Here is a 138,630-nt window from a genome sequence, read left to right on the forward strand (position 1 = left end):
TGCACTTGCATTAGCGTGTGCCACTCCTAGTGCAAAGTTTGTCAATCCTATGCAGAAAAAGGAGCACATATCTGCATCAGCTTCACACTGAACAGAAGCTAGTTTGCAGCTCTGTTGTCAGGTTTCAGAAACTGATGGGTAAGCAGAGATTTTTTTTTGATAAAATTATCACCAGTGAAAGAATTAAAGCCATCAAACATACTGGGATGAGCCTTTTCTGCATACTTATATAAAGAGAGCGTGAAAGAAATTTTATTTTTAGACTTTAAATCTTTTTCTGATGTTGATTCCTGAGGATTCAAAATGCTGCTGCTGTTATGGTTTCAAGAAAAAGCCTTTTTCCTAGTTTCCAAATGAAATGGATGTTTAAAAGCAATCAAAACTCAAGTGGATTTAAATTTTGAAAGAAGTTTGGATGTGTTGTCTTATGATTACATGGTGACTAGCAGAAGGTATATCCTAAAAAGTTGTTCTCTTCTGCATGGTAAAAATACACTTTTTTCCCCCCATTGAAAAGAAATTGAAGGAGCTCCGAAATCTGAGTAAAACTCTGTTAGATTCCATGACAAAATCTATGTTGTCAGTAGACAACAAGTTGTCTACATGGTATTTCTTCTTGAGTAAGGCCTGAATTTCATCCAAAGTACACATCTCAAATCTTTCATATCTCTTGAGGAAAAAAAAAAACCAAAATAACCCCCTCTCTCCCCCCTCAATCTTTCAGTTTTTTTTTTTTTCATAAATATAATTAATAAAGAAAAGGCACTAGCCCATGTTATAGTCAGGGTTATTACACCACTGACGTGACTGGGGCAGCTACTGTCCAGCTCTGCCAGCTAAGACAGACATCTGCACACTACAACAGTGGTCTCTTCACAATGCTCTTCTGAAAATGAATTGATGTCCTAAGTCAAAAACCTTCAAGGCATCACAGTGCATCTGCTGAGCGGACACTGGCCAGTTCACTATCAGGGAAACTGTTTTAAATATCTCCTTGCTGATGAAGATGTGCTTGTAAAATGCTGATAAAGATGTTCTTAAGGTGAAAACAAGATCTTTTTTTTTCCCCTTTGCATTGAAAACTAAGCAGAAACAAGTATACTTTCACCTTATTTGCTACCAATTTGGGCACGTACCACGAAATGCAGATGGCTACTGTTTTACAACATGACTCCTGCTTTCAAAAGTAAGCAGAGATGCTGTCGCTGAAGAGGAATGTTCGTGGAACAGACCACTGTGCTTCTCCAGCCCATGAGGGGCAGCCCAGTTGCTTGCGAGCCTGAGACCAGCACACACCACTGCTCACATCTGTATTTCTTCTAGAATGGGTAGCTCACCAAAAACAGCATGAGCTCTTGGTTTCATCCTGTGTCTTTTGGATATAGAAATCCTCTACCATGACTCATCCATGATGGGGGTGGCCAAGCTGCTGGGATGAGTCTGAAGCCCTGCAGCTATAAGCACTACCTCAATCAAAAAGACCACTGCTGATCTCTCCTGTGCTCCACGGAAAGCATCCTCTGGCATCCACATACAACCAGCTGTATTTCCTCATCCAGCTTCAGCTGACGCCCTCACTCTTCCCTGCATCAGTGCTCACCAGCAGAGCACTGATACCCTGAGTCCTCCAGGGCCCTAACAACACCCACGGGGAAAATGCCCCCACATCTGCTGTGGACAGGGGCACTGGAGCCCTCTCTCCCCTGGCCCTAAGTAATAAAGTGCTGGGCTGATGGGGAGGAGAGCAGCCTGAGTGCAATCAATGAAAGTGCTTGCAATGCATGTAGGAAACCATTCTTGGGTCAGCTTCATCACAACTGGCTGTATTCTTTCAAGAAAAAAACAAAGTCAGGTGCTGTCATGGGGCTGGGTCAGAAATATTCACATGACTCCAAGTGCTACACGTGCCCTTTAGCAAACTCCTTGTCCCCACACAGATGCCAGCCCCTCATCTGCAGGGCTGGCAGAGCCTCAGGGGGAAGGAGGTACTGGTGGGTGGTGGGACACCTGCCTTCCTCCTAGCACTTGCCCAGTTACCAGGCAGTCCCTAGCAGAGCTCAGCTGCTGCTCTGCGTGCTCAGAACAGCTGAGGCTCCACAGTGAAAAGCTGACAGCCCAGACCTTAGCATTCCCAACTCTTCTACTCCCACAAAGGAAGCATGTGCCTGTACAGATGCCTGTACTCCTTACAGATCCCAGCTCCTCTTGGAGGGCAAGACCACCCTTATGGGACAGGGCTTCCTGGGACAGACAGTGTGGGAGCAGTACTTGCAGGGTTACAAAGCCGTATCAAACTCCTCTGGCAGAGTCACTGCAGGCTCCTCTTTCTGCCCCTGATCTGCTCCATTCTGGTGCTGTCTCATTTGTTCCTTCACTTCCTCCTCCAGATCAGGTGGCACCACAAACTGATCCTCTGGCTCCATCTGGGATGGAGCAGCAAAATACCCAGTTTTCTTCTTGGGTGCCTCTGTAGCTACTTCAATGAGGTCGAGGCTCTCCTCCAAAGGCACTATGGAGCCATTGGAGAGCTTCTTTCCATAGAGACAGCATGTGGAAGGTGATTTCTGCAGTTCGCACTTCTCCTTCACTCCTGTCTGCACAGTGTTGCTGTTTATGCTGTTCTGGCTTTGAATCATGAGGACAACTCCATCAGAATCATCCTCTGGCACTGCTGCAGAGGAGCTGTACCCTACAGCAGGAGGTTCAAATTCCAGCCCCTTTCCTTTACAACAGTGGATGTCGACCTCCACCTCCACTTTACTGCCATTCGTCATGACACCTTCCACTGGCTGCTCATCATCACTGTCCAGCCCATTGTCAGACTGGTTACTAGAGAAGGTGGCACAGGAAGGTTGGCGCTGAAAGATGCTTGAAGGGAGTACAGGATGTAGGCTGCACCGTCGCTCTTGTCGTGGCAGCAAGCTGCCCTCAAGACCAGCAACATTGTGTTCATCTGAAGCAGTAGAGCCCACCTCGCTGCTAACTTCAGAAGCAGACAGTTCACTGCTGAACTCTGAAGCAATTCCACTGCTAGAGGAAGGTGTTGCTAGTTTGGTGGTGGTTGAACTAAACCCCCCAGGGCCTGGCAGGGTGAGTCCCTGCACCTCGCAGGTGCAGCTGTCCTCGCTGATGTTCAGGCACACCACCATGGCCCCCACGTTGTCTTGGCAGCCATAGCTCTGGGCTAAAGTGCAGAGTTTCTTAGCGGCAGCGAGCGGGTCGTGCAGGTGGCGCACAGCTGACACAGCCTCTGCATAGGAGAGGTATTCCCAGAGAGCTTTGTTCCCCAGAAGCAGCAGCTCATCTTGCACAGTCAACGGGATGGAACTGACATGTGGCTTGGGCAGGATCCAGGGATGCAGGTATGTGCAGCCCAGCATTCGAGTACAGCAAGTCACACCATTAACCTTGTTGTCCTGCAAACAAAGAGTAATGAAGCAGCAGCATTAGGCCTGGCAATAGATCATTCTGAGAGCAGTCTTTCCCTTGGTCACATACTCGTTTGGAGCCCTTGGGACAGGCCAGTGCAGCACAGACATAGCCAAGTCTGCCACAGTCTAAGGGATCAAAATCCAGGTAGTGCAGATGTTCATACTACCTATCGTGCACAGCTGTCAATAACAAACACATGTTTTTGCTGCATTCTAAATAGGGCACGTTGTGGTGAATCTTTTGAAATGTGCAGCTGAAATATCTGCAGCACACTGGCCAGAGAACCTCACTTACAACTCAAGTAAAACTTTTTTATTCCCTTCCTCTGAGACAGATTATAACTTTCTACTTAAGTAGAAAGGCAGATTATCTTAGCATTAAATAGTTTCTGTGCATTTACTGAACTATTTCCAACTTCGTTAACACGAATTCTAAAGTATTGACATTATACTCTGAGGAAGAAAACAAGCAGTGATTGCACTACTGCTGGTTTTACTTACCTTCTCTCTGTTCCCACCAGATAGTCCTTTGGCTACAGTAAAAATCTTCAATTTCCTGTACTCAAAATTACCGACAGAGCCCTCAGATCTCTTTTCTAGGTCAGCGCATAGAGAGTATACACTTTTCCCAGTGTTTTTGGCTGTTCAACTTATTTAGCTTCTTGCATGTTTAAGTATTTAAGGGCATGTGCCAATCCAGAATAAAGCACAGGGCTGACTCATAGAGATCAGTGTTTCCAACTTCATCAGTGTCTGCACTCTCTACATATTAAATGTTGCTGATAATTATTATAAAAAAGCAGCAGAGAACACATGCAGAGAACGCTCCTCTGAATTATTTCATTTGCAAGGATATTTTTTAGAATTCACTGATCACCTATTTTTTAAATCAGTTGATTTAAAGTGTTTCCACAAACATTTTTGTCAGTGGAATATAGTGCCTCACAGAGCTATAGCACATTAAGAGATTATCTGTGTCAGGAAAAAAAAGATTTTAATTGCCCTTTTATCAAACAAATATGAGACTTTTAAGAGACCCTCTGTACATAAAACTAATACAACTGGCACCGATTTCTCAGTTCTTGACTGACTGCACTCTGGGTCAAGGTTAATAGTGACCAAATAAGCATCAATGAAGGGCTCTACAAATTACTATCTCATCTTTTCTTTGGCATATACCAGTTATTTTCCAGTTCTTTGGAACTTTCCCATTATTTCTGTTTTTTTTTAAAAATTAACCTTGAGAGATTCCTCCAGAAATGATTTTATTTTTTTTTCAGAAAAACACTAAATATATCTGCCTTTTCTGCATTAAAATTTCCATGGGTAGTATATTCAATATCTATGTTATGCACGTCTCAAGAGCCACTAATTCTCTACCTTACTGAGGAAAACATGGAAGAACTCCATGGAAATTTACTTGATCATGCTTTGCAAGAGGCACTGAAAATGGGCTAAATATTTTGTGTTTTTTTGAGACAAGATGATATTCCAGACCCTCATCTGTTGCTTGGCGTGGCTGCTCTTCACACTCACCCAGGTCTTGCTCTGTACCGTGTACTTCCCACTCCTCTAGCTTCACACCTGATTTCTTTCTCTCTCCACTTCCTCCCTAAACCATCCTTTTGTTTCATATCTAACATTCTCAGGCCTTGATGGGCGTTTTAGGAATACAGAACATTGAATAGTTTATTAGCAAGAGAAGCAGGGTGAGAAGCAAGACAAGTCATGCCAATATCTTTATGCCATACTCTCCCCTGTTCTGCAGCAAACAGACCTCAGCATGGCATGTACTTAAATCAAACCTTTACTGTAGGGTAGAGGCTGAGGGAAGAAGGTCCAAACCAACCTCTGTTATAATGGCTTTTTGCTCCTTGACTCTCTTGACTTCTTCTGAACATTGTTCAAGACTGAAGACCTTAGAGAGGGGCAGTGGTTTTCCACTTCGGCAAAGAACTGCTTGGCACGTCCCCACATTGGCCACCGTCACAGAAAAGTTGCTGGCTGGATCTGCCACATCATGACGAATATAGCAAAGGACAGCAGAGCAGCCCAATTTTTGCCCAGCCATGCCCAGCTTCCTGTTGGAGGAAAAGGTGTAGAAAGGCTCCATATTCCAACAAGTGGCATTCTGGAGTGCTGCCTCACCCCACAAAACACATTAAGTGATGCACCCGTGAAGGTCCCACTGGGACCAGCTTGCGCACTGTCCTACCTGTGGGAGACCAAGAAGGTGTTGGACATGAACATCACGTCTGACTGCTGTACCTCCTCCAGGAGCACATCGGCCATGGTGCACTGCAGCAGACGTGGCAACTCCTCATTCTTGTCACCATCAAACATGCCATACACAGCCTCCACCCCATCTGCAAAGCTCCCCAAGGCCAGGGATGACACGCACAGCCTGTCAGAAAAGCATACAGGCAAAGCTAAGCTGTCTCAAAAGGTTACATGGTCCTCTGCAACAGCCATGAGGCACTTTCCTCCAAGTTCTGTTCTCACAGGGCAGCAAAGCTACTGTTCCTTTACCCCCCGCTCCAAAAGATGTAGAGCTTCTGGTTACTACTGGAACTCCTCGACTCTCATTGTTCACACTGGGGAGAGGGCAATGGGCACAACCTGCAAGCAAGAGCAAAAGCATCTCGCTAGGGTGAGAAACAGAGCCCAAGCATCCCAGGATGAGCATGAGAAATGAGGGCGTAGACAACAAAGATCTGAGTTACTGAGAAAGACATCCAGGGAGACAGAGGGATGGATGAGTCCTCCAGTGAAGCAAGTCTGCTTGGGCACTAGCAATGCACCCACCTTGGCACCGAAGACACAAAGTGTCAGGATCCAGTAGACCACAATACTCACTTATTCCTTTGGCCTGCCATCTCAGCTACTCCATGACTCCAGAAGGTAGAAGTCAGTCCTGTGTCTGCTGTGAGGGAGGGCTTAGCGTCAATCTTCAGTGTGGTAATGTGACTATGGAGAGAGAAGGAAAGTCATTCTCTCCTAAATGCCACTTAACGGCTTATGGCCAAAAGACCACATACAATCTGGAGTTTTAGATAGAAGCCTGTAGAAAAAAAGTGCACTGAGAAAAGCAGATAAAGGACTTGGCCTTCTAGAGATATCTGGTGCCACAGACAGCAAGGAGAACCTCATACGACCTAAGAAGTTTTGTGCTTGCTCTGATGATATAGACTCAGCCTTTGTCCTTGCTACAGGATAGAAACCTTCAGTTGCCTTAGTCAAGGATCATTATAACTTTCTGCAGTACTGCAATATATCTGATGGCATCCTATTTCCCCTCCTCACAGGGAGGGTGTTACCCTTCCCTGTGCAAGTCACTACAGGCCTGGCATCTCTATAGCTTACCTGAAGATGTCCAGTGTCTTGTGTTCTAGTACCAGATTTGTGTTTCCAGTCAGGTCCAACTCTTGCAAGGTACTGGGCAGTGACTCAGGAATCAGGATTTCAGTTAATTCATTGCAGCTTAAGTCTACAAACTGCAGTATCAGAAAAAGCACAATCAGAAAAAGGAACCAATTCTCTTTCCTCATGGGGTCAGTAACTCTTGCGCTCCTTCCTAACATTACATGTTCCTTACCTCTGCAGACTAACTCTGAGTCCCTTGCCCCCTTGACCCTGTTATCCTTGCCTCACTGGAGGCTCCACTGCTACTTTTCTTGTCCACCACTCACCACATCCCACAAAGAGGCCATGAAAAACTGGGCTGACCTATCACTGGAAGAGTAACTTAGAAGCAGCAAACACCTATAAACTGCAATAGCCAGAACCCCAATATTGAAAGAATTGGTCTCACCATGGATAATAAAAGGCCTATATATACATACATTTATCTAGCCATTTAACACTCCTTATTGCCTGAAATGATACATTGGAAATACATTGAGACAAGGATGAAGATGAATGAGAGTTGAACCATCCTTGTTCAACTAAGAGAAGTGACAGATTTAGAACATATATGCTATACCCTCAGGCAGATCAAGCAAATTTGGGTATCTCTACTTACTCTCCTATTCGTTACTTTTCGTTTTCTCACCCCAATCTCATTCTGATACCTCTTTACTCTCTCTAGAACAATACCTGAATATGGGGCAAATGCAGGATCTCTGGAAAGATGCTGATTTCATTAGAGTGTGCAATAAGTGTATGAAGTAGCTTGCAGTTTGCCACTGTTGTTGGAATTGTTTTCAGCTTGTTGCCACTGAGATTCAGCTCTTCCAAGCACTCCAGCTTACTCAGTTTGCTGAAAGAGAAACAAAAGTATACCATAATACCTTATAGAGCAGAATTTGTCACCTTAGGAATCTGCGCATACAGTATTTACAGACACTGTCGTTTACCAGCTACAATTCCAATTCATTATCAGGAGGCAGCAAGTCCAAAGGGATGCTACAAGATCTGGGAGTCCCCAGATGCCTGACTTGGATTTATACCACAGACAGTTCCCTGCGACTCCTAGAGCACTAAAGCAGAGGGTTATATGATACTTGTGTTTTAAAACTTGCAGGACATATAAACTGTATGATGTCACTTTCAAAGTAATAGCCCAGAGATCTTCAGCCTATTAGTGAAACCATTAAAAAAATCATAAAAAAGTAGAAAACCTCAGATGACTGGAAAAAGCTAAGTTGTGCAAGTGTGCTTTGTAGGAATAAGCAGATTTATCTAGAAATGGTTGCTTAGCCTAGCAGCAGGTCAAGGCAGAATCATGGCAAAGCTGGCATAGGTGCAGTCATTACCAAATTAATTGTGCTGACATAGTTAATGATAAAAAAAAAAGAACACAAGAAAAACACTTACACTTTTGTATTGATGTAAAAGAAATTCTTCTTTTAGGAGACTACAAATTCAACTAACACAGAAGTCTACTAGTATAGCACTAGTGCTCTACTATATTCTGGAGAACAAATACATTCAATTCCCCAAACTGGATTGTGCAGGACACTGAAAAGTAATTGTGAATTAAGTATCATCATTCAGTGAAATTCCTTCTAGTAGGATCTCTGCAACAACATTTATCTGATTCACTTACAGTCAGTAGATCAATGATTAATAATAAAAACATACACATATTCACAAAACAGTACCTAGTAAAATTTGCAGATAAAAACTGGTGGAATCAGATTTCAAAACACAGTAATATTAACTAATTGGTAACTTTAACAACATATGAATTAAATTAGCAAAATGTACATAGGAGTTTCTGCCAGCCACACATGAGAGAACAATCCTCAGAGTTCTGGCTACAAAAAGTCTTACAAGTCAGATGAACTAGTACTCAGAACAACGTATAATAAGATGTCACCAGAAGGGGACCCAAGTAGGTGCTGAGGACCCAAATTATCTCTGCCTTTGATCTTCTGTAAAGCTGCGTCCAGTTCTGCTGTCCAAATTCCACCCACCTCTCTCCCCCTCACAAAAGACTGAAAATTGGAAAGGGTTCAGAGATGAGCTACAAGAATGATGTGTAAGGCCTGGAAGTCTCCTTACACACTGAGAAGCTAAAGAGGCTGAGTCTATTTAGCTAAAGGTTTCTTAAGCTACACTTGGAAAATATCTGATACTACGTGGCTTTCATATTAGAAAGACTGTGTGTTAGACTGGTTGATGGAGGAAGCTAATTATTTGTTACCAAAAATAGGATGCTGTTTGAACTGAGAACAACAGAAACAACTTACTAGGAATGCATGGTGGTCTCTAGTGTCAAACTTTTACGTTAACTATGGATTTCTATTTCAACTCCAATTGTGAACCTACTGTATGAATTAATGGATGAAACTATATAATCTGTATACAGACAACTCTGGATGATGGCCTTCTGGCCTTTCAATGCAAAACTGTGAAAAGCAAGTAACTGCAGCTCAGCAAGCTGCATGGCAGTAATTTGGAAGGTGCCAGAAATAATGCCACTACCCCCTGCCAAACACTCTTACCAACTGCTAGAAGGACAGGAACCACTGCAAGCACCATTACCAATCATCCCAGCAATGTGATGTCCCTCACTGTGCCTCTGGGAATAGCAGGTTTTTATCATCAAGCCACAGGGATTGCATCTTGTTTTGATACTGATCCAGGCACAATGAAATTAAGGCAGCCATGCCTGGTTAGTAAGCACCATCTCCTCCACCAGCCTTATGTATTTACCTTGCAGGGAAGGTCTGTAGATTGTTGTTTGCCAGATGAAGGATCCGTAGGTTCTGGTGTCCCGCCAAGACAGGGATGCATTGATCTGTGAGGTTATTATTGGTCAAGTAAAGCAGCTGCAGCATGCTCAGACTCTCCTCCCCTGTACACGCAGAGGGCAAGGACTCCAGGCTATTTGCAGATGCATTCAGGTACCTGAGGCTAACCATAGCAAGAGCAAAAAACACCAGACTTCACATCATCTAAACCACTCTAAATAACAGTAGGAAGAGCTATACAAACACCTAGAGTGACAGAGCAGCAGGATTAGGCAGGAGGTCAGCAATACAGTGTGATACTCGGATTTATCAGTCTTTACTCACACTAAGATTTAATCAATCTACAAATGGTTTATTAGCTATACAGCACTACAGATGCACACAACATTTTACAATAAGCAGTGAGTACTGAAGAGCATGATTGCTGAGCTTGTGAGGGGGTGGGTAATACTGGGGGAGGCAGACTACCTAAGCTCCTCCTCACAGTCTCTTAGGAAGGGATGACTCGTGTCTGAATAGATGAGCATTTAAAAGGGGTTGTTTGTGCAGTAAATGTGACTCTTGCTGTTCTCTGGAATCTGATGCATCTTCCACGGTAACTGAGAATCTGTATGGCTTCTCCCTTGCACCTGAATTTGTGCATTGGTTTAAAGACAAAGAACTCCAGGTAGTAATACAGTATTAAAAGCAGCTGCAACTGAAGCTAATTCCCTGTTTGGCTGTTTTCCCATTGCTAATCAGTAACACAGAATGATTCCTCAAATCAGCTTGATGGTTTTTCTCATGGAACCTGAATTACCTCTCATAAAGCACATCTCATTACCTCTTATGCAATTGGCAATAAAGCCTACATCACCCCACAAGGACAGTCACGTAGATACCATTATCAGCCTGCATAGCTCCAAAGGTAAGGCAGATAGAAGACAACATGCTACTGTCACTCACTTCAGAGCTTTAAGAAAGAGTGTCTCAGGGAGTTTAGTCACCAGGTTGTGCTGAAGGTCCAGCATCTCCAGTGGAATGTGTTCTTGCAGAGGTGGAAGGGCCTGCAGATGATTGTGCCCCACGATCAACTTCCGAAGGCTCAGGCTGCTGAGGATCCTAGAAAGACACAAGGTTTACAACACCAGCTTGGTTTACTCCTCCTCACATCCCCAGAATGGCAGAAGAGAACATTTAACCAGTTCTATTTTGTGTGTACTGCTAAAGTAATTCAAAATACAATGATCCATAAAGTGCAGCAAAGCAAAAAAGCACAGATGGCAAGAGTGCTTTCCCTGTCCTGACTTAGATTCACGGCCTGAGCAGCTTGCTCCCTCCTGTATTATTTCTGAGGTTATTGCTCTGTTTTCAAGAATTATAGCCTTTATTGAAAGAAAAGCCCTCTAGCCCCACTAACTGCAAAGAGCGTTTCAGGAACTCTGAGAAAGGATGGCTGAACACATCTCACATAGCCTAGAACTGTCCCACCCATTTGGGTGAGATGATAGGTTCTGTCTCCTGGGAGCCCTGTACAGAAGAGCTTTTGACCCAGAAATGCTGGAGCCACATTAGGGCACTGCTCCATGCAGGCCAGTTAGTTCCTTTTTTTTTTTTTTTTTTCCTGTATATGGTGGCTTCTTAACATTTCTAATTATGCTGGGCAAAGTGCCATGCAAATGCAGATGCACCAGTTTCCATATTCCAGATGAGTGCTGGCTAGGGTAACTCCTCTCAACGCTGTCTAGCATCACATCATTACAATTCTGTTTTCAGATAACTAAGGGTAAAAGGCAACTTCATGATGATCTATAAGCCCATTTCTCACTTGGGCAGTGAGAAATCTTATGAAATTCAACAGAGACAGGTGCAAGGTCCTGAACTTAGGGAGGAATAACCCCAGACACCAGTACAGGCTGGGGACCGACCTTCTGGAGAGCAGCTCTGCAGAGAGGGACCTGGGTGTCATGGTGGACGACAAGTTGACCATGAGGCAGCAGTTGCCCTCGTGGCCAAGAAGGCCAATGGGATCCTATAGCTGTCTATACAGGGTCCTGGGCAATATGCTCTAAGTGACCCTGATTGAAAATAGGGCTTAGGTGTAGATGATCTCCAGAAGTCCCTCCAACTATAACTGTTTTATGATCCTTCTGCATGGCTAAATATTTTTTTATGTTCTCATCTCGTCCTTGCTACATCTTTTTATTAACTTTGAGATATACAGACTTGTCTTTAAGAGACATTAAAATACTGCTGCAAAAATATTTTCCTAAGTCTGCTGCTTTAACTCTTCCAACGCTCTCTGCATTTCTTCATTGCAATCCACCTTTGAATTCAATTTCAATTTCAGTATAGCTTACCCTACAAATTGCCTCTCATTCTTTGCAACCACACCAAACACACTTGTTAGGCTAAGAACAGTTGTGCTTTGCTTCTCCCCAGTGATAACTCTGATGAAATTTCTCTTGGATAAATTGTTATAAATATCTGCAAAATTCTGTTATTTCTCGGCTCCCCTTTACTACATTTCTGCAAAAACTGGGAAGAGAATAGAGAGAAAAATCATGGCTGACACTGTTGTGAAAGCAGCCTTTGAGAGCAGCTGTATCACATCTCTGTGATCACTTCTGTGATCCAGGATGATAGATGAATCTATCTGGGCAATGCAAGGTGTGTTAGGATCTCATTTATGACTAGTATTCACACACATTATCATAATGCAAATAAAGATAATTCAAAGCAGTGTGCTCCAGTTCAGCAGCAAACAGTTGTGGCAGAAGCCAACAGCACAGGATGAAATTATCTGGTGCCTCTTATACAAGAAGCTGATTCTGAAGTCAGTTCTTTTCGACTTTTGAATATAGAGTATTTTGGACACTTTGCAATAGAAAGAGTACGTTGATTTGGTCTCTGTACAACAAGGAGTAAAACAAGTGACTTAGCACTGCTTCTTCATCCCCACTCAGCTCCCATGGAATAAAGCTCAGCTCTGTAAAAAAGGTTTGCTGACCTTGACGGGAGCTCCGTGAGGATGTTAGAGCTCACATCCAAAACCTCCAGCTTCTTTGCTTCACAGACCCAGTCTGGGACACACTGCAGATGATTGCTGAGAACAGAAATGAGAAAAGGCTAGATACCACTCTATATGGAACATGCCCTCTTGGAACACTGCATGGCACTAATGACAGTCAAACGAAAGTCAACAGGCAGGAAATGTACAACAATCTGAGCCTGACACATAGGATTTATCTCATGTTTGTTTCTATTGATCTCAACTCTTTCAGAAGCTTAAAGGCTCAAAAAATTGATGCAATAAGTAACAACGTTGTTCAGATATTTGCTTTATATTCTGTAGTGTAAAGTCACTTACTGGGAGAGTTCCAGACATGTCAGTTGACCAGGAACTGGATAAACACTGACAGTTGTCAGACCTGTTGAAGTAAAGCAAATAATCATTATTTAAGAACTCCAGTGGAAGAACAGCACAGAAAAGCACACACAACTTGCAGCAAAGAACTAGACTAGCTAGCAAGAGAGACTTGCAGTCTCACTCCCCTGAACACTTAACATCCCTACTCACCCTTCCCAGGAGAGAGTTTGCATTCCATATATTCGCAATGTTGTGCTACGGCTTCTCACCATGCCGTGCTCCATTTGCCACATGGGGCACCAGAATAAGAACAAAATGTACCTCTATGTTTGGACTCTCTCCCAAAGACATCTCACTGGAAGACAAGTTCCTTGGACAGCAATTCAGCACCACAATCTTTCCCTGTTACATGACCCATGTACCTATATCCATAATCCCTAGGATTCCTAGGATCTCTAGGAGCTGACCCCAGGAGATCCATCCAGTACTGCCTCACTACTGTAATGTGAGCATGACTATTCTTCTGTGTGGGAAACAGCAAAGGGCTGTTTCCTTTGTTCCTAGGGCTTCAGAAGGAGCGGGCAGCTAAGGGAGGCAAATAAACGTACAGTTGCTGTTGGCATAGAGGGCCCGAAGAGAGAAACCACTCAGCATCAACTCTTTGAGCTTATTCCGTTCACAGTGCAGCTGCTCCAGGCTGCACAAAGAGCTCAGATCCAGATCTGTCAGATGATTGTCCCGTAAATCCATGTAGGTCACAGATTTATTCCCCTCCAGGTTGTCAACTGCTGCTCTCTTCAGGTTATTTAGCCTAAACACTCAGAGATAAGAGTTATAAAATCAGAAAACAGAACATTGCCCTGGACACAAGATAACAACAAGAGAATAAGAGGAAAGGGAGAGTTCTCTTGAAGACTAACCCCAAAGACAAGCACAGTGAGATGTATAAAGAGTAATGAGGGGCTTTCAGGAAGTGAATACACAGAAAAACAATTTCTGTGTCTGTACTACTTTGTGAAATATTTACTTATACTCATTCCCCAGCATTCATGAGGTCCTGAAGACCACATCCTGGAAACTAGAAGCCAAGTTAACGCACAGCTAAGTAGCACTGACAGAAGAAAGCAATGCATAGACTAAGTACCAGATTGCCTTGCTGCAATCGGAACATTCCTGGTCCCTTCCTGACAGCTCTGCAGATAGCAGGCTGAAGAATCAAGAATTACTCCAGCTCTATTAAAAAAAGGCAAAATAACTCTAGCAGAGACCAAAGAGCTATGTAGCTCATGCCATAGCATATTCAAAGAGGAAACTAGAAGGCTTGAGCCACATTCTGTGGCCAAGACATTGCTTAGTTAACCTTGTTTCCCTAAGAGAATTCTGCACCAAAATTTACAGCTCCTCTATTGTAAGGAAAACAGGACAACCTGGTCTATACATATGCCAGTTGCTCCCCTTACCTCAGATCTACACTTTTGATGTGGCTCATACGGTTCAGCACTGCAAGATCCAGGGTCTCCAGCAAGTTCCCTGCCAGGGCTAGCTTGTCCAAGAGAACAAGCTTCTCGCAAATTGCTGGCACATCGCAGAAGCTATTGAAGGACAGCCCAAGGCAACTAAGCTGCTGCAGACTTCCCAGCTCTTCTGGTAAGAATGTGAGAAAATTCCCATCGAGTAAGAACGTCTGAAGACTGCATTAGGAAAAAGAAGAAAATCAGTGGAGTGAATCTCACATTTAGCATTTTAGAGAATTACTTGCACAGCTAGCTGTTCTTAAGTGTGGTTATTTTTTATGTTACTTAATTGCTATTTCATTCCTACACACATAAAATGACTGGAACTGGAATACATATCATTCTCATCATCTAATATGCTTGGAACTGTGGGCATGCAATACTAAACAGTTCCAAATTTATTTTGGAGATATATTATTTGACACAATATTAAATTTACATTGACATAAGCATAATAGAAATCACTACCTATGGTGTAAATGCAGAATATCTACTTAATCACCCAGATTTTTATAAGCTAAGAAGAACTTATTTAGCGTGCTGGACAATTTTTAAAAGACCTATGACAAACCTCAAACAAGCAAGCTGCAGTAACTGTACAGACCTATCTCCTATATACAGTACAGACCTAATGATATCACATCACCTGGTAACAGCAGAAACAATGAAAATTAAACACACCTTCATCAGCCAATCTCTGGAGTCTCCTATCGCTACTATGGCACTTGCTCTAAGTTCAATCACAATTATTACAATAATAAAGCACTGTTAACAGCTTTTTCCATTCTAGTCTTCCTTTCATCCTCTTAGAAAATAACAACATCTTTCAAGGACAGCTTTCTGCTGCAAGATGTTTTAACATTTGGCTTTTGAGAATAAAAATAAAAAAGCAAGACAATTCCCTTATAATCACCAATTGTGTTACAACAAATAACTTTCTGAAAAGCCCTTTGCATGGAAGAAGTGAAATCCGTGGCCTTGAGTTTTGCAGAGAGGAAGGAATTTATTTACAAGGAGGAGCACATGCATTAAATATTTTGTATGCGCTGCTGCAAGTGGTTCATGAGAGGGACAAGAAAGTGATAGCAGCAAGCAGAAGCAAATTAGTCATCGCCTTCGTGCATGGTCTTTATTTGGAAGGAGATTACTCCAAGATTGACCCCCAAAAGGCAGAGAAACTGTCCACTTTAAATTACAATTGTGGAGAAGTAGGGGGTGGTGGGGCTCAGTTGCTCTGCTGCTTGTTAGATGCCTCCAGTGCTGCCAGAAATAGCAGAGAATCACAGGCCTGATGAACAATGAGAGCTGCAGCTGTATACAAACTTCAAGGGAAAAAACACAAAAACAAACCCAACACTAACTCAAAGGGCAATAAATACTTCAAACACACACTCATCTGACTTTTCAAAAAAGAGAGAACTGATGCAATAGTTGATTCACCCTTTATGCTAGTGCATTATATTAAAAATAACTGTAAAAATAAGTATGTTCCATGCATTTCCCTGCAACTGTTATGAAAACAGAATGCCTTTTTTTTTTTTTGGAAAAAAAAAACCCTATAAGACATGCTCATAATAGCAGGAATGAAAAAAAGAATACAATTAGGAGACACAGGAGGGAACTAACAAGGCAGGGAAGAAGGGAATGCCGGATGGCAGCAGAGGCAAAGAAAACAAAATGCATTTAAATCTACTTTGCTGTTCAGAAACTCCTCCTTTATATGAATCTGTTTCCAAAGAATGACAAATACAGTGCTAAGCAGCACATGACGCATAACAAGAAATTGGTGCAAGTCACTCTAAGTTTGAAGCTCATTCTGTTCAACGGTATTTTCTTTCTTTTTTTTTTAATTAAAAAACCTTAATTGAAAGTATATTGACACACTTTGAAGCCTTCAAGTTATTATGGTTTAGCAAGGTGGTATCTGTAAGTCATGTCATAACTGACTGTTAAGTGCCCTCCTAGGCCACTCCACATAGGCAAAATTCATTGATGTCCACTATTCAAAATGTGTCTTGCACTGGCATATTTTACATAGTTAGAATAGGTAGGAAATCACAAATGATGAAAGATAACTTAATCTCTTAAAGATAACTTAATCTCTTAAGAAAGATCTCTTAATTTTCAAGGAAAAACAAAGCTTATTGTTCATCTTTGTTCTGAATATTCTCCTGAAGTCAAATCAATGAGTCAGTCTTCATGCATGCGGGAGTACTCACACCTACGTAAGTAGCATCTTAACTTTGGCTATGCTCAATCAAAGCACCAAGGAAGTTTGACCACTGATAAAATCAATATACTTACTTCAACAGTTTGCCAATCTGGCTTGGCAAATGGTGAAGTCCATTACAGGAAATATTGAGCTCTGTCAGAGTAGAGATCTCACACAGTGATACAGGAAACTCACCCAGTCTGTTATGAGACAGGTTCAGGCTCTTCAACTGAGAAAACCTATTGGCAACACAATTGTTAAATCACAAACCTTAGTGGTCTCAGAAGCAAAAACATACAAAAAGTGTCATAAAGGCTTTTTAAGCCTTTGTATATGGATACAGTCAGGTACAATATATTAGTTTTTGTACAAATCCAATTCATTGATATTTCATGTTTCATTTGCAATGCTAAAAATAGTCAAATCTTTCAGTCAGACAACAACCTACCCTGATTCTACTCTGATTCCTGAAAGACTTCCACCTATTAACTCTTATGATAATGATTAGGGAGACTAAAACTTCAGTTCACTAAATTTAACTTCAAAAGATTATTTGGAGCAGCAGTCTACAACTATGAAAATGCAAAAATAGGAATTGAAAGTGTGAATTCAAACTTTTATTTTGAAAATAAAAGAGGGGAATACTTTTTCAAGCGGGCACAATGGAAATGCCCTCAAAAGCCTAGCAGGCCTGTAAAAGGGAAAGTAAAGGAGAAGCTGACTCTGTGCTGGAAACCCCAAAGACCTGTACCCAGAGATCCTTGAAAGGGATGCCACACTGAAAGTGCCACTTGTTTGGCAGACCACACACAAAGCTCAGTCTCCCAGGCATTGAAGAACCCTTTACAGACACTCGAGTCCCACACGTCCACTTAACAGAAGGCTGCCTATTCCAGTGCCTCTCCCACTGCCTCAGAGGTCCAAAGGGAGAGAACAGAGGAGGGGCTGGGATAATTTGCAAGAGCATTCGCAAGGTGCTCCTACCTCTTGTTACAGGAAACACAGGCATTTTTCTCCAAGTTGTCATGTCACCAAGGAATGCTCCCCAAAAGTGGAACCGTCGAACAAATTCAGTGGGGAAATTAACACTATACTTTCATGTGACAACTGCAAATCTACTGTATTTTTACCAAGACACAAACATCCCAACAGAATATGCAACATACTTCCTCTTCCCCATCCCTAGGTGGACATGTCCAGAACCCCTAAAGTACTGAAAAAGTAATTCTCTGCAAACCTGCAAAGAGAGTCAAGACTCCCTGCTCCAGTTGGTCTCATAAAATTGTGTCGTAGGTTGAGGTAGGTAATGTCCTGACTATAGAAGAGGTGCTCAGGTACTTCCTCAAGACTGTAGCATGAAAGATCAACCATGCTAAGTCGTAGAGAGGCAACCTGTAAAAAAAAGGAAGAGTTGCAGCTGCACCAACATTTTTTCTCTAACACAGTGTAGTGATAATCTAATGGAAGGTCAAAGAATGCAAGTGGTAAGCAAACTGCAGGAAAACAAAGCAACTCCCCTGTACCCACCAAACATAGGCACAGTCCATGCAGGAAATAGGTTTCATGGAATCTGAGTTTATGCCATTTGCTACTACTGTTTGTGCAAGCCACATAACATGGAAGCATATCTGGATATCAACAAGAATACACTGAAAGCCCAACCCTGCCCTGCAAGTGCCATGGAGCCTACCTAAAAGTTAGACCATCAGAGGATGACATCAAAGGAGAAAAACAATCTGTCACTGAGGAAACTGTTGAGTAAACACAGCCTCTTTGAACCTTTCATACACAAAGATGCCAGAAGCAACAGGAAGCAAACAACATTGCAGTTCCTTTGGGGATTACAGAAAAGATCCTGTGCTTGGCCTATCTGTTCCTTCTGAACTTCTTCTCTTTGCTTGCTCAAGAAATATTATTAGGAATATCACTTCATGGACAGGTTTTCTAAATTATGTTTTTGTAGCATTTCTTAAGTCTCTGTAAATATCAGATCTTCTCTCATTAAGTATGCTTTATCTCCAGTTCTTAAGTGCTTCATTTCGGATTTTTAGACTTGCATTATCCTGTAAATCATTTCACATTTCATAATATATACTTACATGTATATAAGGTAGGCATATGCAGGTAAATATATATAAGTCATAAAGTGGAATGAGGGTATGACTCTAAACAAGCTACACTTGCTCTGCTGACCTATGATCTCCATGTTAACTTCCAGCTATCAGTGTGACCTCATGCCACTGTGAGCCGCAGTTCAGGCAGATGCAGGTACAGCTGCAGGAACAATATCCAGGTTTCTAGGACTTTCTAGGGTTCGTTCTAGCTACTCGGAGCAGGTACAATGGCTATGAATAAATGCAGAATTTCTACTGCCACACAGCAGAGTGCCAAGAGAATCCTGAAAAAACCCTCTGCAGCACAGAACACACACACACACACAAAAAAAAAAACTCAAAAGTGTCTTGGGTGCTTTCTTTGGCATCACGGCTTTATCTCTGCCTTCAGATCACACCCGTGCCAGAACCCCCGCCAGCCATTTTGCCCACCCCCGAGCAGCCTCCGGAGCTCACCGTGGACGCCTGCCGGTGCCACCGCTGACATTCTGCCAGTGTTTCAAAGGAAATATGGTATGTTTGTGCTTGGGCTCCAGCAGATGTAAAAGCAAGGGTATACTGACGACGTTTCATCTCTTCCACCTGCAGTAGGAAAAAATCAGAGCAAAACCAGCTTGTCTGAAAATCCAGCCATTTACACACCACTGAAAATAGAGGTATAAGTCACTGGAGAGAAACACAGAAGTAAATCCTTCTTAGCATCTTTCTGCTGATGTGAACCCAATAAGAAACTATTTCTGGGACAGCCATTTGCAATACTGACTGCTAATGTGAAAGCAGAACCAGTGTCTTTTATCAGCTTTAAAACCACATAAGCAAAGTAAGTAGAAAGGAGCTATGCAACTCTTCTCTGTATCTGTTAATGAACGAATTTGCTGCAAAAGCCTAGAATGACTTGTTGCAGATAATGACAATCATAGTAAATCCTTCTTTATTCCTAAACCACGCAAAGCTAATGAAGAAAGTCTTACCTTTCCTCCAACAAGAGGCAAGATGTGCATCTTTCCTGTGTGGCTGTCTTTCACAGAGGACACGATGAGGCAGGTACCACAGAGAATCACCAAGCGTTCTGCCCATTTGTGCAGTTGGGTCTTTCCTTTGCGTACATTATAAACACCAGAGAGCACGATGCGATCTAACTGTTCCACTTGGCATGGCTTTTCTGAAAAAGAACATTAGCCTTTATTTTCCATTTGTTCTACATTCTCAGCTGTGAGAGCACAAATAACAACATGGCTGTAAGATGCAAAATCAGTTATTATAAAGGAGAAGAAATATTAGTATACTCAAAAAAAAAAATCTCATGCAGCAAGGCAAGCAGCCTCTTTAGTCAGTGCACTGATGTTTACAGTTTTGTAATGATAAGTGACCATTATAACAGGATACTGAAAGATGGTGACTGTATAGTGTGTTTTTAATCTACAGGCAACTACAGGCCTTGTCAGACTGATGCACTTGCCAAACATCCTCCATTCAGACCAAGATGAAAAAGTAATTGTAAAATCTTACTGAGACAGTTCCGGAGCCACCAAGGAAGTGGCTTCTAGTAGTCTTTAAAAAACAGCCTGGAAAAAGCAGCTACAGAACAATGAGAGATATTTCCCTGAAGACAGTTTAAACAAAAGGACTAGAGCAATGACTGGTTGGAGCCTGTGTGATGAGCATTATTAGCTGGTGAGCCTTCAAGTAAAGGGGCAGAAAACTCAAAACAACGTAACATAAAGATTTCTTATGAATATCTGAAAACACAGGCGTGGAAAATGTGACTGCCTACTGATTGTTACTCTCTTGATCCATAAACAGGACACTGCAAACATTCACTGGAAATAAGCAAGATGAAAGAAAAAATCCCAACATCAACTATTGGTACATTTTTTTCCATTTTTAGAGTTCTTCCTTCTTTTCAATACACAACGTTAGCTGTTTGGAGTGGTGATCTGGCATTAGACTTGAAGTTCCTAAAAATCAAGCCTCTATAAGTACACTCCTCTTGTTTTAGAGGTAATATTTTGAAGACATGTAGAAAATGGGGCTTCCTATGCTTCCTTCCTCTCATGATGTCCAAAGCACTATAAAAAAACACTGAAAATGTTGATTTGATAACCAACTGTATACTGGTTCCACATACTCTGAGTAGCTCTACTGCAAGTGGAGTATTCTTTTTCTATATGTGACAGAATTACTGCACCTAATTAGACGTAATTAGACACCCTATATACTTCAACAAGGTGTACTAGCTTTTTGGCACAAGAAGTCCCAAATCGTATTTACCACTCAGAAATGGGGCGGGGAAGAAGACAAAAACATTTATTTAAAGCAGGCAGTCGACCTGACAATGAAAAACATTAATGAAACTACGGGCTCATGAAACTGCAGCTACTAGGGCCTAAGCAGACAGACATTGGATGGCAGCCACTGCCAACTGCTGCAGGATGAAAGGGAAGATCCCGATAATCGCGCGTTACAGAGAGCTATCGATAAGAGGTTCAAACTGTGGCTGCCAGGGTTAAATGATGACTCAGAATGGTGTTATCATCCAGAAACTACAACAAATTAGACAGCAGAATTAGAAATGGCATTAAACGCCTCAATGGAGCTTCAATAACACATATTTATGCAGCAATAAATATTATCACTTCTGTGCTGCTCAGTACATGTGCTGCATTTTAAAGCACATGACAAAGGCCAAACTACAATGAATGAACAGCAATCTATTCCAAGTAACATTGTTCCTTGATAAAGACAAGCTGCATTTTAGGAAGTGTTTGACACAAGTCAGAAGAGCATAAAAGAATCCTAGAGAAAGCTCAGAAAAGTCAAAAGCAACATAAGAATATTTCAGTAGACATGAATACTTTTCAAATCTACACTGAATATGAATATTCAATCATTGGAACAGTGCTGCTCATGGAACAAACTAATTCCATGTGATGGCAGCTCACAGAGCTAGGGAAGAATTGAGAGGCTGCAGCACCTGCTCCCTGGCTCTGATAACTGTAAGCTAAAATGCTGAATGTACCCAAATAGCAAACGTTCTCAAGTGTGAAATACTGCACACTTCTCCCATGAGAGAAATTAATTCATCCTAGGAATCTTCCTCAAGATATACTGACATGATGTGTTATTGAGATCTCATATGAACTCATGCGAGAAATACAGGGAAGGCTTCTAATCCCCACTGGGAACATACATTCTGCTTTGCCAAATACAAATCCTCGGACCACAGGCTCGGTAATAAACTATGATGAAATATGTAATGGAGAATTTTACAGAGCTTTGGAGAACTAAAGTCAAACTTCTACTTGATTTTTTTTAGACTTAATCCCAAATGTATTTTACTTCTAATGCACAGCATGTCTCCATCACACACTAAAATGTCACTGACCTGAACTATTTCAGCCTTCTGATTGACAAACACTTACCTTGAGGCCATCTTGCCTTCTCTCCCCCACTTTCCCACCACTTCCCCCCAAAATAATGAAAAATCTTCCAGATACCTTTTTTGAGCTTCTCTCTACTGTTTAGCTATCTAAATGGTTAAGAAACTCAGGATAATCTTCCAAACATTTAGACTTAATTTTATATTTTAAAAAACCACAAACAAGCCCAAATATTAATATACAAGCCGTATATTTATTTGTAACAGCAACTTTGTTGAGATGTTCCCCCGTCCCAGATCAGGGGCACACAGTTTGGCATGAGATGCCCTCCACGTTGAGAAACTTTCATCATCCACACAGAAACTGCTTAGATCTGGCCAAGTAGAAAGAGCAGTTCCCCCTGCAATCCCTTGCAGGGATTATGGGACCACTCACGGCCACAGCAGTACTGTTCCAAGTGCTAGATATTAGCAATTCTGAAGCTACACCAATACCCTAGTTTTCGTATCCCCTCTCACACATTTATACCACCCACTTTGTAGCACTAGATCCAACATCCCAGGACTTCTACTCTGGATCCCAGATATTATTCATTTCAAGTTCTGCATTAGGATGGTCTTCATTTCTAGGGACGGGCAAAACTCCTCATTCTTTTCAGCTCTACACGTGGACTTCAAAATCATTGTGACATGCTCAACTCCATATTCCTATTATAGCAAGGACAACATGCAGTGCAAGGATATCATGCACCTCCGACAGCAGCCTACAAGTTAAACAAGTCACCTATACCCATAGCAAGAAGAAATTCATTTCCCCGCCAAAGAGACTGTGACCCTCTAAGATTCCTACCTGCCACACCTGACTGATATATTGTGTGTTTGATGCAGCCATCTATAAAAACTATAGACAATGACCTGTGCTTCTGCTGATTTCCATCTCAATGTTAAAGCTATAGGAAGACTGACACCACGCAGGAATACAGTTCTTACCACTGTAAAAGCGAATCATACAGCTGAGATCAGAGTTTGCTGCTTCTTCCTGCATTCTAGCAGGATCCTCAAAGCCCAAACCAGCCAAGTAGTCATACACAATCTGAAGGGGCTTTTCGGTCGGTTCCAGTCTCCTGTCAAAACATACAAGAGAAGAGTTTGAGAACACAAGAAAGATTTATTTTGCTTTACTGCAGTTAGAGCGCTAAAGAGCACTGACACACTGGCCACTCTGCTCCTTCGAAAAGGTCCAGTAAGCACATGTCCTTGGGCCCTCTGCATGTTTGTCAAAACAAAAGACACTTGAATTACATTGCAGAGGAGAGAAGGGGAGGAAAAGCAATGGGTGCAGGTCATACAATCCATGGTGATCAATCCCCCAACTGAAATAATTAGAACAAACAAACAACCTACCTTACAATGACTGAAAGATATAAAAAGAACCCTACTTAAACAAATTTCTCTTCCAAGTACACCTGGGAGCAAAGCAACACGAGAATCCTGCAGAAGGATGACTGAAGGATCCTGCAGAAGAGAAGAAATGAAATTTCCCCTTCTCTTTAGATCTCCTCCGTACAAGACTCTTACGCTTTGGCGAATCTGCGCAAATAGTACATTCACAGAAGAGAACTTTAGAACTACAACAGACAGCAGGAAGCATTCAGAGGCTAAGCCGAGTAAGAGAAACTTCTCCCAAAACAGCGGGTTTAGTACATTCAGATGAGAAAAGACATTTTATGATCCTCTCATCGCACTTCTTCCAGAAACTCTAGATTGTTACTTTCTGCAATAAAACTGAAATTTCTGGCTAAGTTTCGGGGAAAGAGAAAAAGGCAAAAAAGGTAGACCTTAATTTAAAAGATTAGGCCCTGAAGATGCAAGATGGAATTAAAATAAATTGTTCCAATTGTTCTACTCATTAAAAACCCTTATCCATTAAAAAAAAAAATCTGATTTTTAACCTAAAGCTGCCCAGTTTCATATTCCAGCGACCGGACCCTGAGTTTTAATTATTTACTCTGCAAATGGCTGTTTATAAATTGGAATCAAGCCATCTCAGACTTCCTCTTTAAGGTGAAGTTCTTCAAAACTTCTTGCAGTATGATGGGTTTACCCTGTCTCAAAATAATTTTTACCACTCTTTTCAAAAAGTTTTTTAACTTGTCAGCGTTTTGTAAGTGCTACACAAATGTTTGCCATATCCATGAACTGACTCTCCAATAAGGTACAACATTTTCTTGATTCTTCTCAGTACACCACAGTATTTATATCCCAGGATCAAATCTGCCCTCCCCACCATGGGATCCTCTTTGAGGACCAACAACTTGGAAGAGACAGGATCCCCCTAAGTGGGGCAAAAGTATCTCTGCCAACAGGCTGGCCAACCTGGCAAGACAGTATTGAAACTAGGAGGTGGGAGAGAATGGACAACTGTCAAGACAGGAAGTGCTGGATGGTGTTGGCAAGGAAAGGATCTGAGGTCAAACGGACAGAAGCGGCTTTGTAATCAACAAAACGGGGCTACTGAACAGGATAAGAAATTTCATTTCGCTTCATTGGACAACCTCTCCTCCAAAAACCCTTCACACTGAATAATATTTCCAGTAACCAATCACCTTTATGGATTGGGAATCGATTTTCTATCAAGGACATCAGAACATCGTGTAGTGCAGCAAATGGTCAATGTCTTTGGCAACCAAGCTTGAAACTTCTAAGCAGCAAGACCAAGACCTGTTGGTAAGACCTGTTTTCTCCTACACTGTGACTGGTATTATACATGTTTCATACAGTACAAAAATATTTAATCATTCTTTTTAATTATTATTCTATGGTATTTCACAGAATCACAGAATGGTTAAGGTTGGCAGGGACCTCTAGAGATCCCCCAGCCCAACTCCCCTGCTCCAGCAGGGAAACCCAGGGCACAGGGTGGCATCCAGGCGGGTTTGAAGATCTCTGGAGGAGCCTCCACAGCCTCTCTGGGCAGCCTGTGCCAGGGCTCTGGCACCCTCACAGGAATGAAGTTCTTCCTCACATGGAGATGGAACTTCCTGTGTATCAATGTGTACCCATTGCCCCTTGTCCTGTCACTGGCCACCACCAAGAAGAAGGGTTTGGCCCCATCCTCCCTACATCACTCTTCAGATACTTGCACATATCGATCAGATCTCCTCTCAGTCTTCTCTTCTCCAGGCTAAACAGGCCCAGCTCGTTTAGTCTTTCCTCATACGACAGATGCTCCAGTCCCTTAATCACCTTTGTGGCCCTATGCTGGAACCTCTCTAGAAGCTCCATGTTCCTCTTGTCTTGGAGAGCCCAGAACTGCACCCAATACTCCAGGTGCCTCCCAAGAGCTGAGCAGAGGGGCAGGATCCCCTTCCTCAACCTGATGGCAACGCTCCTCCTGATGCAGCCACGATCCCACCGGCCTTCTTGGCCACAAGGGCCCATTGCTGCCTCATGGGGAACTTCTTGTCAACCAGGACTCCCAATGACTCTCCACGGAGCTGCTTTCCAGCAGGTCAAGCCCTAATCTGTGCTGGTGCCTGGGGTTATTCCTACCCAGATGCAGGGCCCGGCACTTGCCCTTGTTGAACCTCATGAGGTTCCCCTGTGCCCAGCTCTCCATCCTGTCTAGGTCTCCCTGAATGGCAGCGCAGCCCTCGGGAGCGTCGGCCACTCCTCCCAGTTTGGTATCGTCCACAAACTTGCTCAGGGTGCCCTCTGTGCCCTCATCCAAGTCACCGATGAACAAGCTGAACAGCACCGGCTCCAGCACTGACCCCTGGGGACGCCACTGGCCACAGGCCTTCAACTAGACTTGGCCCCATTTATCAGCACCCTCTGGGCTCTGCCATCCAGCCAGTCCTCAATCCACCTCACTGTCCACTCGCCCAGCCCACACTTCCTGAGCTTCCCCATGAGGGTGTTATGGAAGATACTAGAGATTTCCACTACTACTGCTAGCTGATAACAAAGGCAGGGCTGATTTCACAAAACATGCACCATCTCAAAGCATCTAGTCACCCAGGCTTCCTCTAGAGTCAACAGGACACACCTCAAGAAGGTAACTGATCTCAAGTGCTTCAAGCATGTACACTGCAACTCCCTCACTGTGCAGGCAGGATCTTTGGATCCAAAACTGAAGCAGGGTTACTCTCCAAGTTAAAGTTCAAAACAACAGAACCTCTACAACAAAAAGACAAGCCGGTTAACTTGCAACTGAGACAAAAACAAGCAAACAAACACATAAAAAAAGGCAATCCACAAATAAGTTAATGGACAAAGAAAATTGTCCTATCTTTCCAAACGCACCCAAAGGATCATCTACTGATAGAATTTATTTGCTTGAAAATCTGCCCTTATTCCTTCCTTTATGGGACAGATAGGATTATAAATTTAAATGTATGTTCCTATCAAGATCTGACAGAAGTTATAATTTTTAATCAAATCTGGGGGCTGTACTTATTTCGTAAATCTCACAATGTGACCAAAAACAACATCAGAGAGAGCAATTTAGCAGTTTTATATCCACTGTACATACACTGCAAAATTTCTACAACAGAACTACATTCAGGAAAGTTTAAAATGTAAAATGGAATCATAAGTGAGCCAGGGTGGTGGTGGTGCTGGTGGTTTGGGATTTTTCAACTTAAAACAAACAAATACCCCACCCACAACCCAACAACAAAAGAGATTCAGAAAATGGCTCCTTCTTTTGGCCCCTTCTCTAAGTCAGTAAGGAAAGAGATAGTCAAAACAGTTTTATGTATATTCAGATAACATGGTGCTTTATGTTGAAACACAACTTTTTCTTCCCCAAAGAAAACTCACTATTCATTTCTAGTATCCAAGTCACATGTTATGTCACAAGTGTGACAAACAAAAGCTTAGTTTCCAGTTATGTGTAATCTCTCCCTTGAAATGAAGGCAAAAAAAAAAAAAGTAGGAAAGCCCCGACCAAATCACCTGAACTTTCCAAAACAAATTGAACAAATGCTCAGCATTCACAGGAATTTAAGGTACACTGGTACACCAGGTGCAATGCCAGAGCAGTGAGCTCAGATGATGACTACTGTTCAACTTGCCAACAGAACGGTCCTTTCTATTTCCCAGCACAGTCACTAGAAAGTAAGCTTAATCTCTGTGGCAATTACTGCATCAAATCACACAAAATAATAATGCAAATATTAAAAAACTTTAAACAGGTGATTTTTCAGAAGTCAGTCCATCTTTTTGCAGTAGTAGTAAAATAGAAAGCAGATTTCCTATGAAATTTCTTATATCTATAGTTGTGTCAAACTTTGATCTGAAAATCACATGCAAGTAACCTTGTAACAATTCATGTCTTTTGGAAAGCAATCCAAGTTTATCTTGGTATTAGAAAAAAAAAGAAAACAAAAAACTGTAGCTTGCCTATGTAACCGGGAAGACTTTACTCTTGATGATGCTATCCAATTTATATCTTGTTGGGAGAAGAAGCCTTCTGAAATAATTTAGAGGTCATATAAATGAGGACCAAATCCTCTGGCTTTCTAAAACAAGAGTAGCTTCTTTTGTGCAACCCAGAATGGACATTTGAGAACTGCACAACCACCAATCATTCAGGCACTGCTTAACTTTTTGAAACTTCTGGGAAAAGATCCTAGTCCAGCTAAGATGCAGCTCTTTGTATAATCAGCACAAAAAGCCAACTTACAAAGAGCTTCTTCCTTCCCTGCTTTAAGGGAGGGACATCGGAAAACAAATTGATTTAAGAGAGTGTAAAGCCATCAATGCTTCTCTCTTTGCAGAGATTTTTTTTAATAAGTACAGATATAAGCTCAGTCTTTTTCAGGACCTTCTGCTGAGATCCAGAAGCTTACAGCCAAGCATTTCTGTGTGTAACTGAGGTTTAAGTTATCACTTAGATTTATTACTAAAGAAATGAATAGTGGTGAACACACACCATATTTTTAGAGAGCTTTCTGAGGTGACTTTGGAAATGACAAACCTATACATCTGACTCCAATAACTCTGGGAAAGCTACTAAAAACTGTAATAGTCTGGGCCAAACAATTCCGTTTTCCAACACAGCAAACCCCGAAGTATTCTTTAGATTTCAGCACTGAATTCAAGAAGAATATGAGAGATTTGACTGGATCGCCAAATAACTTGCCCAGGTTTCCCTAGATTACCCCCAAATGCCATTTCTCCTGCTATCAAAGCTCTGTGCTTGACAAAAAGCAGCTTTTCCAGCATGTGACCATGGCTCAAGAACCATAAATGCGCTAGTATCACTCATAAAAAGCACATTTCACGTAGCCTGCACCTATATTTCTTGTTGGAACATTAAGGAAACAAGAAAAAACCCTCAAACACCACAATTTGATTCCTGAAAAGGAAAATTCTGGGGTTATTGCTAGTATACACTGAACTTCTTGAACACATAAAAATTCAGAAAGAACCTTAATACAGTGAAGGCATAAGCCTTCTTCACGTGACAATATATTCAAACTGAATCACAGTTCTACGAGCTGAAGGTACTGCACCACTGTTTACCCTCTTGAGAAAGACGGATACTCTGTCCCACCATACTTGCCCCTTCTGCAGATGAGACCTGATTTTGTCAATATTTTTATTCTTATCATCTTTTACTTCAGCAAGAGTTATTGCTTTGTGAAGACTAATTTGAAAACCCTTAGTTGTTTTGCTCTAAATCAAGTGGATATGCTTCCTGAAGATATCAACCAAACACAATGGCTCCATTTCTCTTTCTTATTCTGAAAAATTCATGTGCAAGAGGAATATTTTCAGTAGTTCCTAATCAAATGAATCCCCTAAACAATATATCTCTCTTGCCATGGCGTCATTTCTACCTGAAAAACAATTTAAAATTGATTCTGTATTTCTGCACCACCTAGGTTTGTTTGTCTACCACTGGCTGGAAGTAAAGAGCCAGGGCCAGAAAGTTCTTCCGTTTGCTGACCAGTTAGTGTTCGGTGTTCTGAGGCACGTACCACAACAAGTACCCTTTGCCATACTCGGGTTTTGGCAGAAAGTCACCTACTGAGAGAAAAGGGTGGAGAATTCAGAAGTCGGAGAATAAACATACTCATGAAAAAAATGCAATTAGATGCTTAATTGAGCAATCTGAATTCACAAACACATTATTAATCAGCAAAGTTTGTGCAAGGAAGGAATCATCTCAGCAGAGCACGGGGATACCTCGAGCCTTCTGTCATCTTCCTGTGGAAATGCAGGCAGCTCCCACTTGGTCATGCTTCCTGCTACCAACAGAGACGGCTACTGAAGCAACGCTGGCAACTCCGTGTCTCTAATGAGGGCACCTCTAATGGGAAGTAATTTAGGAATATCTTGTGGCAAACACTCTGAGAATTACAAAGGCAATAGACATGCAGGAACCAAAACCTCTCCTCCAGCCTCAAATGAAAGCTTGACAAAGTATTAGATGCAACACCAAACAACAAGAGTATGAATTAATCAGGTATACAGCTTGGTGTTTGCTTTGAAAACACTGGCGGAAGGATTGATTTGCCAAACCAACACAAAGCTGCCCACGAATCAAAGACAGGCACTGCTATCTAGCGGAGAAGAGAGACATTTAACAAAATCTGAGCATAAAATTCATCTCAAAAGCTCCAACACAAGAGAAAAGAAGTAACAAAACAGCCTCCTATGAACATATCCCCAAGCTTTAGCCAGCCTTTTTTGTGATGTGCAGTAAGAGCTCAGCACACTTTTACCTAAACGCTGCAAGATCTGCTCTTGGTAACAGTGCAAACCAAACTAACTTCCTCGTATCTACTTCAGTCAATGAATGGAGATTTCCAGCTGCTCCATGGCTCCATTCAAGCATCTGTCTGTCTGCACGTAACGGTTTATTACCTGATCTTTCTCTGGTTCCTATTACCCAGAGAGGACAAGACAGATGGGCGTAAACACTTTTTTCATGTTAGTTTTAATTGCATCCTATTCTCCACACCTCTTGCCACCAGCACCCCTCTGGCAGGTCAGCCTTTTTCACCTTTGGACCCAGGCACTGTACAAATTTCAATTCACTTCCAGAGATTCAGCTACTGCTCCCACTCAATGCATGATGTCAATCTCTATTATCTGGTCTTTGGTAACAAGATCACAGTGATTTTGGGGGGTGGGAATTTTATAACCAAATTTTAAGTCTAGAAGGATCAATGCAAAGTCTAAATTCTAACCTACCTGATAGTGGCTTGTCCATAATACACTCAGAATAAAGTTCACACACATTCAACTCTATGTCAAAGTCTATTTTCAGTCTATAATAACAGCAGATACAAAATGTATGACCTGAAGCCTAAGTCTTTTTTATACAACCCTCATGCTGCCTCTATGTCTACCTTTAATTGTTACTTGCCATGCAATTCATTTTAAAAGCTACCTTCAGCAAAAAAATTACTAACGTATACACGTTATTAGACATAACTGTGAAAACCCTCTGTGCATTTCAGTGACTCTGAAGGATTACTTACAGCCTCTTGCATGGTTTGCTCGGTTTCAGAGGGGACTAAAACGGACGATAACGTGGGAGCTCAGGTGCAGCAGCCTCTGCCTGCCGAACGAGGACGCGCGCCTGGCCGGGGCACGGCGGCCCCGCGGCTGCGGCACCCGCGGCTGCACGAGAGCGGAGCAGCCTCGCACGGGCTGCGGACTGGGGCTGCTCCGCCCGCGGGCCCCGCGCACCCGCTCCGCAGCCCTCACCTGACCAGGTCCCCGTGCAGCTGCAGGAAAAGGCTCTCCCGCTCTTCTCCATCGCATATCTCAGACACCGGCGTCTCCACCGAGCACAGCACCAGGCGCAGGTCGGAGGCGGCGGCCGCGGGGTCGCCCCCGTAGACGAACACGCAGCCCCGTCCGGCCTCCTGCTTGAGCCAGTCCCTCTCGCGGGAGCCGACGCGGCTGCGGCTCAGGCAGCTCCTGCTCCCGTTGCGCTTCACGTTTCTCTGGCGGGGGGAGACGCGAGCGTCACGGACCCGCCGCGGGGGGGGGAGCCCCGCCAAGGTCGAGGCGGGAGGCGCCGCCGCAGCCGCCCCCGCTCGCCGCAGGCCCCGGCCCCTCCTCCCCCCACTCACCTTGAGCACCCGGATGGCGCCGCGGGGCCTGGCCCGGCCCCCCCGCGCGCCGCCCGGCGCCGCCGCCGCCTCGTCCCCCTCGGGCCGCGGCGCCTCCCTGGGCCCCGGCCCGGCCTCCCCCATCCCCGGCCGCACGGAGGCTCCGCGGCGGCGGCGCGAGCCGGCGCCCCGCAGGCCCCGCCCCGGAAGCGCGGGGACTTCCGTTGCCCCGCCCCGCGGGACGGGGAATGGCCGCCGCCCGCGAGCGCCGCCGCCCCTGCGTTGGCTGCAGCCCCCGGGCCGCAGAGCCAGCCCGAAACGGGAGCCCCTCGGCACCGCCGAGAGAGGCGCGCACGGGGCCGCAGCCGCCGCGGGCCCACAACGCCCCGGCCGCGGCTCCGGCTCCAGCGGCGCCGCCCGCATGGAGGCCCCTGCGCTCAGCCGCCCGCGGGGCGTCCGGTTCCGGGCACGCAGAGCCTCGCCCGGACCAGCGGGGACGAAACCGGGGCGGCTTCAGGGCCCGGTTCCGCGGGGCACAGAGCGCCGCGGCCGCCGGCTCGGAGGGAGGCCGCGCTGGCAGCAGCCGCGTTGGCAGCAGGTGGCGCGGGCCGGCGCTCCCGCCGCGCGGTGCGTCCGGAGCCCGCGTGCGCACCGGGGCAGCCTGCCCGCAGGAAAGGGGCTTCCCGGCACCCCGAGCCTCTCTCAAAGGTAGCTCCGGCCCTGCCTTCCAGGTTAACGCTATTGTCACTATTGCAAATGCACTCTTAATGCATTCACCTTAAGAAGTCCCTGCGTTTTCCCAGTTGTCCCAAGAAGCAGTGTGGAGGCCTGCTTCAAGGACAATAGCACTGGATGTAGGTAGATAAGTAGATAAGTAGCCTCGAGGAAGGCAGTACCCTGCCTACCACCCCTTGTCTTATGAGCAAGGAACAAAGCAAGAAAAGAGGACTGCAGCCCCGTGCAGAATGTCTTGTCAGCGGACGAGGAACAAAGCAAGGAAAAGAAGATAACTGCAATCGCACGGCTGGCAGGAGGCTGATGGGTTGTGATTTTAGCAACACTTGCGTTAAGAGAGTGTAAAAGAAGTTGGGTTGAGAATAAAGATGCCTCAGTGTGCGTACCAGGCTGAACGCGTTTCTTCGCAAGGTGCAACACAGCAGGACTGCAGCCACACGTATTGCCACGCTGCAGGGCCCAGCGACGCCCCGCGGCCGGGCCAGGCTCCGAGGAGCGGCCAGCTCAGCGCTGGCCTCGTGGAAGGAGCGATGCTGCCCAGCAGCCTGTCCCCTCCAGAAGCAGGACCTGCGGCTGCCAAGTTTTGATGCCATCACACAGCTCCTCCTTTTAGACCCCACATACACCTGAACGCTCAGCTGAGCGGCTGGAGGGCTCTCCTGTTGCAAAAACGTGGAGCTCACGGGTAGCTCACTCCATCACTATAGGGAAGCGCCATCCGGAGCAACTTTTATTAACTCATGTCAAGACTCAATGCCGGCACAGAAAAGGCATCTAGTTACCACCTCTATACTACATAAATAAGCTGAGAATTTTGGAAAAATATCAATTTGAGTTTTTGCTACAGAAAGGTGGATTACGATGGATTGTAACTACAGCATTATAGTGATAGTTTAGTAACTATTTTACCTCAAGAGGATTTCCATAAAGGCAGGCAGACAGGCATGCGGTGATAGAGGCAATCATACTTTGCAGAGGGAAGTGCACGATTAGACAATAATCTAAGGCAGCCTCGCTGAAAGTGGGAAACAGGGAAGAACTTGGAGCAGGCATCTGTACTGCTGTAATGAATGGTGGGACATAGAGAATATGAGAAGAGGCGTTTCAGCCAGTGAGGGAAATCAAGGCCAGGCTGCAGACACAGGAAGCTTTTTTTATGTTCGGATCTCATTACATCTTTCTAGCATCTAGGTATGCATTGCTACCTCTTTCAGGAGGGTATTTCACATTAACTGCTTAAGGGATTCATCATGGTCAGCATTCATTTTCCTCTTTAAGCTTCCTAGAAATTTGAGAATTTTGCACCATCCCCTTAGTTATTATTTCACATTTCCTGACCTTGTTATGGCCAACTGTAAGGAACAGTAAGGCCTATCCCATTGTACTTACAAAAAGCAACAAGGCACATTTTTAAATCATTGAATATTGACTCATTTTATTATTAGTCACTTCATAATTTGTTTCAACCAAAAGACAATACACACAGAAATCTAATGCATCCCATGTAAATGTTTACATCCGTTATGCTCCTCACTCACCTACAATTCAGTATTTATTTAAATTTTTCACATCTCAAAAATATGTCTGCAGAAGTTAGAATACCACCAGGCTCCCTGCTCAAATAGTATTTTTTTTTTTAAATATACTGTGAAGGAGTTGGGATGAAGATCCATGTAAAATGTAAATTACAATATCAGGAAAGAAAAAGGACTATACAGGAGTAGAGTGAAAGTTCACAGAGGAAAGCAGCCCAACAGCTCTTCCCTCACAGCCCCCAAGTAGAAAATGAACACATAGAAAGCGCACCAGCAGGTCTAAAAAACCCATCTTTGCTGCTCCATCTTGCAGCCAGTACCAGCCCTGGGGAAGGGCTGCAGCACCTGTCCCAGCTGTTTCAGCATCTTCCAAGTTAAATATCCATGGTCCTGTATAGGTGGCAGCCCCCTCATTGCTATTGCTTCAAAGAGTTGTTCAAGGCCATATTTTGTCTCTTCAAAAGTTGGACAAAGTCAAATCTTGGGACCTTCCCATGTCTCCTCCCCTGTCAGGTCCAGTATGACCACTGATCTTTTTGCCATTTCTTGGCTCAAAAGACAATACATTCACTTGGAAAACAAGAACAAAAAACAAACAAACAATCAAACAAACACCAACAACAAAAGAAAAAACATTCAACCTCTCCCAGCTCCAAAGTCTCCAATGCAGATATCAGTCAGATTAGTCATGAAGTCTGTGTCTTGCTCCGTGTGTATCCCCCTTATGTTAACACAAGGAGCATTTCAAGCAGACCGTTTAAACTCCTGCTCTCCATGGGTGGAATAAAGACTTGGCACTCTGTCCTCAGAGCGCTTTACGAGGTGGACATGCGAGTACGCTCCAGTGACAAAACGCAAAGCAGCAGCACAGAGGTTAAGAGATGCAGCAAGGGTCAAGAGGCAAGCAAAGGGATCTGGAATTAAAGATGGAGGAATGTGTGAAACCTGGCCTTTATTCTGGGATAGCATTAGCACCCTATCCCTTAACAAGGGAGGGGAAAGAGCTCCAGGGATGACAGGAATGTTCGGCCACAAGGGAGTCCTTCAAAGCCGAAGGATGTCTTCAAGCACAATACCCTTCATGTCCATGCACCTTCTCTTTTAGCCTGACAGGCAGAACATCAGGATGTCCTCAAAACACACCTCTGCACAAAGGTGTTTGAAGCAGCCAAGAACAGACGAGGAACTTGTCCACAACAGGTTTACCAAACCAAATACAAAACCCACCTGCTCTAGAAGACAGAAACTACGTGCAAGGGGGACAAGATACTCTGTTCCCAACTATTCCGTAATAAACTGGCCAGAAAAAAGACCATTTACTACTATTTTTCCCCTCATTCAATGCTTTTTCAGCAGTGCTGCTCTTGACAAAAATGAATAGAGATTAAGGTGTGCCAGACTCCAGTACAAGTGACCACAAGCAGATATCTCCAATGAGAATGATAGAGCTCATGGGGCTTTTGGGTACTAAGGCACAGTCTTTCCATTAGCTTGATGTCACATCTGGGACACCCTTGAGCACATCTGTCTAGATTCCACATGCTCACTCTCTGATGCTAAGGAGTTTGAGCTAGTGAGTAGTGAATAATCAAACCACAAATGAAGTAATAAATGTGGATGCTCAGCACCCAAGAATGGACTGCAAGATCCTGCCACAACCCAGAACCAGTTCTGCTCTAAGAAAATCTTTTCTTTCTTGCTGCATCTTGCTGATGCCAGTTCCAATAGATTAATATACTTCTTCTCTAATTCATAGGCCCTAACTGGTTTCCTTAGTAAGGCAGCAAAAATGTCCTCCAAGAGAAACTCATTCCACCACACAGACGAACACTGATATCAGTGATGCAATTAGCCCAGCGTCACATTGCTTAATGCAGCTAAAACTAAAGCAACTTGAAAAACTAAAATGGACTCCTGCTCTCCGGATTCAAGGGCAGAATAGGTCCTCTAATTCTCCCCAAATACACTGTGCCCCACTCCTGCAGTACTTCTGGCAAGAGCTGGAGCCAAGTGTTAGTACTTTTGCAGCCACATAAAGGCCAGAGCCTAAGCTTGCTATCACGCTGCTGAAGGATAGCCATCTGGAAACCCCTGTAGCAGAAATTAAGGGAATGTACCATCAATTACTTTTGAAAAGGCATTGGAAACTGGGGTACCTGCAGTTTACCAACACACTCGGGAGGGTCCAAGATAGGCCCTTCTGTCCTCCTCCCTGACCGGTCCTGAACACCTGAATAGTCTCTCGCACTGTGTCTCGTGTCCTATCCATCATCTCCACGAGAACTCGTGGAACATCGCTACCTGAGCAACTGATCCTGCTAGGGAGCATGACTCAACACGGCTGGTCATTACGCTTAGAACAGTACTGGACCTCACGTCTTTGGCCCTCCTATTCAAACAACTGGCCTTTATTTATTAAAAAAAAAAAAAATCAGTTCCTTTCAGTCCAAGGACAAACCTTGACTAACACAGATTTATCTGGAAGGGGAGCAAGGAACAAACTATAAGAATCAATTAAGTAACAAAATGGGAGAAGATCTCTTTAAACCGCATGGTCTTTATTTCAGTGCCAATGTTACAGATACAACACAAATGTCCCAGTCAGAACAAACTCAAATGGAATCCAGGGATCTACAACAGGCTCTGGAAATTAAATTGGGGAGAAGGTCTGGAATAACTGGGAAAAGTGACTTTGCAGCATAGTCTCTGATGAGTCTCCCAGCAGGCAACAGGGCCCTTGCTCAAAGAACGATCTACAAAACTGAGCGTGTCCTTTTTACCCATAAACCACAGTCAGTGGGCTAAAGGCTTTGAAAAAGTCTGTGGCAGTAAGCCAGCTGCTCCGTGGATCTCTACATCTTTCATATATCATCACACTCCCTGGGGCAGCTACAGAAGACTGTGAATCTGCACAGCTGCAGCCAATGATAGAAAGCAAAGAAAATTCAAGTGTCAGGGCTTCACTTTCAAGTACAGCACCAAAGCAATTCGATCAACTATCACCAGATACATCTTTCCTCACGCTGTCCCAGGTTTGCAGATGAACTCCCAAGGCCTGACTTGCTCTTGGTGTATATCACGTAACTAAGAGGTGTGTGTGTATACAGTAATGCACAGAATAGGCCACAAGAAGCCTCCAACCCCTTCAGATAAAGGGGATACAGGAAGAAAGAGGCAGGGCACCCTAACATCCTCTAAGTCCCCAATCTGAGCCCCAGATGAAAGTGCCTGAATACAACCCAGCTAGTAATGAATGAAAATGCACCTTGCCCTCCCCAGGGAAAAAGGACAGCAGAAAGAAGGGGCAGCTGTTCACTTGCTGCAGAGAGAAGAAAATTTCCCTGCAAGAAATTCCAGACTTCTCTTCCAACCAGGCTGTGTTTCTTTGGAGGGGAGAAGGGAATGTTGCTTCTGGCTGTGAATGCATGTGTGAGGGAGTGCAGAGTATCCTCCACAAGCAGCCAGCCTCATCAGCGGAGGAGAGGAAATTAGTCTTAACAGATATGCTTCAAAGTCAGCAATCACTTCAGGAAAATTCCTCCTCATCAGCAGGTCTCATCTGTTCCCCATGCCCATGGTGCGGTTTGGGGGATTTCCAGGGATCACAACCTTCTTCCCAGAGTTCCTTTGATTGGGTGGGGTGAGAATAAGAATGGTGTCAGAGCTTCACTGCCAAGACTGAGGGGGAAAGTTGTTGACTTCTGCTAGGTCCTGCATTGCTGAGCCCTTATGATTATATGTCAACTTAATCCGCATACGTAGTTGTTGCTAAAAGAGAAAAGAAAAAAAAAAATCAGGTCTTCAAAGATTAGTGATTTCCCCTAGGTCCATCCCCACCCCTAAGAGGGCAAAATATGGACCTTTCTTCACCACAACAGCTTGCTGAAAGGATGTCCAGGGTGAGCTATGATATTGTAAGGTAAGTGCTTAATTTGTCAGAACATTGCTTACTCACTGTAGTTCTCAAATCAGGTATGAGTTTGCTCTGAAAACCCATAGTACAGCTTCCACTCACATCTCCGCACTGGTCCTGCTCTCTCAAGCACTTAAGCCTTAAATACAGCAATAACTGCATTCAAATCCCAGTTAACAATGGAAGAAAACAGGAGACAGATTTGGACTCTACTGCTCTGTACTTGGGCTCACAGAGAGAGTTGTAATTTCTCATGCTAGCTGTTCATCACTCAGCACAGCGGAATTGGCCTGAGAACTTCAAGTACTGCATAGCACTACGTAGCACTGGAGGAAACAGCTTAAGACAGACTGGAAAGAGACACACTTAAGAGCATTTTCTCCTGGTGTGAGTAAATGATGGAACAGCTCAGAGATTGTTTTATACTCCTTCAGCTAGTTCTCAGCCGGATGGATTCAGGGTGCCCATGAATAACCACCACAGCACAGCATGTTCTGGCCAGGTACTCTGTTCTCACTCCTGAAAAACCTTATTTGCAGAAACACTAGAAATAAAAGCAAAAAGCTGGCTACTTTAGCCTCTTCTCCCCATACCAAGCAAAACTTTGAGGGAAATACAGAAAAACAGCAGACGGAGGAAGGAAAGACAAGGACTGCCCCATCCATCCTCAGACTAAAGAAATTGTCCTTTACTACTAGTAGACCAATATTATCTGGCTTCAGCTTTTGTTAAATTTGGTGATGTCTGGGGAGACCAGACATTCCCACTGTATGAGTGCAACCTTGCTTGCCCACACTGAAGAGATCTGCCAGCCTTTCAACCTGATCATCACAGTTCTCGCCTTCCTCCTCAGCTTCACGAGGGAATGACGGAGTCCCCGCCACCCCAGGTAAAAAGGCCTTTTTACAACTATGGCAAAAGAAAAATCTACCTCCTAAACAGTCAACCTGTTCTGAGGTCCCCTCCTTCAATTCCTGGGAGCTACACAGTCTAATGGGCAAGATTCTTGCAAAGCTGTATGTTCAGGCAGTAGCACAGTAAATGACAGTAAGAGATGTACAAATGCCTGGTATAGAAGAACTAGATGAAGAAGTGGTCAAGAGCACAGGGCAGTGAAACACTGTTTTGCACCTCAGCATTCTCAAGTACTCACAGGTGTTCTGGTATCCCAGCAAGAAAGCCTCCAACCATCTAAGTATATTTTGGCTTGCGTGCCCAAGTGAGATGGACATATTGAAACTCCTGGCACCTTACAGGAAAATGCCTAAAACCTCCCAAATTCAGCTTTCAGGTGGTCTTTGAAAAATGCTCTTCAGTACCACAGTTTCACTAAAATGTAACTTTAAATATGTACAAAACACAAAAGAGAGTAATTACCATTAAATTTTGTTATCTGTGGGCAGAAGGGAACCCACTGCATGGATATGGGGGGAAGGGTATAGGATTCACAAAAACTATGCTCTAGAAGACAGTCACTTAAATGAAATCTTTCACAGAGTCAGTGAATTTCTAATGTGCACATCAGTCTAGCAGTAACACTTAACATATCCAGAGCAGTATGCAAGCATTAACCTGCAAAAAACTTAAGAAGGCAGGAAGATCTTAAGGCTATTTCACAGAGAAGAAAACAGTAATCTCTATTTTACTTTCCTTTCTGATGCCTTCTGAATACTTGCAAAGCCTTTTTGAAGGACACATGGGTCATGCCCTCAAGTCTCTTTTTTTTCCCAGTCCTGAAAGCTTATCTCTGAAGGCTATAAAATAAATGGAATTACTACTGAGTTACAGTTAAAGATTCTTCCCTTCAATTGTTTAAAAATACACCCACTACATATTAGACACAGACTTGAGACAACTTGAGAAAACAGACCTTAAAAAAAGAGTCAATCTTTGTTACACAAAAATCACTCAAGATATACTCCTGCAGCTAGCAAGAAAGAACTTTACATAAATTTATCTTTTAAAAAACTTTCCTTTCAGACTTCATTTATCTAACGCATACAAAAATAAAGCTCAGCTCCTTTGGATGGAATGTCTAAAAATTTAAAAATGCTGAGAAAAACAGCACTCCAGAAATTCAAAACAGCAAAACTAGGAAGCTTTTTTTTAGCAGTATGACTAAATAAAAAGCCAAACTAGTGCAAACTAGTGCAAAGAGTCCTTTTTCATAATTTCTTCCAGACCTCAACCAAAAGGACTTGTCATTTTAACATATCACTCTACCATCAGTCCCTATCTCCCAGAGATGAATCCATAACCAATCATACATAAATGTTCAATTCTCAGACAGCAGTCTTAACTCTTCTCAGAATTACTCACCTTTTGCGGGTTCAGGACTTTAATAACCTGTGTGATGGTCCCCGAGTTAAATGCAGGGATGACACTGCTGCTGGGAGACAGGAGCTGCAGCTGAAATGTCTGAAGAAAGGACAAAGGCTTTTCAGAAACAGTTTGGATATAAATGATTCTTCCACATCAAGAGAAGTCACAGAAAATTAGTGGCCGTATATATATATATGCCATCAGGACCAAGAAGTCAAACACTGCAGTCCAGGACAGCCCACAAGCACTGTATGAGCAAAGTCCAGAGAGCACAAATACCAGGGGACAAGGGCTCATGTAATGTGCCAAAGCTAGTGGTTATGTACTGTTTAAAGCAACAGACTCAGGGAGATAGTCAAGGCTGCTCAGCACACCAGCAACTTCCAAAGGTCTATTTTCCCCTCTAATTACTTCCTTATACTAAATCTAGCTGAAATAAACTTAGACCATTATTAATTCCCAAGAGTCAATATATTTTCCCAAACTTGAAGAACACTCTTGCCTTGCTTAAGTGGTCTACTCTACTACAAACTAGGCAACATCCATCTCTTGCACTCTGTGTAAGAGGAGGCAAAGACAAGACACATTAAAGGAAAACTGTTATTAATCATCATTTGGAAACTTTTCATCTCTCATTTTATAAGCAGCCAGTAACTTCAAACTGCTTTCTCTTTTATTAATGGCTGCAAAAAGCACAACATGTTTCTTAAGGAAGAGAATGATGTCTTGGTCTTCCTTTTGACCTAACATTTTCCTGGTGTGGATTAACAACCTCCTTAGCATGTAGTGTATTTAAAAGAACTTGTCCCAGCAGAAAAAGCCCAAACTGACAGAACTAGCCTTTCATTGCCTTGTTACTCATGCTGCTTGTTTCTATCTGTAGGAAAGCACAGATCAGTAAGTATTTGCAGCTGGCCCTCAACCCATCTCCACAGGTGCCCTAAGTGGCTCTACCTTTGGTACTGCAGCTTGGAAAACAAAGTCTGTCATATCCAGCTCTGTGCTGTTGGAGGCCTGTATTGTGATTACAGTGACACTGGGGTTGGTGTTTGACCTCTCAAATGTGAAGTCGATCTTGAGCCCATTCTTGCTGTATGCAGTAATCGAGGGTATTCCTGCAGAAAACATAAGAGCAGTAGATATGCAGATTCTGGAGATCACTCATAGCACCAGGGAGCTCATTCACTTTATTCCAGATCTGAGCTCCTCCAAAGTTTAAGCACCCTCTGCTCCCTCCTCCATACCTTTAATAAGCTTCTACACTTCCCTCCCAAACACTGAGACCCTCACTTTCTGCTACCCAGTCTGTCTTTCCTCCTAAAGTTGACTGCCATCAAACCTCAGCCTTAGGATTCACATAGACATACCTGCAGCAAGATCATTAAAGAGAGGTTGTGATGAAAGCCCATCAAGGAGGAATGGAGGTTGTGATATCTGGGGGGCAGGGGCAGAGACAGGAGAACCTATAAGGAAATGTTGGAGAATTATAAAATTTAGGTGTCAGGAAATAAATGCTAATTACCCCAAAGGCTAATTACCCCTTCTTAAAGGCCAACTGCAGCATACCAATGTTTCCATACATGAAGCTCTACATTGACATCCTTCTTTTCTGATTTCACCAGCAAGGACTGGCTCGTCTTGAGCTAGCAAATATCTAAACAGAACCAACTCCTCTCACCTCCTGACTCTCTCTGGAAAGGTTGACAGCCTTCCAGACTTGAGTGTGAAATTCCTAAGACTCACCAGCTAATCACACAGCATCAGCTGCTGACTTCATTCAGACTCCCACCTATATTCTGATAGATCTGATAAGAGTGAAGACCTGAAAGGGGTTAAGGAACTCTTGCCAGCCATCCGTCCTATCTTTGGCAATCAGGCTGACATCCCACTCCAGAAGAGAGGATCTAGACTGTCAGGAAATACAGTCTGCTCACCTGGCAGGTTGAGATCTCCCAGGAGGTCAAGCAGCTCTCCACCAGCAGAAGCTGGCTTGCTTGAAGGTGCAGTGGGGATTACAGGTGCTATATCATTTCCTCCCAACAAGTCCAACAAATCATTTGCCTAATGAAAAAGTGGACATAATAGTAACATATTCAATTATCTGCTGCTTCCCTCTGCAAATCATGAATCCCACTTGCTCTCAGCTTAAAGGCTAACAAGCTTCTGGCCAGTTTTATATCCTGCAAAAGACCTAATTTCTATGCTCTCAGAACCACAATCACAGTAAAGCATAGTGTTTGTGGACATTGAGACTCAGTGATTGTGGTCAGGCTTTTACAGGTCTTTATTCGATCTTGCTCTTGTGCTCCTCTCCATAACCCCTTCCCCACACATGCTCTTAACATTAGAATCCTTAAGGTAGAGTATGATACAATCAATCACCACCAGGTCAGAACTAGGGAACAGACAGGATGAGGGAAGGAGACTCTATCAAGTTACTGTTGAAAAGGTAGCGAAAAGTAGAGTGGTCTGATAGACTGTGGAAATTTATCCCAGACTGGTGTCCATTACCTGGCTAGTAGACTGCAGTCCAGTGGGTGGAGGTTTGGTTTCCAGCACTGCTGGTTCTGTCTCTCCATTGGTCTGTACAACCTCAGTAGGGCCGTTTGTGGTGGCCTTCTCCATTACGGGCATTCTCTCAAGCAGGGCTGGCCTGAAAGAAGCTGACATAGTTACACTGTGCCATCTTCCCAGATCCCAATCCAAGTACTCACACACTCAGGTGATGACGTACACAGGACAGCCTGCCTTTTCCTTTTGGATCCAATACAGACAAATTATAAAACTGCATGGCTCAGCCTAAGATGGTCAGAGAAAATCCTTGACCTTCTGATCAGTCTAAACACATGAGCTAATAGCTGAAAGTCACAACAGACCTTCCTGCCCTCTGCCCTAGAACTTGACACAGTTTCCACTGTGGGGCTGGGATAACAAGCCCAGGACTCAAGAATTAAAGAACTGAGCAATGGTGGATTAACTGCAGTCACAGGATACTTGATGGCTCTGTTCTGCACACAGCTGAGTCAGAGGCCAGGCTGACTAACTTCTCTTCGCAGCAAGATTAGCCACATAGAAGAGACTAAAGCTGGAAAAACAAAACATCATTTAACCAAATTCCAGTTTCCAAAGAGATGAAGTTTAATCCTTCCAGGTACCCTCCTAAAAAGATACGGAGTCTGAAGAGAAGGCCCAGAATCTGGACACAAAGAGAAACAGTAAAGGTCCATATAGGGAAAAGTCAGTGTGCAATATAAAAAAGGCAGGCAAATCAAGACACAGAGTGGTTCATGTAATATGTGTAAGTTATGCTCTCTACACATCTTTCGGACTAAAAGTTTTCAGTCTCAACAAAGCCAACAGTGGCATCTTCAACCACAAACCAAGTCTTAATGAGCAGAAACTGTTAAACATTAACAGTTTAACTGGAGAAAAAAAAGAAAAAAGAAGAAAAGGAAACATTCACTGATGCTCTCTTGTAAGACTGAATGAAATTTACGCGTTTTTCTTTTCTTTCTAAAAAAACTATGAATGGATATACTGCCATTTGATCAAGAGCCAGCTGATCGCCAGACACTGATGGCTGCTGTGGTTAGATCAGATCAAAAGTCTTTCATGCTGTATTTTTTTAAAATTCACTCGTAAGTCCTTATGTGAAGCCCTAGGCAACTCACATGCCCTAGCTTGTTCATATGACTATTCCAAGAAAAAAATTACAGTTCCTGCATGGATCCTAAACGAAGAGGGAAGAGAAAAAAAAAATCACAATGATGGGTCCTACAGAGTTCATTTGGCTAGTACATTTAAGATTCAACACCTGGAAGTGAAAATTAGTCAAGTTCAAGCTCAAAACAGTATTCATGTTCTGGCAGAAATAGCTACTTATCACAGAGTATCTTCTCCCAGGATATGCTAAATTCTTTAAGCATTCAGTAACCCTTCAGATCAAATATTCTAGTTCCCTACAATCCCACCAGCATCACTGGGTGAAGCTCTCTAGTTGTGCTATCCAGGAGGTTAGAGTAGATTATAATCATGCCTTTTCAAATACCAAAACTTACTAGCACTTACCTCATGTGATCATATTTCTTGAAAAGTGCATTATATTCCACTGCCCTCTGCTGCAGCTCCACATCAATGCTGCTGCCATAAATGGAGACCACTTTCTTAATGCGACTGCCAAGCAAAATAAAAAGCCATGGAATTACCAGAACTGAACTGAGCCAGGGATTAGTCTGTGTCAGACACCAGATCACCATCTGGCCTCTGCTCAGTAGACATCCTGTGCATCTGATTTGAAACATGAGTCATTGCTGCTTCACTACCTATCTGTGCAACATAAGTTTTTGAACTATTCTGTCCCTTCAGAACAGAATCAACAGCTGTTTAATATACCATAGAGTATGCCATGCTGGAGGCAAACAGCCCATAGACAAATCATTAAGAGGAAATGTGACTATTTTTCTCACCATCATTAAAGAAAGCCACTGGAAAGATGCAGACTTTCTTTCCCATTAGGGAATTTCCAAACAAGGGTGTTAAGTCCTCACACAAAAAGAGGCTATTCACATACAGAGAAACTGGTACTAATCAGAGCAATAGTGCAGCCCACAAGGCAAGGAGGACTGTGAAAGGCCAGAAAAGCATTTTAAACCATGGAAGATATGCACAAAGAATACTTAGTTCTATAGAAGAAACTGATGCCTATAGATTTGCAACAAAGCCCTGTGCAGCACAACACCAAGAAGAACTCACTTGACAGTACAGGTGAATCTGGTGGAAAGCTTCATGATGGCAGTAAGAGCATAACCACGTGTAACAGATGCAGACATATTAGATATCAGGACACTTTCTAAAATATCAAGAACTTCATCCTCTGTTACCTGTAAAGGTAAAGAAAGGTTAAGCTGAGACAGAGAGAGGCTTTGCAGCAAACTTTCCACGGCATACTATGAAATGCGTGTTTACTACCTCCTCAGCAACATTGTGAGCCTGCAGCACGTGCTCACCATGCATGGGCCAAGGGTGTCTGTGGGCATCTTATGATATTACTTTTAAAATACAGATCCTGTTCCACACACTGAGAAGGAGGTTTACCACTGAAAAAGCAGAGCTAAAACCCTCGGCAGATACCCTGAAAGCTAGGTTAGCACTGAAACCACAGCACTGCCCAGTGTAAGTCAGAGATAAAGCTGGTTGTGCGACAGAGCCCATGCCTGTAGCATGGTAAGGAGATTCCCGTGCAATCAGTCAGCATCATGGATGTTATTGCTATGTATGTGCCACAAGCACTACCCTAACCAGCAGCTGATCAAGCAGCTCCATGCTCTGCTAACTACACGCTCATTCTCATTTCTCAAGCTATACCTGGATTGGTTCCTCTTCTTCACATTGACCAGACACCAGAAGATCTCCATACTCCCCTATGCACCAGGAGGCCACTTGAACCAGGGGCTGCTGTTGAAAGAGGAAAAACAAACAAAAAAACCAGACGCTTCAGAGACGCTTTCTGATGAAGTAAACCACCACCGTTTTCATGAGCAAGCTTCGCCCTCCTTCCAGTCAAGGAAGTTCTCTATAGCAGAGGAAAAAGGAGTAATTGATTTCATTGGGAATTCTCTACAAGATTTAAAGAGATGTTAAAGACTGAGAGAAGTCATATGTTATCTGCAATCTGGCCTTTGGGGCTAGATGATGTGATGCTGACTTTCCTTGAGCTGTTCAGGAAACATGCTTATTGGAATATAACAAGGAAATTGAAGCTGGCCATTTTGGTTGTTACCTGGGAGTAGTCACCGAGGATGGCTTTGTAGAGTCTCTGCACAGTGTAGGCATGCATCTCCACACTATTAGTTATTAGCTGAATGAGGTTGGGAACAGCGTCATCACGAACATAGCTTCCTGCCTGCAAGAAATATTTATGTAATCAAGAGACACGCAAAAGTTGTTCAGTTTCACTGTCTGACCCTCAATAACACACAGCACCTGCTGATATCGTTCAGAAGGCCAGCTGATGTGTATGCAGATAATAATCAAATAACATCTACCCTCACGTGCTTTGTAGTTGATTTTGAGCTGAATCAGATCAAAAGCACTGACATCTTCATCAAGCACTGCGATATACCAGAGGAAAACTATGCTATCAATATTGTGAATGTCTGTAAAAATGACATGATACAGACAGAAGTGCCCTGTGATTTAGAACTATAGAAGAAACAAAAAGCAATAGAGAAAATGTTTTGTGTGTGTGTGTGAAATAGGAGGCTTTAGTCAAAACAATAACCTCTACGAGCAGAAGACAACTTAGTCCTTTCACAAAGTCAGATTCCATGCTAATCAGCACAAGACCCAGGGACCTGACTGCCCAGCGCTCTTTATTACTGGAAGATGCAGGTCAGAGCTAGGAACAGCCCACTTCCAGGCTGGCAAAATAAATGCAACAATACACAACTGCACAGCTTTGGTACTGAAGGAAAGACATACACCGCCTAAATAATGTTCTGTTAGATATGCTTATGGCACTGAGAAAAGAACATGCAAAAAGAAAGAAATTAAATGGATCCAAGGAGATCAACTAAGTTAGAAACCAACTAGCCAAAGCAAGGAGAAGAGACCATCATTCTGTTTTCATCTTGTAAGTCTGGTAGGCTGGACAGCACAACTGAAGAGCAACAGGCAGTTTCATGAAAACAATTTCATAAATGGTTTCTCCATCAGTTTAGAAGGAAGAAGTTACTTTAACAAAAGAAATGTTTGAAAGCAATTCTCACAGCTAACCATCTAACTGAAATCAATTCTCAGTCTACTTTTTTCTGGTACACAACTGCATGATAGCACACAAGTCAGAGATTCACTTCCTGATTAAAGAAGTTCGCAAATTTTAACATTCACACTAATAAAATCCTTTTCCAAATCTTTGCTTGGGAAACACTGCCAATGCAAATTGGCAAGATCTCTTTCCTCTGGTTTGCTGAAACACTCCAGTTCCACCTTAGATGTGATGTTTACAAAAGATTCAAATAAGCTTTCAGAAATTCAGTTTGGAAGAGTTCTAAGACACAATGTCACTCTCCTTCTAAGTCACTTAGGGCTGTATTCACTCATCCCTTAAAGGACTTCACATCAAAGCAGAGAGAGCAGAAGAGCTGCCCTGACCTGGAAGCAAATGTGATTATGGCAGCGGAAACACAGACTCTGCTACACAGAGTCTTACATGAAGTCATATATGTTTTCCAAAAATCATGTATCTCCTGACAGACAGCCTTAGGTCACTACCATACTCATGTAAATACAGGCTTAAAGGCATTTGTGTATTGTGGCTATAGAGGCTGGCTATAGAGGTAATGCTATCTCCCACTTTATGATGAATAACTTCTTACAGAATCCAAGAGTTCTTGTATAAGCACATGAGAGAGAACTCAACTTACCGTTGTTAAGACTCTCATAATAGTATCTATGTGCCAACGTTTAGAAGGGGCATATCTATCAAAGAAAAAAAAAAGGCATAAATTACAGAGCAATAACTATTACTATTTGAATAACAGCAAGAAGATCAACAAAACTATCAGAGTTTTCCATTTCAGTCACCTCCTGCTTCTTAGTAAATCATGTCATTATTTGACATTTTGTATCCATGCTGACACTGAAAGCCGAAATGAATATACATGGCCACAGCTAAGAAACAGCACAGCAGTACCTGGCACATACAATAATTCAAGATCAGGCTGCTGATTACAACAGCACAACAGTAATGAAATCATTTCACTCATAGAGCTCATCTAGGAGAACGCACAAGTGTCAACCCAACACCTGTTCCCAACAGTGATAGAAATCAATATATTAGACTAGTTTAGGAATATGATCTAACGTCTACCCACATAAATCCTTGGTACAAAGCACCACAGGCCGTATGCCTATGGGTGAGTAAAGATGATAAACTAAATACAGGCCAGTAATTAAGAGGATATGGTCAAAATGTTCTCTCTCAGGTATGGGACATAACACACATAAAATGCTTATAATTCCCAGGATGGACAAAGAAAATTGCAGCAAGTAAATTGACACCATACTTTTCTGCAGCAAGAAATATTCCAGATGCACAGTCTGCCTTAAACTCCGGCTCACAGGAATCCAGAAAATACAACAACTCTTTCATCATTCCACGGACATTGTTCCCATTAACAAGAGCAAAACTCAGTTCCATTGCACGCCTAAGACAAGAGACAGAAAACAAACACACAAACAAAAAAATATATAAAATACCTTCCAGCTACTCAACTGGAAGGTTTACATTTTAATAAAGAAAATTTTCATTATCCTAGCACAATAGCCTTCTGCAATTAACATTCCAGTATTTTCCATTTCAGAGGCAAACACTAAATACAAACCAGTAAAAACTAAATGGGGTGAAGTGAGGAGTCTCCAGTACTTTCTAGAAACACTTGAGCAGACATTCCAATGGCTAGAAATATATTTCACCACCGGTTTATCACCATTAAATTCTGACCATCTAGGTATTTGTAATTACATGCTGGTTACATCTGACACACAACCGCAAGGAAAAAAAAAGGAAAGAAAACGAACAAACCCTCATCCAAGTTACAGCTCACTTTCTCCAATTTCAGCAATTTAAATCCATCGGACCTCTTCCGATTGCTATACATTAGAGATTTATTTCCAAATAAAATACTAACTTATAAGTTTTATTATATCTTATCAGTTAAATCACATAAAATTTCTAGAGCCCAAAGGCACCCTCATGCTCTTTTCAGAACCCTTTTCATTTTTATTCTCCCATGAGTTGGCACCACAACTAGACAGAGTACTGGCAATTTGAGATTCCTTGCTGTGTTCATCCCATAGTCAGAGGTTACCCCTAGCCTTTGTACTTGAAGCTTCTGTATGTAGACTTAGTGCAGCTCCTCAGTCCTTTCCCCTTTTTGGTATGAAGACTACTGTCTTTAAATGTGAGAGATTTCTGGGCTTATGACTGCGCAACCTTGGAAACTAACTATGCACTAAACTAATGCATTAAAATAGCCTCATTGAATAACCCAGACTGCTCTAAAACTGAATGCTCGGTGTCAGTGAGAACTCCACCCTAACTTGTGTCCCCTCCATACTATCAGCAACGTTTTTCTCTGCTTCTCATTTGGACAGGAAATCAGAACACATACAGTGTTGCTCAGTAAGGATTCTTACAGCACATTAAAAATTTCCCCATTTCAATTAGCTTTTGAAAATCATCTAGCCACTTACTGAACTATCTATATACAATGATTGTGTACTCTTTCTTGTAAGAGAAATGTTGTAAAAGATTATATGGAACAACTTACTGTTTAATTTACATCTACACAAATCCAATTTCAAAATTCATTTAATCTCAATTTTCATTAAAATCACATTGACTGACAAGAATTAGGCTGCTATCTTGTTACGCACTTACTGGCAGCAAACCTGCGGCAGTCCCACTGATTCCATCTTGCTCCAGTATCAAGCTAGTTAACACGGAAACCTCCACATGGAACCACCACATGGAAGCAGTGGTTTTTTGTTTTGTTTTTTTCCTATCTGCTTTATATTTTCCCAGTGTTCATGAAACATTAACAAAATACATTAGACATACTGCCCAATCCAGCAGTATTAGGCACAAGCAATTTATTCTTGAAATTCTGAAAACATCTGGCTTGCACTGCTTCTTAAAATTTATGTAGCTACTATGGTAGGAAGAAATATTTCTACAATACTGTGAACTGTAAATGTGTTACTCAGCTTTTTTTTTTCCCCTCCAAACTAACGGTCAGTGGGGGGAATTTTTTTAAAAAAGGAAAAAAATGCTCAGAATTTGGGTGGAAATACATGACCAAATTGCTACCTTTTATCATCGATACCTATGTCTGGGAGAATTGTTAGAATTGCTTTCATTCTTCCAATCAGTTCTCAGCTCCACACACTTAACCTTGCTGAGTTCCATGTTTATGCATATTATTTCACTCATATTCTAGCAAATGAATTAGCACTAGAGGTGCACAGGTGTCCTCTGCAATCTTAACACACAGCATTCATCCCAACCCATAGGGCTTACCTTCAATCATATTATTGAAATCAATTCTGTCACAAAATTCCTTATCATGTAATTTGGTAATAATAAATAGACAGACAAGACTTTAATTAAAGGCCTTATACATAGACCAACAACAGTTAAAGGATGGAAAAGGCAATGCTACAGATGACAACCAAGATGAGGCAGAGAATCATGTCCTTCCATGAAGCCCCAGCCATTGGAACATGTTCTGTGGGATTCTGACACTCAGTCAGAATTTCGCTTCAATGAGGCCAGTGTGTTGTCAGCAGCACGAGTGTCAGCACGGCAACATCATGCTCTGCCGATGGATCACTCAAAGGCTTCATCCCCCAACAGCACGTGGGCTCGAAGCTCTATTGTTTTCAGCATACCTGTGTTTTCCTAGCAGGCACCAATAAAACGCTTTTGTGAACTTCCATCCAAAATCTAGCTGGGGCTTTTCTACTCCACAGCCTCACACAGGCTCTGGCACAGACCAGCAGTAACAGTCTGACATGCTCAGCATGCAAGATGTAAATTTACCTTTAGGGATGCAACGAGATTTTAAAACTAGATTACAAAATCTAGCTTTAATCACGAGATGATTAAAACTAAGGTTCAGCAGAAAGATCTAATGAAACCAGAATAGGAAACACATCAGAAAGATTTATTAGCATTATTAAAACCTAGAGATTAAAAAAGAGGCATAAATTTAAAAAAGGCCTATCAGCATGAATATCTATAGCTTATTTAATCACTGTTTGACAGGGCAGAGAAAAGAGAATTAACAGCAGTTCTCAAAGACAGAAGTATATTCATAATGTGACTAGAGGTTAGTGAAAGTCTGGCCTGCAGCACACACATTCCACAGGATGCAACAGTCCCCGTCACCGTGACACACGGCGTCTGGTGCACTGCACTCAGATCAGTGGTCACAGAAAGAACAATGATGAGCAGGAGACAGTTCTGAAAGAAAGAGTGGGCAATGAACAGGCCAAAAGACTCAACTGAGGAGAAGATTAAGAGCAGCAGGAACTGCACAGAAGCTGGCAAAAAGATGAGATCGAGCATTACAAGACTACCTTTGAATGTCTGATGGAAAAGGGGTAAGTTAGATTGCACGACTAAAAAGCTTTTGAGGATTATGAGTAAAAGGAACAAAACTAAAGCAACAGGAGGAAATGGGTGAGAAAAAAAATCTTTTTAGTGAGCAGCAGTGAGATGTATCAGGTTGCAAGCTCTCCCATTGGCCAGAGAAGTACCAACCTATCGCTATTTAATTGATAGTTGAATAGTGAGAACAAACAAGAAACCATTCCTAAGTGAAAAATTCGAACAACCAAGTCTAAATTCCACCATTTACTAACATATATTTAATCTAGCATTCATTATTTGGATGGTATAACTTGGTTTCTGAACAAATGTAGCACTGTCCATCTGAAGAACAGGAGAAACACTGAGCATGTCAACACAGCTCTCATTAGGACCAAGCTTTAGCAGATGCCTTGCATCTTCTTGTAAGCCTACAACCCAACCTCTACTGACTCCACTTTTGAAAAATTCAGGCAGACCAATAAATAAATAAATAAATAAAAGTTATAGTGCTCCTCCTCTTCCAAAGGGGCTTAAAACGTAGGAGCAGCTTCCTCAGGAAGGTGGTTGCACATTCTCCTCATTCTCTTTAAAGCAGGAATCATGCTATGCATTAATGCTACTCTTTCTTATACTAACATTAATTTTCTAATACTAATATTTATTTTATTTTTCCTCTGCATCCTGCTCTCTTTCCATATGCTGTCATTCTTTACAGTATTTCACTGATATGTCAATTACCTTTTAATGGAGACATCAAGATCCTTCAAGCAGTCCACAATTGTGCTTCTATGTCTCTGTACTGCATTATGGTCTGTCTGCACAGTCTTCAACAATGATGTCAAAGCTACATATCTGGGATAAGGACATAAGGCAAAGAATTACTTGATGGCAGCCATGCAATGCCCTCAGTTGTAGTATGCCTTTTTTTTTTTTTTTTGGCAGAATGGAATTCTGTTGTATTCAAGAACAAATGGAAGCCTTCCAGGGAACTGCCTCTCCAAAGGGCATTTCCCATACAGAAGTGTAAAATACCTAACAATACCCTGCTATCCAGACAAGCATTTATCCCAATTTCTGGGCACATGCTACTTGCCCTGCTTTCACAGGGTATTTTGGAAAGGGTAGGCAACTAAATGTTAGAACTCCTCAGATCATATTCTGAAATGAGCATATGAACTGCAGTTCCCAGTATTAGAACCTTCTACCTGTATCATGATTGTCAAACAAAATTCCTAAAGACAGCACTTCATTCCCAGCAGCTACAATAAATTCTGTGTCAAGATTCAGAGTAATCAAATCCTTTCAAGACCACAAAACAGACTCATTGTTGCCACCAGTGTGCAATCAGGAAAACAAAAACAAACAAACAAAACCCCTCAACATACACTCTTTTGCTAATTTGTCAGATCTCCCGTGCCAACCCTGACTGAATGCTCCCAGAGACCAGTCGGGACAAGGTAGGAGACTCAGGCTATTGTGGAAAAACACCTGAGACCATACTAAGAACTCGATTGTGGACCCAGACTCACCAGCTAAGGGAAAGGCTACAGTAAGGCTGACAAAAAATAATGCACTAGGAAAAAAAGAAAAAAAAAAAAAAAAAACACCACAGTGATGCTAATCCCACCAACTGCACTTCCCAACACTCTCCTAGGAAACTCTACTTCAGCACAATCTTTATCCAATTCCTTCCCAAGCATTTGTAGCTGGGTGTAGCCAGAACATGCTCCATACAACTTACCTAATATTTTTGTCGTTGTTTAGTAAGAAACGGCCTAGGATGTTAATGGCTAACACCTGCAGAAAGAGTTAGGGAATGTCAATGACCAGAGAAGGCTGCTAGTCTTCACTGATGACATTTAAAGGCAACGTGTCAAACTACCAGTGGGGTTCTTGGTCAAAGGCATAACACAAAGAACTCCACAGGCTGGCTAAGCAGAGGCAAACCCAAGGCAAGCACAGCATGAGCTCTCTCCTGCACCAAAGGGAGCCATCTGCAGAAGACCTTTTCCACCCTTCCCTCCCCCCCTCCTTTTTTTTTTTTTTTTTTTTTTTTAATTTCCCAAATTCAACAGTCTTATCTAGAGCCAATCATGCAACCACCCTTGGGTGAAATGACTTTGTTCTCATGTGTCCTCTAGGTGAGTTACTCCCTCTAATGCAAGCTTGGAAAAACAAACAATGCCCTGGCAAAGACAACTTACTCTCAGTCCACTCTCAGATTTTATGTCCATAATAGTCAGCACAGTTTCATAGAGAATAGCATTTCCCACGTTTTTACTTGTTTCTGTATTAGTGGCAACCTGGAGGGGGAAAGAAAGCCCCACAACATGAAGGATTCCAAACCCAGTCCCCCTTTTGTGCTTTACTGCAGAACAGGCAGCTGAACTAACTAGCTGAGCTTTGGTAAAAAAGCAGTGATGCCCAGAAACATACATTTCTGACAACAAAATTCACTTCAGCACTGCAGGCAGCTGACTCCTCCCCAGTGATGACAAATTTCAATTAGTAAAAAATGAGAACAGAAAGTTTAGGCTGATGAGCAACCTTGCAGATCTCACCTGTGCAAGTATATCATTCATTGCTTCACTTGAATCATCATCATTTCGCCCTAGAATTCTTAGTAACCGCAGAATTCTCACCTGTGTCACAAAGTAAAGCAAAGGAAATTTCACTGGATTAAAGTGCTTTACATAGGAGCCCCAATAAATGTCCAGTATACTTCCTGAGGAGTAACAGGAAAGCAGGACAAGCTCCTGGCTTTCTGTTCCAAAGCAAAATTAGAGTTTGGTTCCATTCTCAACAAGATCTTTACCAGAAAGTGCAGATCTATGCTATGCTTACATTTTCTCCCACTGCCCAGAACTGCTAAGAGCACTCCCACCACCCAGTAAGCACGGTCTGAAAAGACCAACACAGGCATGGCTTCTTTCTTTCTGCTATAAGCTTCCACAAAGTGACAGGCATCTTCACACTGAAGTGGACGATGAGCATTAGCACAATCAGCTCTAACACAACAAGATCTCAAAAATCAACACAGCTGCCCTTCGGTAAATACCTCACCATACCTAAGTCTCAAAAGACAGTACTGCTAGGACTAAATCTACAGATTACACTGTGCATCAGTCCTTACCTGCAAAAAGGGGTCACTGATCCCAGACACGTCATGCTCTGGTGAGTACCCAGACATGATAAGGTTCTTCAGAATACGAACTAACTGGGGAACAAGCTGTGAAGAGAGTTGTTAGAAAGTTTACCTAAACGTTTTCTTTTTCCCTAATTTTTGAAGGATCCAAAAAACAAACTGTATATTTAGAGGCAAGATCAGTTTACAGATTCTTCCACAAACTCCACCTGCACATTTAGAGAAGATTTTACATACATACCCATAGTTCAGCTAGAGAACAACTATCAGTAACTATGCTGGGATCCAAGTATCAAATTGTAACTTTCAAGTACTAAAATCTACCAGAGCACAATAGGTGATGCTCAAGTAGTACCAACTCAGGAAGCTCATCTTCTCATGAAAAGGGGGTTACTGCGACCGTTAGAATGGGGTGATTCCAGGACCTTGCTTGGGAGGTTTCTTTAACTAGCAAATCTCCATATAGCACTATGTGCTACACTTGGATGGAGCATACATATACTTGTATGGAACAACAGGCATAGCTAAGATTTGATCATTTCAGGTGCTATGAATAAATTGTTAAAAGACTGCTTCCAGTTTGACACTCCATCCAACCTAGTTTCTAGAAAGAAAAGCTTAGTGTTCTGCAGACTGCCCGAAAGCTCCTGAATAGGACACAGCACAGATTTCCCCCTAACCTTCCTCCAGGGCTCTATCGCTAGGTCACTCTTTCCCTGCAGGCAGTTTCTGGGTCCAAAACTGACTGAAGTTCTGCTATGTGTGTTACTACCAGACTAGGGAACACAGAAGCATGTAAATTTACACTGCTTATATTTAAAAATTTCATTCCAACTAGGAAGGTTGAAAACTTTAAAAAGAAGTTCCAATTCCTCAGATGTTAATTATGGTGGTCTACTGATAGACATCTACTTCACAGGATTAAGTCATTTTTCAGGACTTGTACATAGCTTTGAAGAAATGCCATCTGCTAACTCCCTCCACTTTAGGCATTTCCAGCTGTGAGTACATCAACCATCAAGGCAATTCTGAAGACGCATAATAGAGTTGCTCTATGGTAGGAAGCACACACCCAGCATAGAGTCAGCTGTTTAGGACAAAATCTGGCAAATATGTTTACCAATTAACCAGGCAAGCTGTAAGAAGCTTAATATTAATCTGCAAAAAAACAAAAACTCAAACCCTTGACAGCAACTCTGAGTAAAAATAAAGGTTGCAGGGATGAAACAGAAGCCAACTGCCCACACATTATGAGAAACCTTAAGCCTTTAAAAAAGAAACTGGATTAACTCTTACTGAGCTGTAAGAAAATAAAAATACACCCTCCTGGTAGATGGAGTACAGCTGCAGACCTCTCAAGTTTTATTCTTTTCTATAGGAAGCTTCTTTCATTCCTCTCAGTGCTCATATTATTAAATAATCCAGACACCACCTGGAGATGAGATTACAGACCACATAGAGGTGCTGTGGTGCTTGAACTAGGTGATTTTTCATCACAGAGTATGACTGGCACCAACATAGTGTCATTCTCTGTCAACTCATTTTATGCAGAACAATTACAGGTTATCAAAGCATGCTCCAAAAGAATCTCCTTTGCAATCCAGCCCTAAGACTATAATTTTTTTTTCCCCCTCATCCTTGAGACTTGCTGCTCCTGCACTTTAAGGAACTCACTATGAATCAGGAATTACATTAACATTACAGAATTTCTACCAGATGAGAGATATCCTATAATAAAGTTTGCCATTTCTGACAACATCAAATCAAGATGGTGCTTCGGTTTTGGGACAAATAGCAATGGCAGTTGCCAAGAGCACAGTGTGATTTATGGAGCCAAATAGCTACACATAGTGTAATAAATGGGCAATGTTTCTGGAGTAACATCCTGTACTTTTGTGGTGCAGTACAGGAAGGAAACCAGCTCAGTTTCCCCATCGTCTTTTTTTTTTTTTTTTTCCTACCTTAGCTCTTCAGGAATCACATACTCCTCTGAAAATGTGTTTCACAGAACATGCAAGCAAAAGAAATGGTGAATTCTGTATTGCCTGTTTTAAGAGGAATCGAGAGGATGCTGCACCATCTTTCCTCAAGACAGAATAACACCCGAGTGGAGCGACCTGCTGGAGTATTCTTAGAACACCGATTAACATTTTCTTTATTTTCTTACATGCAGCATTATCAGGAATCAGGACATGACAAAAAAAGGGAAGACACACAGCCATGGAGATCAGTTGAAGGCCCTCACCTATCTTCAGTCAAATTACACCCACAGAAAATATCAACTGTGGAGCTGTACCCAGCAGTCCTATGCAGCACAGTGAGCCAACTTTCAGGTAGCTAAAAAGCAATTACCCAAAGCTGTCCCATGCTGCAGGCAAGACAAAGCCCAATCTGTGGTAAGAAGAAAGCCCAGAGATATAGTGTGCAAGTGCACAAGAATTCCCCTACTATCCTTCAAATGAGAGAGGGCTTGAGGAAAGCAGGCTCACATTTGGAGAAGGCCACAACTGAGATTCAGGGCTGCCACGGGTATGGAAATTTAGTGATGAGATCAGAACACAAAAAGCATTAGACAAATACAGTTGATTAGCTTGTGGCATTAACCACAAATGTGGCATTAACAGGCACTGCCTCACAAGAGGCAGGGAAGTCTCTACAGATTCAATGCACGCATGCAGCATCCAGAAGAATTAACTCTTACCTTTTCATTCTAACACATAGCAGGATTCCAAACAGACAAAGGGGACAAAACAGACGAAGCAGGCATTAGGGAGAGATCAGTGTACCGTTCACAGCATAAACAACCAAAAGAGATAGCTAGAAAAGAATGTACCTAAAGGCTGTGGACTCAGCTCTTCTGTCTTTCCCAGGATTATCATTTTAAGTGATTAAATGATTATCATTTTACGGGATAAGTACCTTCAAGAGGACCCCAGTGACACTTTCACATTCATTCCTGACATATACAATTATGACAAGGGAATACGCATGCTAAAGTGACAAGATGCATCAAACGATGTATCGTTTGAAATCCCTAACAATATAGACAAGCCAAGGAAGAACTGGGCATGCAAATAAATGAGCACCTTTCTGACTTTTCAGAGGAGCAATTGTCCAGTTCCATTCTACCAGTTTTTGTTCGACTTTAATTCCTTCTTTGATCACAAAATTATAATATTTTCAGATGTTCTTCTATTAGAACTTCGCAATGTGGCAATAAGTACCGCAAAGCAAGTTACAGCATGCAGCATAAGGAAGTTAATACTAAAATGGATGAAAAAAAATCCTAATCTGAGGAGAAGAAATTATGGTGTGCCTGAAGTTAAAAGTGGAAATGACTTAACATAGCATGAACCAGAGATGAAGTATCTATAGAGCCAAAACTTCCATTGGTATTTTTGACCTAAGTTTTTAAAACCATATGCCTATGGCTAAGGCATTTAAACATCAGTCTAGGCCTCCTTGTTTCTGTATGTAATTTGTGTGCCATCCCTAATACCACTAGGCAATTATCTATTAACACAAAAAAAGGCAAGAAAAGAGGACCTCTGTCAAAGAGGATACTGTAATTCTAATTTTACTATAAAGTTCATACTACACAGCCTGAGTGATGTGTTTTAACTTATCACCGTCTTGCAGGTGTTATGGCTAAAGATACCCCATCTCCCCGATATAAAGATTTTTATGGTTTTGTGTATAATGCCTTTTTTCAAGCAGACAGGATCATCAATTTTTTCACTCAAATAAGTGTAAAAATGTATATCCTTCACCAGAAAGGCTATAATGCATCAGTAAAAAACAAAACAAATAAACAAAAAAACAACCCTAGCTCTCCAATGTTACAGTTTGCGCTTACCTTTCTAAAGTGTGCAAGCATGTCCGGGCTCCTCTCACACATCTCTGTGAGGAGAACAACTGATGTGTGAAGAACACCTAAAGGCCAGAGGAAGGAAAAAAAAAATCTGTTGTTGAAATATAATCCGGTTCATATGATAATTTACAAGCACGCGACAAAAGCAGAGGAAAATAACAAGCTGTCACACAAAACACAGCCTGCTTGAATCCAACATATCTGTGCCAAAAGATACTTGTGCTGGCAGTTGTGCCCACAGGGAAGTAGACAGCTGTGTGTGCATGTGTTAGAGCAGAAACTCAAGTGAGGAGGGAAACTGACTTTACGTGAAACAACTTCCATATTAAATACACACACAGATGGTAACTGACACGCAAACACAAAACCCCAGTAGTAGTAAAACATGCTTATTGCCTTGTAGATGTTTGGTTCCTCATGCTTACTAGTTTTATCTTCTGACTTCAGGGCCCTAGACAACCTTAAGTGACATGAATTGAGCCTTCCTAACAGAGTTCCAGACCTCAGTCGGAAAAAAGATTGGGGAAGCACGTGGGTATATGGCCAGTCAGCTGCTGAGGCCTCTGCCTTAACAGAACCCAGCAGAGCTAGAAAAGGCATGCAGGCAACAGGCTGCTCTTTCCACATACTGAATAAATATAACTTGGGGATGAAAGGATGTTGAAGAATCCTACAGTGTTATGCTAAAAGAAGGCACACAACAAGTGAAACAATATAAAGTCCCTTTAAGCAGTGCACTAGATAAAAGTCATAGTTTTTCCTGTTTCTGCCTGAAGCGTTAAAAAAAAAAAAAAGAAAAAAAAAAAGTGAAAGATTCCTTTCGTCACCTGGGCCATGTAAAATCCTGCTAAGTAGCATAGTCATAAGCACCTTCTGAATGACAAAATTTCCCTCTAAACAAAAAGCTTAGGTAGTGACCGTGCCATCCCATACCGAATGGCATAGCTTTGCTAAGCAGGTTCTCATATTACCGTGATTCTTCTCATTAAGCAAGTTTTTGGTGGCTGGCAGGAACATTTCCATGAGTTCAGGCACCTTTCTAATGACATGAACAGCACACAACGCAGCCTGTAAAGGAAAATAACTTGGTTACCGCATACTACAAGGCAACTATGTGTGTTCTGTGGGAACTATCACCATGTTCAGGAAACACAAAAATGTAGAAAATCCATGATACAATGATAAAATTCATGATACAATGTTGTATCTCATTACTAGAAGCAATATCAAACAGCTTTTTTGACCTCTTTCTGAACCGATATGAGTAAATTTAGAGGAAAAATAAAGACCGAAAGATGGGGTTAGTGTTGGTTAATAGCCAGATATTACATTATTACTTACCTTATAATCAATCATACACATTATCAAAGTAAAAACAGCTGCCTCATTTGTTGGAAGCATGTCTTGGAAAGGCTTATACACATTCCCCCCATCCACTGTTTTACTGCTCATCTAGATACACAGGGGTGTCCAGTCTTTGCCTACGCCACACACTCTGGGAAACACTCTGCCAGTATGACCTAATATGTTTAGTGTTTCAGACAGAAGCAAGGTATCTCATCAATCTCCAGTTTTAGTTCACAACAAAGTACTCAACTCCCTGAAGTACCTTCTTCCTTAGATAGGAGTTTGAAGTTTTCAGGAGTTTTTCCACTTCTCCTGCAAGGTCTCTGCACATCTCTGAGGAACCCATGCAGCCAAGAGTACAGAGTGCCAGCCCCTGCACATATTGCGTGCTGTGATTAAGGTCACTGTAAAGGAGAACAAAGAAAAAAGTCAATCAGCACACACACACAGAATCTGAACACACTAAAAAATGGGATCTGTACATACAGTCACCTTGCCAGCAGCATGCATGGTCCAGAAGAACACTTTGATACCCAGCTACTTGGGAGTACAGGTAAAGAGCAGCAGCAGCTTTGAGTGCCTACACCACCGACTTTGGCCCTGCTTGTGCTTAGAATCCTCCACTATAAAGACGTGGGTAAAACTATCAAGTGACCATTCAACGTTTGAGCTGAGGAGGGGGAAGACCACACAGAACTCCATTAAAACTCCTGAAGTTTAAAAATGCAGAAAACTTATGTTTTGAAACTTGCATGCAGAAAAGAACTTAACATCAGGTACAGCACTGCACTGACTTGGTGGTTGTCCCAGTTAAACATGTTCTAGAATAGGCTCTGGCATTTGATTTATACACTCTGATTGCAGTTTTGATGTCTTAAGATTTTTGTGTAGTTTCATTTCCTGCATATACTTACAATGTCTTAATTCAGTTTGGTCCCTTTTCTCTCTTCTATTTCACTGCTTTATTTCACTATTTCATTAGCGTTAATGAAGGATAAAGTATAAAACTTCATTCAGATTTATTCAGGAAACAAGATCTAAAACGTAACACAATTTCTATGGACTAATACATTAAATCTAGTATAAATTCTAATTTCATATTATACTAAACCTTACACACTTACACGGATGCTGACTAAAAGTAAAGGGATTCTGCAAATCAGACATACAAAATCTATGCAAAATATCCTTCATCTTAATTTGTCCTATTTCCAAAACACTCTGTTATTGTGAACTTAGACAGCCACACACCTCGTAAAGAATCAAGGCAGGAGTTTTGTTTAGTAATCCTAGCTGTTCACATGCCTGAGAAAGTCACCAAAGCACTCAATAATTAAGTCAAATAATCTATCAGCACATGCTATTTAGGTGTCCATCCACCCCAGCCACTGTACTAGACAACAGAGCTTCCACATATCAATCCCAAGAGTCCTTAACTCAGATTTCTACACCACTTTGTATCAAGCTCCTTGGTACTCGTCACTACAGTATCCAGGTTGTCACAAATCCTGATACTATTGTGCAGAAGGTAAAAACTTGTTTCCTAATTCGGGGCATTTTTGTATGATGGGGGAGCAGGGGAAATGAGTGGTATGTAACCAAACATATAAAACATGTAGAAAAGCAAGAGCCAGCATTGTGGCTGTGACATGAAGCAGCCATGCGCTACAGTAACATGTGGCGGAAGCAGCAGATGGCACAAGCTGCTAATGGCTTAATTTCTTCTTCAACTACACTTTGGCAGCTACACACTCTGCATATAGCAAGTAAATGCTTAAACAAGGGCACTCATATTTGCAGAAAAAAAAAAAATCTATGTGCTATAAACAAACACACACACACAAAAATAAACCACACACACACCAACCAAGCTGGCATTTAGATAAGTCTACTAAGATCCAGTTGTTACTTTCCCGTTCCCTTCCATCTTGAAAACAACAGAAAACACACCAATCATCATCTACTAAACTATAACATGAAACTGTCCTAATTTAGCAGCATTTTGCTGGGGAAAAGGGGAGGGGTAAGAAGGGAAGGACAGAATGCATGGGGGAATCCTAATTTTCCAACCCCCTCACGTGATTTCAAGAAGATGCCAAGCAGATAGCACATCCCAAGCTGCTGCCTTGCTTCCAAGAAAAAATATTCATCAACAGTGCCAGGCCCACCTTAAGACAACAGGGCATACACTCTTGATCCCTAAAGTCAAGCAACACCTCAGAGCTCATCAGCACAGAACTTGGCTGCATCAATAGCTACAATTTTGTGACTTAAGATGGCCAGTGCAATATACAAAATTGTATCAGTGTTATAAAAACATCTTCCAATCCAAACATATTTAAAATGTGGGAACTTTCAACAATGCTGGATTACCAACTGCTTGCCTGGCTTGGGCATACAGCAAGTTAGGAGATAACAACCTGCAAAACTAACCTATAGAAATAACCTATAGAAACTATAGGTTATTTAGACCTATAAACTATACCGAACCTATAGAAATAATCTATATAACTGACTATAGAACTAGAGAATTTTTTACAACAATTTGAGGTTTTCTACACTGGCTGAGCAGCTTATTGTGGTCAGTTCAGGGTCCTGATTTTATTCATCATAAGTCTTCAGAAAACAAATATTTTCCTTCTGGAACAGTGGTTACATCAGATGTTGTTTGCCATGTGCATTCAGAACCATGCCAACTTGTGTTCTCTTCCCACTAAGGAAGTGGAATAGGATCATCCAAAGCACAGGACTAAAACAGTCTTGTACAGTCATCAGCAATAGATTTCCAGATTGAAGACACCATTATTCTAACAATAATTAAAAAAAGACTGAAGTTTTCAAAATATAACCATCAGGAGTGCGCTTTGAGATCCTGAAACCTCAAAACATATGTTCATGGTGAAAGAGATGGTACCCTTACTTCTTGATGCAATTGGTCATAAGAAGATGCACATCCTGTCTCTCATCCAACAGCAACATGGCACCTAAATACCCAATGCGCTTGTCTGTGAATTTCTGAGAGGCAATGAGCTTGAGGCACTCCAACTGTAAAAATAAACAAACAAATAAAGAGCACAATTAGCTTAAATTATTTCTTTACTAAAGAAGAAATAGTTCGAGCCTTTATGTATACATCTTGGGTTTATCTGAGAGTATATTTTCTGCCTGATTTGGTGATACAGAAAAAATAACAAAGTTTGAACAATCAGCCTGAAACTCACAGCAAGCCGGTAGCAAAACCAGAGGCAAAGGCAGCAGCAGCCCCTTTACCTTGAAGCAGCGTTCACTGATAACCTTCCATGATCTCAGATGTACCACATACGCCAGAGATAAGTCAGAGTACAAAAACAAGTTTAGAGACTTTCTATAGATCAAGAATATCATCTTCTTGTCTCCCTCTTTCATAGTCTACCAGAGGAATAATGTTCCAAAAACAAGCTAAGCAACTGGGAACACTGCAACCAGCATTCTCCAGGTCACATTATTAAAACAGCAGTAAGAAACAGCAGTTTCTTACAGCAGAGCATAGACCAGTTATTATATGCCTAGAATAAGTTACCTAAAAAAAAAAAAAAGTGGTTACAAAACCTCCATTTTTAATTTCTATCACCATAAACCTGATGTGCTGTTTTGATCCCATCTAGAAATATCCCTACATACTAGACTGGAGTTTATGAACTACTGTTCTGCAGAAACATGGACAGTTTGCAGTGAACAGTCTAGCAAAAGTAGAATATTTTATTACGAAACTTACACAGCTATAACTCTCAAACAGTAAATCCCACTTGCGCAGTCAAAATCTAATGCAGATTCAGAATATATGGCAAGACAGCCCTTAAATATTCCAAACAGTAGAGAGGAAAACTGAAGCTAATAATGCTCCAAATCAGTCAATGTGCCTAAAACACAAAGCATAATGGCACGTGCACATAACACAGCAAGCACCTTAATTTGACCTACCTGTCCAAAATGAGCGGGGTAACCCAGCATGTGCATATAGAGCAGCTTTGCCACATTTCTGCATCGGTATGTGTTGTCTTCCTCTCTAAAGGATGATCTGATAGCAGCACATTCCTTTTGGATCATCTCACGCTCTTCTGCCTGGGTTCTTGCTGTCCGGATGGTCCGGATCAGCTCCCGCAGTCTGATAGGGGCTGGCATCCTCTGGAAGAAGGAAGAAAGATCCATAAACCCTCTACTGCACCCAAAGACTTCATAATCTCCTCATATTTTATTACGAAAAAACCTTATTTCCTATCCCACAATTATAAAAATTGAGGGAACAAGAAAACACAGAACAATTCAGTGGCTTCATTAAAATGAACTTGGAAACCAGAGTTGTATGCATCTCCAAGGAATTAAAGTTTTCATATTTGCTCTTCCATTTTCATGGGACATTGCAGACTGGAATTGTTGTGCTTTGAGATGGCTATCAAGTACACAATGTGACAAGAAGGAATTTGGCAATTCATGCTCTCATGTACACATCTTCTGATTTTCTCCATAAGTCCCAATCAAATAGTTGATCACAAAATCCTGACAAGTTGAGACAAATTCTTTACAAAGAAAATCAAGTCTGCTGAATGACTAACACAAAATTTCAGACGGGCATTCCTGATAACCAGGCTTCGAAAATCCTCGTGCAACCTTGTGCCATGCACACTTCTTTCTCTGGTGAGGGGGTGGTGTGTGCAGAGAAAAGCAGATGCAAGAGCTATCCTGACCCTGTGGATACTTTTCAGAGACTCTTCTTTAAAAAATGCAGGTTGACGCTGTCCCTTTATTACACACCAGTCAGAACAATCCTTTCTGAAACAAATAGGCCTGTCATGTTACTGTCTGGAGAAAAGCCCATCCTACATAACTCTCAGTAGTTTCATTTTACCAACTAGAACAGACGGGGCTGGCTGACCTAGAGACAACCTGTGCTCTTGAATAACCCTGAAGAGAAAAATGGCTTTCAAACAAAAACCAAACTTAAGAATCACATTCAAAACATTCGAGCTGTTATACTCGCCAAAGCAGACTCCTGACTTCCAAGAAGACAAGACTATGCATGCGCCTACACGCATGCAAGACCGAAGATAACTGAACTATTCTGGTGACACATAAACGCCATATCATCTTGCAATAAGTTATTGAATAAGGCAGTCTGTTACAAAGTTCTTGTCTGGGTAACACCCTCCCCAGTCAGCGTGTCATTAATTTTAAGCACTGCCATATGAAAAAAAGGAAATCATGTTGCATACACAATGCAATATACCGGAATACAGGAGGGAAAAGGCAGCTTGGGAAACATACTGGGCTGGTAGTAGTCTTGTTTGCTAAAGAAGTTAAACAAAGCTGCACTTACAAAGAGTAAAGGTGGCCTCTCAGTGAAGCAGCTAAGTGCTGATAAATAGATCTGGTTTGTAAACCTGATCTGCTACAGAGTTCACACAAAACACTAAGTCATTTCAGTCAAACCACGTAGCTCCTCATATTCCAGTTGCCTATTTTCATATCTAGAACTTGAATTTGCAGAGACAAAGCATTCAATTCTGAGAATGCAAAGTTGATCTTTTAGCATAAAGACACTTTGCCCCAAGATGGCTCAAAGTGAATAATCAAGATTACCAGATACTTTAGTCCTTAGTTTTGCCTGTTTCTCCACACATTAAGTTGATAATACTTCCTCACATTACTGTTATACTAAATACATTAATGCTTACTAATCGTTCATACGCAACACTAATGAGCATCAGAGGAATGGTCTAGAGGAAGTACAAAATCTCGTCTTCAGAGCAGTAAGTGAACATGAAGTAGAAAAGGTCTTTGGATGCTGCAGTCATTTTTTTTTTAATTCTGCTCACAAAAAGTTTCTAAAGTTTTGAAAGTAAACTGAAAATACTGTCCCTACACAACACTGTATCAATATGGGAAACTCTTTAGCCTGACAGCATGGAGCTCTGCTCTTGAGCTAAGTGCAAGTGCGAGTCCCTGACTGATCTTTCAGCAGCAAGAAGAAATCCTGTGATCATGAGCGACACGACACAAACTCTGCTGAGACCAGCAGCTATGTGCACTGCAACACATTTATTGGACACAGTCTGCACTAAGATTATAGCTGCTAAATTGCAAGTCTCAAAGCAGCTTGCACAAATGAACCTTTTAATGTTACTTGGCCCAAATGGATCAAGATTTTCACAAAAGCAACATAACATATCCTCAAAACAAATGGACATCCTCCCTTCCGCCTGTAGGGAATTAAGCCAAAACCACAAGGTTGCCAAAGCTTTACAAATAAAAGGCAGTTTAATTTTACTGATTCCCTGCTCACCCCATATCCCACACCTATCCATAATAAAATACTTTTCCTATCCTGAAAGAGCAAAACAGTCATCTAAAAGTCTATGAGCCTCTAATAAATAATTTACTTGGGAAATTTCAAATTGGTACAGGTAGAGATATAAAAAACTGAGAGCGTAAAACACAGAAGTGTGCAATGATTGTCTCAAAGTTGCCGTCTGGTTGTGCTGCCTTGTTCTGTGGCAACTTATTCCTAGTGAAAAGGGAAAAAGACAGCAAATGTCTGCTGTTACTGGAGACCCACTATACCCTGCCCATACTTTAGTAACTTGTCTGCCTGGGCCCATTCTCGGAGTGAGCCTTCAGCACTAAAACTCTGAATACAACTTTGTCATAGGGTTTATCTACCTGGGAAGTTGTTCTGAGTAAGATTGGATGCAATCCCAAAAGTTTCATGCGTCCTCATATCTGTAGTAGTCTTCATCTCATTCTATGCGTTTACATGAAGAATGTGATCTACCAACTCTTCAGGAGAACATTCTCCAGTATTTTCTAACTTAAGAAGGAACTTTTATCTTTCTGATTACCAAATGTAACGCCAAAGAAGGCAGAAAGTAAAAGATTAGAAACATAACGGCCCTACCAAAGCTCCATCCTGCTCAGGAACCAGTCTGCAAAGACCGGCCGATAGCAGATACCTAGGGAAGAGTATTAAAAAAGGGCAAGCACATAACAACAATTCCCCAGAATACTCTTGCAATCTCCCACAATGTGGCTCAAGAACTTCCAAAGCCAGAAACAGCATCAAATCTCCTCAGATTATGTCTGGTTCATCTGGAACCCAGGTAAATCTCAAGCGCTGACGAATGCTGCAGAATAGAGCCCCCAGCTTGAGCGCACACGGTGGAGGGCCACCTCGGTCAGCATTCCCCGACTCCCTCTCTCCATTGGTGCTCCCAATTCTTCTGAGAGGCAATAAGATAAATTCCCTATTTAGCTTTTACATGAAAACGCACGATCTTACGCATCTCCATGTTTGTCTCTCACTCACACTCCTACAAATAAATAACAAAAAAACCCACCCTACTGCCAGAATAATCTCCTGCAGGCTGAGACGACAGTCTCAAAACCATTAAGCTGACCTAGGCTGACATAAAGAAGGCATCAGGAACCTACATCTTTGAGAAATTTGGGATAAAGTTCTTCCTACTGCAGGAAACCACAATTAAACTATCATTTTGGAGTCTAGATAGGTTGATCTAAATAAGTTGATCTAAATCTTTAATGTTCCTGAGAAGACAGACAGTGGCTATTACAAGTTGAAACTGTAACTTTTCTTTTCTTTCTTTGCAATTCTTTGCAAACTTTTTCGAAAGCTCTAATCCACAGTTTGTAAACAAACTGGAGTGTGGCAAGGAGATGCTTTGAAATCAGAAATCCATTTTGCTCCCACTCTGTATTTGAGAAGATTTATAAACTGCTCAACACAAATATTGTCAGATTGAGATTTGTACAGCAGCATGTGCCATGTGTCTAAAACTCATTCCACAGGTACGCCCACAGAGGACTTTGGCATCTTATATTAAGCTTGACTCTAAACAACACAGAGTAAAAAGACAGACTGCCCAAAGAGCTCTAGTCAAGGGGAAATGGCACTGAACAAAAATGCCATATATTCTACATGCAGCTTACATGAATATTAATTCTTCATCCTTCATGGGCTTTTAGACAATACTCCTACCTCATCAACAGGACTGGTAAAATGAAAGCAAACACTGGAGATCTAATATGATTTCACCTCAGTGTCATCCATTTCATTGTGCAGAACAGAAATGTATAACCTATCCTTACAAATGTCCTTGCATTAAAATAACCAGCAAATCACATTGTAAACATTACTTTTTTTCTTCACATATCACAACCACAGCAAAACATGCAGAAGCTAGCACTTAAGAAAACAATTTAAGAGAGAGAAAAAAAAAGACTCAATGATAGGTAAATTAGGAGCTGCCTCTGCTTCACATTTAATTGTGTAATATGGTAACAGGCGGTTAGTACAGACATGCTAGGTTCCTAGGAGCGATCATCTCTCACACACTTCCTGTCTGATAAAAGCAGGATAATTAGGAACTGCTCTGAAGGACATCATAACATGCAAAAGACAAGACTATTACTTATTTTTAACATTCAAGACTTCTGACTTTGTTCTGCTACTCTGTATCCTTTCACCAATGATAACCATGTCATTTTAAACACATATTTGATTTCTTCCAATAAGAAAATGCTGCACATGTTTGAATTCACATAACAGTATTTCCCTCCTACAAAATTAATCCCTTCAAGTATTCCCTGGTTCAGAGATCTTTCCATGCATATGTTTTCCTAGCATTTCACTTTAGAAGTTCCTATGCAACATACCAAGGTAGCTTCCCCCCGCATAAAGAAAGGATTCTCTTGCAACCAAGAAATTATCACACCAGTCACTTGATTTCCACTCCCAGGAACTTTAAGATTCTTTGCACACTAACAAAACAGAAATCTTATTTTTAAGCTTTGGATTTTTAAAGCAAGTATAAGTGTAGGTGTCAAGAAATCTGGAATACTTTGGAATAAAAGTATTTTGTGTCCTAGAACAGATTAACAATTACTTTCTACCAACTACTCCAAAGCCTATCACAATGCTAACAAACCTTAATGTGATATACCTTGCATAATTTCTGCTCTCTGTTAAGTATCACTGTACACAGGACATAACGTGCGCACACCAAACAACTATACTAACATTATAAGAGCTTTCTCACTAACAGACTGCACAAGCACATACAGTTGCCCTGTATCGCTGTACTGCAAGGAGTGAAAAAGAACAACAACAACAAGAGAGCCACAGCAGGTAAGGCATAAAACTGACCTTCCCTAGTATCCTAGCAATATTCCTCTGGAGTGGGAAGTAGCAAGCAGACAACGGACACTAAAGAGAAAGCACATCGACATCTCCTCAGCCTCCTCCCTGCTTCCAGGACCCGCTGCAGCTCAAAGGACTTTCTGACCCCAAGGTGTTCAAGTGCACCCCTCTGCAGACCTATGGACTTGTCCAATTCCCTTTTGGCAGCACTCAAGCTTTTTGTATTTCATACCTCTGGTGGTAAACGGCACAGTTTAATTATAAGTTCCATGAAAAATAACTATGTATAAATAAATATATGTACTTAGAATGTTACAGTTGTTTAGAGAAAACAATCAGTCTGCTCGACTTCTACTGTGCTGCACTTTTTTTTATAAAAATATTACAAATAGCTTCTTGAATGATAGCTTATTTGGAAACTTTTACTATGTATTTATTATTATAGTGAATTTGCAGCACAAGCGCTGGTTTGTATTAATTGACAACAAATTCAGTACACCATTGTATTGCATTCTAACTTAATATCATGAAATCCTTCCATAGCTTTAAAAAAATCAAACTGTCACTGTTGCATCCATTCCTCTTTTCCAAATCACTTATGAATATGCCTAATGGCACAGTTTCTCAGAGAGCCTCTTAATAACCTCTAGCATGAAAGCAGACAGGTTTTCTATCATTGTCTGGCCACCTTTGTTTCCATTCCTTAGCTAGTTACTAATTCACAAGAGGATCTCCCTTGCGGAACTGCACAGTCATGCGATAAAAACCTCTAGTGAGAGCCTCTGCCAAGACTTCTGAGGAAAAAAAAAAAAAAAAGAAACAAAAAAATCTCCAACCATCAATAATCCAGACCACATTTATGCGTTTACTAATAACCATCAAAAAAAGACAGCAGTTCCTATGAAACACGCTCAAGCACCTTTAAAAAAAAAAAAAAAAGGCACTGCACAAAGCAGCAGGAGTGGCAGTGTAAAAGAAAAAGAAAGTGTTAATGGCCACATAATGGCCACACAGCAAATTTGTGAGCTGAACAGTTTTGAGCTCCTTTAGAAGTACAGGTGGGCTTTCCCTTGGAGATGTTATTACTTATCTTCCCTTCGGGTAACAAATCAGGGCCCTTTCCAGGCACAAACACTGGTGTTAGTTACTCTAACTAGTAACTAGTTCTGTTCCATGCTGTAGTATTGGGAAAATGAGTTATAAACATCAACTGAGAAGAACAGTAAGGATGGGAAAAAGCTTGCTTAAGAATACAACATGAAGATGCCTTAAACAATTTAGCAGTTCTTACACTTTTTCTTTTTATGGGATCTCCCAGAAAGTTTGTTGCATTTCAAAGATATATTCATACACCACTGCCACGTAACCATCAGAAAATTAGGTCTCCAAAAACACTTCATTGTCTCAGTTCCCACCTCTACAGCACAAGTGTTGGCTGCACTGGCATTTTAAGGGACTCTCTGACTGTAGTATTACCCCAAGCAGCAGCAAAATGAATCAAATGTGGTCAGTTTTACTACAAGAAGAGACTGACTGAATTAGTTTCTTCCTACTACCTTTATCAGGGGCATGTGCATATACAGGAATCCAAACTTGCTTTTTACAGGCAAAAGATTCTTCCTAGGCTCTGTTTAGAAAGAAAGTTTAAAATAAGACAACATCAAACAAATTTTTCTCCTTCTTTACCATCATTAAGATACTTATACAACAACTCCATACAGATTTTGCAAATAGATCAGAACTTGCTGATACTTATTCTGTCAATATCCACTTGTTTTCACTTCTTTCAGCTAATATAAGTCACAGAATTGCAAAGAATGCCTGAGGGTGGAGGGCACCTTTGGAGACCATCTGGTCACGCAGGGTCACCTCAAGCATGCTGTCTGGTCGCATTCCACTAGTGCTTCAAGCAGCCCTCCTCCAGGCCAAGGACTTGCTCAGCCCATGGGTGGGGGGGGAGGTTGTGTAACTTCACTTCCTATACACACACACACACACGTGTATATGTATATACATGTATGTGTGTATATATACATGTATATATGTGTGTATATATACATACATGTATATATATATATACACGTGTGTGTGTGTAGAGATAAAATTAGCTAGATTTTGATTGTTCTTTGGCCAAAGCTAACCAAGTTCTGCCCTAAGAGCCACATGCTAAGAAATACTTCAACTACAGCTCTTACGTCAAAGACTACATCAGAGGACAAACAATGAGGCAGTATTAACACAGGGTCTGCTGAGTAAATTACCAGACTGGGAGGAAGAAAGCCATCGGGTACTACCAAGAAAGGTACCACGACCGCTCGAAGACATACCTTGCATACACACTCGGACACATTTAATGAGTGGGACAAGGATGTTTGAGCAGCTATTTTCATGTCTTGCTTGTTAGTACTCCCAAAGCTAAGCTGAGCAGCAAAGGTTTCATGGTCATCAAGCAAACCAATATTCATAGTTTACAGTGGTCTAAAAGCTGATCAGCCTAAATCCAAGCACCTGCGTCAACAAACCAAGTTTTCTGCAAGTATTGTAGGATTTGATGAAACATTGCTCAGAACCTCAATTGCACTTCCCTCCCCCCACCTAGAAGCGAGCTCCAGCTTCATGAGGTCCATATATTGCTGCCCTCAGCAAGGTGACCCAATGAGTCATCATAAACACTTCCTGTAGTCGAACCCAGGTTCCTTTGGATGCCTCTTAGTTGGCAGGCAGACTGTAACTTAATTAATAAGCTCACAAATTTATCATTTGAAGCAGTGCAGTTGCAGGCCAGAATTATGTATTTAGCAGTTTAAAAAAAAAAAAAAAAAAAAAAAAAAAAACACTTTGGAAAAGGCAGAGTGGAAGCAATGAGAAAGTTAAACGAGTATTCCTAAGGATTGCAAACTAATTTGAACAACCTAGCAAGTACTTTTCAGGTTGGTTATAAATCAGAACAGTATGTACTTACAGATCTTAACGCAGAGCTAAGAGAGAAGAGAAGAAAAAAAAATAAAAGCGAGAGAAGACTGCACAGGCTCTTGCTTTTCCTGTTCTTTTCTGCAAGAAATATACATAAGAGTTCTCAGCCTCTTTTAGACAAGTCAACTTTTGGAACTCCTTGTATATTCTTTTTTTTTTTTTTTTTTTCTATTTGCATACTGGTAACAGGAGAACATTAAGAAGCAAATACAACACTGCGGTACACACTGCCAAGAAGTCCACGCTGGAGACCAGACCTATAGAGCACACTGACAAGCTGCATGAAAAAGGGCCCAAGGATCCTTGTGTGTCCCATGGATGTACAGCTGGCACTCTGAGAAGCTGCTGCATAGTGAAAGGCACCAAGAGCAAGAGAGACCTCCACCAAGGCCCCAGAAAATGATTTGCCAATATTTACATTTTTTCCTGATCACACGGGTGAAGAATGGGCAACACGATACCAGAACACGACCTTGACAAACCAGTGAAACAGTAACTGTATCAAAAGTCCATGGGGACTTGAAATATGACCATGCAGACTTCACTGAGAGAAGAAATTAGAGCTACACATCACGGAATAGATAATTAATGAGAGACGGAATAAAAAAATACTAAAAAGTAAGACCAGAAGATGAATAGGATTAAACAATTTAGAGCTAAGAACAATTAAAACATGTACCTAGTGATTTACTCATTTTTGACTACACAATTTCTGTCTTGATATCAGAATGTCTATCAAGCATTTGAAAGACTTTAGAGTCAACTTCTGGTGACAGCTACAAAGCAAGCAAATACCAAACTGCCAAGAACACAAAGGTTTTAAGATATCCTCTATATTAGAGAAATGCATTTTCCTGGACAAGATGGCTGGCCTACGAGCAGAGAGAGGACAAACATGTTGCCTAGGAATGACAGACCCCAAGTTCAACTTCGGCTGGCTAAAAGCAGCTGAGAACCTCCCTAGTGGCAGGTCTTGTTTTTCAGGATTAACTAACATTCCCCCTCAGTACAGCTTACGTGTTTATTCTTTACACATTAATATAAATGACAAGGTAAGTTTTAGCAGTAATTACCCCTTTCCTCATTTTGTTTACATCAGTAGTTTTCCTCTGCCTTTTCTTTATTAATTGCAAGCTCCAGAACTCAGGCATGGTCCCTGAATACCTGGAAAAAACCCTGCAGTTAATATTTACAAAATCTGCTAGGTCAAACACAGAACTCCTCAAACTCATCAAGTCTGTTTTCTCATGTCCAAGGCCTCACCCTTTTGGGTAACTTATATCAAGGCCAAACTTTTCTGAAACATGGTATCTTTACAAAATAAATAAATAAAATATATATATATATATATAAACACCCACACATCTTTTCTCTGCTTTTCTTTTCACTCTTTGGACTGCATGAAAGCTCAGTTACCTTTCCTCTGTTACTCATGAATTTTTCCCCTGCACAAGTAAAGATGGTTTTCGTTCCTATCCGACTCATCACATTACGCGCAGCTGTAAACATTTCATTATTATCCAGGAAGGGGTGGGAGAGGAGAAATAGATATTTTAAAACATTAAGTTTTAGTCTAAATGGTTATTTTCTGCCTGTTATATAGTCTTTTAGTACTTAAGCTTATGTTGTTTCAAATTTTTCAGTTCGTACGCAGGTCACCATGCCAAAAGAGATTTAACTAAAATTCATGCTAAAAATCTCCCTTAGAACACCACAATACTCAAATATAATTGATAGCCAAATAATTTGTATTAATTTTGCAAACAACATCAAATATTACCAAAACTCCACACGTAAACAACTTCCAAGTGCTTCAGCTAAATTATAGTGATTTGCTAGGAACTGTATGTAGTTAAATCCTTAAACATTCAAATGAGTTGAAATCCTATTCTTTGGAATCTATTTAGAAAGGTTAGCATATCTCTAAAAATATTAAAGCCACACGTTCAGTATAGCAATGAAATCTAACAACCTTATTAAGCAACTTAAAAAGAATTAAAAAGGACCAGTCACAAAGCTTTTAAGTTCCGTTATTATTTACTCTTCAATTCTGGAAACAATAAGGTACAAAACTCGCTGAGGCTCATGGAATTATCACAGAACAGCTTCACCATTTGGGGCAATGTTTCTCAATTTCCAATCCAAATAGGCCATGTACCTAGTCATAGCTCCTGCTGAAAGCAGGATATAAAACTCTGAACTTGGGTCTGTAGGCTCCTTCTAAGGACTAGAAGGAGCCTACAGACCCAAGTTCAGAGTTTTACCCAAGACTACAGAAATAGGTATTTTCAAACAAATAACCTAAAACAGGCAAATGAAGGCACTGCAATCCCACTCACGCATAAGCAATCTCACTTCCCAAGAGCAACTTTTGGAAAGTTGCATAATTAAAGCCTGACCCAGCTCCCACTGAAATCAGTAACAGAAGTGCCCCGTTTGTTCCAGCAGAACTGAATAAAATCTGCTGTACAGAAATGGGAAGAGGAAGATATGCCCAGGCTGTGTGAAGGGAATAACTGCAACAGATAATTACGGCTGTCTGATTCCTCACCTCAACATTGCTATTAGTAGGCTTCACACACACACACACACACAAAATATATGCTAGTAGTAAAAACAGAAGTATAAATACATACTATAGATAGGGACCAAGTTATGGAAAAAAAAAATACTAGAGGTAGCGATACATTGCTTAGTTATTGATATTTATACAGGAAATAGTAAACAATCAAGGAGCCTGGCCACCATTCAGAAGAGCAAAAGCAACACTGAGTTAACAAGAAAAGCAACCGACATAGAACATTCAAAGTTAAAAACCAATCTCTTTTTACAAACAGCTACTTAATCAGAGGAACCTGTAAAGCAGAAAATAAGCTAGGTTGCGAATCCAGAATTAAGGGTCGAAGGAGGTAGAGCTAAAACACAGTATAATAATAAAAGGCAAGGTAACATACGCTACACAAAGATAGCAGGAGTGAGGAGAGAAAAACAAAAAATCAACTCAAAAACAAGACATGAGAGGTCAACTCGGAAGAAGTGACAGTACTATTTCCAGTCACACTGAGAAACAAGAAACGTAGCATAACAGTATTCCAGAGTCAAAGACCACCCTGCTGTCCAGAAGAGAGGGGAGGAGGAGAGCATCCTTGCTCCAACAACTTTGTACTGTCAGCAGAGATTTCTTTACACACACACTACGACTGACTTTTGAACAGCAGCTGCCCAGGCTACATTTAATGATAGTCATTATGTATTTACCTTATGAACCTCAAAACCCATACCCAATAAAGTAATACTACTACCAAAATAAATGAGACAATTTTTCCCAGAACACACCAAAGAACAAATTAATGTCACTTTCAGACAGAAGAGTTTTTTTGCTCCGTTATTAAATATAAAAACAGCCCTTCTCCAAAGCATAGTTTGAAGACATATACATTGCCAACTCATTAAGAACATAAATACCCATACAAAAAAGAGTCACAAGAATCTATTCTGGATGATCGCTGCTTGAAACAACTAAGGTTTTTGCTAGCCCTTCAACTTTAAAAAGCAGTTTTCCAAACCTAAGCTGCATTAACCAGAGCAGGTTCTGTATGCAGCTTCCATAGTGTTGCATGTCAAACTTAACCACTGTCATTAGTTTCCCTGACACTAACTCAGAGCCTTGTGCACAAAGAAAATATGAAGAATCAGAATATTTTATCTTCCCTAGTCTCCAGCCAGGACACAGCAAGAAAAGGTATTGAAGAACCTGTCTATTCCCACTGCACCAGCTACAGAAAAAAAAAAAAAAAAAAAAAAAACACGAACAGGAACAATGAAATAAGAGAATGTTTGTCTTCCTTCTATCAAACAAGCATGAAATCTAAAAGTTGTACTATGTAGAAAAAAAGATAAAAACTGGATTCCCTTACAAAAGAATTACCCCAACCTTTTTTCCTCCTTTGCAACATAGAAATTTTAACATTTTCCTTCTCCTGCCATGGCAGGAACAAGAAAAGCCCACACCACACACTGTCTCAGAAAAGCCTCTTGTGTTCCCTGAGCTTCCAGGTGTCCAGTGAAGTTTCAGCTCCCCTGCCAAATGCCACAGTGCGCACGCGTGGGCAAAAGACAGAATTTGGCAGGAGAGTGAGATACGCAAATAAAACAAAGGATACCAGCATAGTGCATAGAAAGGGACAAAAAGAAACAGACATAGGAAAAACAACTGGCACACAGTTGTGCTGCAGAGAAGCAAAACAAGAAAAAAAAAAAAAGCCAGAAACACTATCTGTGCCATTTCAAATCTAAGATTCCAGGGCACTACGTGGGGAGATGGGGCAGCCTTTGGCTCTGTTTAGAGTAATAGGTGTGAATTACACTTTCAGATCCAGCACATAAAACTCTCACTTCCAAGGCTATTACTAGGATCCCATACCAGGATCCCATTATGACCACATTCCTGACCCAGGAACTAAAATTCGCTACTAAGCAATTCACTACTAAGCATTTACAACGGAAAAAAAGGCACAAAACCTATCTGCAGGCAGACTTTCGGGACACCACAAACTGCGAGGAAGCTACAAATCACTTCGCGGTGCGGGGAGAAGGGGTGGCAGATCCCTCAGCAGCCGCTTCAGCGCCCGCTCCGCGAGCGACCCTGCTCACGGCGCCGCGGGCCGCGCTGCCTCTTTGCCGCCTCGGGCAGAACCGGGCACTTTCGCCGCTACCGGGACTCGTGCGGCTGCGAGCGGCCAGGGCGCGGCCAGGGCGGCATGGAGCGGCTAACGGCGGCGCCGGTACCGGCAGGGGGGCAGAGCCCGAGCCCCCCTCGGCAGGAGCGGAGCCCCGCGCGCCGCCTTCCCGCCGCGGCGGCCAAGCGGCCCGAGGCCTCTCTGCCGAGCGGCGACCCGGGCCGGCAGAGCCAGCGCCGCCCCCCAAGCCGGCGGGGCCGAGCGGCGCAGGAGGCCGCTGCGGGACAGCGGGCAGCGCCGGGGCCGGGCCGGGGGACAGGCAGGGACGGTCAGCGCGGGGGCGGGGGGGGGGGCGGCGCGGGCCGCACTCACCGGGCCGGTCCCTGCAGCGGAGACAGCGACGGCGGCAGGAGCCAGGCATTCAAAATGGCGGCGGCGCGGCCGCAGCACCCGTACCGCAGGCGGAGGGATCCGCGGCCCGGTGCTCGGCTCGTGCGCCCCCCGGCGCTGGAGGCAGCGGGGGCGGCGGTGGACGGTGAGGGTGAGGCCGCGGCGAGCTCAGCAGCGGCGGCCGCGGCGGAGCGGGAGCAGCGGCTCCGGGCGGAGGGGGCTCGCGGCACTACTTCGCTCGGCGGAAGCACCCACGGAACCGTCCCGTGGAGGTGCGTTTCGAGTCCACGGCCGTCACTGATGACGTCACGCGCCGGCGTGGTTCCCCCGCGGCGAGCGCGGGCCTGTGGTGCAGCCGGGCGGGTCGCGCTCCCCCGAACGGGAGTTCCGGGCGCGCAGGCTGGGGGGCGGAGCGGCCGCCACGGCCTGGGGAGCTCCGCGGGCCGGAGAACCCGCCCGGGGGGGATGTGAGTGCGTGCTGGGGACAAGAGCGTCCCGCGCCCGCCGGTGTCTGGTTCCCTTGCGCGGGCTGACAGTTCTAGGACGGGGCGGGCCTGTCTCGCTGGGACGGGCGCGCCCAACGCGGGAGCACAGCCTGAAGCCGCGTCCCGAGCCGCTCCCTCTGCGTGTCAGGGAGAGGAAACGGCCCCCGCGCGCTCCGGGCAGGCTCCTCGGCGGCGCCTCTGTGCGCGACGCCATGAAACGGGACGATAGCGGGAGAGGGGGCAGCTACTTCGGGGGAACCGGGCTCGGGGGAACCCGCCGTTGCCGGGAAACGCGCGCGCCGAGGCGGCCTACGGGCACCGTGACGTCGTGCCCGCCGCCGGCTCCCGCACTTCCGGCGCGCGGGCTTGTGTCATCGCGAGGCGCCGCAGGCGGGGCCGAGGCGGCGGCGGGCGGTGCCGGGGCCGATGGGGGGTCGCGGCGGAGGCGCCGGACGATGGGCGGGTGAGTGCGGGGCCCGGCGGGGATGCGGCGGCGCGCCCGGGCCACGGGGGGCGGCGGCGCCGGGGCGGCTCCCTCCGCCCCGCCGATCGCGGCATCGCGGGTGCTGCGCGGCTCGGCGGCCTCTGCGCCCGGGCTCTGCGGGGGCTGACGCTCACCCGGCCCGGGGCTCCCGCAGCCCTGGGACTCCGCTGGGCCCGGGGCTCTCTCCGCCCGGGGCTCCTTCGGGGGCCGGGGCCCGTCCCGGCGGTGCCCGGCGCGGGGCTCACGGCTCCCTCTGTTCCGGTGTAGGTGAGGCGGCGGCCCGCGGGGACCCGGGAGCCGGAGCGCGGCAGCCCCTGCGGGCGCCCCCATGAGCGAGCGCGGCGGCCGGGCCTGCCGGGACCCCGTGCGGCGCCATGAGAGCGGGCCACGAGCGCAGCCAGGAGTGCCTGCCGCCCAAGAAGCGGGAGCTGCCCCCCGCCAGCGTGGGCGCCGAGCCCGCCCGCGCCGCGGGCACCCCGGCCTCGGGCGAGGGCCCCGAGTGGGGCCGGGCGGCGGGGCCGGGCCCTGCGGCCCCGCGCTACGGCCCCGGCGAGGGTGCGGAGGCCGTGGCGGGGCTCACAGTGGACCAGTACGGGATGCTCTACAAAGTCGCAGTGCCGCCCGCCACCTTCTCCCCCACGGGCCTGCACCCTGTGGTGAACGTGAGTCCCCTGCCACCGGCCTTCAACGTGACCTCGCCGCTGATCCAGCACCCGGGGGTGCCCTACCCTCCCATCCACTACACACAGATCCCCCCCACCTCTCTGCAGTTTATCGGCTCCCATTACACCGTGCCCTATGCCGTCCCTCCCGGCTTCCTGCCTAGCCCGCTCCTGTCGCCTTCCACCAGCCTCGCTGCCTCTCATGTCCCTCACTTCGTGCCATATGCCTCGCTCTTCACGGAGGAAGCTGCTCCTTCTCCCCAGACTACCTCTCCTACCCACACCTTCAGCAAATCCACTTCTGCCATCTCTCCGTCTGGCCAGGCACAGCACCATGCAGGGACTCAGCCACTAGATATGGCACCAGGTAGAATTCCTGTTTATTATCAGATGTCCCGCCTCCCACCGGGGTATTCGGCATACGAGACACCTGCAGCGGGTGGAAGTCCAAATCGTCCTCAGCAAGACACTCAGCTGAGTTCAGAGGTAGTTGCTGCCAATGGTGGACAGAGACATCTGGAGCATAACGTGGTGAGGACCAGTGAGGCTGTGGACTCGGCCAGCAGCAAAGCTGAAGATGGTCTGCCAGGGGCTGCGGCAGGATGTGTGGTCGATGGACAGTTTCTTTCAGGTTACCAGACTTTGCACACAGAGGTCTCTGTGCCTGCACACAGAAGCACCCCAGATGCTGATCTGGAGGTGCAGAGGGTGGTGGGGGTGCTGGCGTCTCAGGATTACCATATTCTGGCAGCCCAGAGGAAGGATGACCTGAGCCCTTTAAACCTTTGCCATAACATCCCTGATCAGCAGGGGGAGTCGAGGGACGCTTTGAGGAGCACCGCAGAAAGGGCTGCTGCTGAGAAAAGCCAGTCCAGGAGTCTGTTTGTAACGTCCCCTGATGAGATGGTTAGACAAAGACAGTTAACCAAAGGCATGGTAATAGCCAACGGCAAGCCAGTCCCAGTGCCCGTTGTGTCTGAGCCCATCAGGTCTTCCTCTTCAGACGCCCTGGCGAGGCAGAGCCCGGATGCGCAGGCTCGAGGGAGCACGCTCGAGAAGGACGTGACCCAGCTGCCACCACCCAGCTCCTCGCATCTGCCCTCCCACTTCATGAAAGGAGCCATCATCCAGCTGGCCACAGGAGAGCTGAAGCGAGTCGAGGACCTGCAGACTCAAGACTTCGTCCGCAGTGCTGAGGTGAGCGGGGGCCTGAAGATTGACTCCAGCACTGTGGTGGATATTCAGGAAAGCCAGTGGCCTGGGTTTGTCACATTGCATTTTGTGGTTGGGGAGCAGCAAAGTAAAGTGAGCATCGATGTGCCCCCAGAGCATCCCTTCTTTGTGTATGGCCAGGGCTGGTCCTCCTGCAGCCCAGGGCGGACTGCGCAGCTCTTTGCTCTGCCTTGTCATAGGCTGCAGGTGGGCGATGTCTGCATATCAATCAGTTTACAGAGCATGAACGGCAACTCTGCTTCTCAGGCTAACTGCCCTCTCGCAGGTCAATTGATATCTGCTAGAGAGAGACCTGAAAGAACAGCGCAGGGGTGCAGAGAGCCACCTGACAGGGCTGCCGAGAGGAAGAGCCACCCCGAAAGGGACAGTGCGGCGCAGGGCTCTCCCACAGAACCCTCTCAGCCTGAGCCTGGCAGTCAGCACAGCTGGGCAGCCCCAGGCTTCCAAAGATACAGCGTGCAGGCAGAGGAGCCTCGGCCGTCCCTGCTCCGTCCCTCTTTCATTCCCCAGGAGGTCAAGCTGTCTATTGAAGGGCGTTCCAATGCAGGAAAGTGATCCCTGGAGGCTGTGAGCTGGGGTGCGCCCCACGCATGAGTCTTGCCTGCACCGGGTGAAGAAATTGCACAGACTTTGTGACAGGTTCACCAGTAAGGCTGCTCTCTGCCCTGCAGAACTGGATTTGCTCCAGTTCAGTGGCTGACTAGATCCTCTTGGGGAATCAGGAGGGCTCTGGTGCCTCAGGGAGCAGCACAGACGAGCTGGGCTGGCGTATGCGGGATGTGCTTGAGAGCTCGGACAGGGTCAATCCAGAGGCTGAGGCTCTGCGGCTCCCTGAGCTCCTGGCTCCCTGCAGGGCAGGGCCTGCGCGTTCAGGAGAGTTCAGGAGATAAGGAGGGCAGATGCAGCTCAAGGTAGCAGATAAAATTGCTGAAGATTTGATTCCTCTTTTCTCAATATGGGGAAAGATGGGTCCCCACTGGAGCTTAGGGGCCCTACTCCCAGTATCTCCTTTCTTCATACATGCACTTTAAAAGGACTGTTCACCAATGGAGCTCTTGAGGGCAGGCTGCAGATGCTTCTCTGATGGTTCTGTTTATTGTCTCTTCCACTGAACCCAACCGCTCTTTCTTCTTGCAAGAATCTGCAGACATCTGCACCAAAGGCAGAAATTGGAGAGGAAGGACCAAAAAGATGGGTTTAGGTGCAGGTAAATAGGAAACTGTCAGAAAGACTTGAGCACTTGGGATGGGGCATGAGCTGGGATGGGAGACAGCAGTTTTCTGTCCTGCTAAGAAATACATTTAATTATTTGACACCAAATTAAGTCCTTCTTCCCATGTTCATACTTTTTTTTTTTTTTTAATGAGGTTTAGCCTACAAGTGATCTTTCTCTCTCGTCGTCTTTTTTTTTTTTTTTTTTTTCAGCTGGAGTAAGATACATTTAGCATTCTCTAGGGAAGGATGGAAACACATTCTTTTACTGTGAGAAGACTGAGAGTGTTTTATAATTAAATCAGAAGAAAACTTTCCAGATGGCTAATTCTTCACTGCAGGCAGTTTCCTGAATAAGCTCTAGACAACAGACAAGTGTTTGTGCATGTGCGGGCAAGGTACAAAGCTTCTCTTAATTACAGTTCCATGACTGATATAGGGACTAAAAATATCACAGCATCGTAGGGCATTTCTATATGTTTTTCTGTTCATTATTCTGATGCTTCACCTTGGAGTTCCTCTGTTGAACAACATGGTAAAATCCAGAGTAGTCTCTTTCGCAGTGAGATTGACTATAAATGTATATTAATACCTCGTTATGGTGATAACACTCCATTCAAGTAAAGGTTCCTGTAGTTACACTAATTTGTCCTCTCTGACAATGTGTTATGAAACCAACTCTAAATGCTTAGCTAGAATAAAGAAATAGTCACTGCTATGTTGAAGATAAGAGCCTTCACTCTGAACTTGGGCTGAAGTACTCCTTGTGTTCAGGTGCCCATCTCTGTGCTGGGACCATGCTTGCCAGAGCCTGTTGGTTCCTTCTTAGCGCGCAGGTCCCACCAGGCTCTCTGTGCTGCTCCTGACGTCTAGCATCCCATTTGCTGCCTCCTTTTTCCCGTCTTTCCAAGCTTTGCTGTCAGGCATGCCTCGCTGTTCAGGCATTGGTGCTCTCCTTCTGCGGGTGCCCCAGATGTCGGCACCCCCATCCGTGTCACTGTCCTGCTGCTGAGCCCATGGTGGTTGTGTCTCAGGGCGTGCGTGTCCTTCAGAAACGTGCCCCGTAGCCGCCCGGCTGCGAGGCAGAGGGTGCTGGGCGACTCGGAGATCTCCACCACGTCCCTTCCCTCCGGCGCCCCGAGCCTCCTGTCTGAGCGCGCTGCCAGCTGCTTGTGTTGCCTTTGAAATGCCTGCACCCTAGAACAGCTTCTTTTCAGGTCTTGGTGGAGGCACGCTCTGCTCTCGCCTTAGTCTTGGTGCCTCACAGTGGTTTCTGAGGGGAGGCTGCTGCCTGTGCCCTCTGCGACTTCCCCAAGGACATGCTGCTCCCAGTCCATCTCCTCAGCAGCATCGGGAAGCGTAAAGTTGCAGTGAGGTTGTCAGGTTCTGCCTCCTGCAGTGAAGGAGCTGTGGGAGCAGGTGCTGGTTGTCAGTAAAAGCAGGCGCTGGCTTCATCGCCTCATGGCCACCGTGCGCGTGCCCTTGCTGCTCGTTGGACTGCCCTCCGCCAAGGCCTCGCTTGACGTTGGTTACCGCGTGGCGCTCGGGCTACCTGGGTGTCTGCGGCCACGGTCAGGAAGCGGAGGAGCCCCGACTGCTGCCGCCTTTGCATGCTGCCTGCAGAAGGATTCCAGGGCTGGAGCCCACAGCTAGGAGAAGGATGGCACATGTGTGCAGATGTGGAAGGGCTGCTTTCTGTGCGCGGAGAGGATGTCTGAGCACGGCCGTGGTGCAGAGCTGCTCCGTGCCTCTCTGAGCATTGAGACCTGTCTGCTGGAGAGGGGGTTTGCAGAGGCTGCCCCGTCCTGGGTCCTGCGGTACCTGCGGCTGCACCTCTGCCGCGCTGATGGGTGTCCTGCAAGGGCAGGTGCGATCCGCGAGGCGCCGTCTGCTAACGGAGCTCTGGGCCGCGCAGCCCAGGGCCGCGGGAGGACCGGCCTCGTCTTCTCCCGGCCCCGCTCTGCGGCGGACGCGGGGCTGCGCCCGCTGTCCTGCACATCACGGTGCGGGTGCGTCCCGTGGCGGGGATTGCAGCGGGGAGCAGTCGTGGGCAGGCAGGGAGCTGGGGGTGCCCTGGCCCAGCCCGGCGTTGCCCCCCGTCACTGCACTCGGTCTTTGCTGGGTTTGTTGCTTCTGCGGAGGTGGTTGCTGTGTTAGGGGTCCAGGCTCTCCCGAGACTGTGCGAGACCGGCCTGGCGATGAGCGCGCCCGAGAGGAGGCCCAAGGTTCCCAGGGAGAGGGGGCGCAGCCAGGAGGACGTGTGGAGCGACTTGGCTGCCCGGGCTTTGCTGCCGGCACGGGCATCGCAGGCTGCCCCGGGGAGCTGCTGCTTCCCTGCGCTGCTGCGGAGGCGGGAGAGCTGCGTCCCCGCTGCCCGCAGGGGCCGGGGGCTGCGCTGCAGCCTGCAGGGCGCTGCAGCCTGCGGGGCTGCGCGGGTGCCTGCGGGGATGCGCTGCAGCCTGCGGGGCTGCGCGGGTGCCTGCGGGGCTGTGCGGGTGCCTGCGGGGCGCTGCAGCCTGCGGGGCGCTGCAGCCTGCGGGGCGCTGCAGCCGCCGTCTCGCGAACTCGAACGGCCGGGCCGGGCGCCGCGGGAGCCGGCAGGCCGGGGCAGGGCTTGCTCGGGGCAGCGCTGCCGCCACCAGACTATGCAGAGGAAGCGCCGCCGGGCCGGGGGCAGCGCGGAGGCCCCCGGCCCTCAGCGCGCCAGCATAATGCACTTTCACACGCGGTGTCCCTGTCCCCGGCCCCCTCCCTGACTCGAAGTCACTTTCCCCAGTACAGAACTAACCATCCTCGTTACTCGAAGTGTTCTGAATGAAACCACAGCAGCTTGGTTAGCCCCGATGCTAGTTCCTGCCGCCGCAGCACATGTGCCTTTCCCTAGCGTCGCTCACGACTGCTCCCTGCCTCTCGGCCCGGCGCGAAGCTCCGCGGTGCCACACGTGCCGTGCGGCGCCCAGGCCGGGCCCCGCGCCCCTCCGTGCGCGGAGGGCAGCGCTGGCCCCGCGTCCTGCCGGGCAGCCGCTCCGTGCCCCGGCCCTCGGCACCTCGGAGCGGCCGCGCGCAGCGGAGCGGAGCCGAGCGGAGCAGACGGCGCCGGTAGCGGGGCTGCCCGAGGCGGGACGTCCGTGTAGATAAGTGCTGATCCCTCCACTATAATCCCAGTTATGTAATGGCTGTATTAACATGTAACCAACTGCATTGTATCTAAAGCCTTAGAACTAGTCAGGTGCTCCCCTCCGACCCCCATCCTGACCCTTTCTTCCTACCTGATCTTTAACAAAGCATTAATAATTCTAAGGATAATCTCTATTTTGTTGTGCTTTTTTTGTAACTGTTTTAAATAAATCAATTTGTACTGTATATTTGTACTTTTGGTGAGATCCTCTTTCCTGTTTTACCATTTTAAGTCTGTACTTGGCTACACACAGATTGTATTTTTATTGTTAATGCTCTTATGAATATTGCATTTAACTTGTTGACTCTGTAAACACAGTATATATCTATATATATATATATCTATATATAAACCAATAGCTTTTCCTTTGGTGTTTGAGACTTTTTGCTCATCTGTGGCACCAGTGATCATTCGGATGTGGGTTTTCTGGTCTTATGCAGTGTGATCTGGAAACTATGGCATGCCCAGGGTAAAGCTGCCTGGCAGATGGGTTCTGATCTCATGTGCTCTTTCTTGAACCCCTTTAATACCATGGCTTTATCAGTAAGTGAAGCTTGGAACAATCAGCAGCTGCACCATGAGTTTTCCAAACTATCTGGCAAGAGAAAAAATCGATTTAAAATTAAACCTATTTAAGTAGTACAACTGAAACCCTTTAAAAAACAAAACAACAACAACACAAACTTTTCCTCTCTGACCTTAGGGATATGTCTTCTGGTCACTGTTTTTGACTTAAGGCAGAGACAGTGATAAGAGCAAGAGGGGTTTTCAGTGCACTTAGGCCACCATGTAACTACTGCAGACCGTACTGGGAGATGCGGCGGTGCTGGAAATGCAGCACGGTTCTCCATGCTGCGACACGCAGGTGTGCAGCGCTTCAGTGTCTGGTGGGCTGCAGCTCCAGAAACACAGAGTTAAAGTATGCATTTTCGATGCTTGTTCTTAAAGAAGTCAAAAGGGAGAATATAACTACCCTTTGTGCCCCTCCATCCCCTGAGATTTCTCTTTCTACCCCTGTTGTTGTGTTTGCTGTTGGCTTCCACTAGGAGCATGTTATTCACAAAGACCACGGAAAGTCAGTGTTGGTCATGGAGGGCTTCAATAAGAGAATTAATTCCTTGCAAGTGATCCATAGTTCCAGGTGAGCATCATTGCATTTGGTGGAATTAAAATGCTTGATCAAGCTTAGCTTACTAAGAAATCCATAGAGTATGAGAGAACAGGTCTGTCCTAATTGTTTACCATTCAATCACCTTTTCATCTTCAAACTCAAAATACTATTAAGTGAAAATTAACTTGTGAGGAGACTGGCAAATGTCTGTTTCCTGTGCGCTTACCTCCGTCAGCCTTTCTGCTACTTTTTACATGGTGTGTCTTAGAACAGGAACTGAGTTTCCTCTTAGTTTTCCCAGGGATGCTACTGCAAATAAGCACATAACAATAGAGTTAAGAGAGAGGGTGTGCACAGCCATTTCCAAGGAGATTCAATTCTTTTTTCCTTCCTCTTTATGGACACAAAAAGCAAGATATTTATTCCTGGAGGAGTTGTGGACTAGCAAAGACTTCCACTCCATAACTCATGTTGCAGTAAACAAGATCCTTTTTCAGTAAGGAAGACTTCTTACCTGCAGCAGAATTAGAGCAACCCAACCCCAACCATGGTATGAGGGTCCAAGCACAGGATGGAGCAAAAGGCAAGGAAGGGGACTAAATAAACATGAAAATTAATTTATTTTCCCTCCACTCGCAGGCTGTGGCGTGGCCCCCAGGGCAGATTGCATCCACAGAATCTGCTCCCCAGGGGCTATTTTGGCAGACATCTCTCAGCTCCTTTCTCCTCCTGTGCCCGGGAGAAAGCCAGACCCTACGTGAGGCCGGCCGGCCTGGGAAGTCAGTCGGGTGCCCAGCAGCCTGCGGAATGGCCAAGTGCCCCAGTGGCCGGCGCTGCAGCTGCGGCTCAGTGCTTGACCCGCGGCTCAGTGCAGGCCGCTGCTGTTCTGCTCCTCAAAGGCCATTTTGCCCAGCAGCTGGCTCTCCAGCTCAACATTGCTCACTGGCAGCTGGAAAAAGTTCATCTCAGCGGCCAAAGCTGCCATGGCAGAGGGGTCCTGGCCAAACTGTGCCCGGAGCATCATGTCCATTTTCTCCAGGCGCCGCTTGAGCCGCTTGGCCTCGCGCTCCCGGATGAGCCGGGCCTGCCGCTTCTCTGGGGTCTCGTTTGCGCGTTTCAGCCGCATGGCTTCCCGGTCCCGCTGCAGCCGCCGCGCCCTCTGTTCGTCTGTCTCCTGCATTCGCTGCAGCCGCTTGGCCTCTCGGTCCCGCATGCGCCTCACTTCCCGCTCCTCCGGCGTCTCGTTGTCCCGGCGGCTCTTCTTGGCTGTGCGTTCCCGCTCCAAGCGCTGCAGCCGCACTTCCAGGGGCTCGTTCTGCCGACGAAGCGCCCACTTGCGCACGCCGGGTGCCTGCGCCTCCAGCAGCTTTCGGTAAGCTGCACAGTTGTTGCACACGAGGAGAATGCCCGCGGGATACACGGGGGCATGAAAAGCCATGTCCTTGCCCTTGGCCCCAGAGGGTCCCTCGCTCTGCGGCAAGGGCAGGTGTTCTGCGCTGAGCACCTCCGGCAGCTTCTCGCTGGGAAGCAGAAAGAGCAGCAAGTCAGAGACCTGGTGCTGACAGAGTCCCCAGTCACACTCTTCCTGCGGGCTGCAAGGAGCTGTGCCCTTGCTGCTGGCCAGGAGAGAGGCCTATGCTAAACCAAAGCAGCATCTTATGCAGAGGAAGGAATGGGAATAGTTGGCCTAGAGCAGTTGCTGGGGTGGAAGAGAGCAAAGGAGGAGCAAGCTCTCCTCCCCAACATCTCTGTACTTTTCTTTTCTGCCCTGTTGCACTAGTCAGTGGCTAAACTTCCACCAGCCAGGACACAGACCACAAACGTTTTGGTTTCTGCCTCTCATCCTGCCCTGGAAATAAGGAACCCACAGGGCACACTAAAACACTGGCCAGCACAGACCTGATGTGATGACTGCTGGCAAGGGAAGCAGCGGCTGTTCTCCAGCAGCCAGAGACCCCAGTGCTCTTTGTACAGTTCTGGTTCTGTGCAGGAACATAAGGAACAGGGAGGAACATTTTAGCAGGATGGCTTATGGAGGCCTGGCCTTTAGCAGTGATTTGGCGCTCCAGGCAGCAAGGGATCGAGGGACTGTTTCTCACAAGGGGTATTCACAGCTCTCCAGGCCTTAGTGGGGCCAGAGACATTATTCCTTCATCTCTCAAGACAACCCACCTAATCTGTATCACGGGTGCCCTAGCCCCCTCACCAGCCGGGGTGACCCTGACCTGTTGAACGTGGCGTGGCTGGTGAAGCGTGCTCCGCATACTGCACAGTTGGACAGCTGGTCCTCTGAGTGGATCAGGAGATGTCGACCAAGAGATCCCGGTGAGCTGAGGGCTCTGCCGCATACTGGACACATGTAGCTCTTGGCGCTCACCACAGCTGCAGTGTGCTGCAAAACAACCATTGGGTTGTTAGTGATAAATGATCCAGGTCCCTGCCCTGCTGGAGGCATGTTCAATAGGCATGTTAAACCACTTAGTTCTGTCTCTTGGAACAGGACCACTTAACCACTAAAACTTCTGCCTCAGAACTCCATGACCAAAGTTAAGAAATTTGGGGTGTCATAGATTAAACAGCAAGGAGGAAACCTCCCAGAATTAGAGAAACAGGGCCAGAACAGTTAGATCAGAACTGGCCGTTCTTTTCAGCAGTGCATCTGAGGAGCTGCTTTTGCTGGGCAAAGCATGACCGAACTAACAGCAGGCAGGATGCTGGTGAGGAAGTGCTCACTGCAATAGGAGCTGAAGATAGTGAGCTGGTGCAGACAAGTGGCCAATTCAGTATTGCTTCATTCCTCCTTTTGCAGACTTCGATGTGTTATGAAGAGTCCTGACAACAAAACCTGTGAGATCCCAGCCCGGATTTCCAACAACGCCAGAATCATTTCAGAGAAAGAGCAGCTACTGTCATGGGAAGGAACCGTGATAAAGTGGCAGAACAAAGAACTGAGTGATGAGGAGGGCTCCTTATCTCACTGAATGACTCAGAATTGCTTCCACTTTTAATCCGAAGGAACTGCCTGTCTCAGCCAGGAGCTGATGGCAGGGAGTGCCTTGGGACAGAGCTGTGTTCCCCACATGGCCACACAATGCCCTGTTGCTTCTTTCTCCAGGACTCCCTTGGCTATCTGCTGTAACCTTCCCCTCCCAGCTGGAAGCTCAGTGATTGCAAAGTCACCCCATGCCCCCTGTCGCAGATTGTGTCTGGATCTGGGGCAGGCACTGAGGAGGCCAGGGCGTGAGGTGTGGAACCGTCCCTACCTGGTAGACGTGAGCAATGAGCTGCTCTCTGCTTCCGCACTCCAGCTGGCAGAGGGGACACTGTGACAGCCCCAGCATGGGGTCAGCACGCAAACTCTCAGGTGCCTACAGGGAGGGAAGAGCATCTTGGTGTAAGACACAGGTCCTGGTGCGGCCACCCCACCCTCCTCAGCAGCTATCAGCACTGTGTCCCAGCCTTGAATGGACTGCGTGCTACACCCAGTCCCTCGGAGGGGTTTCATGTCCTGGTAGTGAGGAAGATGGTCCAAAATGTCCTTCATGCAACCTCAGAGCAAAACTCCTGCAGTCGCAGAGAGGGAAAAGAGGCTTCACAGCCTCCACTTGCACCTTGGCTCTTGCAGCCCAACAGTTCTGGCTGGTAGGACCTGCTCTGTAGTAAAAGGGGAGGGGAGGTAGGCCAAAGGAACTCGAACAAAAGGCACTGGGCACCTTCTGCAGGATCCTTTTTGCAGCCAGCCATGAGAGTGGCAGCTTGCCTCTGCTCTCTCCTGTTCCTGGCAGCCCAAGAGCTCCCAAGACCATTTTCTCTGTCAGGAGAGACACTTTGGAGGTGGTGAGAGGGAGAACAAGCAGTTTTGGTGGGGACAGGAGGGAGTTCAGATAGTGCCGTTCTCTCTCGCGGGCAGGCGTGAGGTCACAGCGCCAGGGCACTTGCCTTGTTCTCTCTCACCGGTGGGCTGCCAGCCACGGGTTGGTCTGCACGCTCTAATTCCTTTTTCACTTTCCTCACTGAGCCGTCCTCCTCAGACGTATGGGAAGAAACTTCATCCTGTGTTGTTTCTCCGTCGTCACTGTCACCTGGATCACACACAGCAACCGCTCCAAGCCTGGCCCTGGGCAGGGGGACTGGGCAGCCCTCCCAGACCCCCCTCGGCAGCCCCCGGCCCGCTGCCGCAGGGCAGGACTCACTGCTGCTGCAGTCGTGGTCTGGCAGCCGCTGCATGGCTGGCGTCTGCTCCCCAGGCGCCCCGCTCTTCCTCATGGCTTGGCGGGCCTGCTGCTCCAGCCCTGCAAAGACCTGCTCCCCTGGGGGCACAAGGACAGAGTCAGAGCCCGCTGCCAGCCCGGGCAGGGGCTGCTGCCGGGCAGAGCCTCCGAGGCCGCCCCTCGCACCGCGCGCCAGCCCCGCGGCGCCGGCCCAGCCCTCCCGCAGCCGCCTGAGGAGCTGCGGGGCCTGGGGCTGCCCACGGGCTGCCCCTCGCGAGCCCCACGTGGCCCTGTGTCTGCGCGGACGGCAGCGTCCCACACCAAGCACGGCGCTTCGGGGCGGCCAGCGGGCGCTGCGGCTGGATGCTCTGCGCTGCTTGGGACGGCCGGGGGCAACACAACCGTACCGGGGTGGAGGAAAGCGCCGCTGCTGGCGCTTCCATGATCCACAAGCAAAGTTGCACCAAGCTTCAAATAACGACTCTATTTTTCTCTCTGTACTTCCTTGCTGTGCAACTACAGGGCAGAGTAAGTCTGTGTGCCTGCCTGAATTGCAGTCTTCAAGAGCCTAAAATCATTACAGCTGCCAAGCTGAACTCTTAAGTATTCTCTGTTGGCATTTCCTGCTTATAATATTTGTCATGTTTCCTTGACATACAGTTCCACTAAAACCTTCTTAACCTTAATTAAATCATTGTGTAGCATTTGTTTGTGAAATTCTTCTTTAGTTATTTAGAAGTTCCTCCACAGGCAGCAAGTAATTCTAGTTCTAGTTATTTCGAGAAAGCAAATCATAGTTGTGCTTTTTAATTGGTTTAATGGACTGGACTATGTCCGCTGGCGCAGACTGGTGTCCCAGCAGTAGATGGATGGCTGTGGAGCAGCACAAACCTTGACCCTGCCTGACAGGCGATAGAGCCTGGGCTTTGCCAGCGCAGCAGGTATGCTTGGAGAGTTGTAAATGAGCTATTCGGGATTGCTGTTTATTGCTATTATTTTTCATAATGTGCATTTCTCCCTGCAGAGACAGGCACACAGGTATGTTTTCTCAGGACTTGCACAGGAGCGGTCCCTCCCACAGGGCTGGTGCCTCCCTCCTGCCCGAGGATGCGGCCGTGCCGCTCTGCGGGGAGCTCTCCCGCTCCGCCTGCTGCTTCCCACCAACACGACAGATAACCGGCTTCGCTCGCTCGCCCTGCCCGGGAATCACGGCAGCGACACTGCGCGCGCCGAAGGAAACGCTGCAGGGAGCGAACGCGGGCAGCTGAGACGGGTATGGGCACAGCTTAGAGCCCGCCTTGCTGGGAATGGCAGACCGTGATCCTGACACAACTCAACAGCACAACAGCAGATGCCAAACAATGCAAGAAAGCAATTATTTGAGCTACCCTGGAAGAAAACTTATTGCAGCAATCTCCACTAGGGACAATTTTCAGTTCCAAGGAATAACGGTAAAAGCCAACTATTATTTTTCACATTAAAACAAACAATTGGCCTTTGTCTAGATGTAGTCATGACTTGCCTCTATCAATGGATAGGCTGGAAGTACTTGGGACAAAGTGCTAACATTCCCAAAGTTCCAGCTTTCTGATTAAATTTATCAGCTAATTTGTACGTTCTCACAAGCTACCCAAAGCATAAATACAAAAATATCAAGAAAGATGCCATACATTTTTCACATGTAACAAGTCAAAGCACAGCTTTCAGAACAAAATTGCACTTTCAGCACAGGGCCACAGCTGTCATCACTGTAGCCAGGGGAGCCCCTCTCTGCCCTTTGAGAGGACCAGTCTGGCCCGTCGCCCCACGACGCTGTTTCTGCCTCCCTGGTGCTTACCTCACCGGCTTTGGCACTGCTTTAGAGAGCAGCAATTCATTGGTCAGGTTTCAAAGACCTTCAGAAGTTTCACGGAGACTGTGGGAGAGAAGGTCGAGTTCCCAGCGTCCCCGTGGAGGTTTCCAAAAGCACATGAAGGCCTTCGTCCTTCCTCAGAAACACAAGACACATTTCTGTGGAGGGTCTGGGAACACAATCCATGGAGCACGCTACATCCTACCTGCCACAGAAAGCAGCAGGTCCCACCGTTACAGCCCTCCCCAGGCTACACTGAATGGAAGCCGGAGGCTGTAGGGTCAGGATTTTATCAAGCACAGATATTTCTCAGAGGATTAGACTCCATTCCTATCAGTAAAACTAACATTAACCACAACAACTAAATAGCAATTATGTCTGGCAACTTTCTGTATGGCATACACAAAACCAAGTTCCTATTGATTCAGCACAGTGCAAAGAACTGTCAGCATAAGTGAGAAATAAAAACTGTTAACTAAACCCCTGTATCTAAAAGGCATCATAGGACTGAGGAAAAAAAAAAGCGAAACTTTTAAAAATTCTACCTTTTGCTTATATAATTTTTTTTTGTGTGTGTAGTAGTCTAATATTGTCTCCCAAAGAATCTAGGAAGGAGTGCTCCATTCATCCAGTTATGGACCAAGTCATACTTTAGGACATAGCTTTAATGCTCGATGGGTACAGGGTTACGTCTTTATTGTTTCTGCACACATAGGCTCAGACACAAACACTTCACCCCCGTTACACTCAGTTCACTTGCAGTGGAATAAGAGAGGCAAGAGATTTAAGATCACCACTACGAGTAAAGAATGCTATGTTCAATATTGAATTCACAGACTCTTCTGCAGAAGTTTCTTTATTAAACACAAAGAGGGCTGCAGCCTGACTGCAGCACCAAAACAAGTCGCTGGATTTGTTTTACAAAGGGCTAGAGATGCTGGACAGTGCAAGGTTACACGAAAGCCTCTGCTTTGTGCTCCAGTCCTCCTCCCAGTGTGGAGGATGAGTGGGATGCCAGGAGAGCAGCTTGGAAGTAGGGGGCAGCCCTGTGGAACTGTGCAACAGGGGCAGTGCTAGGATATGGTGATGGATCAGCTTGGCAGCCAGAAATCACTTTTCCTGAGCCCTTCCCTTCGTGAACTGTGTGAATGCAGGACAAGTCTTGGGTGCTCTGGAAAATAAACACACAAACAAACAGCTCCCACCTCAAAACCTGCAAAACAAAAAATCAAAAGAGACTGCTTCATTCCCCTATCTTTCTTCCAAAACAGAAAAGTTTCTCAGAGATAAGCCCCTTCCTCCCCTTCTTGTACATCAGTGTAAAGTCCCTGTTCATGTAGGTCTTCTCTGTGTTCCTTTCCTGGACCTGAAATCTGCCAGTCTTTCCACCACTGTGGATCTAGTCCACCTGCCCCATGGCTATTCTGGGTTGTCCACACTGCTGCAGTGGTTACTGAAATGAAAAATAACAAATGAAAAAGTTAACAACCACAGCCTACAGCGCACTGAAAGAACAAAGGAATATGATGTAAGTAACAATTCCTGCTTAGTTTTGAATGATGGGTGCTACTTCTTGCAAGGTGCTTTCTCCTCAAGCTGGGGATGAGGACAGCAGAATTCGAGGAACACTGAAGAGCAGAGAGGATGTGTAGATCAGAGGGAGAGGGAAAGAGATGCAGGATTAATTGGATATTGGGATATGATAAGTAGCTAGGAAGTGGTAATTAATTTGACTAACAAAGCTGTTTCTAAGAGTGCTGAAGTAAGCGTCACTTGCAAAGGGTGCAATCCACAGAGAGCAGAGCAGCTTATGGGACAGCGGAGAGAGAAGCGGAAAAATAAGAAAAATCCTGCAGCAAAAGTTTTGGCAAGCACAAGAGCAGTGGACTCGCCCACAGCGGATAGTGCAGCAGCGGATGGGCTTGAATGCAAGATTAGATGATGGCTCAGGGAGATCTTATACTTTAGAGACTGAGAGAAAAGAGAGACCAAATTGAATTAACGAAGACATCTCCATACAAACAAGAAAACCGTATTGTATTTTCCAATTCAATAAGCAATGGGAAGTGCAGTAAGTATATTCCATTATGACAATTTTATTTGTTATCACTTCTTTGGGTGAAAACGTTTTTCGTGCACCATGTGGCAAAGCAAAGTGAAATTATTAAGAGCGAGCTACGAGCTGCAGCCCCGCCAAAGGGGAAACAGCTGCAGCCAGAAGGACAGAAACCCTGGCCATTGTGCAAAAGGAGACTTCTGCAATAACAGTAGCTTTTGTGGTTGTTTCTCTCTAATTTTCAATTTCCTCCCACTTCACCTTCCATTTCAAACCATTTGACTTGTAACCATACAATTCCCAGCCAGTCACTTTGCATGCCAAACAAAGTGCTTTTGCGCTAATTGGGGACAGCAAACCCTGTTGTTTTGAGAGCAAGGTTAAATGAGGGGCATGCCAAGCCTGGAAGATAACAAGGGGTGCCACTGAGCCAGCCAGGGAGAGCTCTGCAGCTGTTGCCTGCCCTAGTGAATCTGAGAAGGAAGATAACATGGAGCGGCCAAGCAAGGAGGTAGGCACAATCCGCCCACAAATTTGTCTGATTAGTCATTCACAGCAGTATTTATGCAATTCCAAAAAGCAGTTCCTCAGCACCAAAGCCTGCCAAATTAGATCTCAGTTGCAGACAACTGCATACAAAAACTGCATACCTGCTGTCCCTTTCATTTTTCTCCTCCCAAACCATCTCCGTGCCCGTGGAGAAGTGTCAGCAAGGTGCTTGCTATCTCTCAGCCCGGCTCCTCATCCTGCTGGCTCACCCAGTTCTTGGAGCTGGTGCTCTCTCCGATTATCCTTGTCATTCACCAGTGCACTGCATGGCATTTCTGGGCTCTCCAGATACACAGCAGGCTAGGTAACAAGTCCCAACGATTTGGAGGTGTTCATCACAAGACACACAAGTTTGCATCGCAAGGTGGAGACATCATCATTGGCATTTGCTTGTGTCTCTCAGTCCCTTTATCTTCTTGTGGTTCTGCTTGCTGCTCCTGGTGCCTCCTATCAAGTAGCTGTTCTGAAAGCTAACGTTTTGCATTTCAAGGAGGTGAACTGGTCCCAGACCTCCTCTCTCTAAGGCTTATCGGATACCATACCTCAGCTTCATGCCTGCTGATAGCATGTCTGTCAGTCAGTCTCCCCTGAGAGCAAAACTGGCGATGCAATCACTTTCGTTGCAGATATCAAAGGCAACGTCCACTGTGAAAACAGTGCACGGCTGAACTCCATAGCAGGCACGGCTCTGTGCTGGCTTCTGAGGAACATAACCCTAATGCACTGGAGTGCAGAAGGGCAGAGAGACCACCTGGACATCACGGAAAATCTACCCACACCATTACAGCTGTGTGTCCCTTGGTCTCCATACAGCCGCACGGCAGAATGCATCTACACACGGCAGAAAGCACAAGAGCTGCTGCAGGTAAGTCTAACCTAAACAGAAGCAAGTAGTATCGGTGCACTCTTGGAAGCAAGTATGTGTGGATGCAAGATGTGTTACTGGCAAGGTAGAAGAAAATACAGAAAATGCCACATTTCTCTAACAAAGACAATTCCAAAGTCATTAACGTACAGCAGGCAAACCAAAGCTACGCTGTGCCTAAGTTGTACCCAGCACAGAGAAGAAGGAACTGGGGAGCACAAGTCACAGCGCAGCTGCCGAAAGTTGCCCTCCATTCCCTCACAGCGGCCACCAAGGGAAGCGCTGTCAGCCCTCCCATGCACAGCCCCAGCAGCCCAGCAGGCTTTCAAATCCCGCAGGGGTCATTCTCCCCAGTGTGAAATCCCAAATCCCAGACAGAAGTAATTTCCCACACTACGTTTGCCGAGTGTGCAGAGAACAGCATGCACAGATTCTGTTGCCATACCCATACAGACAGCACAGAGAACAGAGACATGCAAGGCAGCGGCAGCAGCGGAGAGAGGCAGCGCGAGGGCTGGGGCGCTCAGCTCCCAGCACCCAGGACAGCCACGACACTCCAGCAACCCCGGTGCGCCCTCGTCTCGCCAGCTGTGCGTCCCCCAGAGCAGGAACTTGCTGTCCCCTTTCCAGCCTTGGCTCCAGGCATGTCTCTAGCCACAGGGCCAGGTCTAGGCAAGACCGTACGCCCCGTCCCTGCTCCCGGTTCTCCCCTGCCGCAGCCGGTCAAGCAGCTGCTGCAGATGTGCTGTCCTACCCTGCAGCCCATCACCCACATGTCTGTCCCCTGCTCCACGAGCGCCTCGCTGTCGCCTGCCCACACCGAGCGCTCACGAACAGCGCCCGCAGCTGCTCGGCTCCGGGACAAACACCGGGGCGTCCATGTTGCTGCAGAAACAGGATTGTCCTCTCAGCTGAGGCCAGGCGTGATCTGATGGACAGCACTTATCTGCCCACTGCCTTTCAGCCAGTGCCCACTGCCTGCAAGGGAAAGGCGGGAGGCTCCGTGCACCACAGCTGGCAATCGGGGACAGCGAGCGCACGTGGGGTGTCTGTGCTCAGAGAGCTGAGCCTGTGGCAGGACAGACACGAGGGGCCGGGACCCCCGGCTCACCTCGGCCAGAGCTTCCCGTGCTACCGCAGCCACGTTTCCTGGAGCACGAGCTTGCACGGGGACAGGGCAGAGCAGAGCCCGGCTGCAGCCCGCACGGCCAAGCTCCGCGTGCGGCTCTGCCCGCAGCTCGAGCAGGAGCTGCTGTGCACAAACACAGCTCTGCGACCCCGCGCGCCGGCTCCCGCTGCCGCGCAGGGGATACTCACAGTGAACTTTGTTGGGAGTGGTCTGTTTCCGACGGGACATGATTCCCGAGCGCGGAGCACAGCGCTGTCCCTCCGGGGGTGGCCTGAGCGGGGAGAGAAGAGCTGGCTGCGGGCACGGCCGCTCCGGGGCCCCGGCCGCGCGGCTGCTCCTGCCCGCAGCCTCAGCACAGCCACACGGGTGGCGGCGCCGACCGCACCAGGCCCCGAGCTGGGAACGGGCCGGCCCCACGGCCCCACGCCGAGCCGCAGTCCAGGGTGCAGCCCCGTGTCCGACCCCGCTGAACCACGGGCAGACACGCGAGGGAGCGGATGATGGTGAGGACGCACCGACCCTCTGGCCCTTGGAGGGCGACCTGGGTGCCCCAGGCCTCACAGGAGGGGACCATGGCCACCCCAAGCCTCACGTGAGGGGAACACGGACACCCCGATCCTCGCACACACTGACCCCTCATGCAGGGACCAGGACAGACATGAAGGCGCACGGCTGCACGGGGAGCAGGGCGACCCTGTCCCTTCCATGGGGAACATGGATCCCCGTCGGACAGCTGGGAGCATCGAGACGTCCATCCGGCCCGGGGTGGACACACAGACACAGGGATCCAGCCCGCGGCACGGACACAGGGGCACGGGAACCCAGCGCGGACACACGAACGGGGCCCGGCGGCGGCGGGCGGACCCAGCGCGGAGCGCGGCACCCGGGCCGAGGGGATCCCGCTCGCCGGCGACGGCGCCGCCCGGACAGACAGACCGACAGCGCGAGCGGCGCCGCCGTCCGCCGAGGCCAGGGCCCTATCCCGCCCGCGCGGGGGCCCCGGCCCTGCCCGGCCCGGTCGCCGCGGCCCGTCCCGCCTTACCCGCTGTGCCGGGAGCCGCAGACAGACAAAGGGCCGCGGACAGACAGACGGGGAAGATGGCGGCGCCGCCAGAGCGCGCTGCGCGGGCACGGCGCGGCTCGGCACGGCCCCGTGCGCGCGGCTCGGCCACGGCCCGGGGCAGCGCGGCTCGGAACGGCGCGGCTCGACCAAGCTCGGCGCGGCCAGGCACGGCGCGGCTCGGAACGGCGCGGCGCGGCCCCGCGGGCGCGCTGCCTGGCGGGGCTCGGTGAGGGCGCCCGGGAAGCCCCGCCCGGCCCGGCGCGGTGCCGGCCCCAACCCGCAGCCCCCGGGCCCGCGCCCGGCTCCGCACACTGACCCGCGCGGGGCTCCCGCGCCGCCCCGCCCCGCCCCGCCCCGCCCCGCCGCCAGGCCCCGCCCCTCACGGGTTTGGTCGGCCCCGCCCCCGTCCCTCGGCCCCGCCCCCGTCCCTCGGCCCCGCCCCCGTCCCTCGGCCCCGCCCTTCCCGTTCCGCGCGCGCTGAGCGCGGTCCCCTGCGCACCCTGCAGGTGAGCGCCGGCCCCGCGGAACGCTCGGTGCCCGGAACCTGTGCGCCGGACGGCGGGCGCCGGCGGGCCGGTACCGCGCGGCGGAGTGCTGCGTCCCTGCTCCCTCCGCCGGGTAAAGTAGTCCCCGAGCGCCGCGCTTTGGTGGGGTGATGGCCGCTCCGCCCCGCTCGGGACACCACCGGGACACCGCCGCCCTCCCCTGCCCCGCCCCGCCCCGCGCCGCGCCCGTCGCACCGACCGGGCCGGGCCGGGCCAGGGGCGGGGCGGCACCGCGGATCCCTGCGCGGGCCGTGCTGTGGTCCCCGTGCCGCCATTTTGGGTGCCGGGAGGTTGCTCGTCGTGAGGGGAGGTGAGAGCGGCGGGCCGGTTCCGGGCGCTTCCCCCGGCTCCTCGCGCTCCTGCGTGCGGACGGGGCCGTCCGGGCGGCGGGCGCGGCGGCCCTGGCGCGGCGCCGAGTGAGGGCCGCGGGGCTGGGCTCTGTGTCCCGCTCCGGGCTGCGGGCGCCGCTCGCCGCGGCGGCCTCTCCGTGCGCGACGGGTTCGCGGGGCTCCGCGCGTGCTGGCAGCGCGGGGTGCCGCTCCAGGGGCCAGGAGCGGGTCCCGTTTGCAGCGGCGTGAGCAGGTCCTGGGCGCGTGTGTCTCTGTAGCCGCTGTCCTTGTGTTTGTTGCTGGGTTTGTGCTTCTTGGAAGTGCTGGTTATTTGTGCTGATGTGTGAACAGACCAGTTGAGCAGGCTGGTCACGGCATAGCAAATCAGGTGGGATCCCCTTATGTACAAACCAGTATCACTATCCAAAATACTGATCTAATATCTCCTCCAGGTGTGAGCCTAGGCCTTCCTGTGAGGTAGCCCCATGGAAGGCTGGCGCAAGGATCAGCCAACTCCTGTACCGGTCTGAGGCCCTGGTGAGGAGTCTAGAGGTAGTTTTCCACAGGGAGTTGCAGCGGCTCCGAGGGACTGGCTGGGTGCCAGAACGTGTCGTAAGCAGCCGGAATATGGGGGAAATAAAGGAGCTGGGAGCTTCCGGCTGCTCCGAGAGAGCCTGGCCTTGCTTCGCAGCCCCAGCTCTCCAGCCCTGCTCCACCTCTGATCTGGCTGTCTGGGAGCGTTGTTGGTACCGGGGTTGTTGCGTGGCTGTTTGAGAGCGTTATTGTTACGGGGGTCGTGGTTCTGCTGCTTGCAGTTCACTAGCACGTTCTCTAAGGAGAGAGAGAAGCCAAATGCGATTTTGCTGACTGAAGCGACCGAGGGAGGACTTGGCTGTGATAGCTGTTGTAGATGGCATCTTGAGGCACTGCTGTGTTTTTCCTACTGTGGAAGGTAGGGAAGTGTGGCCCTGTCTTCTAACAACACTGTTTATTGCCTATTGCAGGATATTTCTTACTGCTATTGGCTGTTTGTGAAATCTGTTTTGTTTTGTTTTTTTCCACTTGGGTTTTGTGGAAATCAAAGGCTGGGTACCAAGGTATCATCTAGCTCAACTTCTTGAGAGCAGGCATAACCATGCTCTTCTAGAGTGCTGCTGATGGATGTTTTCTGCAATGTTCTTAAAATCTTGTGCCTTCTTGTGTTCAAACGAGTGGCTGGTATCACTTGTCTGGATTAAATAGGCACAGATTTTAAAGTTATAATTTAGGATATGTTTTCCAACGTTGCTCCTATTCATGGATTAGTCCCAGACTTTGAACCTCTTGAATTCTTTTTTTTTTTTTTTCCTGAAGTATCTGAAGGAGTGAAGCTGTTTTCTCACTTTGGTGGAAAATGTTTTGCTGTTTCTGTGGTTGAGGCTCTGTCAGACTAGAAATACCCAGGGATTGTGTGTTCCTTGTAGACCTTGTTGAGTTGTAAGGGAGAAAATGGAATGGTGGGTGCCATAAGTCCAGTTGTTTGTATGTGATTAGGTTCAGGAACAACAGAGCTGTTAATTTGAAGAATTACTTGCTTCTGGGTAGAACAGTGCTGTCTTTCTGGTGCTGTTCACAGCTCCAGGTGCTAATGACTGTCTGCTCTTCTCCCACAGAAAGCGTTGATCATGTTGGGCTCTGGGTTCAAGGCTGAACGCTTGCGAGTCAACCTGCGCCTTGTTATCAATCGCCTCAAGCTGCTGGAGAAGAAAAAGAGTGAGTATTTCTGGGGATAGGTGTGAGTCAGGCTGGTTTGGGGGCTTGAGAGACTCTGGAGGAGACTTTTCTGGGGTTGCAGGAGCTCCACAAAGCCAAGTGTAGAGCAGCCTTTTGCTCTTCCTTTCCTGTTCCCGGAGCCAGGGCTTGCAGTCTCCCTGGAGCGTGGCACCTGCGCGAGCAGCCTGGCTGTGATGGGCTTGCGCCGCCCTCCCAAGAGCTGCTGGAGAGCAGCTGAGAACCTGTGTGGGGTGGCAGAAGGGGACTCTGTGGAGGGATGGCCTAGTTTGCCCGCTGGGTCCTTCCCTGGCCTTTCAGTGCCACCACGCTGCGAGGAGCTTGCTGCGTGATGAGGAAGGCCCTGCCCACCCTGCGTGTGCCGTCCTGCTCCGACGCACAGCAGAGATTACCCTGGCTCTGCAGTAGGGTGGAAGGCACAGGAGCAGTCCTGGCAGCTAAAGGGCCGTTCCCGTTTAGCTGGTGGGCTAGTGTGCTAGGAGCAAGACACAAGGGCTCCACAGAGCTGTGGCCAAGTGTCTCGTGCCACAGAGACTTGGTGAAGGAGAGAGAAGCTGACAATGGATTTATGTGTGTGGGGATGGAGGCAGCAGCCCTGCCAGCGCGGTGACCAGCCCTGGGGGTTTGTGCTGTAGCGGAGTTGGCCCAGAAGGCGAGGAAGGAGATTGCAGATTATCTGGCAGCTGGGAAAGATGAGCGCGCCAGGATTCGTGTGGAGCACATCATCCGAGAAGATTACCTGGTGGAGGCCATGGAGATCCTGGAGCTGTACTGCGATCTGCTGCTCGCCCGCTTTGGCTTGATCCAGTCCATGAAGTAAGCTCCAGCCTAGGGCTGCGCTGTGGCAGCGGGGCCAGGGCCACTGGGCTCAGGGACGGGAAGTGCTGGGGACAGGCCTGAGATACAGAAGGGCACCTGTGTTTCACACAGTGTCCCAAGGCCTCACGAGGCCTTTTTTCTTCCTCTGCAAGGGGACTTTCAGGCTGAGCAGCTTGAGGGCTGCCAAGAGTAGGTGCTTGGTGTGGATGGGATTGTCTTGTTGGTTCTTAGGGAGCTGGACTCCGGCCTGGCAGAAGCCGTGTCTACGCTGATATGGGCTGCCCCGCGGCTCCAGTCGGAAGTGGCCGAGTTGAAGATTGTGAGTAGGGCTGTTTGAGGGGCTTTCGTGTGCAGGGCGGGATAGAGGTGGCACTGCTAGGAGGTGGGGGAAGCTGGTGTCCAGGGTGTTGCTGAGGCAAAGGGAGTATCTTCCTGGACTCTGCAGCATGGGTGCCACTTCCACGAGGAGCCCTGGAGCCTCAGGGGTGGCTGTGGCTGCTCCGCTGGAGCGCTCGTCGCAGAAGCAAGGCAGGATGTGTGGGGGAGGCCGCCAGCATCGCGGCACGTGTGGGGAGCGTGGTGGGGAGAACAAGGGTGTGCGATTCCTCAGAGTTTCTCTCCTGCTGCAGGTTGCTGACCAGCTGTGTGCCAAGTACAGCAAGGAATATGGGAAGCTGTGCCGGACAAACCAGATTGGAACAGTCAATGACAGGGTAACAAACTGGTGGAGCAGGTGCAGTTGGCAGCCCAGGCTTTCTTGCTGCAGCTTTCTGACCTTTGTCCTGTGGCTCTGCGGAGCGGGATGGACTGTCTGTCCTGCCGAGGGCCTGCGTGCCTTAGAGCCCAGGAGCGTGGCACGAGCAGGGCCCTGCTGTGCTCTGTGGGTGCAGAGGAGCAGGGCGCGCAGACCCCTGTCCTCTGGGTGCCAACGGCCTGCCCTGTGGCAGCAGTGGCTGCAGGAAAGGTCTCCCCAAGGCTGCACTCTGCTTCCTGCAAGCGAGACAGAGCTCTGCTGTGCTGCGCTGCCCGGGGCCTGCTCAGTGTCCCGACACCTTTGTATTTGCAGCTGATGCACAAGCTGAGTGTAGAGGCACCACCCAAGATCCTGGTGGAGAGATACCTCATTGAGATTGCCAAGAACTACAACGTACCCTACGAGCCCGACTCGGTGGTGATGGTGGGTGAGATGTGTGCGAGTGTGGAACTCCCTTGGTATTCCAGCAGCTCGGAGTGTCTTGTTTGCACTGTGTTGGCTTTCAGGGGGTTGTGCCATTGCAGCAAGCTCTGGTAGTTGTGCTTTGGTATCTTCTAGACAGCTGTAATGTAGCAGGTTCCCTCCTCTCCACAGCCCCTAGGGCAAATGGCTGCAGCGAGTCTTGCTGTAGTCTTGGCCCCTTTGTGATTCCCACGAGCATTGCTCTTGTCATTGCTCTCTGTTTTGCCCTTGTTGCTTTGACTCATCTTTTCTAGTAACAAATGCTGCATCTGATCCTGATCAGAGAATTGCGATCAGAATAGTGATGTGTCGGTGAGCAGAGCTCTTCCTCCTTTCCCCAGGCTGAAGCCCCTGCAGGTGGAGAGGCAGATCTGATCGACGTGGGATTCACAGATGATGTGAAGAAAGGTGGCCCTGGAGGGGGAGGTGGTGGATTTACAGCCCCGCTGGTTGGTCACGATGGAATAATGCCCATGCCAATGCCCATGCCCATGCCCATGCCATCACCAAACCCACCGTTCTCTTATCCGCCCTCAAAGGCACCAGTAAGTGCCCGTGCTTTGAGCATTCACTTTTCTGGGGGAGACTCTACCTGTAATGCTTAGTCCTGTGCTTGCTTTTGGGGAAATGTCTGTATTTCATATCATGGTGTGTCAGAAGGCTGCCTCATTACTGTGAGGCTACGTGGGGTGGGAATTGTTGTCAATGCAGCTGAAGTTTCCTGTTGTTTCTAGTCTAGTTTTTAGTGAAAACTTCTACTCCTGTTCTCCAGAGAGCTCCCTCGGAACAGGGGAGTCCAGATTTGACTCCTGAGGCAGTCCTCTGCTGATTATCAGGAGAAAAGCAAGGGGCAAAAACAAGAACGCTCTGTCTTCAGACCCGTGAGGGGAGGGACCAGGCCAATGGCCCTTGGAGATCATTCCTTGTAAGGGTGGAAGGTGGGACAGGGAAGAGCACCTTGTCACAGGCCCTTGGCTGGATTCTGTACTTTACAGTTGTCTGACTGGAGAGTGGCAGGATAGTGGAATGATGTCTTAATGTGGTCCTTGCAATGCTGCAGTGTTTTTCACAGAAAATCTGGGCCAGGTATTATCAACTGTCTGAAGTCCCAGCATAAATATGCTGAAGACTCTCTCCAGGTCTAGGTCTTTGAGGCACAGTTGACTTACAGACAAGGGTAAGACAAAGCCTTGAGTGACCTGGAGAGACTGTCTCCCTGTTTTGTGATGGTAGCTCAGGAATTCTCAAGGCAGAGTGTTTTCCCTTTGCCCTGGTACTTTTAGTGCTTTAAAAGATGGACTGTTCAGTCACGCTGGTTCTTCAGAATAGCCTCTTAGATGGGTCTGGTCCAGGTGACTACATCTGACCAATATGTATTTTTTTTTTTTTTCCATAGTATGTAAATAACATTGGATACTTGTCTGCATGTATCTTACCTGCTATCTCTCTGCCTCCTGTAGCAGCTGCAGGAATGCTCCCAGGTGCTTTGCCTGGGGAGCGTGAGTTGTGCATCACAACTTAACGTGTTTTTCTTTACAGGAGAACTTCAATGGCATACCAGTGGGGACTTACCAGCCTTTTGCTAACATTCATCCACCACCAATTCCATCAAACCCACCAACGTATGAGTCTGTAAGTGCCTGAGGTGAATCAACCTTGTAGGTAACAGAGAGAACCTCTGAAAGAGTGGTAGTGGTAGACGTGGGGAAGGCAAATGTTCATTAAGCACATTGCTCTCAACTCTTGTCGCTGGAACGGGTGGTGGTTGGCATTGATTTTAGGTCTGATGAATCACTGAGTGTGTGTGAGGGGGAAGTTCCTCGTTCAGCAGAATGCTTTGGTTCCAGAAGAAAGCCAAAACTTGTTTTACTGCATTGCTAAAATGGTGATAAACAGTTAACAAATAGAGTCCACAAATTTTGCTTTTTGCAGTGTGAAGAGTTTATAACCTTTGGCTTGTTTTATTATGGCTTCTGAACTAATTCAGTAGTTAGCCTGGATGAAAACATTGGCCGACCCAGCTGATGTGTGTTTAATACACTCTTTCCCAAACTCTTCTTAGGCCTTTTGAGACAAGGGAGGGAAGTGCTGGGGTGTTTTCTTTCAGTGCTTGCCTGTGTCTCCGCTGCAGGTCATGGTCATGCCTGTCATTTTGCTTTCAGTGTGTGCTGACATCACATACTAGCTGCATGCAGCCTTTGGGTCAAGGAAGTGCAGGCCTAGATGCAAGAGTTGTTAGCAGGGCAGAGGTAGATGGCTCTGCAGCTCTCAGGAGGAGCTTTCCCAGCACTGCTGACCATGCTGTGGGCTGTTGTCCCAGCTGGAGCAAGACCTGAGGTGGGGTTCTTTCATCCCTTGCTGCGTCTTAGTCACAAGGCCTTATGTAATGGCTTGTAAAAGGAAGCTATCAGCCTCTGCGTGGGTGTGTAAATAACAGCCCTCTTTATCTTCTTGATCAATATTTTTGCCCTTCTGGTGTGGGTTTTTTTTTTTTTTTTTTTTTTTTTTTTTAAGTCTTTTGAAGCTGCTTTGATTGACAAGGAGGGAGATTAGTGGAAGCACTGCCCCCTTTTCTTAGGAAGAGATGGGTTTTTCCAGGTGTGCTGGGTGCTAGGGTAGTCTGTCTTCCTGGGCGGGGAAGAATATTTTTATTGCTGCCTGAATGTGGTTGCTGTTGTCCACATGCAGTACCTACAGGCCTGTGCAATTCTATGACTGCTTAGAGAAAAGCCTGTAGTAACTGAGTGTCTGTTTCAGATCGATGAGCCTAATGCTGACAAAGATCCTTCTTCGGCACAGGTGTCTGGTAAGTGTGCCAGGAAGCATGGAAACTTGGGGTGACTTGGGTCTGTGATTGGCTTGGGATCCTAGTGTCCCTGGGAGGAATCTCTCCCTGCAGGGAACAACGTGTTGAACTTGATGCTTTGTGAAGCAGTCTCTGTCTGGGACTGGAGAGGACTGTGTCAGAAATGGAGAGCGCGTCCTCTCAGATGGGAAGGATCTGGACTTCCACTGGGAAACTAGAGCTTGACTCCAGAGATGGTACTCAGCCTCCAGCTTAAGCTGTCAAGCTAAATATAGGGAGTTGCAGGATAAGATGAATGTAACAGATTTAAGGGAGAGATGTATTTTTATATATGTGTAATATCTCAAAAATAGAAGATAAATAATCATATCCTGCAACTACAGAATGAAAGAAGTGAGCACTAAGTTAGATAATTTCAGTGTGGAGATTATCTATAGCAGGCCTAGTAGAGAGCTGTTATCGCTGTCTGCAGTTGCCTAAAAGGTTCTGAGTTAGGGTTCAGGCACCCTAACTGAACCATAACAAAATTCTCCGGTCTTAGACAATCTTAATTCTACACTGTATGCTTCAGAAATATTTGTTACTAGCTCTAGAGCTTGTTAAGGACAAAAGGGGAAAAAAAAAAAAAAGGAGTAAATAGACCCTTGCCAGCTCTGGCAAGGATTTCTAATAGTTTAATGGAGTTGTCTGGAAAGGTGCTGTTGGTAACGAAGGCTGAAGGAGACAGATGACAAATGCTGAAGGAGGCTGGCCTGTGGGTACACCGGATGCTTCAGGTTGACAGATAAGGGCGTGTGGTAACTGCATCTCTCTTGGGGGTTTGGAATGCTGAGTCCCCCAGCTGCAGTCCAGCTGGGCTGTGTGCGTGGGAGCCTCAGGCCACCCTCAGCTGGCTAGCAGCAGGAGCTGGATCTGCTTCGAGGTGGTGCTGCCACGGGATAAGGGCGACCAGCCCGATCCACCATGGCTGCGGCTCCTTGCAGCCGTGTAAACCCGGCGCCTTGTGGGTGGTTTTCTCATTGAGTAAGTGTAGTTGGAAGGGTGTGACTATTGGCCCTATCTACAAAACTGGTGCTGCCTTTTGATATTATGACCTTTCTTGTGCGGCTCTCGGTGTGATGACAGTCTAAAGATGAAGTTAAATGGTGTTTCCCTTATTTTAATAGGGCCTGGGCCCAAGCCAGAGCCAACTCCAAAACCAAGATCTGGAGTTCCTGATAGCTTTGAAAATTTTGTGTTGCCAGAATTGCCATCAGTGCCGGATACTCTGCCGACAGCATCTGCTGGCGCCAATTCTTCTGCCTCCGAAGACATTGACTTTGATGATCTTTCTCGGAGATTTGAGGAGCTAAAGAAGAAAACATAAGATTGCCTGGCCTGTAGCTCCAATGTGAGAGGCAGCAGCTGTGCCAGCTTTTACTCTCTAAAACACTACCCTAGAAATTGGTTTTCTGTATTAACTTAAAATGAATGCGCTCTTCTTTGAGCCCTCTTCCTGCTGTACTTACACCAAATGCTGCTGCTTTCCCAGTCTCTTTTGCTCCAGGAGGTGAACTGTGGTGGGGTGCTGTGAGACTGGAGCGGGGAACAGCTCCTATTAGTCTGGGTGGTTGTATTCTACAGGAAAGCCAGTCCTGGCTGCCTCCACCTGGCTCTGCATTTCCTATTTCCTTTCATGGAGATGGAAGACGAAGGTGGGAAGGTGGCCAGACTCCATCCTCCTTGAGGGAGCATCACGCACGTGCTGCCCAGCTCCGCTTTCTGGCCCAGAGGGTGAATTGTGAGTCGCTTCCACACAGCCCTGGACGTTTTGCATCACCCTGGCTCTTGGGCCAGCCCCTGGCTGCAGCTAGATCCAGGTGCAGTTTGCCAGAGAGGCTGAAGCTATCAGTCCCAGAGGATTGTCAGGGAGCCCTCCGTGGCCTTGGCCGTGTTAGCGAGGGAGGGCTCCTTCGCCTTTCGTGGGAAGGCAGGGCTGCGCTCTCTGCGCTGTGTGGCCTGCCCGGCCCCCGGGGAGCGCCTGCGCCAGGGCCCGGTGCTGGGTTCTCAGTCTGCCTTAAACAGCTGTGTGCTGAAGAGCCTGTGGAGAGCTGTGACTTGATGGGGGTCTGGATGCTTGGCAGTAACTTAGCTGCCCTCAAGAGCAGGGTCGGGGGGAAACCTCCAGCCTGGCTGCCGGCAGCGCTGTGCCTGTGACGCTGCCTCCTGGGCGCCTGCTTGTGGGGGGTGACTGCTGAACGGGCCTTGCTCTCTCCTCTGTAATGTATCTGTACATAACATTTTCACACAACTTTTCTTCGGAGGTTTTGATTGGTTTGTACCTTACAGACTAGCTCCTAATAAAGTTTACGAGTGGGAGCTGCTGGGGCAGTGTGTGCCAGGCTCTTCCTTCCTCCTCTGCTGAGGCTGTGGGGAGGAGCTGGGAGGGGGCTTGGGCCGCTGCTCCAGCAGCCTCTGCTCAGACCTGCGCTCCTTGGAGCTCGTTAAAGCTCCGCGGTGCAGCCGGGACGGGGGGAGGGAGGGCCAGGCACGACAGGGCGCCTGCCCTGCCCGGGGGAGGAGGGGGCGGACGTTGGTGCCGCCCGCGGGCTCCGCGCTGCCCCGTCGAGCCTGGGAGGCCGCCGGGCCACGCCCCCCCGCCGGGCCACGCCCCCCCGCCGGGCCACGCCCCCCCCCGCCGGGCCACGCCCCCCGCCTGGTTTCGGCCTCAGCCCTCGCATGGCTCCGCCTCTCCCTCGTGACGTCACGCCCCCTGGGCGGGCCTGCCCCGCCCCACGCAGCCGGAGCGCTGCTGCGCCGCTATTGGCCGGTACCGCGCGGCCTCGGCCAATCATGGGGCTGGGCCTCCAGGAAGCGCCGCGTGCACGTGTCCGTCCGGGCGATGGTGGCGGCAGCGGCGCTGCGCGTGAGCGGGCGCGGGGCGGGAAGCGGGGCCGGGGCCCGGGCGGGGGGAGGCTCTGAGCGGGTGTGGGGGCGGGGGGCGCGGGGTGCAGTGCGGGGGGCGCCGCTGTGGGGTGCGGTTGTGGGGTGCAGGGTGCAGTGCGGGGGATTGCGGGGTGCAGTGTGGTGGGTGCAGGGTGCAGTGCGGGGGGCGCTGGTGAGGGGTGCAGTTGGGGGGGAGGGGTGCAGTGCGGGGGGTGCAGGGTGCAGTGCGGGGCGCCGCTGTGGGGTGCAGGCCGCGGTGCGGGGGCGCTGGTAACGGCGGTGCCGGCTGCGGCGCTCACTGCCCATGCGGCGCAGCGCGGGCTGCGGGTGCTGGCGGCGGCGGCGGCGGGCGGGGGGCTGCTGCTGGGCTGCGCGCTGGCGGCCGGCGACGAGCGGCTCTACGCGGCCGCGATGCCCGCGCTCCGCGCCCTGCCCCCCGAGGCCGCCCACGGCCTGGCCCTGCGCGCGGCCGCCTGCGGCCTCCTGCCGCCTGCGCAGCCCGACGGCCCCGGCCTGGTGCGGATCACGGCGAGGCGGGCGGGGGGGTCGGTACCGGGGGGAGGAGCAGCGGAGAGCGGGGAGGGGGCGCCGGGGGCGCGGGGGAGCCCCCCGGGACACGGGGGAGCGCAGGGAAGGAGGTGGGGGGCACCCGAGAGCGTGGGGAAGGACACTGGGACACTGGGAAGGGAGGGTCGGGCTGCCGGGAGGGAGGTCGGGGGCACCAGGACCTAGAGGGGGAGATCGGGGGCACCAGGGACCCTGTGGAGGGGGGGACGGGCCCTGGCTGCAGCCCCGCAGGGGCCCTGGCTCCGCAGTCCCTGTTCCCGCAGCTCTGACCTGGCCACGGTTCCACAGGAGATCCACGTGTTTGGACGGCGCTTCCGCAACCCGGTGGGGCTGGCGGCCGGTTTTGACAAGCATGGCGAGGCCGTGGACGGGCTGTATGGGATGGGCTTTGGCTTCGTGGAAGTGGGGACAGTGACACCCCAGCCCCAGGAGGGCAACCCCAAGCCCCGCGTGTTCCGGCTGGCGGAGGATGAGGCCGTCATTAACCGGTGGGTCTGGGCGCTGCCAGAGAGCAGCAATGCACTGGGCCCCCACACGTCACCTTCGTCTTGCCTGGCCCTGAGCACCGTTCCTCTGCTCCAGGTACGGCTTCAACAGCCACGGGCACGCCGTGGTGCAGCGCAGGCTGCGCGCCCGCCTGCCAGCGCAGCGCCGGCTCTCGGAAGGTGAGGGCAGCGTGGGCTGCGCTGCGGCTGCCGGTGCGGCGGGGGCTCAGGGGCTGCGGGGCTGGACGCTTCCCTGCAGCAGCCTGTGGGGCTGGGCGGCCGCGGTGCTGTCCTCGGGCTGCAGGACAGCCGGATCAGGCCTAAGCGACGAGCGGCTGCGCGGCCCCTCCTTGGCCGCAGCTGGTGCCGGGGCCGTCCCCGCTGAGCTGCCTCCGTTCCAGCGGGAATGCCGCTCGGCATCAACCTGGGCAAGAACAGGAGCTCTGTGGATGCTGCTGCTGACTACGTGGCTGGGGTGCGGGCACTGGGCCCCCTGGCTGACTACCTGGTGGTGAATGTGTCCAGCCCCAACACGCCGGGGCTGCGGGACCTGCAGGGCCGGGCCGAGCTGCACGGCCTGCTGAGCAAGGTGGGCACCGCGGCCAGGCCCCTCCGCTCCCGCGGCCGGGCCGCCCTCCTGCGTGCGGGAAGAACCCTGGTCCGACCCGAGCCCGCAGGTGCTGGCAGAGAGGGACGCACTGCCCTGCGAGCGCAAACCGGCCGTGCTGGTGAAGATCGCCCCGGACCTTAGCGCGCAGGACAAGCAGGACATCGCCAGCGTCGTGTGTGAGGTGAGGGCTGGCGGCGTTGGCGGCGCTAAGGCGGCTCAGAGCGCGGCTCACGCACGGCCCCCGCAGCTCGGCGTGGACGGGCTCATCGTGAGCAACACCACAGTGAGCCGCCCCCGCGGGCTGCGGAGCCGGCAGCGCACGGAGCCAGGCGGGCTGAGCGGGGCGCCGCTGCGGGAGCTCTCCACGCAGACCGTGCGGGACATGTACGCCCTCACGCAAGGTGGGCGCCGGGCGGGCGGGCCGGGCGCCCCCGCTGCCCGCGCTGACGCCGCGCCGTCCGCAGGGCGCGTGCCCATCGTGGGCGTCGGGGGGGTGAGCAGCGGGCGCGATGCGCTGGAGAAGATCCGCGCCGGGGCGTCGCTGGTGCAGATGTACACGGCGCTCGTGTACCGCGGGCCGCCCGCCGTGCGCGCCGTGAAGCGGGAGCTGCGGGAGCTGCTGAGGTGAGCGCGAGTGCAGCGCTGCGGCGACGAGGCAGCGCGTCCCTGTCCGCACGGGACCCGCCGTGCCGGCGGCTGCCGCGGACCCGGCCCTCACGGCCTCCTGCGCGCAGGGAGCAGGGGTTCGACAGCGTGGCCGCGGCCGTGGGAGCCGATCACCGCGGCTGAGGCGCCGCAGGACAAGGAGCCCTGCGAGGGAGATGCCCCGGCTGCCGGCCCCACGCGGCGGGGAGCAGAGCGGGGCGCACGCGCTGCTGCAGTGCCAATAAAGGTGCCCCTCGCCCGTGCGTGCTGCCTGCGCCCGCCTCCTCACTCAGCCCCAGGACGCGCTCCACGTGTCCCCGGTGCCGCCAGCTCCGCGGACCTTGCGGCGGCTCCGGTGAGCCCCGGGGCCGTGTCCCTGTTCCCGCCGTGTCTCTGTTCCCGCCGTGTCTCTGTTCCCGCCGTGTCCCTGTTCCCGCCGTGTCTCTGTTCCCGCCCGGCGCCGTGTCCCCGTTCCCGCCGTGTCCCCGTTCCCGCCGTGTCCCCGTTCCCGCCGTGTCCCCGTTCCCGCCCCGCTCCCTCCCGCGCGCGCCCTGGCGGCGGAGGGGGAGGGGCTGCCCGTGGCCCCGCCCCCTGTCGCCGCGCGCACGTCGTCACGGCCCGCCCTGCGCCGGAAGTGCGCGCGGCCCGTCTACCCCCCCGGCCCGCTACTCTGTGGTCGCTGGGAGGGCGGCCGGGCGCCGCGAGTCGGTGGTGCGCGGAGCACTGTGGGGCGGCAATGGCGGCGCTCGGGGCGCTGGCCCGCGGGCGCTGAGGCGCTGCCGCGCGGCCCATGGGCGATAGCGGCGGCCATGGGCGAGGCGGGCGAGGAGTCGCTGCACCGGCTGGCGGGGACGAGCGCGGGCGGCGAGGCCGGCGGGCTGGTGCGCGGCGCCGCCGAGCAGCACCTGTTCAAGGCGCCGGCGCCGCGCGCCTCCCTGCTCGGCCTCGACCTGCTGGCGGCGCAGAAGCGGCGGCAGCGCGAGGAGGCGGCGGGCGCCAAGCGCTCGCGCGTCTCCTCCTTCCGCGACTGGGAGGAGGGCCGGGACGAGGCCGGCAGCCCCGCCGAGGAGGACGGCGCGGAGGAGAGCGGCGCCTCCGCGCGCGGCGCCCGCGGGGACAGGTGGGGCCCGCGGTCGGACGGGGCCGCCGGGCCGGGCCGGGCCGGGCGGCGCGGGGCGATTCCGGGGGGATTCCGTGCTGAGCCCCGGGCAGCAGAGAGGCCTCCTCGGCGGAGGGCTGCAGGGCAGGGAGGTCTGGGAGAGCCTCGTCTGCCGGGCCGTGTCCCGAGGGGTCTCTGCCAGGAGCCGTCCTGAAAAAGCCAGCGACCGTCAGCAGCTGCCTGCAGCTCCGCGCGGGCTGCCCACGGCTGGAGCAGGAGCTGCCCTGCTGGCTGCATCCAGGGCTGGGGAGAGCGGTTCTGAGCACAGACTACGGCTGAGGCAGGGTCTGGGACTAGAGTCCAGAACCACCACTTTCTAAGCACTTTTCTTCTCTCTCTGCTGTTTTTGCAGGCATTATCGCTCTGCCCATGTGGAAACACCTTCCTACACAGGGGGTGTCAGTGAGGAGTTTTGGGAACGCAGTCGGCAGCGGGAAAAGGAGCGTCGGGAGCAAGGTGTCTTTGCCTCCTCTAAGGAGGAGAAGGAACGAAAGAAGGAACGCAGTAAGGATCGGGATCACGACCGCAAACGGGACCGAGGTAACTGCTCTGAGGTCTTTGTGACTCTTTGTGCTCAGGACGTTTGGGCTTGTTCTTCGGCATTTTTGTAGTTCTTGTCTAATCTTCAGGGAGTCGTCTAGGGCTGGCCTGGGAAACCTGTTTATGCACTGAGCACCTAATCATAGAACCACAGAATGCTTAAGGTTGGAAGGGACCTCTCGAGGTCATCCAGTCCAACCCCTGCACACACAGGGACACCTAGAGCACGTGGCACAGGGCTGCATCCAAGCGGGTTTGAAGATCTCCAGAGAAGGAGACTCCACAACCTCTCTGGGCAGCCTGTTCCAGTGCTCTGGCACCTTCACTGTTAAGAAATTTTTCCTTGAGTTCCTGTGGAACTTTTGGTGTTTCAGTTTGTGGCCATTACCTCTAGTTCTGATATGTAGATATTGTCTCCAGTTCCGTCTTGCTGACTCAAAAGCAGCAGCTGCAGTAACACTGTATATCGATGCCCCCTGCACACTGCAGCAGAGGAGACTCACACAAAGCACAGCTGCTTTTCTATGGACACCATTAATGATGTGGATGTATGTTCAAATGGCATCTTTGACATCTAGGTGTCAGGAAATAACATGAACTGGGTAGCTTGAATAAAATAAAAATGTCTATGTATGAAATACATGAAATTCTGTTGTGTGGCACTACATATTTAGCTAAACATGTAGCAGAGTGCGACATTATTTTCTGCTCTGTAGGATACTTATTTTATTTTCTGTCCACAGAGGAGCGGGACAGAAGTCGTCACAGCAGCAGATCAGAGAGGGATGGTTCATCAGAGCGGAGCAGCAGGAGAAGTGAACCAGAGAGTCCCAGGCATAGACCCAAAGGTAGGAGTGAGAACTGGTCTGGTTGGGTTTTCATTGAACCTTTACAGGGAGGGTTTTATTTTTCTTTTGGATCTGCTGTATTTCTCAGTGCAAGTGTGGATAACAACATCTGTGTTTTTTAAGGTCTGTGGTTAGGGCAAGCATAAAGGTGCTGGCTTTTCCTGGATATGGGTCTGGGATTGATCCTGCCAGTTGTGTGGGGAAACCTGGTTGATCCCGGGCCTCTGGGGGTCTCTTTTGGGTCTGTGTGACATGGATGTGGCCCTGTGTTCATTTTCCTTGGGCAGGGACAGCACCATCTCTTAAAGAGCAAGTGGGTACATTGTCTCCATGCTTCTTGCTGGAGGGTATAAGGTGGCTCCAGGTGCCCTGGGTCACTGTATGAGTATCAGGTGTCCATCTCTGTCTCTTCTAGATGCGGCCACGCCATCTCGCTCCAGCTGGGAGGAAGAGGATAGTGGCTACAGCAGTACTCGCCGCTCACAGTGGGAATCTCCCTCGCCTACACCTTCTTATCGGGACTCCGAGCGCAGCCACAGGGCATCGTCCACGCGAGACACCGATCGAAGAGATCGGGACAGGTATTGCTGCCTGGAGCAGAGGGCTGTGAGGGGGTGGAACGGGGAGAGCGTGTGTAAGAGCAGTAACTGGCAGTGGGCATTAATTCTTCTTTCCCAATGTTTCCCCAGGTCTGTGAGGAGCAGGTACTCGGATAAGACACCGTTGCCCACCCCGTCGTACAAGTATAATGAGTGGGCTGATGACCGGAGGCACCTGGGGGCCACACCACGGCTGTCCAGGGGGAAAGGTGAGGAGCAGGGGCTGCGCTGCCTGGATGGGGCCTGGTTAATCCTCCTCCTCACTGCCTGCAGCACAAGGAAAGGGGCTGCAGGGCTCCCTGCAGGAGTGGCAGGGCAGTGGGGCTGGGGGCTGCGCTGACCAGTTTGCTGTCTCTAGGGCGGCGTGAGGACGGGGAGGAGGGAATTGCCTTTGAGACAGAGGAGGAGCGGCAGCAGTGGGAAGATGACCAGCGGGTAAGAGCCCGGCCAAGAAGGGGAAGAGCCGGGTGCGGGTCCGCAGCGAGGCGGCCGCTGCGCTGGGGCCATCCGTGGTGCGCGGGCTCCCCCGGGCGGCGAGATGGGGAGTGGCGGCCTGGAGTGGCCCAGCCGCGCATCCCGGACACGCATCCCGGGCGCGCTGTGCCGCATCCCGGGTATACATGCTGGGGTACTTGTGCTGCATCCCCGACACGCATCCCGGGCGCGCTGTGCCGCATCCCGGGTATACATGCTGGGGTACTTGTGCTGCATCCCAGGCACGCATCCTGGGTGCGCTTGTGCTGCATCCCGGATGCACATTCTGGACGCGCATCCCGGCCGTGCTTCCGCCGCATCCCCGACACGCATCCCGGGCGCGCTTGTGCCGCATCCTGGGCACGCTTGTGTCAGGAGGGGTTTCCAGTGCCTCCCTGGCCTGCTAGGCTGAGATGCAGCCCTAAGCTGACTGTTCCCTTTCTCTTCCCAGCAAGCTGACCGGGACTGGTACATGATGGATGAGGGCTATGATGAGTTCCACAATCCCTTGGCCTACTCCTCCGAGGAGTACGTGAAGAAGCGGGAGCAGCACTTGCACAAGCAGAGGCAGAAGCGCATCTCTGCGCAGCGGCGGCAGATCAACGAGGTAGGGGCGCGGGGCGGCCGCTCTGGGCGTGCACGAGTGCTTTCTCTGCCGCTTCTTAAGAGACCGCGTGCTGACAGGGAAGGCTGAGCCCTTGCTGTTGGATGGAGAGGACAATCTTTGTACTGGCCCAGACTGAATGAGGGATTCCAGGGAAACTGCTGGTAAGCTCCCTTGGAAAGTGAGCCCCTGCGTTTACTGCATGGGACAGAACTCCTAATTAGAGGCATTTGGTCATGGATCACATTATCCAGAGCTTCAGGAATGCGGAGGGCTGTGCTGCTGCTGTTCTGGGCATGAGTTGTGTTCCTTGGTCTGTGCTCTGCTGCCTGGTGGAGAGTCAGGGCTGTTGCCCTCAGCACATGTGTTTGTGTTGAGGCTTCTTGGAGTATTCAAAGTATGGCAGGGGCCTTGTGGATGATATTTGCCATGCATTTCCACAGGGATGGTCCTGTTCATCAGGTACTTCACGCAATTGCTGTTTCTGGTCACCATTTCTTCCTTAGTGCTTGCTTTTTGGCTCCCTAGGCTGGAATCTTCAGTGTTCCATATTCATTGTATGCCAGATTTATTCAGTTTCATCCTATTTTCAGTGCAGGGCCTAAACCTGAGCTCAGCATTCTGATGTGAACTCTCAGGCTTTTTTCTGAGACTTCGCTGTCTTTCCTGGTTTGGAAAAGGCAAATGCAGCTCTGGATGCTGTCAGTGCTTGAAGCCATGTGGCATAACTTTGGTGTATAGCCCCAGGCAGAAGGATTTGCTTCGAGCAACTGGCTGCTTCTGGCTTGCTATTTCATGTGTAAAAGGCCGATCTGAGTTGGCCATGGCTATGTAGTGCTTTGTAGTTATCTGTGTTGTTTTTTCCCTTTGCCCTTTAGTTGGTTTGATCTATATATACCGTGTAGTAGGTATAAGGAGTCTTTTGGATTTTCTTGAGTGTAGTATGAGGGAAGGGAGTAGTTAAATCTTGTGTTACACAAAATAAATCTTGTTCTTGTAGGATAACGAACGCTGGGAGACAAATCGCATGCTGACCAGTGGCGTGGTTCACCGTATCGAAGTGGATGAAGACTTCGAGGAGGATAACTCGGCCAAAGTGCATCTGCTGGTGCACAACCTCGTGCCCCCTTTCTTAGATGGGAGGATAGTCTTCACCAAGCAGGTGGGGACTGTGGCTAAAGGTGCTTATGGCAGAGAGCCCCAGAAGGGTGAGCAATTCATACCAGTGATGTCTCTTTTCTCTAGCCAGAGCCAGTCATTCCTGTCAAGGATGCCACTTCGGATTTGGCCATCATTGCTCGGAAAGGCAGCCAGCTGGTGCGCAAGCACAGGGAGCAAAAGGAGCGTAAAAGGGTATGGTGTGACCTCTTGGCCTATCTGCCCATGTTTAATACATTATATTGTGCCTTATAGCCCTTTTTTTGAACTTTTAGTGCTATTCCAGCCTTATCTTTTGAATAAGGATGGTTTGTCAGTCCTTGTTGGGTCAAAATGATGCTTCTTTCTGCTCTGAGTTGCAGTTATGTTGGTTGCCACAGTGATAGTGCTCTCTACCTTTCCAGGCTCAACATAAACATTGGGAACTGGCAGGCACAAAACTGGGAGACATTATGGGGATCAAGAAGGAAGAGGAGAAGGATGAAACAGTGACGGAAGATGGCAAAGTGGATTACAGGTAGGAACTACTCCTCTATTCCTCCTGATTAGCTGGTGATGAGGCTGTAGGCATAGTAAAGTCTGTGGGGAGATGGGTTCAGAATTTCTGGTGTTTCTCTAGGACTGAGCAGAAGTTTGCTGAACACATGAAAGAAAAAAGTGAAGCAAGCAGTGAGTTTGCCAAGAAGAAATCGATCCTGGAGCAGAGACAGTATCTGCCCATTTTTGCTGTGCAGCAAGAGCTGCTCTCCATTCTCAGGTATGCCTGCTAGGGAACAACTAGGGCTGCTATAGTGACAACTTTGGGTGTTTTCCTAACATCACAGGATCCCAAGGGAGAATCTCTCCTAGATGTGTGGCTTGAACGAAGCTGTACTCCCAGGAAAAAGCTCATATTGCTCTTTGTTGTTAGGCAGGCCTCCTCTGCGGTGTGTGAAGAAACTCTTTCTGTCTCTTCAGGGACAACAGCATCGTGATTGTGGTTGGCGAGACGGGGAGTGGGAAGACAACTCAGCTGACGCAGTACCTCCACGAGGATGGCTACACGGACTATGGCATGATTGGCTGCACCCAGCCTCGCAGGGTTGCAGCTATGTCGGTCGCCAAGCGGGTCAGCGAAGAGATGGGAGTGCGTCTGGGAGAGGAGGTGAGTCCAGCACTGAGTGCAGAGCTGCACCGTGCAAACAGCGCCTGCATGGGGCTGTGGGAAGATGTGCTGGTGTCTCTGCCCTCCCAGGTGGGCTATGCCATCCGCTTTGAAGACTGCACGTCGGAGAACACACTGATCAAATACATGACGGATGGGATTCTTCTTCGTGAGTCGCTGCGAGAGGCCGACCTGGACCACTACAGTGCTATCATCATGGACGAGGCACATGAACGCTCGCTCAACACTGATGTGCTCTTTGGCCTCCTTCGGGAGGTGTGTGTGAGGCTGGATGAGAGGAGGGCAGTGGCATGGAGTACTTGAGCTGGTTTTGGCCAGTGCTGTTGTCTCAGTGGTTATAGAAGCAGCCTGGAGCTTTGTATGACTGCCAATTTCTTAGTTTTCCTTCTATCTGTTTCCTAGGTCGTGGCCCGGCGCTCAGATCTGAAGCTTGTTGTCACCTCGGCCACCATGGACGCAGATAAATTCGCTTCCTTTTTTGGGAATGTTCCCATTTTCCACATTCCTGGACGCACGTTTCCTGTCGACATTCTCTTCAGCAAGGTGAAGTCAGCGTTGCAAAGAGTGGTGGGAGGGGGCTTGGTTTTTTTGTGCTTTCTGGCATGCAGCGAAGAAAGAAGAGGGGTAGATGCCCTGTGATGCAGTGCAGTGAACAGGATGGGAAAGGTGAGATCATCAGTATCTGTAACCTGGGTTGTGCCTTTCAGACCCCGCAAGAGGATTATGTGGAGGCGGCAGTGAAACAAGCCCTGCAGGTGCATCTGTCTGGTGCTCCTGGAGATATTCTTGTCTTCATGCCTGGCCAGGAAGACATTGAGGTGATCTGGGAGGGCAGGCACTGTCCTATCCCCTCGTTGCTATAGTCTCAAGGTGTAACAGCTCTCTTTGTGTACAGGTGACCTCAGAGCAAATTGTGGAGCACCTTGAGGAGCTGGAAAAGGCACCTGCTCTTGCTGTATTGCCCATCTATTCTCAGCTGCCATCAGACTTGCAGGCCAAGATTTTCCAGAAGGTGCTGACATGTCATCAGTGATGGGGCTGGGACTGGGGCTGCCAGTGCAGGGAAGATTCCACTGAGTACGAGTAGGGCAGAGATGCGGCTTGTATTCATGCAGAGGGTGACAGATAGCATGTACTGCCCTCATTTTTGGAAGAGTTCCCATGTCCTTCTGGGTTAAATATTGTTGTTCTGCACCCCTGGGGAAGGGATCTTGCCTGGGGATCTAACTGGTTCATGGTACGATTGCAGGCTCCAGATGGGGTCAGGAAGTGCATTGTTGCCACCAACATCGCAGAGACCTCACTGACAGTGGATGGCATCATGTTTGTGATTGATTCCGGCTACTGCAAGTTGAAGGTGAGAAAAGGCTTCTTGTCCTGTTTGCATTTGTGATATGTGGGGCTGCGTTGAGGGAGTTCTGAGACAGTGACCCAGTTTTTCTCTGCTCTTCTCTTTCCCTGCAGGTTTTTCAACCAGTGACCCAGTTTTTCTCTGCTCTTCTCTTGCCCTGCAGGTTTTCAACCCGCGCATAGGCATGGATGCACTGCAGATTTACCCCATCAGTCAGGCCAATGCCAATCAGAGGGCAGGTCGAGCTGGCCGTACAGGCCCCGGGCACTGCTTCAGGTAGGTACCTCGCTGGCGTTTGGGTTTCTGTCACTCTCTCAGCCTGGTCTCTGGTTATATATGTAGGGGGTGGACAGGCTTTTGTCCCCTTTGTTTTGGACCTAGTACCTTGTGGTGGAAAGGTATGCTTTAGTTTCTGCCCTTGCCAGTGTTCGTTCCAACAGCACGGTCAAAGGCAGCTTCCTTGGGTTTTGCTTTAAGACCGGCCTGCGTGCGGGGAAGGGCCGTGCTCGAGTGCGCGCTGTGCTGCAGCCCAGGGACCCTTATGTGCTGGGAGGCCGCGCTGCGCCCGGGGAAGAGGTTCCTCCATGGCGTCCTGCTTGTGGCCTAGCTGAGAGCAGAGCCACTGCCCTGTCGCCGCCTCTCTGCGCTGGTCACACAGTGAGGAACGCAGCGACCTGAGCAGGGCAGCGTGCTCTTTGTGTGTTCCTTAGGCTCTACACACAGAGCGCCTACAAGAACGAGCTTCTGACCACCACGGTGCCTGAAATCCAACGCACCAACCTTGCCAACGTGGTGCTTTTGCTCAAGTCCCTGGGTGTGCAGGACCTGCTGCAGTTCCACTTCATGGATCCACCCCCTGAGGACAACATGCTGAACTCCATGTACCAGCTGTGGATCCTGGGGGCACTGGATAACACAGGTAGTGGCTGTTGGGGTAGGCTGCCAGCCCATAGGACTGCTGGGACCTGCATGGCTGCTGATCCCTGTGCTGTTCCTGCAGGTGGTCTGACCTCCACAGGACGTCTTATGGTGGAGTTCCCACTGGATCCTGCACTCTCCAAAATGCTCATTGTCTCCTGTGATATGGGTTGCAGTTCTGAGATCTTGCTCATTGTGTCCATGCTGTCTGTGCCTGCCATCTTCTATCGGCCTAAGGTACCTTCTCCCTCCTTCAGCGGTTTGGGGCCTTCCCCTGCCCTGTGCCTGAGCTGTGTTCTTTACTCATCTCTCAGGGCCGAGAGGAGGAGAGCGACCAGGTGCGGGAGAAATTTGCTGTCCCGGAGAGTGATCACTTGACTTACCTGAATGTTTACCTGCAGTGGAAGAACAACAACTACTCTACACTGTGGTGCAACCAGCACTTCATCCATGCCAAGGCCATGCGGAAGGTGAGGCTGTGGCAACAGGCTGCAGGATGGAGCCTTATGCAGGAGAGGGACCTGACTGTTCCAAATCCTTGCAGGTGCGCGAGGTGCGTGCCCAGCTCAAGGACATCATGGTGCAGCAGCGGATGAACCTGGCATCCTGTGGCACCGACTGGGATGTTGTCAGGAAGTGCATCTGTGCTGCGTATTTCCATCAGGCTGCAAAGCTGAAGGTGAGAGGGCTTTGTGCTAGCTCAGGAGGCGAGAGGCTGTGTCTGTCATGTGTGTACTAACTACCCTTCTCTGGGCAGGGCATTGGGGAGTATGTGAACATCCGCACGGGCATGCCCTGCCACCTGCATCCCACAAGCTCCCTGTTTGGCATGGGCTACACACCAGACTACATTGTGTATCATGAACTGGTCATGACCACCAAGGTGAGTGAGCTTCAAGACTGGTGAGAAGATTGAGGAGACCTGCAAGGTCTTTGCTGTGATAAGCAGAATATGTTAGAGGGACAGTTCTTGGCCTTCCTGCTTGGCAACCGTGTGTGTCTGTGCCATCTGCAGAGGCCTGTTTCTTCCTTCGCAGGAGCCTTTTCCTGGCAGATGTAGGTCATGCTGAGGCTCTTTGCAGTCTCACCAAGTCCACCCCCCAGCAGCTTTCTGAAGCCAGGAGGAATAGCCTGGAAGGGGTATATCCCCAGTTTGAGAACTGCTGTTGGCATCTCTCTCCCTCATCCACTTGCTAAGGCTCTGGCAGTGCAATCCTGTTACCCTGCCCTTTCCTTCTGTCCATGCAGGAATACATGCAGTGTGTCACTGCTGTGGATGGAGAGTGGCTGGCGGAGCTGGGCCCCATGTTCTACAGTATCAAACATGCTGGCAAGTCAAGCCAGGTGAGTCTTGTGTCCAGGACCAGACAGCTGAATAACAGAAAGCAGGCTGCTCTGCGGGAGTGTGTGCCTGGGGCTGCGTACAGCCCCCTGTATGCCCGTTCTGGTGCTGCATGTCCCGGTGGGTGTGCGTGGTGACGTGGAGCGATGGGGTCTGCAGTGTCTGCTGCTGTTGTCCGGGTGTCTGCCGGTCCCTGACCAGCTGCTGTCCTGCCCAGGAGAACCGCCGCCGTGCCAAGGCAGAGGCGTCGCTCATGGAGCAGGAGATGGCTCTGGCCGAGGAGCAGCTGCGTGCCCGCCGCGAGGAGCAGGAGCGCCGCAACCCCATGGGCAGCGCCAGGTGGGTCCTAGTCCTGCCCACCACGGGCTGCCCCTCAGCAGGTGCTGCGTGGAGTTTCCCAAATCTCCACACCCTCCCTCCACCCTAGGCAGTTCTGATTCAGGAGAAGGTTGTGTCTTGTGTCTTCTGCTAATCACCCTTGTTCTCTCCTGGTAGGTCTACCAAAATCTACACCCCTGGGCGGAAGGAGCAGGGGGAGCCTCTGACGCCGCGACGCACCCCAGCCCGCTTTGGCCTCTGAGACGGCAGTGCCCGCCACTTCCAGGCTTGGGGCCTTCCTGGAGGAGCTGAGTCCCAGGAGAGTGCCAAGCTCCCGCCCTGCTCAGCTCGCGACACAGCGTGGCTCAGGACGGCTTCCGTGCTTGGCACTACTTTTGCTACAGAACAAAAATAATTTTATTTGTTTAAAGGTTGTTAGTCTTTGACCCTTGCTTTGTTTTGTGCTGCTTCTCGTCTCGGAGACAAGTGCTGGGGGAGGCAGTCCTACAGAGCTGTGCAGGGCCGGTGCAGTCAAGTCACTGCCCTGCAGAGCCTGGGACAAGGCACAGAGTTACACTGTCTCGCAGGGCAAAGACAACCTGAGCCTGGCCCAGCCATGCCCTGGCCTACTGCAAAGGCAGGTCTTGCCCAAGCTCTGCCCTGGGCAGCCGCTGCCCCGCTGTCCCTCTACACGCTGGAGCACAGGCCTAGCACTGTTTCAGGCCAGCCTGTGCCAGGAGCTCTGCTCCCCTTCAGCCGCTCACACTCATGGTGCTGCTCATCTGCTCTGACCCTGAGGTATTTGTTTTCCTCCTGCAACCTTCCCAGTGTGTTTTGGAGCTGCCTGGAGGAAAGGCAGTGAAAGGGAGGTGAGAAGGCGGTGCAGGACTGCATCCTGATGTGCTGCCCTGGGGGGAGCTCGGGCAGTCCAGTGGTTCTTCATCTGTCCCATGCACTAGCGCGGTCAGCAGTAACGCTCTCCGCAGAGCGCTCGGGCCATCTCCCCATGCTCACCACTTACTCCTTCTCGCCTCTCAGCTCAGCAATCTGCTTGACTTGCTGCTGGATCTTTTGCTCTAGTTTCTCATTTGACTGCCTGGAAGTGAGGGGGGGCCAGGTTAGTCCATACCAGGCCCGGAGCAAGCAGCTGCCTGCCCCTCTGCCCTTGTGCAGCTCCTCACTCCTGCTTTGTCACCAACTGCCTCATGTTGAGCAGCAGCCGCTCGCTCTCCCGGTGCAGCCTGCTGCTGTCGGCGCGGGACGCGGCGAGGGAGGAGCGCAGGGCTTCTGCCTGCAAGGGACAGCCCTGGCAGCGGCACCTCCTGGCCGCAGCCTCGGCGCGCCAGGCACACGCGGGAGCCAGGCTGTGCTGGGGCAGCAGCCTTTGGGGCTGAGTGCTGGGGTGGGACTGTTACCTCTGCGCTAGTGACCGCAAACTTCTGCTGTAACATGTTAGTTTCATGATGAAGGGCTTCTTTCTAACAAGGGAACGAAGAAGGGTGTTCTGAGGGGAATGTGGTAGCGTGGGCAGTGCTGGGTGCTGCTCTGGCTTGTCCGCAGCATCTCTGCCCTCCCTGGCTCTGCTTTGCCCTCGGGCCAGGATCCAGCCCCGCTCCTTGTGCCCACGGGCTCTGAGCTGCCTGCTCCTGCCTCGCACCTGCTCCAGGGCCTTGCCCAGCTTCTCCTTGAGGAAGGCCAGCTCCACCTTGCAAACAACCAGCTCCTCATCCCGCACGGCCAGAGCTCGCTCGCTGTCCTGGTGCAGCTGCTGCCACTGCTGGGCCTGGCTGCTCAGCTCCTGCAGCCTCTTTTCCAGGGCAAGGGCCTGTCCCAGGCAGGAGGTAGGCAGGGGTCTGCGCATGGCTCGTGAGCCCTGCCAGGGCCTGGTGACGCTCACCTCCTGCTTGCTCTGCTCCTGGCAGCCCTGCAGCTTCCTCAGCTCCCAGCGCAGCTGCTGCCTCTGCTCCTCATAGGCCACCATCTCCTCCTCCTGCTGTGCTTTCCCTTGCTGGGCCTGGGCCAGCTCTGCCCGCAGGGCGGGCACAGCCTGCACCTGCGCCCAGCGCCAGGACAGCGCGCGCTGAGCTGCGCTGGGCTCTGCAGCGCTGCCCCCCGCGCTGCCCTGCGGCCCTCACCTGTCCCAGCAGCTCTGCCACGTGCTGCCTGCTGCAGGCAGCCTCGTGCTGCAGCGCGCGGATGGTCTCCTCGGCCCCGCTCAGCTGCCGCTGCTGCTGCTGCTCCCGGGCTTGCGCGGCCGCCAGCTCCTCCTGCAGCCGGAGCAGGCGGCTCTGCAGGCCCTGGCGCAGCTCCTCCTGCTCCCCCAGCTGCGGAAGGCGGGAGCTGAGCGGGAGCTGCCCCTCCAGGCCGGAGCTGCCGCCCGCTGGGCCGGGCTGCCCGGCGCTGCTCCCCGCTCACCGCCCGCTCCCTGCGGCACAGGCTTTGCTGCAGCACCCCGTTCTCTCGCTCCAGGCTGCTGCTCCACTCCTTGGCCTGCTGCAGCTCCATCTGCAGTTTCTCCCTGCGCTCCTGCTGCCAGCCCAGCTCCTCCTGCAGCTCCTGGCACTGGGCCAGGAGATGTAGGGTGAGCCTGGCCCGAGGCCGTGGGCACAGCCACCCCATGGCAGGGGAGCCCTGGCCACGTGCCCACCTGCTGCCGCAGGGCCTGCAGCCGTGCCTGGCTGTGCTGCAGCCTCTCCTCGGCCTGCGCCGCGGCACCCATGTGCTGCAGCGCCTGCTCCAGCGTCGCCGCCTGCTGCTGCTGCCACCGGCCCACCTCTGCGCGCAGCTGCGCGGCCACCTCCCTGCGCGAGGGCACCTCCGCAGCTGCCGCAGCCACATCCCCTCCCACGCGCGGCCTCGCGCCCTACCTGCTCTGCACCACCTCCGCCCTGCTGCTGGCCGCCTGCTCCTGCAGCGCTCGCAGCTCGGCCTCCAGCTCGCGGCTGCTCCTGCGCTCTGCATCCTTCCCTGGCACCTCCGCGGCGGGCGGGCGGACAAGGGCGAGCGGAGGCTGCGCCGGGGCTGCACGGGGAGCGGGGCGCTGGCATCGCCTCCGCTCACTGTCCCGCTGCCGCGGCGGGAGCAGAGCTGGGCGCAGCAGCTCTCGGCTCCTGCTGTGTTCCCTGTGGCATCTATGGGTCACCGCTCCAAACCCCGTCCCAACACCCCGGACTTCCCACCTTCCATGGCGCTGCTCCGCTCAGCCACCCGCACTGCCTGTGTGTCCTGGGCTGGGTCAGGGAGCTGCTCCGCCACCAGCCCCTGCTGCGCGCTCTGATGACCCTGCGCCTGCGCAAGCAGCAGAGCCGCAGGCCGTTGGCCCTGCGCTGCCGGCAGCCTGGGCACCCAGCGCCTCGTGGGACCGGCCTGCGTCACCCACCTGGCTGCTGGCATCGCGGGGCTCCTGGGCGCCGCGCAGCTCCTGCTCCCCCAGCTCCTCAGCCCTGCTCAGCAGCACCTCGCTCTGCTCCTGGCGCCGGCCCGGCCCGCTCCAGCCGGCGCTGCTGGCACCCTCAGCCGAGCCTGGCGCCTCCGGGGGCGGCCGCAGCCCCTGGGAGCGCCGCCGCAGCGCTGCCTCGTACTGCAGCACCTGGGGGAGCCACACGGGCAGCACTGGCGGGACCCACAGCGGGACCCGCAGCAGGGCCTGCAGGCACCACAGCAGCAGTACCTGCGCCATCAGCACCTGGCACTGCTGCAGCAGCAGCGCCAGGTCCCGCTGCTCCTGCTCTGCCGCGCTCTCCTGCCGCTGCAGGTGGGCCAGGCTCTCCTGGTTCTGGCCCTGGCAGGCGTCCAGGCCCTGCTGCAGCTCCCGGATCCAGCCCAGCACCCGCCTGGGGTCTAGCGCCGCTGCAGGCCCTTGTCCCTGGGGTGCAGCATGGTCCAGCATCACCGCTGTGCACTGCTGCATGCGCCTGCCGGCCTCTCCCACCCCAGCGGCGCGGGTGGGCACTGGGCGCTGCTCACCTGGGGCTCCAGCTGGGATGGGGGCTGCCCCCGGGCGCCCAGCTCCCCCATTGCTCCGCTCACCCGGGGCTGCTCAGGAGCTCCCGGAGCGGCCGACACCTCCCCGGCAGTGCCACGTCCTTCCCGCCCGCTCCTGCCGGACACAGGGCATCCGTGGAGCTCCGGCTGTGCCCGCCCGGCACCGCAGCCCCCACGGGCTCCCCTGCCGCGGGTTTCGCGGCAGCGCCAAGCCCTGCAGGGCCCGGCTGTGGGCAGCCCGCGCACTAGCGCAGCCATCGCCATCCCCAGCGCCCCCTGCACCCAGCAGGACCCAGCGCCGCTCCCCGGCCTCTCACCGCGGCGGCTCCCCGGCAGCGGCCCGGCCCCGTCATACTGTGATGCTCTGGTTGTGGCGCCCGATGCCCCCGCGGATCCGTGTGCAGCACCGGGTTCCAAGGACAAAGGTGAGAACGGGAACCTGGCAACGCACGTGGATCCTCCCGGCCCCTCCTGCCCCTGCACTCAGAGCTGCCGTGCGGCCTCCCGGCTCTGTCCCGGCACCATTCCCCATACGAGCCCCGTGCGCTGCTCTGGCACCATGTGGTGCTTCCTGCCATGTGCGTGGTGCTGCCCCGGCAGCCTCCTGCTGCGCCGGGGTGTGCATGGCGCTGCCCTCATGCTGCACATGTGCGGCAATTGTGGATTCCCACCGTGCCCGGTTCCGTGACACAGGGCCAAAGCAGCAGCGCTGCGCCCTCCAAGGAGCTATTGACCGAGGCTGTTGCTCCATGTTTCTCCCTGTCCAAAGGAGTAAAAATAACAGGAACAAGTTGTCGGAAATGAAATTTCAATTTCTCCATGCCCTTCCAGTCCAAGCAGATTCCCAGTACTGATCAATAGTGTTTAGACCGCCAAAGAGATGTTTTTCCCTCTCTCAAAGCACTAGATCAATAGTGGGGCTGGGGGTAGAAAGAGCAGAAACCCAAACCCCTCCTGGTGTGTGAGCATTCTGCAGCACAAACGAGAGACCCCGGAGAGCGGGAGCCGCGGGGGGACGGGCCCTCCGCAGCGCACGGGGACAGCGTCTGCGGCGGATTCCCGGGGCCGCGCTGGGCTGCGAGGCCATTTCCTCCTGCTTCACCTGGAAGTGGCCCAGGCCGGCCAGGCCCGGAAGGGCCAACGCGAATGTGCGGTGCCAACACCGCTGGTTGCTATGGCAACCTGCTCCGGCAGCAGCCCCGGCTCCACGCCGGGAGGCGGCCGCGGCGCCGGCTCCCGCGCGGGGCGGCTGGAGCAGCCGGGGCAGCCGTCCCCGTGTCCCCGTGTCCCCCGCAGCCGCCGCGCTCCCCGCTGCGCCTCCTCCCGCCCCAGCCGGCTGCACCCGCAGCAGCCGGTGCCGCACGGCCGGAGGGGCCCAGCGCAGCGCGGCTCTGCAGGGCGCAGCAGAGCTGCATGGTGCCCTGCCGCCCTGCAGGGCGCCACGCGCTGCGCTCGGTGGCACACAGCTCTGTGCAGATCTGCGCGGCTCTGCATGGCTCTGCACAGCACGGCCTGGTGCTGCCGGCCTGCGGCGCGAGCAGCTGCCGGCAGCACTGGGGCCCGTTTGCAGCTGCTGCTTGCACGTCCCTTTGCCACCTCCTCCCTTACCCCTACCCCGCAGCAGCCCCAGCCGGTGCCCACCGCAGCCCTGGGCACCGCTGTGACACATCACAGCGTGCGCTGCCCCATGCGCGCTGCCCCGGGGCTGCCCCGCGCTGCGCTCTGCTGCCCCGGCACTGCCCCGTGTGTCGCTGCCCCGAGCTGGCCGGGCAGACCAGGCCACGTGTCAGGCAGGGCCCCGGGGCCGCGGGGTGTCAGCTGGATGGCGCCTGGAGCGGGGGCCTGTCCTGCGCCCGGGGCCGTGGGGACGGGAGGTGCCGGGAGGGCCGCCCGCCGCAGGGAGCCGCTCGGTGCCGCATGGGGAGCAGATACCCTCCCCGTGCGGCAGTGCCGCTGGGCTGGGAGCGCCCGAGGCCAGCACTTGCCCCGTGCTTTAATTAGTGCCTTAATGCTGCTCCTCGCAGCGCCGTGTTAATTGAAATTAAACAGCTGCCACTCTGCAGCGGGGACAAAAGCAGAGCCGCTCGTGTCCGCCCGCGGTGACGGGGCCTGAGGAGCCGCGAGGGACAAAGGCGACGCAGCTGCTGCCGCTCCCAGCGCCCGCGTGGCCAGGGCACGGGGATGGCGGCCCAGCCGCCCACACCGGGACTCACGGACATGGGACACCAGGGGCTTCACAGGCGGTGGCATCGCGAGGAGCCGCAGACAGGGACAGGCCGCCGCTTCTCCCCAGCACGCGCTGTGTTTTGGGACGAGGCCCTTGCTCGTGATGCTATTCGGTACTTTAAAATATGCAAAATGAGGAGCTGGTGCAGACCTCATTAACACCCGCCTCCAACATCATTAAGATGTTTCCAAGAAAATTAATTGAGAGACTCATTAAAAATAAATTAAGAAAAATGTGTTGCAGAGCGCCTGCTCCAAGCTCGTAAATCACGGCTCAAAGCTCCAGGCCGCTGCGCAGGCAATTAACGCCAGCCGATTTGTTTTATCCTGACTGCGAAAATTAGAAAGCAGACGTGGAGATTAGATTAGGGACGTCTGTCAAGCGGAACTTGGAGTGAATATTTTAGGATGCAAAATGGAAATCGGGAAAACAAAGGAAGCGTTGAGGTCCCCGAGAGCTGCGGGCAGGAGAGCGGCGGCCGTGCCGGCATGGGCCGTGCCGCTGCGGACGGCACCGAGAGCCGCGTGGTCTCCCAGCCGCGGCCTTGGTGCCGCTGCCCAGGATTCCGCAGCGGAACAAGTAGGAAGGAGAAATCAGTTTAGAGCAAGACTCAAACAGTGTCACTTTAATAAGAGCACGCCCGGCAGCACAAAAGCAGCTCGATGGATGGTGAACTCTTCCAGCAGCTGAGAGGCTGCTGTGTCACAGCAGCTGCTGGTATTTTTACCTACAAAATGGAAGAAAACACAGAAATGAGTCATCAGGGCAGCTCCATGCAGAGCAGGACCAGGGGAGGCAAAGGGGGGGATGCTCTGCAGTCCCTGCAGGCAGCGCCAAGGGGGCTGCACCAGGACCCCGCGCCGGCTGCCGTGAGTGGCAAAGGGGCCCGCGAGGCCACACGTGCAGCTCCGCGGATGCGGCAGCGTCATGCCGGGCTCAGCGCCTGCTGAAACACTTGTGTTTTGCAGTTAAAATTTTCCATGCTGAGCCTTTGCCCAAAGATTCATTTACTTCACATGTTTGATTAACATCCTTGCAGCTATTTCTGAGTTATGGAATGAGTGGAAAAATACTTACATGTGACAAAATTACCAGAGTAAAGAAAAATATCTAACCACAGGAAAAGAGCTACATATTTTTATGCTTACCCGGGCTTCATCCTCATGTGGCCTCGCACCTTCCCCGGAAGCAAACCTGAGCAAACACGGCCGCTCTCTGGGCATGTGCCGGCAGTCCCTGCCAAGCCTGGGGAAAAACAGGCAAACAAAAAAGGTCTGCTGGGGAGAAAGAAGTGAAAACTGAGAGAATTGCAGTCTAATCCTCTTGGTGCCCTCATCCCAATGGTGGAGTGAGCTGTGGAGGTTGCTTGTGCAAAAGAATGTTAAAAAGCCTAAAACACCGAAAAATTGGATGTTCACCATGGAAACCGAGTGCGCACCCACAGGCAAGAAGAGGGCGGGTGTGACCAGCCCTGGCCCGTCACAAGTTGCTTTCCCACCTCGAGGGACAGAACCAGGGGGAGGAATCAGAGCTCAGGGAAGAGCACAGACCGCTCCATGGCAGCACCAACGCGGGTGCCAGGCCTCACCTGTCCCACCTTAGGCCTCTTGGACTGAACACGAGGGCACCTTGGACACACTAGGTCTTGGGAAGGTTGGGGTATCTGAGCCCGAATGGGGAGCCAGGCGGAGCTCAGGCTTCAGTGAGCGCCTTGGCAGCACGGCGCTGCGCAGGGCTCGGACACCCACAGCCCTGTGGTTATTTCTGCCCGCCAAGGTGCTCCCACGTCAGCCCACACGTGCTGCACGCTCTGCTGGACGGGGCCTGCAGCCTTCCCGGCCCACAGGAGACACGAGCGCAGCTCCTGTGCCTGCTACCATGGATGACAGTGACCGCGAGGACGGTCCTGCTACCACAGCAGTGCACGGGCCCTGCCGGCTGGAGCCGTGTCTGGCCTCCGTGGCGGTGACGGCCACGCTCCCCGTCTGAGGAAGGACAGGAGCAGGCCCTGGGCCACAGCAGGTAACGTCTGCACCGAGGACAGCCTTAACCGCCCCTGTCCCCGCGGCCTGCAGGGCAGCAGAGCCCGGGCAGTTCCCCACGACCCGGCTCGCACAACCCTAGGGCTTCGGTCTGGCCACAGGAAGGGCCAACCAACCTGCCCTGTTCGTGCCTGGGGACAGTCCAAACCAGGGAGTTTCACAGACCAATTCAGTGCTGCACTTTCTTCTCTACATTTCTCTACATTTCTTCTACATTTCTCTACATTCTTCTCTACATTTTCATTAATGGAATAATTTTACATTTAATTAATGAAGGCTGTTCTGCCCAGCCAAACTAGTACTTCTTCCTGTACTGTCACACTATGGTTTATTAATTCCTTCCTTTTCATGGTAACAACTTGTTTTTCAGTTTTGCACATTAACCATTTCCCAAGGACTTTATTTGAATTCCCACCCATCCCGTGGTGTCCGCTCAGGGCCCGGCAGGCAGAGCGGGGCCCCGGGCGCAGGAAGGAGCCCTGCGGCCGCCTGTGCTGTCGCTCTGCCCGGCTGCGCGGATGGACACGCGGTGCCTCGGGCCCCGGGCTCGGGCCTGCGGCAGGCGCCGCTTCTCCGCTCACGGGGCCCCTGCGCCGTTCAGGATGGCTGGCCCGGCGGTGCCCGCGCGCACCACAGAGCGGCAGGGCCGGCTGCGGGGGGCTGCGGGGGCTGCGGGTGCGCGGGGCTCCGCGTGCCGGAACCGCTGCGGCTCGGGGCCTCCCTCCGGGCGCTGCCGGGAGCAGAGCCGCGCCCCGCTGGGCCCTCCCGGCAGCAGCCCGCGCTCCCCGTCACGGCGCTTCCCCGGGGCGCCCCCAGCCGCGCCGAGTCCCGCTCCGCGGGTGCGCGGGGCCCTGCGGGGCGCGCGGGGCCGGAGGCGGCGGGGCCGGGGCCAGGACCCCCCGCCCGGGAGCCCGTCCCGCCCGCGGCGGCAGGGGGCGCTGCCGGCCCGCGCTGGCGCCGCCGCGGCCCCAAGATGGCGGCGGAGCCGCGGCGACTCACGGCGGGGCGCGACCGGCGGACAATGAGCGGCTGGGCGGGCCGAGCCGGGCCGGGCCGAGCCGAACCGGGCCGAGCTGAGCCGAACCGGGCCGGGCCACGGCTCCGCTGGGAGTCGCCGCCGTCGCGGGTCTAGTGGCCGCTCGGGCGCGGAAGGGGCCGGGGCGACCGCGCCCCTGCGAGCCCCGGCGGTGGCCGCGCAGCCCCGCAGCGACCGCGAGGCCCCGGGGGCTGCGGCCCCCACGGACACTGCGGAGCGGGGAGTGGCGGAGCGGGGCACAGCCCGGGACCTGGAGGCGCAGGGGCACGGGGACACGTAGGGGAACGCACAGGGGGACATGGAGGTGCAGGCAGACAGGGACAGGGAGGTGGAGGTGCAGGTGGACATGGAGGTGCAGGTGGGCCTGGAGCTCCGTGTCCTGCAGCATCCTGCTCCTGCACCACGCTGCGTGTCCAGCCTCTCCTCCCCACGCAGGGCTCTGCAGCTTTGCTCTGGTCCCTTCCCTCATGCCCGCAGCCCCAGCCCCACGCAGGGGCAGCGCTGCCATCCCTCACCGCTTCCATAGGGACGCTGCCCTGGGATGTGCAGCACGCGAGTCCGCGGAGCCCCGGAGCAGGCGCGGGGAGGGGGCCCGGCCCGCCCGGTGGCGCGGCTGCCGCACCGGCTGCATGCATGAAAGGAAAAGCAGGAGCAGGGTTTGCGTTCGTGGAATTTTAATGAGCCCTAAAGGTTATTTCTCTGCAGTTCTAGTGATAATTCCAATTCTCTGTGTTCATAGGAAACGGGTACCTCAGGTCTAATCACATTTGGATACTGTCTAGGGCACATTCTGTATGTTTGGCTGCTGAGGAATATCAACAAACATAAATTATCAGCAGCATGGTCAGATTCTACGGGGAGAAATAACAAACAGGAAAGGCTTGCACAGCTTTGCATTCTGCAATGAAAATGATCTCATTATCCTTTCCAGGGACTCAAGCCAGCTACTTGAAAAATACTTATTAAAAAAACATTGCAGCTCTTGGGAGAGGGTCCCCTCCAGAGCAAGAGGAAAGCAAAATGGAAGTGTAAAAATAGAGAGCAGGAGGAGGCAGCGTGAGCGGCAGGAGTAGGTGGGAACGTGCCTGGCTGCGTTTCAGCTCCTGCCGAGAGCCCAGGTCCGGCTTCGGAGCAGACCCGAGCGCCGTCGCCTCCGCTCGTCCTTCCAGAGCAGGGGAGGGGGCTGGACGCAGGTGATGGTGCCCGTGGGCTCCCGCTGGCGTCTCCGCGTTCTCGCCGCTCGGCCCTGGCGCAGAGCAAGGTTCTGCTGCTGCAGGAGGCCTGGGGGCTCTGCCGACCGTGCGGGTGCTTGTGCCTCCCTCGGCCTCCCAGCGCGCTGGTGGGACGGGCCCTGTGGATTCGGGGCTGCGCAGCGCCGCTCGCCGCGCTGCCTCCGTGCCGCTCGCAGCGCCCACCTGCACGTGTGCTGCCGCGCGCTGCGTCGCGGGGGACGTGCTGCCATTCTGAGCTGGAAACCAGCCAGAAGCAGAGATGCTGACGGGACGGGGCGGGTGGAACGAAGGAAGAGCATCAGTGCTCAAGTGTGCTCATGGCATGTGATGCCCAGGTGCTTCTTTCAGTCACAGCCACGCACCCAGACAGCTACATCAGTGTCATCTCTGGGGACCTCCTCCCAAACTGCAGCAATGGCAAAGGCAGGTGGAAAAAATAAGGGGAAAATGGGTCTGGAGAAGGCAGAACACAGAGGGAGGTGGCTCAGTGGAAAACACTCTTGCAATGGGGACAGCAGGAGGGGCCTCTGGTAGAAAGACAAGCTAAAGGGGGAGTGGGTATGAGGGTATGGCACAGGCAGGAAGAAGGGAACCTCATGTCTGTCCCTTCCTCTAGATTTGTCTTGCCTCTGGACAGAAAGAAATGAGTGGCAGGACATAGAAAAGAAAAAGCATAAAACCCAGGAGGAACAAAGCTGGGAACACACTGCTGAATAAGAGCTTAATCAGCCCCATTGGCATGACAAAAATCACAGAAAAAGAAATCGGCATGATGCAAAGGGTTTGACTGCCAAGGGAGGAAACAGTGGATTTACCTTGTCCTGATACCTTCAAGCCCGGCCGAATGCCCTCCTGGAGCTGCCTTTGTCAAAGACGTCATTGAGTGTGGTGGTAACGGGGCGGAATTTTCCGGACTGCAGGTACAGATCAGAGTAGACCGTCCTCTCCTGCCTCAGCGTGCGAACCTACGGGAAGAAAACATGAAGGAGAGCGAGCTGCCGTTCCTCGTGCTCATTGTAATGACCTCTCGTCTGCGTTACCTGCCAGCGTGGAGCTGCAGGGTGGCCGTGCTCGGTGGCGCAATGATGAGCGGGAGCCGCGGCCGCCGTGGCCGGCCCGGCCTCCCCGCGGCACCGCGCGGCGCTGGAGCCCTGAGCTCGTCCGTGCGGCCCGTGGCTGCGCGCGGCGCCCTGGAGGTGCCGCTGCGTGGAGGGGTGACCGCGCTCCGCAGGCCCAGGAGGTTTTGGGAGGCTCCGTGTCCGAGCGCCGCCAGGTGTCCAAGTCCTGGATGCTCCACCTGCCCCAAGCCGGGTTTTGCCTGGAGGAGGAGGAGGAGGCTCTGCTCTCCTCCCACAGTCTCCTGCGCTTAGCGGGTGCTTCGGGGCACGCATCCCTGCTGGACGACAGGGCTGTAGCGCTGGCAGGCTGATTTTAGCTCTTCATTTCTGCATTTTCAGATGTTTAGCTGCTGTCCGTGCCCTAGAACATGAGACGCTGCTAGACAACCCTAACTCTGCTGCGTTTCTGGGGCATTTGCACTCTTACAATGCTGCACTTGCAGCCCCAGATCCTGTAGCTCTGTTCCCTCCTCAGGAGTGAGAACTTGGGGCTACACTGGGCAAAGCAGATAGAGATGCACAGAGATGGCCCCATGGAAACGTTTACTCAGTGCGCGAGAACAGTCCAAAAGGCAGGCTGACTAGTAAGAATTACTAGGAAAATAATAGAGAACAGACCATAGTTATGCCTCTGAATAGATCCTTAATGCAATCTACATTGTGATTTCCACATGCAGTTTTGCTCAGCCTTTTTCAAGAAAAATTAAGAGTTGGAAGGGTTTTGGAGAAGAGCAACAAGGCTGATCAAACACAGGCAATATCTTCCATATGAGGAAAAACTAGATAGTCTGTTCAGCCTGGAGAAGTGATGACTGAAGGGAAGTGTGACAGAGGATTATAAAATCAAGTCTGGCGTGTAGAGCTTGACTGCAGTACGAGTTCTCACTGTCCTGTTAATACAAGAACTAGCAGCACCTCATAAATCAGCAGGTAACAAGTACAAAACAAAAAGTTTTGGTTTTTTTAACATGCTATATATTGTGTCACATTGCTTGTTACAGGATATGGTAGGTCCCCAAAGTTTATATGCTTTCAAAGAGATTAAATATTTCCATGGGAGCAGAATCCAGTGATACTGATTAAATACCAGACCCCACCTTTGCTTCGGAAGCCTTGGAGCCAGCGATCACGGAAGGCTGGCCGGGCTTTCTGGGCCGCAGCGCTGGAGCTGCGAGCGGTTCCGACCCGCTCCCAGGATGACGGCACAACGGGTGGCTCCTGCAGCAGCGCTCTGTGCACATCCGCTGTTACCCGCCGCGCGGGGTGACGTTCGGGCATCCTTGGGGAGGTGTTTGTGCATTGCTGTTTGTTGGGCCGTCTGTGCGGAGCCACAAAGCAGCCCCCGTTCCTGCGCGTGCGTCCTGCCGCCCGCGCTCCCCTCCCGGCCCGTCCGCGCGGCTCAGGGGCGAGAGCGGAGCCGGCGGGACGGCCGCGCGTGGCGGGATCGCATGGCAAGGCCAGGGAGAGCTGCACGGCCGTCCAGCCTGCGCGCTGGCTGCTCGCGGGGACCGTGACTCCGAATCCCATTCCAGGTGCATTTGCTGCTTTACGCCTTTAGCCAACCCCAGCAACCACGTGGTAGCTTTGCAGCAGGCTTCGGATCTGCAGGAACGCTGCAGTTCCGCTTCTCCTCCTGGGGTCAACTCGTGCTGGTTTTTGCCACGTGAACTGGTGTCTGCCAGGGCCCGGTGTAGGAACCTACAATGTGCTGCAGGGAGCAAGTGGAGCACAGTGGCTTCCTGGTGGGTGCAAAACTGCACCATTATTTCTGCAGCATGCGGAACCGGGAGACCTCTGATTACTGTCACATTTCTCATCTTCATGTGGAATTTGTCTGGGCAGCTGCCATTCCCGCAAGGCAACTTCAAATGAATGAAATGAATTACTGTTTTTCATATTGCACAAAGTCATTCCAAATACCCCAGTTCAGATGTACTAGCCAAATTCCAGGAATCAATCACCAAATCACCCTGTCTCATTCCGGAGCAAGCTACCAGTGGAGAGGCTGAAAACAGGATTTTTTGTAGCTACACTGAAACTTCACAGATGATTTTAAGCCTCTTAGGCAGTATAATACTGAATGCAGGTTCCTGCTGAGGCCTATGGACTGCGGTGTGTGCCAAGCTGCAGGGAGCACCCCGTGCCATGCCTGCCCCAGCGGTGCCGCTCGGATCAGAGCCCAGCTTCCCCGGATCCCCGTGCAGCCGCTCAGCTCCCCAGCCAGCAGACGGGATCTGTGCAGCCACAGGGCGAAAGGCGCCGGGAAACAGCCTCACCTTCCAAACCCCCGCAGGGATTAGCACGGCCGTGGACAGCGGTGATGCGCTGCCTGCTGCGGCCGCGGGGCCAGGCCGCCGGCCCTGCGCGCAGCTCCTGGCCCGGCTTCCCTCAACACATCTGCCTTCATGCTGCTGTGCACGGAGGTGTGAGAGGATGTGCTAGAGGATGTCTGGGTGCTGAGGTGCAAGGATGTGCCTTATTTATTCACAATAAATTAACAGCGAGCATGCCTGGGTGCTGTAGGACCCAATACTCACACACCAGCAGGCCACATCTGGGGGCTGCCCCTGATCCCACCAAGCCCCCTCCTACGGCTCTCCCAGATGGCACCGCAAGGCAGAGGATCCAGGATGATTCCCTGGGCACAATGCAGAAGAGCTAAAGAGACAACACGGCCAGGCCACCGCCGCGGCCCCTGGAGAGGAGCTGCGTGGTGCTGTCCCTTTGTCACCTCAAGCAGTGCACTCGCCTTGTCACACACTTGGTATTCTGCAGCACGGGGCGCTCTGCAGGGGCGCCCGACGTCTGCTTGCCACGCAGCGATAACCGGCACCGTCCCTGCTGTGCTCCCCCGCCACAGAAAGAGGAGGCCAGCACTGAGCTGTGATGGATGTCACCCAGCCTGCCCCTTTCCTCTCTGTCCGACCATCCCGTTCAATCACCGAGCGTGGCAGTAAGTCAAACATCATATCAGAAGTGTGATTTCAGCAATGGTAGCTCTGCCCAGAACCCTTCTGTGCGGTAATCGAGAGCTCAGGGAGTGACAGGAGTCCCTACTCTAGTGTGGAAATGCTTCCCTATTCCTGGAATTTGTTAGTACAAAATCAAAATTAGGGACTACAATGCTTTCCATTCCTTTCTTTCACTCTGTATTAAAGACCATCTACTGAAGACTCACTTCAAAAGCAGCCAAGCACTTTCTAATATCAAGCAAAATGCCTGAAGAATAAATTGCTCCTATCAGAAATGAAGCATTTTAGTTGTGCCACAAGCAGGGAGATCTGTGTTTATAAGTCTCTCCAAAGGCAACTCCATCTTTCCTGCTTTCCTCTCATTTTCTTTTGATGCACAAAGCCTGTGTGCTGCGATTGGATTCAGCTTTGGAGCAGTGTAATTGTAAATATTCATTGGAATCCAAGCTAGTTTTCCCAAGTCTCTCTTAAAGGCTCTGCAGCTACACAAACAGCCGTGGCTCTGCATTAGCCTCACAGCCTGGAGGCTCCCTGCTTCTCCACAGCCCCAAGACTGCTCCTTCCGAGGCCGCACGGGAAGAAATCTGCCCTGCAGACCATTTTAGTCAATGCTCAATTATTTTCTTTATTCTGCCGTCCTGCCGGTGCTGTGTAGCTGTGTCTGGGGCCGCGGTGCGTGGTGGTCCCTCTGCAGTGTCCGCGCTGGCGGCCGCGCTCGCCTCCCCGTGTCGCTCGCAGCTTCGTGGCTGCTTGTCCAGCTCCAGGTGAGCACAGCTGGTGCCAGCACCTCTGTCCTGGGATACCCCGGGCACCTTCCACCCTCTTGCACCCAGGACCCGCCACCCACGTGGGTGCTGCTTACTGTGACCAGGGCTGCGGCTCTGCCGACGCGGAGGCTCTGCGGGAGGCAGCATGCAGCTCCCAGGGACTTGCACCCCACTCGTTACTGAGCAGAAAGCAGATCCACCCTTGATATCCAGGCAGTTTTGCCTCTCCTGCTACCAAGGGACCATGACGGTGCTCACACACTGAGTAGGCAAAGGGCAGAGGCCTCCTGCAGCCCTCAGGAACAGAGGTGAATCCTTCCCATCGTCACCCCGACCTCCACACTGTGTGCGCCAGCCTGACGTGGCCACTGCACAGCAAGAGCAAAGGGCGTCCAGCCAGCCTTGCTCTCCAGGTAGTCCTGACCGAAAGCCATGTCCTGTGCAGTCCATTCGCAAAGCAGCACATGTAGGAAACTGCACACAGCTATTCTGCTGAGAAGGCAAATTGAACCCAAAGTCCTGACAGCAAATCTGCACTCCCATCTCTGCCTCATCCACCCTCATGCTTACCACCAAGGGTGGAACTGCAGTGCGCACGCCAGGGCCCGCGGCACAGCAGCACATGTCTTGCAGATGGCGGTATCAGAGTCTTCATCAAGCACTGACAGCCTCCAGGCTCTGCTTGCTCACTTCAGCATACGTTAAAGCACATGTTCTGGCTACTGGGTAAAAGTAGCCAGAAGCCAAAGGGACCAAACCCAGCGTTCTTTTCACATGCAGGGTCTTAGGAAATGTCCTTCCAGCTCTGGATGCAGCTCTGGAAACAAGGCTCGCATCAGCTCCAGCGCAAGCAGTGCAGCTCGCTGGATGTGCTACACAGCAGAGCAGCCCGGGGCTGCTGGCCGTGCAGTCCTGTCCCCCTCTGCAGCGCCGTGTCCTGGTCCTGCTTCTCTCAGCACCGAGGCACTTGCTCCTCTACCCAAGTGGGCAGTCGGGCTGCTCGGGAGGGCCCGGAGCAGACCAAGCCGTGGGCTCAGCGGGGTCGGGCTCTCTGCGACGGACGGGGCACATCTGCCAACCTGTCCCTGCGCAGGATGGGACGGGAGCGTCTCCGCACACACAGCGCGCAGGACAGAGCCCCTTGTCCCTGGAGGAGAGCTGGCAGATCGGATGAGTTCACATGGGAGAACAGACTAGTGGCACAGGATGGGCTGTTTCAGTAACTGCTGACTTGCAGTAAGATAAACTAGGATGTCAACATCAACCAGAGCAGCACTGGTGATGGAAACAAGGTTCAGTCCAGGGCTCTTGTGAAGAGAGTCTAGGGAAGCAGAACCCATGCATGCGATGTAGTTCCAATGAGTCTTACCTATAAATATGCACTGCTGAGCTATAATTCATCTCCTCAGCCTGATTTACAGAGTTAATATTTAGTGATTCCACAGTGCTCCTGACAATGAGTCTGCAGAACCATAAAATGCGATGCCAAGAAAGAGGGAATATTCAAATACAGCTACACAACCCAGCAGTGCCAGCCAGCACAAGGACACGGGCGGCACCTCCGAGGTGTGAGAGCACCTGCAGCACAAGGCTGGGACCTTGCGGAGATCGGGTACAGCACTGGAGTACCCACCTGAGACCCAAGTGCACTCATTTTTTCCCAGAAGGGAGAATCACCCCAGGAAATGCTGTGTTGATAAGACATATCATGAACATGAAAGGAGACTACACGGTGGGGCTCTGCAGAGGGAAGAGCTGGGTTTCAAGGTATGAGCATGGTTAGGTTTAGGAAATCATCCAGCTCCCAGAGCAAGACTGGAAGGATCCCTAAGTGGCTGGTAGCCCATAGCCTGTGCTGAGAGAGGGGAGGCTTCAGGTGCTCTGGCTCTTGTCTATCTGTCCTTAAAAATCTCTGGCGATGCAGAATCCCAAGGCCCACAGGCAGCCTGCTGAAGGGTTTTGTTCTCCTCCCCATTCGAAAACTCTTCCTAACCTGACACTTTCATGATACAGGATACGCCCATTAGTTTTTGTGGTGCCTTCATGGACATGGATAACAGGTGGCTGTGTTCCTCTCTTCAGGAGTTTCTTACACAAAGCTGGTGTTATGATCTTCCTTAGTCATGAAGGAGAAAAAAACCCAAGCCAGATCAGAAGCAGCAAAAGGATCCTGGCTGGTGGAACTCACAGGCACACAAAGCAGCAGCAGACACGAGTGCCCTGTGAGGACAGACAAAGTAATGAGCCCGGTGTACAGATAATGGCTTCGCAGAGAGAAAGACCCTACCCTGGGCATGAGCCACTCTCTAAATCAGCCCCTGGAACAAGCTGCTCTAAGGTACCTGCCCTGCGAGTTTCCTGCACCTTTTTCTGCAGTAGCTGTTGGCCCTGCGGACGACCGGCCACATCGTCTCCAACACTGCAGCACTTCACTGCTCCTCACGGCTGCCCGGGCTCTTGAAGGGAGGAATCTGGACCTTGCTCTGAGCAATCAGTCTGACATGCCAAGGCTTGACACTCTCCTGCAGAGCAAAACGTGATGCTCCTGCTGCTCCAGTTCCCTTCCAGAGCATGTGATGGCCCAAAGCAGATGCTTTGGCCGCACGCACGGGCGCGGGGACAGCCCCGTGGCTGCTGAGGTTGCTGAGGTTGTGCAGCTCGTCACGGCCGGCCGCCCCGGCAGCGCCTCGCGGGGCGCACGGCGCCCACGGCCCCTCGTCGCCGCTCCTCCCGCTCCTCCCGCTCCTCCCCGGGGAGGCTCCTCAGGCCGGGGTGGCTCTGCCGCACACACGGAGCTCACGGCCGGCCTGGGGGCACTGCCAGGCACGTGCAGACCCGCTGCCCCACGCGGTTCCCCCGGCCGCGCCAGGACGTGGGGCTGGTGCCTGGAGCTGGAGTGACTGCCCCTGTCCTGGCACAGCCTTGCTCCAGGCTCACAGGAGGAATCTTGTGTCTTGCCAAAGGGCTTTTGACTGCACTTTGCATTCAGTTTGTGCTAGGAACATCCCTCCGGACCCGGTGGTCCTGGGAGGAAGGAGTCCCTTGGGGCTCCGTGGACACAGGCACAACACGTGGCCCTCCCTCTGCCCGCAGCGTGGAGCCGGGCTCCACGGGGACGTTCTCCCTGTCCTCCCACGGGAACACGTCCCCGGGCTCTCCCGCCTCGCCAGCCTGCAGGACCGAGCGCCAGCCGGGGCGCAGCAGGACCCAGCTCGTCACGCGCCCGTCCCCGGCCGCACAGCTCGGGGCAGGGAAACCTTCCGGCACCAAGCGGAGCGCAGTCCCCTCCTCGCAGCTCCCTTCTCCAAAGCAACGAGCGCCCTGCTCCTCGGAGCCGCAGCCACGATGATTTATCCAGGTCATGGCGAGGACAGCTGGCTAACTGAGGTTAACAGCTTTCTCAGTTTCATTTCAAAAAGACATTAGCATGGGGGCTGTATT

General features: G+C 49.6%; 8 protein-coding genes and 1 non-coding gene across 9 annotated transcripts; 4 read left to right on the forward strand and 5 right to left on the reverse strand.

Moving 5' to 3' along the window:
* Positions 1-1,601: 1,601 nt before the first annotated feature.
* PHLPP2 (PH domain and leucine rich repeat protein phosphatase 2) lies at positions 1,602-31,417 on the reverse strand. Its single transcript, XM_088526207.1, has 19 exons — positions 31,295-31,417; positions 30,924-31,165; positions 23,187-23,320; positions 19,789-19,979; positions 19,274-19,399; positions 17,941-18,095; positions 16,796-16,942; positions 14,438-14,668; positions 13,586-13,788; positions 12,978-13,038; positions 12,618-12,713; positions 10,574-10,729; positions 9,591-9,791; positions 7,527-7,689; positions 6,795-6,925; positions 6,288-6,398; positions 5,647-5,835; positions 5,281-5,512; positions 1,602-3,416 (listed from the first exon to the last, which is right to left on the reverse strand). The coding sequence occupies exons 1-19, from the start codon at positions 31,415-31,417 to the stop codon at positions 2,277-2,279; spliced, it is 4,032 nt and encodes a 1,343-aa protein (XP_088382333.1). The 3' UTR covers positions 1,602-2,276.
* A 4,663-nt stretch (positions 31,418-36,080) lies between these two features.
* On the reverse strand, positions 36,081-76,634 carry AP1G1 (adaptor related protein complex 1 subunit gamma 1). The gene is made up of 23 exons (XM_088526210.1): positions 76,511-76,634; positions 63,257-63,460; positions 62,217-62,341; positions 59,559-59,700; positions 58,921-59,017; positions 57,935-58,011; positions 54,067-54,162; positions 53,495-53,575; positions 53,138-53,236; positions 52,675-52,730; positions 51,672-51,785; positions 47,845-47,985; positions 47,203-47,257; positions 45,558-45,680; positions 45,143-45,232; positions 44,531-44,658; positions 43,847-43,951; positions 42,290-42,431; positions 41,713-41,839; positions 41,146-41,241; positions 40,733-40,893; positions 39,776-39,874; positions 36,081-37,311 (listed from the first exon to the last, which is right to left on the reverse strand). Exons 2-23 carry the CDS (start codon positions 63,455-63,457, stop codon positions 37,210-37,212), a joined length of 2,457 nt encoding a protein of 818 aa, XP_088382336.1. The 5' UTR covers positions 63,458-63,460; positions 76,511-76,634; the 3' UTR covers positions 36,081-37,209.
* Positions 50,113-50,199, reverse strand: LOC148594453 (small nucleolar RNA SNORD71). Its single transcript, XR_015913483.1, has one exon. It is a non-coding gene; the product is annotated as a small nucleolar RNA SNORD71 (small nucleolar RNA).
* A 1,135-nt stretch (positions 76,635-77,769) lies between the features above and the next one.
* Positions 77,770-80,526, forward strand: ATXN1L (ataxin 1 like). Its single transcript, XM_010216734.2, has one exon. The coding sequence runs from the start codon at positions 77,872-77,874 to the stop codon at positions 79,945-79,947; it is 2,076 nt and encodes a 691-aa protein (XP_010215036.2). The 5' UTR covers positions 77,770-77,871; the 3' UTR covers positions 79,948-80,526.
* A 5,200-nt stretch (positions 80,527-85,726) lies between these two features.
* On the reverse strand, positions 85,727-95,816 carry ZNF821 (zinc finger protein 821). The gene is made up of 6 exons (XM_088526197.1): positions 95,744-95,816; positions 89,087-89,203; positions 88,833-88,975; positions 88,157-88,261; positions 87,119-87,285; positions 85,727-86,413 (listed from the first exon to the last, which is right to left on the reverse strand). Exons 1-6 carry the CDS (start codon positions 95,781-95,783, stop codon positions 85,759-85,761), a joined length of 1,227 nt encoding a protein of 408 aa, XP_088382323.1. The 5' UTR covers positions 95,784-95,816; the 3' UTR covers positions 85,727-85,758.
* A 1,546-nt stretch (positions 95,817-97,362) lies between these two features.
* IST1 (IST1 factor associated with ESCRT-III) lies at positions 97,363-105,584 on the forward strand. The gene is made up of 10 exons (XM_088526198.1): positions 97,363-97,473; positions 99,145-99,244; positions 99,898-100,078; positions 100,313-100,400; positions 100,711-100,794; positions 101,148-101,258; positions 101,639-101,842; positions 102,837-102,929; positions 104,055-104,103; positions 105,270-105,584. The coding sequence occupies exons 2-10, from the start codon at positions 99,157-99,159 to the stop codon at positions 105,467-105,469; spliced, it is 1,098 nt and encodes a 365-aa protein (XP_088382324.1). The 5' UTR covers positions 97,363-97,473; positions 99,145-99,156; the 3' UTR covers positions 105,470-105,584.
* A 1,400-nt stretch (positions 105,585-106,984) lies between these two features.
* DHODH (dihydroorotate dehydrogenase (quinone)) lies at positions 106,985-109,694 on the forward strand. The gene is made up of 10 exons (XM_088526260.1): positions 106,985-107,008; positions 107,344-107,544; positions 107,884-108,083; positions 108,178-108,260; positions 108,482-108,669; positions 108,758-108,871; positions 108,938-109,091; positions 109,155-109,314; positions 109,432-109,522; positions 109,629-109,694. Exons 1-10 carry the CDS (start codon positions 106,985-106,987, stop codon positions 109,692-109,694), a joined length of 1,281 nt encoding a protein of 426 aa, XP_088382386.1.
* A 450-nt stretch (positions 109,695-110,144) lies between these two features.
* Positions 110,145-120,257, forward strand: DHX38 (DEAH-box helicase 38). The gene is made up of 26 exons (XM_088526199.1): positions 110,145-110,455; positions 110,847-111,034; positions 111,778-111,882; positions 112,298-112,463; positions 112,572-112,690; positions 112,840-112,916; positions 113,407-113,562; positions 114,560-114,721; positions 114,805-114,912; positions 115,122-115,234; positions 115,337-115,474; positions 115,675-115,861; positions 115,952-116,137; positions 116,285-116,425; positions 116,590-116,700; positions 116,778-116,894; positions 117,132-117,239; positions 117,397-117,509; positions 117,944-118,152; positions 118,234-118,388; positions 118,466-118,621; positions 118,696-118,830; positions 118,909-119,034; positions 119,400-119,495; positions 119,711-119,832; positions 119,989-120,257. Exons 1-26 carry the CDS (start codon positions 110,145-110,147, stop codon positions 120,071-120,073), a joined length of 3,690 nt encoding a protein of 1,229 aa, XP_088382325.1. The 3' UTR covers positions 120,074-120,257.
* A 241-nt stretch (positions 120,258-120,498) lies between these two features.
* Positions 120,499-123,828, reverse strand: PMFBP1 (polyamine modulated factor 1 binding protein 1). The gene is made up of 13 exons (XM_088526261.1): positions 123,778-123,828; positions 123,482-123,676; positions 123,341-123,400; positions 122,991-123,099; positions 122,679-122,832; positions 122,459-122,612; positions 121,947-122,135; positions 121,709-121,864; positions 121,442-121,636; positions 121,227-121,289; positions 120,993-121,102; positions 120,833-120,907; positions 120,499-120,655 (listed from the first exon to the last, which is right to left on the reverse strand). The coding sequence occupies exons 1-13, from the start codon at positions 123,826-123,828 to the stop codon at positions 120,499-120,501; spliced, it is 1,668 nt and encodes a 555-aa protein (XP_088382387.1).
* Positions 123,829-138,630: the final 14,802 nt, after the last annotated feature.

The sequence above is a fragment of the Tinamus guttatus genome, unplaced genomic scaffold, assembly GCF_059628265.1.
Source record: "Tinamus guttatus ecotype Peru unplaced genomic scaffold, ASM5962826v1 Tinamus_guttatus_pri_ptg000244l, whole genome shotgun sequence".
In the NCBI taxonomy this organism is placed as follows: Eukaryota; Metazoa; Chordata; class Aves; order Tinamiformes; family Tinamidae; genus Tinamus; species Tinamus guttatus.

What these genes read in the sequence shown, in the direction of transcription:
- DHODH (XM_088526260.1), top strand. Translation starts at nt 106,985, where the DNA reads ATGGTGGCGGCAGCGGCGCTGCGC. An exon ending in AGCCCGACGGCCCCGGCCTG is followed by an intron (nt 107,545 to 107,883) that starts GTGCGGATCACG and finishes ACGGTTCCACAG; the next exon opens with GAGATCCACGTGTTTGGACG. An exon ending in GCGAGGGAGATGCCCCGGCT is followed by an intron (nt 109,523 to 109,628) that starts GCCGGCCCCACG and finishes CTCCTCACTCAG; the next exon opens with CCCCAGGACGCGCTCCACGT.
- ZNF821 (XM_088526197.1), bottom strand. Translation starts at nt 95,783, where the DNA reads ATGTCCCGTCGGAAACAGACCACTCCCAACAAAGTTCACT. An exon ending in AGACCACGACTGCAGCAGCA is followed by an intron (nt 88,976 to 89,086) that starts GTGAGTCCTGCC and finishes TGTGTGATCCAG; the next exon opens with GTGACAGTGACGACGGAGAA. An exon ending in TCATTGCTCACGTCTACCAG is followed by an intron (nt 87,286 to 88,156) that starts GTAGGGACGGTT and finishes GTTGTTTTGCAG; the next exon opens with CACACTGCAGCTGTGGTGAG.
- AP1G1 (XM_088526210.1), bottom strand. Translation starts at nt 63,457, where the DNA reads ATGCCAGCCCCTATCAGACTGCGGGAGCTGATCCGGACCATCCGGACA. An exon ending in ATGACCAATTGCATCAAGAA is followed by an intron (nt 59,701 to 62,216) that starts GTAAGGGTACCA and finishes TCTCCTTTACAG; the next exon opens with TGACCTTAATCACAGCACGC. An exon ending in AACAACGACAAAAATATTAG is followed by an intron (nt 51,786 to 52,674) that starts GTAAGTTGTATG and finishes TCCTTATCCCAG; the next exon opens with ATATGTAGCTTTGACATCAT.
- DHX38 (XM_088526199.1), top strand. Translation starts at nt 110,145, where the DNA reads ATGGGCGAGGCGGGCGAGGAGTCGCTGCACCGGCTGGCGGGGACGAGC. An exon ending in TCTTTGGCCTCCTTCGGGAG is followed by an intron (nt 116,138 to 116,284) that starts GTGTGTGTGAGG and finishes TCTGTTTCCTAG; the next exon opens with GTCGTGGCCCGGCGCTCAGA. An exon ending in CCATCTTCTATCGGCCTAAG is followed by an intron (nt 118,389 to 118,465) that starts GTACCTTCTCCC and finishes CTCATCTCTCAG; the next exon opens with GGCCGAGAGGAGGAGAGCGA.
- IST1 (XM_088526198.1), top strand. Translation starts at nt 99,157, where the DNA reads ATGTTGGGCTCTGGGTTCAAGGCTGAACGCTTGCGAGTCAACCTGCGC. An exon ending in GCTGCTGGAGAAGAAAAAGA is followed by an intron (nt 99,245 to 99,897) that starts GTGAGTATTTCT and finishes TTTGTGCTGTAG; the next exon opens with CGGAGTTGGCCCAGAAGGCG. An exon ending in TTGGAACAGTCAATGACAGG is followed by an intron (nt 100,795 to 101,147) that starts GTAACAAACTGG and finishes TTGTATTTGCAG; the next exon opens with CTGATGCACAAGCTGAGTGT.
- PHLPP2 (XM_088526207.1), bottom strand. Translation starts at nt 31,417, where the DNA reads ATGGGGGAGGCCGGGCCGGGGCCCAGGGAGGCGCCGCGGCCCGAGGGG. An exon ending in GGCACCGGCAGGCGTCCACG is followed by an intron (nt 18,096 to 19,273) that starts GTGAGCTCCGGA and finishes TTTTTTTTACAG; the next exon opens with GTTGCCTCTCTACGACTTAG. An exon ending in CCTCTATGCCAACAGCAACT is followed by an intron (nt 13,039 to 13,585) that starts GTACGTTTATTT and finishes TTACTTCAACAG; the next exon opens with GTCTGACAACTGTCAGTGTT.
- ATXN1L (XM_010216734.2), top strand. Translation starts at nt 77,872, where the DNA reads ATGAGAGCGGGCCACGAGCGCAGCCAGGAGTGCCTGCCGCCCAAGAAG.
- PMFBP1 (XM_088526261.1), bottom strand. Translation starts at nt 123,828, where the DNA reads ATGGGGGAGCTGGGCGCCCGGGGGCAGCCCCCATCCCAGCTGGAGCCC. An exon ending in CATCCCAGCTGGAGCCCCAG is followed by an intron (nt 123,677 to 123,777) that starts GTGAGCAGCGCC and finishes GCTGCACCCCAG; the next exon opens with GGACAAGGGCCTGCAGCGGC. An exon ending in GCGGAGCAGCGCCATGGAAG is followed by an intron (nt 122,833 to 122,990) that starts GTGGGAAGTCCG and finishes CTCCCCGTGCAG; the next exon opens with CCCCGGCGCAGCCTCCGCTC.